Source organism: Pelophylax lessonae (genome assembly GCF_965119305.1).
Source record: "Pelophylax lessonae genome assembly, chromosome: 1".
Classification (NCBI taxonomy): domain Eukaryota; kingdom Metazoa; phylum Chordata; class Amphibia; order Anura; family Ranidae; genus Pelophylax; species Pelophylax lessonae.
Window position 1 is genome coordinate 73,600,569 of NC_138768.1, and position 144,179 is coordinate 73,744,747.

The window sequence follows — 144,179 nt, forward strand, 5'->3', positions numbered from 1 at the left end:
GCAGCAGGAGTCAATGGCTCCCACTGCTGCTTGGGTCTCCTGTAAAAAGAGGAAGTGAGGGGAGAAGTCCGGCAGCCGGGCACAGCACTGGATCGTGAAAGGGCACGGTGGTGGTCCCGGTCCTGGATGGGGTGACCTCGCTGTGTTTGGAGGAACAGGTGTCGGCAGTGTGCGTGACGGTCGGTGTGTTTATGGAAGCCTGGCTGGGACATATCCTGTAGGAAAAGATCAAATTCAGGTGAGATATGAACGGGGGGGCAGACAGGAAGTGAGGGACATTCTGCACCGGGGACAAAGACCAGACAAATATTTAAAATTAGCAAATTGAGGGGAACAGGGAGTCTTTAACCTTTGAGTTATACTGCCACCTACAGGAATAATGTACACTGGCAAACAAAAAAGAATAACTCCTTCCACTCCCAGCATGCCTCAGTTTTTTGCTAGTGTCCTATGAGGATGGACATTATTTTTACGTTAAGACTTGTTTTTCTTCATCTCTTCGATTGCACCCCTCTAGGCTGGAAGTTGAGGGGAACACCTAGAGGAGGTCCTTTGGGCTCCATGTGGGGCGCTTTACAGATTATCTGGTAACAAGTTAGCCCAGGAGCTCTTTACAGATCGGGAGCCGCTATGTCTTCATAGACCAGACAAGGGCAGAGGCACTGAGTAGACAAGTCAGGATGAGCATCAGGAGCCACCTCATTTATTTATTTAGGTTGCTGTGTTTCTTTATTCTCCATTCCCAACTGTAATGGAGGTAATGCTGAGGTACTTGCATGCTGGGTGGAATGTTGCCCGAACTCTTTCCCCATGTACCATGTCGAGGAAGCATCTCCCTGCTGCTCCATTCCTGCTACCCACATACAGTAACTTTGGTTACCTCTGGCCATCCATCCCTCACCTGCTCCCAGCCGTTTAGGTTTCATGAGTACCCATGGCCTTGCTCCCTACCCTGAGCCTACACGTTGCCTTACTGCCAGGTGGTTACAACATGTCTGATTCTGAAGAACGGGGAGGGGAGAGGACCATCCTAGGTGCCTCTAGCTCACATTTCACCAAGGGCTGCTTGCAGAAGGTCTACTGACGGTGCCGACATCTACCACTACAATCAGGTCATCTGCTCCTAGAGCCTGTTCCATCTTCGTACTCTTCTCATAGGGTGTAGCCACCTCCTTCCCTTTCCAAGGAAGTTTATTTCAGTCATGGATGACTTTATGGTCACTCCTACACCTTGCCTGCATATTCTCTATCAGGTCTACTTGTGGCCTTAGAGCAATCACCTGCTGGGACTATCTGATTCTGGGTTAATCCAGTTCCTGCTGGATATCAGTAAAAACCTGGGAGGGGATCTAACCTTTTCCTACTCCATCAAAAACTGTAAAAAAAAAGTTTGGGCAAAAATGTAATATATTGTAGCTTATAGTCCTCAGATGCAGTGGTTTCAGTCATTTTCTTTTTTTCAAGCTAAGAACATTTTCAGCAAGTACAGAAAATACCTGTTGATCTTACCAATAGTGCCCTTGTCACTGTGAGATTCGCAGAATAATATCTTCCTTCCTCGCTATCTTTGGTAAACTACCATTTGCCCTGCCTCCCATGTAATGGCGATGAATAGATATTGGCTTGTTCATACATGGAGGAGTGATGTAACCACCCAGGAACAGGAATTGCGTTATTTGCAGAATAACCAAGGGAAAATAAAGAAAAAGAAGCTTGGAAAAATAAAATGAAAGAGGCCACCACACCAAGAAATAGTAAGCTGCAATATATGGTGTTTTTGGGTTTAGATACATTTTAAGCTTCCGCAAAGCTCAAAAAAGGCATTTGTGAATATTTTTAATATAAGCATACATATACTGTATGTCCACACAAAACAGAGCACCACTTCATATTGATGAAAACTTCCACTGCCTCATTTTTTGGCACTGCATTGGTCCTGATATTATAACTCTATGACTAGGTGCCCACTAGACATTTCTTCAATTGATCTGTGTGGCCCAGGCTTTACCCTGCCATCAGAAAAGTTTAAAACTGCTTAGGGCTCATTGACATCAATGACCCCAATGCACCTTTTACAATGCATTGCGTTGCGCTGAGAGAAATTGAAGCCTGCCCCAGATTCTAGTGGGCTGAGGTGCCTTTCAGTCTATTCAATTATCTATATAGACATTTACAAGTGTTTTTCTGTTAACCACTTTACCACCGGAGGATTTTGCTGTCTTACGTCTGGGCCACTTTTTGCGATTCGGCGCTGTGCGACTTTAACTGACAATTGCGCGGTCGTGCGACGCCATACCCAAACGAAATTTACGTCCTTTTTTTCCCACAAACAGAGCTTTCTTTTGGTGGTATTTGATCACCTGTGCGATTTTTTCATATTTTTTATGTGAAATTCCCCCCAAAAAAATGTAAAAATCTAATTTTTTTTAAATTTTTGGCCAATTTGTTTTCTGCTACATATGTTTGGTAAAAAAAATTCACAATAAGCGTATTTTGATTGGTTTGCGCAAAAGTTATTTCGTTTACTAACTAAGGGAAAGATTTCTGTCATTTTTGGTGTTTTTTTTTTTAACGAGTAATAGCGGCGATCTGCGATTTTTTTTGCGGGACTGCGACATTGCGGCGGACAGATCGGACCCTTGACTGACATTTTTGACACTTTTGGGGTTACCAGTGACATTACTGCAGTAATCAGTGCTATATATATGCACGGTTACTGTAAAAATTACACTGGCAGGGAAGGGGTTATTTTAATGGAGAGGGAGGGGTTAATGTATGCCTGGTGCTTACTGACGTGTGTGGGGGGAGGTGACTGAGTGACACAGGGACAGATCGCATGTTCAGCTAAGCTGAACCCTGCAATCTGACCCTGCCTGTCACTTAGGAGATCCGCCCGCTTGTGTTTACACAAGCGGGCGGATCTCCACACTAGATCCCCGGTGATCGGGGAAGAGCAGCGGTGATCGCCGCTGCTCCTCCACTGGCCCGACTCCCGCTGTGACTGAATACAGTGGGAGCGAGCCTCCGGCGCTGCGCGCGCGCCGCCGAGAAAGGGGATTGTCTGATGACGTAGATCTACGTCGTCAGACGATAAAGAGCCACTTTGCCGCAGTACTATTACCGTAAGCAGACAGCAAGTGGTTAATCTATCTATCTGTAGTGCCCCCCAAAAGGAGCCATTGATGTTGAATTTTATTTTTCCCCCACTTAGTGCAGCCTAGCTAGGCACACAGTATTTTCTTCTCTCCTACTGGCTTGATAAAACAGTCTAGGCAGTGGTCCTCAACTCCGGTCCTCAGGGCCCACTAACAGGCCAGATTTTAAGTATTACCTTGGGGAGATGCAGACTAGAGTACTGCAATCACTGAGCAGCAAATTATATCACCTGGGATGTATTTCAGTTATCTTGCAAACCTGGCCTGTTAGTGGGCCCTGAGGACCAGGGTTGAGGACCACTGATCTAGGGGTCTCTTATGTATTTTTAATGCTGAGTAGAACTTGGATAGGTACTGGGGAGGATAGGATACCCCAAAGAAACTGAAGTAACTGAGGACTTATCGCACTATGCAGGCAGGGAACTTCCATAAAGTCACCACTGGCTAGGAAAAATGCTCAGAACTTGCTTCTGTGTAACACTAGGAGCAACAAACAGTCTCTAAGGCACATGACATAGGTCAGTACTCACAGGCCTCAGGATCATCAGCTGCCACGTTCTGATATCCTCTGGGTGCTTCTTAGTAGGGGAGATGCAGACTTACGATACCACCAACCACCAGACCCCCTTCCATCCAGCCTCAACCTGGTATCCTCCCGAGTTCTCCTCCAGACCCAAAAAATATGGCGATGGCTAGGATCTTAATGATCCCCACATAGCATTACAGCAGACTGCCCAGATACAGAGCCCCTCATGCAGGGGACCCCCTTGACAGGGCTAACCCAGAATCCAGGACTCTCTGCTCTTGTGCTTCAGACTATTTATTTGCTCTCAAACCACCGTCTGGACTTTCCAGGGATTGGCTGGGTTCCCATAAATATTCAAGCTGCTCTACGGTTCTTCATCCCACTGTAAATCTAGAATCTTCCAGAAAGCAGGGAGAAGCAATCAGACCAGCAACCTGTGTAACAATGAGAAAACTAGATCAACCCCTGCCCTGCTGATTACAGAGAAGCCCTAGCAACCTATACTGCCTAGGATGGTGCTACTCTATCTATCTATCTATCTATCTATCTATCTATCTATCTATCTATCTATCTATCTATCTATCTATCTATCTATCTATCTGTCTGTCTGTCTGTCTGTCTGTCTGTCTGTCTGTCTGTCTGTCTGTCTGTCTGTCTGTCTGTCTGTCTGTCTGTCTGTCTGTCTATCTATCTATCTATCTATCTATCTATCTATCTATCTACTTGACAGGCTACCCATAACCATGTAATTCCTTTCTTTTGGAATGTGGTGCTGTACAGTATTCATAATATTTCTTCATCATATTGAATTTCACTGGAGCCTGCAAGGAACGATTTATGTGGGCTGCATGAGAGCAATTCATAGGAATCTATTTTAAACTCTTTAATATTTTTTTCACATATTGAACCTTCCGGCAAATCACAAGCTCCAGCAAGAGCTGCCATTTCTAACAGAGGTACAGGTACGATCACTATAATACATACATTTCTTAGTAGTTTACTTACAATAAAAGCCGTCATTGTGTGTTATACAAAGGTTTGTTTGACAGCAACACCTTCCTGAAGCAATCTGACTTCGGAGGACTCTTACATGCAAAACTACAAAAAAATATTTCAATTGCTATGTCCCAATTGGAAAGATTGTATTAATTTTTAAAAAGAAAAAATATAATATGTTTTATGTATTATTAAATGACTATTTTAGTGTAGCACCCTCTAGTGTGCTACTAGTGCCAGTGTAGGCAAATTTATGCTCTTAAAAAATGCAAAAAAGGTGTATGGCGCCATACACCTTTTTTGCATTTTTTAATTTTACTATATATCTTAGGATTATAGTTATATAGGTGGGCTGCAGCCAGTTTTATTTAGAATCTAGTATATCCTAAGCGCGGATCTTCTTTATATATTTAATCTCCACCCCTTGGTGTTTACATCTGCAGCTATGGATATATTTAGTTTCACTAGTACCAGGAATATTAATATTGAAGAGATTTTTAGTAGTGATAGGGTATCCACCAACCATGATGTCAATAGTCTGTTTAGACAACTCAAGCATGCACTGGAAAAACAGGTCAGAGTATGGTGGGATATCACCACCCTGGAGAAGTACCTGAAAGAAAAAATCACGCCCAGGAGGCTACGATGGGACGTCCATCCCAATGATGGACTTAATGATAAAACACTGATGGATAATAGGCAGCGCCATACACCTTTTTTGCATTTTTTAATTTTACTATATATCTTAGGATTATAGTTATATAGGTGGGCTGCAGCCAGTTTTATTTAGAATCTAGTATATCCTAAGCGCGGATCTTCTTTATATATTTAAATTTATGCTCTTGACTTATGGTAAGCTATGTGAGTTAGAAATTGGGTCGAGTTACTGCAGGTCAGGCTGGATGGCTCTCCCCCTGGATTTGGAAGATTGTAGAAGCTTCTGTAAGTTAGTGGGGGCCATGAGGTGGGTGAAAGCCAGTGCCGTATTGCAAAAAATGGCCTGATTCTAAGGGGGTAAAACCTTCTGGTCCTTAAGTGGTTAAAAATTGAACATAATTGGAAAAGGAAAATATATTTAAAAAAACAGTTTGGGAATGGCAGGCTAGAGGCAGCTACGCTCTTTAAAATCAAGGACTTTAAAACTTTTCACCAGGCATCGGTGTACAGCTCTCTTATTTTCCTATTAATCAGATATATTGTCTCTTCAAAAATGTTAAAAGCTCTCCCAAAATCTACAGAGCCAGGTAAAGTGATAATCTGTATTCCATGTCTTGTTCAATTATAATGTGCAGAGTATGTATTTGATCTAAGGTAGAGCCGTCCTCTCAGAAGCCTGCCTATGTTCCTCTGAGCTTTTAAATTACATGGCTTTAGAATGTTCTCTGTAATATTCTAGGGAAAAAAAACTGAATTGCTAATTGAGTGATATCTCTCTAGCATTCTCCCTTCCTAAAGTGTGTGTGCATATTTTGGAATTTAAAGAAGATTTATCATTAACCACTTGCCGACCGCATAACATAGTTATATGGTGGTAGCGTGGCTCTCCTGTGCCAGATCATGTACCTAGCATGTGATCCGACACGTCTGGATAGAGAGCGTGCGCGCGCCGTCGGCACGCTGGCTGTATTGTGATTAGAGACAGCACAAGCCGGTCAGTGAATGCCAGCCAATGGGTGAACTGTCAGTGGGGATGTTGGGGTTTTTGTTTCCCTGCAAAGCAGGGAGTAAAACCCATTATATCCTGTAGTAAACACAGCACACAGTATACACATAAACACTGGTTAGGCACACATTTAACCCTTTGATCGTCCTAGATGTTAACCTCTTCCTAGCCAGTTTCTCTACTACAGTGACAGTGTATATTTTTAGCACTCATCACTGTATTAGTGTCACTGGTTCCCACAAAGTGTCTGTTAAAGTCGGACTGCCCACCATACTATCACCGTCCCGCTATAAGTCACTGTTCGCTGCCATTACTTAATAAAAATAAGCTAAAATTCCAGTATCTACAGTATACCATAGTTTGTAGATGCTAGAACATTCGCGTAAAGTCATCAACAAGTATTTTAACAAAATACATATTGGCCTTAATTCAAGAAGACATTTCATTTACATTTTTTTTTTTTTTTTGGGAATGTTTTATAGCAGAAAGTAAAAAATATTTTCTGAATTTTCAGTCTTTTTTCGTTTATAGCACAAAAAATAAATAACCCAGTGGTGATCAAAACCACCAAAAGAAAGCTCTATTTGTGGAAAAAAAAATCATATGAATTTTGTTTGTGTACAGTGTTGCACGTCTGCACAATTGTCAGGTAAACTAACGCAGTGCCAAAAAGTAAAAAATGGCCTGGTCATAAAGGGGGGTAACTCTTTTCCGGGAGGTCCTTATGGGACAAAGTACATGTATCCCAAGTTGCTTTGCGCTTCCTAATCCTAGATATAAGGTCCAACTTCCTCCTGCTTCAGCCAATCAAACAACAGCTTGGAGAGAGATGGATGCTTCAGCTTGTCTTGGCTCTGCACACTTTTCCTGAGACAAGCAATGGGAAAAGAAATGCAGAGGAAGAGATGTCCTCCCTCCTCTGAATTCCCCTTCCTATTGTTTCCTTGGGAAAGTGCTCGGTGCCAAGACAAGCTTTCATTATGAATTATTCATCTCACTCCTAGCTGTGGTCGTGTAGGGCTGTGCTACCCCCGTGAGGGCCACTCTAAAATTCTGTACCCCACTGGTTGCCTTGACATTGCAAGTCCTCCGATACCTCTGACACCCTGGGTTCTGACATTTCTGTTATAAACAAAGAAATTTAAAGGCACACACATGCAAAGTAAACCAGCTGGATTTGTTTACTGGCAGAGTAATGGCAATGGATTCAGCAACAAAGAGCTTGTAACATGCAATAGATAAGACATGGTCGATAAACTTGGTGGCAAAGCCAATTAAGAAATAGACATTTAGAACACTTCAATAATGTATATCCAGCAGAATTTAACCCTGTATGGAGTCTATGGTTACAGGCCAAAAAGAGTAGATGAATGACTAGGCTTCCTGCAAACCTCTCCCTTTAAGTCTACCTGGTGAGCCAGAAGGAAGGAGCTGAACCCAGAGGTCCAGGAGAGCTGACTAGAGGGGTTGAGACATTGGAGAACCTGGTAAAACCGTATCTTGAGTACAGGTGATCGCGTCTAAGGGCCTGACCAGGAAGGGGGCCACTCCCGAACCGAAGTAGAGTAGTCAGAGGACGGGTGTCAGCTGGTGGAGTGAAAGGGGGTGCTAGGCGAGTACCCTGAAGATAAGGGCTAAGCAAGTGTCTATTCAGGAACTTTACCTCAGATTCATCTAGTGGCAAGGTGAAACTGTGGCCTAGCTGCATCCTCAGATAGAAGTCCTCAACATTGTGAATAGTTCAAGTTTTGGAGTATCCCACTCTTCCCTTCTCCCATACCCCTATAAAATAAAAACAAAAACCCCTAGACTGTTCATTGACTGAGCCGGAAAGTAAAGTGTTAGGTTTCTGCACACAGTTGCTACCGGTAACCCAGAGGGACCCAAAAATGTGAGAAATTCAGCAACCCTCAAGGAAGCTGTGCTACACATGATTTGCGATCGTGGGACCGGCGCAGCAGACCATGCTTCCAATATTCTTACAGGGTTTGTTTCATTTCAACTTCTGGTGATTGTATCTGAATGGGGAAGGAAGAGCAAAGTGAAGAAACCTTTTGCAATACATGGGGTGTTTCACGGCTGTTGTTTTTGATTATATCTGGTGAGTGTTTTGGCACTCTGTGTCTGTTACGGAAGGAATTGTTCTGAATGCGATTGTAGCAGGATTTCCAGGCATTGGGCCTGATGTGGGTCTGCCATGGTTACCGGTGACACCTTCAGCCCATTTAAGCTGAATACCCAAGTGTGAGATTTGAGTCAAAGACCAGTCCGGCATCTTTGGTTTGTTTTGTTTATTTGATATTGGGGATGGGAAAAGGGAATGAAAATGCAGGGCTGGTTAAAATAACTGCCATGCATGTATGGGGCCATGGCAGGACAACAACAAAGGTATATGGTGATTGGCCAGTTAAGCACAGTATGCTGATAGGTCAATTAAATAAATTAAAACAATTGGACCGTTGGTTTAACCTTTTAAAGGATTGGTCAAAAATTGCAATTTTGAAACCTTAAATCTCAAACAGTTCCCTATAAAAGAACAAAGAACATACGTTAGCAGCATTAGTTAGCAGGAGCAGACCGAGACTTTGTACCTTCTCTGTACCTTGTCAGGTCGTTGTATTGGAGTGTGGTCGTTTCTCTTTGCCTGCAAAGGATTCCTTGCTTAGGAGACTGATGGAAAGAGCTGGCGGAGTCTGTGGCGAAGCATGGATGGAACGGTGTCTGTCGATTCCGGAGAGTGATTCGGTTTTGCTGCCTTCAGATCCGCCATCTTCGTCGCTCAATTGTGACGTCATTCCGGTTCCTGTTGACCTCCAGTCGGGCGCATCTTCCTCATCGAGGGGCCGTCTTCTGCTACGTGACCCCGCTGACAGCATCCGGTCGCGTCATGGATTCGGGGACGGTTTCCGACAACGTCATTCTCCGGAGTCAAGATGTCCCGGTCAAGATGGTGGTCGCCCGCAGCGGACGGTGAAACGTCCTGGACGGTTCGGGTCGGCTCCTGCACCGAGGAAGACGTCTTCTACTAATAAGGGGAGACTTGTTAAAGGTACTGTTAGTGCCACTGCTCCGGTGCCCCCTCCGGATAATTTTGTTTCTTCCCCTCAAGTACCAGCCGCTATCGGTAGACTTTCAACGGTTCCTGATGTCGCAGTTCCAGTGCGGTTGGACCAAGCGGGATGTGTGGATCCTCACTCCAGGGCTCCATCTGCTGCGGTTGTTAACGACGCAGTTGGAGGTGAGCAAATGTCTAATGATGTTCTTTGCAAACTGTATGCTATTATTTCTTCTGTCTGTGATAATGTTATTAGTGGTAAAGTACAGGACGGTTCAAATGCAAATGTTGCCCATAGTAATGTTATTCCTACTAGGGGTGTTTGTATTGACAATATTTTAAATGAGCTTTTGCCTGTCACTTCTTTACCTGCTGGACGAGTCGCTGTATCTAATATGGAGGTATGGAACGATAATGTTGATGATAGTTCTTTTAATGTACCTAGTTCTGTCAATGTAGTACCTGGAGTGTCGTATAGGGAAGCTCTGCCCTGTAGTCTTTCCCCTTTAGGTTTTCACCTACAAGATTCTGTCAAGAGTAAGATATGCAATGGGGAATTTGTGGATATATTGTCCTTGTTGCCTGGTAACAGGCTTTCCAAATTTGACACTGATAAGGCTAATGTGGATAAGAGTAAATTCCCTGCTCGCTCATTTAATAACTGGCTGCAGTGATTCTGTATATATGCTAGTATTTTAGGTGAACATAATCCTAACTTATGTAGCGGTCTTTTCCAGCACTTAGACATTGTCTTAGAGGCCTATAAAAATTTTCCAGGATTAGGTTGGTTTGCATACGACGAATCGTTCCGTCAGAAAATGTCCATCCACAAGTCTCTTACTTGGGGAGTGAAGGATGTAGGCCTTTGGCTGAATCTTTTGTTGCCTCAGAGAAATGTGGCTTTACAAAAATCTACTTCTTTGTGACAGCACCGTAAAGGAGTATGTTTTGGATTCAATGACGGTCTGTGTAAATGGCCTCTGACGTGTAAGTTTAGACACAAATGTTCTTTTTGTGCTGGGTCTCATGCCGCTGTGAAATGTTTCAAGAAGGGCTCTTCTTTGGTGGGACATCCCACCAAAGAACAGCTTTTTCTTAAGAGCGGAAATTCAGGTGAGATTGGAAAAAATGCTCCCCTGGTTACAAGTATATCCAGACAGGGAAGCAGCTGAAATTCTTTTTAATGGTTTCTCTGTGGGTTTTGACCTTCCCAGTTTTTCTGGTTCTGGATGTGTTGTTGTACCTAATTTACCATCTGTTGCTGTTTTTCCTGATGTAGTTAGGTCTAAAATGAATAAGGAAATTGAATGTGGTAGGGTGGCGGGCCCCTTTTCTTGCCCCCCTTTAAGGATTTCAGGGTTTCACCTCTGGGTGTTATCCCAAAAAAGGAGAAGGGTGAATTTAGATTGATCCATCATCTTTCTTACCCTGAGGGATTATCCCTGAATGATGATATTGACCATTCTTTGTGTTCAGTATCATATGCTTCTTTTGAAGATGCACTACAAAAGATTAGATCTGTAGGTAGTGAAGCGTTGATAGCTAAAGCAGACATTAAGTCTGCTTTTCGCTTGCTGCCTATTGTTCCTTCTGCGTTTAATTCATTAGGATTTGTTTTTGAGGACAATTTCTTTCTCGACAAGTGCCTACCCATGGGCTGTTCCATCTCTTGCTCCTATTTTGAGCTTTTTTCGTGTTTTTTGGAATGGATAGTGATGTCTAAATCTGGTTCTTCTGGAATTCTTCATTATCTTGATGATTTTTTATTTATTGGTGCCCCTAATTCTTTTGAGTGTTTATATCTTTTGTCTGAATTCCAGATAATGTGTTGTTCTTTTGGTGTTCCTCTGGCTGAGGGTAAGACGGTTCTCCCTACAACTTGTTTGGAATTTTTGGGCATCCAAATTGATACCGTTGCCATGGAGTTCAGATTGCCGCTTGATAAGGTTGATAAGATGAGACAGCTTTTGCGTTTTCTTTTAAGTAAAGACAACGTTCGTTTGAAGGTAATTCAGTCATTGTTGGGATTACTTAATTTTGCCTCCAGGGTTATGCCTATGGGCAGGGCATTTACTAAACGCTTGTATAGGGCGATTGCTGGTGTTTCTCCTTCTGAATTCGTGTTTTTATCTCCTGCTATAAAAGAAGATCTTTGGGTTTGGTTTAGATTTTTGAGATGTTTTAATGGCTCATCTTTGTGGCAAGAAGAATTTTGCTCTTCTGATGCCCTGTCTCTATTCACTGATGCCTCTGGTGCACATGGCTACGGGGTCTTTTGGGGCGGACATTGGTCCGCTGCTTCTTGGCCACATTCTTGGATTTTGAGAGGTTTGACTAGCTCTATTGTTCTTTTGGAATTGTTCCCTGTTTTGGTGGCTCTTGAGTTGTGGGGAAAAGAATTTTGTAATAAAAGGATATTGTTACACTCTGACAATAAAGGTGTGGTTTTTGCGATCAATTGTCTATCCTCACGTTCTTTACCGGTTATATCTTTACTCCGTCACTTGGTGCTGCAGTGTTTAAAATTTAATGTGTGGCTTAAAGCAAAATTTGTTCCAGGCGAGACTAATGGAATTGTGGATTCTTTATCTCGCATGCAGATGGAGCGTTTTCACAGTCTAGCTCCAGGATCGGACCCTTCGGGCCTGCCTTGCCCGCTTCATCTATGGGATTTGGTCTGAACGCTGTTGATTTGGCTGTCAAGAATTCTCCAGCTACATGGAAGTTCTATTGTTCAGCGTGGACCTGGCGGAATTCTTTTGCTTATAACAAAGGTTTTGATTCTATTTACTATTCTGAACATCATATTTTAGAATTTTTGGATCTATTATTGGAATGTGGTTATTCCTATTCTCATGTTATGAAGCTCTTGACTGGTGTTTCTTTTTTTGCCAAGCTTCATGGAGGCTCTTCTTGTCTTCAGTTTTTCTCTGTTAAGACAGCACTAAAGGGATATAAGAAGGCTCATTGCCGTGTTGATGGGAGATTTGCTATGTCTATTTCTCTTCTAACGGATATTTGTTCGGCTACGTTGGCTGTCTGTATATCTGCTTATGAAGCGAAATTATTTGGTTGTGCTTTCTCTATGTGCTATTTTGGTGCTTTTCGCATCTCAGAACTTTTGGCTAGTAAGTCTAGAGCTGCTGATGGTCTTCATTTTGGTGACTTTTCGATTGTGGGTAACACTATGTGTATTTTCCTAAGAAAATCCAAGACTGACCAGCAAGGGATTGGCCAATGGATTTCGTTAGATCGTATGTCTAATCTTGCTATTTGCCCGGTTACATTGGCCGAGAGTTATTTATGTCTTCGGCCCTTACCGTTTTTACAATTTTTTTTTCATCTTGACGGATCCCCTTTAACGATTTTTCAATTTGGGGCTGTGCTAAAAAAATGCTTACAACATTTGAATTTGAGCCATTTACCTATTACCTCCCATTCGTTCAGGATGGGGGCAGCTACTACGGCTGCAGGTTTAGGTTTTTTGGAATCCTCTATAAAGGAATTGGGTAGATGGCGTTCTTCTGCTTTTAAATCTTATATCAGACCTAAATTTTACATTTGATTTCAGGTTTGGCCAAGAATGTTTGGATCCTTGGGCACTCGTATGTCTTTTGGGCCCACAGAAGAGCTGCTTTAAGAACATATGGCTCTAATCTAGGATTCTCTGCTGATGCGGTTCAGACTTTTTGGTATGGCAGGAGGGGTATGAAGTGGGAGGAGTTGATTTGTACCTTCATAGAGCTTAGTCATTGCTGGCCTCCTCCGGATATAGTTATCCTTCACCTAGGGGGTAACGATGTCTGTTCTAGGAAGATTATTGATCTGCTCTTACATATTAAATCTGATATTTTATATTGTAAATCACTGTTTGTTAATTGTATATTTAATTTTTTCTGAGATAATCCCCCGCTTAGGTTGGTTATCTGGAGATTTTAAATTTTTAGAAAGCAATAGAAAGAGACTTAATAGAGCTGTTGCGAAATTCATGCCTTTTATTGGCGGTTTTTCATTTCGGCATGAAGATTTGGAGGGAGGTTTGATTGGATTTTACAGGCCCGATGGTGTTCATCTTTCTGATCTTGCCATTGATATTTTCAATTTAGATGTGCAGACTTGTATCGAGAAGGCCGCAGGCGTGGTGGTGGTGCCTTGCTCTTAATGGTTGAGTAAGGCTTGTGGGTTGTTTTTTAATTATATATTAATATTTATGGGTAACTTGGGCTTCATGGCTAAGTTACATAAGTGAGTAAAGATGTGTGTTATGGGTTTAGTTCGAGCTCTATGGCTGGACTAGTTGTAAATAAATTGTTTGTGAAGTTATAATAAAGGCCTCGGCCATTTTACCAATACAAGTCTGCGAATCCTAGTACATTTATTTATAATTTAGATTAATAAAAGTTAAATTGTGGTTGTTCCTCCTATGGCACCATGAAAATGCAGGGCTGGTTAAAATAACTGCCATGCATGTATGGGGCCATGGCAGGACAACAACAAAGGTATATGGTGATTGGCCAGTTAAGCACAGTATGCTGATAGGTCAATTAAATAAATTAAAACAATTGGACCGTTGGTTTAACCTTTTAAAGGATTGGTCAAAAATTACAATTTTGAAACCTTAAATCTCAAACAGTTCCCTATAAGAGAACAAAGAAAATACGTTAGCAGCATTAGTTAGCAGGAGCAGACCGAGACTTTGTCCCTCCCACCCCTCCCCTATGGCAAATTCTCTTTGTGTTTTGATTATTTTCTGTGTGACAACTTCGTTGTTGAGGTTGGTTTTTAATTATATATTAATATTTATGGGTAACTTGGGCTTCATGACTAAGTTATATAAGTGAGTAAAGATGTGTGTTATGGGTTTAGTTCGAGCTCTATGGCTGGACTAGTTGTAAATAAATTGTTTGTGAAGTTATAATAAAGGCCTCGGCCATTTTACCAATACAAGTCTGCGAATCCTAGTACATTTATTTATAATTTAGATTAATAAAAGTTAAATTGTGGTTGTTCCTCCTATGGCACCATGAGTGGGATACTCCATTGGCTCAACTAGGTACAAATGGGACACTTTGAAGAAAAATGCCTTTCAGCGCTGTCTTGACACCGGCTGGATGCTGACCAACGCTTGCTGGCTCTTGAGAAACACTGACTTGCTGTACTGTACTTGAACTTGACTTCTGACACTCTGGTTAGCTCAAACTGAGAACTTACTCCTGATGCTCTGGTTAGCTCAAAAGTCCTGAACACTGCTCCCTCCAGTCCTTCCTGACTGGGGTAGCTTCTGTATACTGCTTCTGCTGCTGCAACTCTCAACACTGTACACTGCACGCTGTACACTTTTAGCACTTCAGGGCCCAACCGCTGGCACCCCCTCTGTACTTCAGGGTCCTCTCACTAGGCACCCGCTCTACACTTCAGGGTCCTCTCACTAGGCACCCCCTCTACACTTCAGGGTCCACACACTGGCACCCCCTTTGCTCTTCAGGGTCAACACTGGCACCCCCTTTACACTTGCTCCTGCACCGGCTAGCTAGCTCCTGGATCCCTCTGACCTTCACCGGAAGGGGTCCCCTCTCTCTATGCTGACCCCCAGGGGCAGTTTGCAGTACTCACGAACTGGAAATGCTTTCCTGAAACTTGACCCCTTTCTCTGCTCCGCTGGTCCTCGGCACACCGGATCCTCTCTGCAGAGCTCAGCTCAGCCCTCAGTCCCCTCAGGCAAGCCACCTGGGACACCCGATTCCTCTGACAGGAGGAGAGACAGCCGTACTCTCCCTCCTGGGACTCTGCTTCCCGCCAAAAACGCTGCATCATGTGCTCCCCTCAAACGTATACCCACTCCTAGAATGCTGTGTGGCAGAATCTGCCTTTCTGGGGTAGATACAAGCCTGAGTGTGCCATTGGCTGGTTTTCCTCCACTGCCCAATGAGAACCCTCTCATTGAGCACAGTGGGGAGACTCCCCAGTCTCAACAGCCACACCTGGGAACCATGACAACCTAACTGAAACATAGCCCTGCTATACTTTACCTAGCACCTACGTTGTAGGGTGCTACACGATTAACCAGGCAGCTGACGGTTGATTGCTGCACATATGCTTGGACTTTTTTTGGACTGATCACCAAACAAGGATTATTTTGTTTTCTTTGTTTGCACTTTGTACTTGGGACTTTCAATTGTCCAATTATAATCATTAGTGCTGCACGCATATTCACTATATACACGTCCCAGGATGCTTTGCTCCCTCTTAGGTCCTATTCACTCTGTTTTCAGGATGTGATGAAATTGTGTCCAGGCTGAGCACTAGGAGGGAGCAGTCTCACTGTACCATGTGCTGCGAAGTGTCTCCTGATAATGCAGATGATATTAGCCAGTTCCTGGCTACAGTTGTATGATTCAAAAGCCTACTTCCACCTTCCAGTATTTAGATCCTGTTAAAGGGCTATGGGGCGGGCATGGTAGCAAAAAGAAACAAATGCAGCCACTGCATCTAAGTACTAGTAAGCTTTAAAAATAATACATTTTGTTTTAGGTTTTAGAACAACTGCCACCAATTGCACAGGATTTAGAAACATTTGTAAGTCTTCTAAAGAGAAAGTACACCAGAAGCTGTTTGCTGTTAGACTGTCTTTGTCTAACTGAAACTCTATATGCCCTGTCTTAATACAGCAGATGAGGAGGAATAAAGAGAGGTAGAGGAGTCACTACTCTGGCTCCTTCAATTATGTAAGAAAATGTTAGCTTATCTGGGATGGTGGACATAAAGGCATGCTTGTTTAACTACCTCCACCCTATCCTGACAGAGATTCTGTGGTGATTACTTGTTCCTTCTCGAATCTTACCTCTGGCCAAAATCCCGAGACTGTAAAATGGTCTAAATTGGCCAAGGTTACCAGAACAACATGTTTGCAAAACTTGACTACTTCCAGCATGTGCAACTTGGCTTTAAGAGTCATATGGCTCCACCACAGTAGATCCTCCATTACAGAATGCTCCTGTCCCAACCGCAAGCTTGCAAGTCTGCAGCGCCAGGTCCCCGCTGTTCAGCAGTCATTGGTTGCTAGGACCACTGGAATCCTAGCAACCAGTAACGTAATGTGTGTGCCCTGCATGCTGTAGCTCGCTTCATTACCCAGATCCAGCCCCCCTGCAGCTCGTTTCTTCTCCAGCTCCCACCCCGTGCATGCCAGACTACAGGGACATATCCATCAGGTACAGGTACACTGTTCACTTTGCTGAACTCTACCAGGCTTTAAGGACACTATAATGGATCACAACTGACCTATAAGGATACTTTAATGAGGGAACCTGATCTATAGGGGCACTCTGATGGGCACACCTGATGTAAAGGGGCACTCTGATGGGCACACCTGATGTAAAGGGGCACTCTGATGGGCACACCTGATGTAAGGGGGCAATCTCATGGGGACACTTGATGTAAGGGGCCACTCTCATGGGGACAACTGATGTAAGGGGGAACTCTCATGGCAGACAAGGTGTAAAGAGGCACTCCAATGGGCACATCTGATGTAACGGGACACACTGATTGGGACATCTGATGTAAAGAGGCACTTAGATAGGCACATATAATGTAAAGGGGCACTCTGATTGGAACATCTGATGTAAAGGGGCACTCTGATTGGGACACCTGATATAAAGAGGCACTAAGATAGGCACATCTGCTGTAAAAGGGCACTCTGATGGGCATACCTGATGTAAAGGGGTGCTCTGATTCAGACACCTTATGCAAAGGGGCACTCTGATTGGGGGGGCACCTGATGTAAGGGGGCACTCTGATGGGGGCACTTAATGTAAGGGGGAACCTGACATATTTTTGATAGACATACAGGGATTTTTTTATTAAAGCTGAATCAGTCACACTTCTGCAGAGAAACCAATCAGCTTCTAACCTCAGCTTGTTTAATTAAGCTTTAGAAATAAAACATGGAATCTGATTGGTTTCTCTGCAGAAGTGTCACTGATTTTGCCCTCTCTAGCTTTAGTAAATAAACCCCACAATGTCTACATACTTTGAGTCAAAGCACAAACTTGAGATTCGGACCATATCTGGAAGAGAATTTTGGAGGCCGGACCTCCTTGAATTTTAATTTATTACCTTTGCTCTATAGGATACATTATTTACTCTGGTTGCTTCATCTAGAGACTCCACGAGGAACATGGCTGCTTTTAAATTGCTACAGCTACATAGTTTTGAATGACATGGGGAAAGGTCAAAGGTTTGCCTCCTTTTTATTGCTGTCTGGGTCTTGCTAGACACATTCAACCTCTGTTTTTGTACTGCTGACCATTGTCACCAGGGCAGGAGCTATAACTTTAACCGGTTGCCGACCGCCGCACGACTATATACTGCGGCGGTCAACCCCGGCCAGGCAGAGTGACGTATCGGTACGTCACTCGCCTGTCACTGACTTGCGAGCCAATTGCGGGCGGGCGCGCGCCCGCCGAGGCGTGCGCCCGCCGCGGCTCGTTCACAGACAAGTCAGTGCGTGTGACCGGCGGACTCGATGTTTGCCGGTCACACTACGATCGCTCCTGTGAAGGGAGAAAGGCGGAGCGGCTTATGTAAACAAGCCGACCGTCATTCTCCCTGGTGTAAAAATGAAGATCAGACGGTTCTACTATGTAGGACCGTTGATCTTTGTTTTTACACCAATAGCAATGTCCCTGCACAGTTAGAATCACACCCCTAGGACACACTTAACCCCTCCCTGTCCAATAAAGTTAACCCCTTCCCTGCCAGTGTCATTTTTGCAGTAACAGTGCATATGTATAGCACTGATTACTGCAGTAATGTCACTGGTACCCCCAAAAGTGTCAAAAATGTCAGTCAAGGGTCCGATCTGTCCGCCGCAATGTCGCAGTACCGAAAAAAAAATTGCAGATCGCCGCCATTACGCGTTAAAAAAAAAACACCAAAAATGACAAAAATCTTTCCCTTTGTTAGTAAACGCGATAACTTTTGCGCAAACCAATCAAAATACGCTTTTTGCAATTTTTTTTACCAAACATAGGTAGCATAAAACAAATTGGCCGAAAATGTTAAAAAATTTAGATTATTACATTTTTTGGGGGGGGGGAATTTCATATAAAAAAAAATGTGAAAAATATTGTTATTTTTGCAAAATTGACGCTCTTTTTTTGTTTATAGCGCATGATCAAAAATTCGCACAGGTGATCAAATACCACCAAAAGAAAGCTCTGTTTGTGGGAAAAAAAGGACGTCAAATTCATTTAGGTACAGCGTCGCACGACCGCGCAATTGTCCGTTAAAGTCACGCAGTAAAAAATCGCAAAAAAATCCCTAGTCTTTTAGCAGCCAAATCCTCCGGGGCTTAAGTGGTTAAATGAGTACAGTGAATGTAAACGTGACATAAAGGCATGATTTTTCCTATTTGACAACTTACAATTTCTGCCTTCTCATCCTGATGTTGTATGATGTTCCTGTTCACCCTCCTATTCAGAACTTGTCAGCAGATTTATGTCACAAGCCCCAGTCTCCCGTCAGGCATGAAATCTCTCTGCAGGTTCTACATATCAGGATATAAAATGAATGTTCATTTAGTATCATTTGTGCAGATGAATCAATGCGTAGAGCCTTGCTGACCCAGCGGCTGCATCACAATGTCATTAATTATTATTATCAGACATCAATGAGGGGGGAAAAGGCAGGCTGGCATTGTTATGGTAATCTGCTAAAGCTATCATTTACAATTTCAAAACTTATATTGATTATTCTCCATGGTGTAGCTGGAGATTCATTCTAAGGGGACCTGTCCAGATAGAAATGCTGTTATTTCTAACTTAGTAGTAAAGGTGCAATGGAAGCCCAGGTTGCTTTGATAGCGGCCTTCGGCTCATTTGCATTGTTGGGTCTGCTGTCTCTCCTCTTGACAATACCCCACAGATTCTCTATGGGATTTAGGTCAGGCGAGTTTGCTGGCCAATAAAGCACTGTGATACCATGATCATTACACCAGGTATTGTGTGGGCAGGTACCAAGTCCTGCTGGAAAATAAAATCAGCATCTCCATAAAGCTGGTCAGCAGAGGAAAGCGTGAAGTGCTCTAGAACTTCCTGGTAGAGGGCTGCTCTGACTTTAGAATTGATAAAAGACAGTGGACCAACACCAGCAGATGACATGGCTCCCCAAATAATCACGGACTGTGGAAAATTTAGCATTTCATTCAGAGATCAAGTCCCAGAGTCTGGAGGAAGAGTGGAGAGGCACAGAAAGCCCTGACCAAGTATTGAGTGCATACTTTACTGTACATGGACATACTTTTCAGTAAGTCAACATTTCTGTATTTTTTTTTATTGGTTTTATGTAATATTCAAATTTTCTGAGATATTGAATTTAGGATTTCACTAGCTGTAAGCCATAATATTCAAAATTAAAAGAAAGAAATGATTGAAATATATCACTCATGAGTTTTACTTTTTGAATTGAATTACTGAAATGAATAAAATTTTTGATGATATTCTAATTTTATGAGATACACCTGTATAATAAGTGAGATGATAGGCGGAGAGAGTTTGGGTGGAGAATCAGAAAGAATATGAGCTAGGTACTGTAATTGGCACCTATGGGACTTTGTGGGGCCTTATCTGCCCACATGTAGTGGGCCCAGTGACTGGTATTCCCTTGCTGGGAATATCTGTGAGAGGTCCTTGTGCCTGAGGGGCTTATTGCCCTTAAAACAATTAAGTAAAATTGTAGCAAAATTGCAGTTGGTAAACAAATACTGTATATAAACAGTAGCAAATATACATACCATTGATAATAAGCCAGTGGTAAAGAAGAAGACCCCTAAGCCCTATACTGGGGAGGGTCCTGCCTAAGAGGCAATGCTAAGATAATAGTTCAGCAGTCTGTCAAACCCTTTCCCTGCTGGCCAGTATGTTGGGGCCCAAATCTGGCATTAGAGTGTTCAAATAAAGTTCTTTGAACCTGGGTATAGGTGAGTGTAGTTGGTCTCTCTCAGTTTCCATTTGGTGGCTCAGCTGGGTCAGCACCACCAGCATTTAGCACAATGATCAGGCTGCAGCTCCAGTTAATGACACTAGCGTTCTCCCCAACAATCAGTCAACAGTACCAGTCAGCAACAGTGGTGTTCTCATGTACCAGGAGATGTTTGCTACTCTGCCTCTCTGTATCCCTGCTGTTGTTTTAAAATGTTCAGCTAACAGCCTGGCGGGACCGGATTCTCCAATAGGTCCCGATTCCCTGCCTGTTCTCCACAATGTCTTCACCACCTATGCCTCAAGCCCCGGGAACTGACCTTTCTATTCCTCCTCACTGAGCCCCGGTCATGCTGGGATGTGTAGTTCCATTGCCAATTTGATATACAGGCTCAGTCTGTCTGGGAACCACATCTCCCACAAGTCTCAGCTCCTCCTAGTAGGCTCATGTCACTCCCAAGATGCACAGCAGTCCATATCTCCTTCCTCTTTGTGTCCTCTTTTGACCAATCAAAGTGCGTCCACCATACATATTGGCTCAGCCAAAATGGCACACTTAAGGTTACAGACAATCAATAGCTGAGCCTTGTTCATGGTCTTTTCTGAAATGGTTACTCAGCATTGCAGGCAATTGATTTCACACTCCTTGTACCACAGGTAAAGAACTAAGCTTCCAAACAGGGAAAAACATTTGTAACCAACCACATAATTTCTAGCGAGTAACGGTTCTCAGGATCATCGATATCTTCCGGCTTATTGGGCACTCATTAGGAGGGGACCTCCCCTCTTCACTTGGGGCTCATTGTTTGGCCCTGTTGTTGGGAGATTTCCTGCCATCTGATTTGCTGGGGATTGGCCCCTTGGGGGATACATTTGGAATATAAGGGGGGTGAGAGTACCACAATTTATTTTTGATGGCGGCTGGTAATCCATATATATTGTCCATGGAGTATATTAACAGAAGGGATTAACAATTTTATGTTTTTAGCCCCTCAATTTTGTGCTATTTTTTTTTTTTTTATTGTTGGAGTTATATCTTCTTTTTATTATATAGATTTGGCTCTATATATATATGTCTTTTGTGCCCTTGGGTTGCCTAAAAATAGTGTTCCATTGGGAGACAGTTTGGGACCTTTGAGACTTTGCATTCGCTGCCCTGGGGATGTGATACTTTCTTATGGGTTTTGGATTCCTAAGTTCATTTATAGGAAAATTGGCCACTTTATGAAATACTGTGCCAGCTACAATGGGTCATTTATTGTTTTTTTGTCTGTATTTTAGAGTGTGTGCAATTTTTAAGTACCCCTCTTTTGACCACGAAGGGAGAGAAATTGGGTGGTGACCATCATACTTATTTTTGGGTGCATTGTGAGTTTGTTTTGAATGTGAGGTAGGAATCTAGATGTACAGTATAGTGTGAATTAGTGTTTTTTTTTTTTTTGGCATCCTTGGACAGTGTAACTTTGCCTTTTCTCCTATGTGGAGGTGTGGTTACATACAGGTATATGTTATTTATTTTTTAGCAGATGTTATTTGTTGTAGATGGATCTTTAGCTTTCTGTATTATATACAGGAAAGCTTACCCTCCAGTCCTGAAGAAGCAGCACCATGAAACACGTAGACTAAAATACTGAATCAAAAATCATATAGGATATCCACGCTAAAAAATATAAATTACAAATAAGTAGCTGCCTAAGCAATCTGTGACACTAGATGCAAGAATTGTGATAAATATATGAAGCAGCGCTGAAAAATTGAACTCAGTGTTGTGAAAACACAGAAATGAATCAATATAATGACATCAAACTTATTAGGTGAAAAACGTGTAAAAAGAAATCACACAAAATATATAAGGGTCCATACACAAGGGTTGAAAAGAAAAAATGTATGTAAAACAAAAAAGTCCAAAGGAAACAAATTGATTCACGATTCACTTGCTCCACCAGTGTCCCCACAATCACAATTCGTAGTGCTTCCACCACCAGGTGACACCAAGTATTAAAGCCTCTTACCAGATCCTGTGGACCATCATATAGTATCATCAAATGCATGTGTTACATCTCCTTATAAAGGGAAACTCCAAAGCGCCAAACGTGATCCAGTAAGGGTTGGTTCATCAGCAGGATGAAAAATAAAAAGCATATACTCCCATAGTGTAACCCATAAAAAACATTTATTCAAAAAAGTGAAACTTGCAAAGGGAATCACACTATGCAAATCCTTGGGCAAGAGGTTTAAAAAAAAAACGTACATATAGCAAAGAAAAGCACATACAATTGTTCTCCCAAAAAGCAGCAGGCTGTGCGGGTGCACTTAACTTTCCCGCCAGAAACAAGCACGCGTAATGATGAAGCATTGCTGCCACGCCCAACTAGTTTCGTCAAAGAGATGACGTCGCAAGGTGCTTTTTATGGGAGCACCAGCGAGGGACCAGAGAAGAGAAGGATCTGGGCTTCTCTCTGCAAAACCACTGCACGGAGCAGGTGAGTAGTGATGGACTTGGATTTGTGTCGTAATCTAATTCCCAACCCACCTGAACAATCCCACCAGGAAACTGACACTGCACACTGCCAATCATAGGCAGTGAGGCATTTCCCGGTATGTGCAGTTGCAGACCTGGAAATTCCTCACTGCCTATGATTGACGGTGGGCAGTGTCGGCTTCCTGGTGAGATTGCTTAGATGGGTTGGGACTACGATTTGAACACGCCTGAGCCCATCACGACAGGTAAGTATAACATGTTTGTTAATTAAAAAAAAAAAAATTAAGTATCAATTTAGGTGTTGTACGAGGTGTATCTAAAAAGTATAAAAAATGGTATCAGAAAACAAACAAAACAGAATATACAAACCAATTACATTTATTGGCCTTCAAAATAATGGAAAAAGTCTGCAGGCACCAGATCAGGGGATTACATTAGATGATTGAGGACAGGTACGCTGCGCTGAGCTAAGAATTGGTGCACACGGATCACACAGTCACAGGCACGTTATTGTGCAGCAACATCCACTGTCCAGTCGAGTGCAACTCTGGTCCAACACAGCAGATGCGTCGTAGCAACCAATTCAAAATTTGATGTTCACTCGTTGCTCCATTGCGCTGTAACCCTACTTCTCACTCTGACTACGTTGGACTGCCTGCAGCGGGGTTAACCAGATGGTCAAGTATACTCCACGTTAGGTGGCGCTTCTTGACGTGTCTCTGGATAGCCGTGTGCATGCGTGCGCACCTGGCTGATGTTGCCATTGAGATATCGGACCATTCACTGAACATATACTTGTGACTACTGTTTGAATGGAAAAATCTATTTTTTTTTTCTTGGAGATGTTTTTTAAAATTTTGTATACAATAAATGCACAATGGTTTTTTTTGTGGTTTTTTTTTTGCCATTTATTAATTTTAGGTATTTCTGGGTGAGCATATTTAAAGTCCTGTATATATTGTATGTTCCATAAGATAAAAGCCAGCAACTCAGAGTGCTCTTGTAAAGAAAATTCTTTATTGGCTACATGTATAAAAGCATGATACAAAGTATTGATCTATCGCTATCGTTTTTTTACCGCCGATACTGATACCGATATTATGGTCATTGGATATCGTCTTTTTTTTTTAATGTCTACAGGTACTGTGGTGGAGAGATCTGGGGGTCTAAAAGACTCCAAACCCCTCCTCTGCACTTAAAAGCGTTCAAAACGCCAAGTTTGGCTGTTTTGTATGCTGTACGTTTTTTTAATTCGGCGCCGCCAGTACCCGGAAGTGATGTCATCATGACATCACTTCCGGTTACTCGGCGGCACCGAATTCAAAGAAATGGAGACCCGGTCAGACGGCGGCGGTGCAGATGGAGATCCGGTCAGACAGTGGCGGTGAAGGTAGGATGCCCGGGTCTCCCGGTGGGACAGGAGACCCGGGCGAGCCACAGAAGGTGGCGGGAGGGGGGGGGGCGTCCCCTCCCGCTCCTTGGAATGACAGCCGAGCGGCTTCTCAGCCGCATCAGTTGTCATTACAAGACAGCTGACCGTCAGCTATAAACACCAGTACCGGGGTGATGCCTCTAGCTGCAGGCATCACCCCGGTACAAGCACTTTCCCCAAAAAACGGCAATATCGGTAAATCAAAAGGCAGATTCCGATATATCGGGCAAAGTGCATATCGGCCCTCGATATATCGGCTTTGTCGATAATCGGTCGATCACTAATACAAAGCATTATGCTATGAGGAAGGCTGCAAAAGCTGAAACGCGTTAGCATCTTTCATATCATGCTTTTTTACATGTAGCCAATAAAGAATGTTCTTCGCAAGAGCACTCCAAGTCGCCAGGTTTTATCTTTTTGATATCTACTACCTTGGGAGTTGAACTCGTCAGCCAGAGCACCGGACTCCAACCTCCAACTCCTGGATATAAAACATAGCAGTTAGAGCCGGTTCACACTCCCATGTCGGAGCGACTTTTTACCACAACTTTACCGCGACTTCAGCGCGACTTGTGAATTATTTTGTGCGACTTATATGACAGACGACTTTGTATTAGGCCAATCAGAATATGATGTGTTGTGACCTAATTCCCCTTTTCTGTTTTTTTTGGTGGACGTATCAGTGTCCACCAGTGCCACTGCCCACCAGTGCCATGTATGTGTCCACCAGTGCCACTGCCCACCAGTGCCACGTATCAGTGTCCACCAGTGCCACTGCCCACCAGTGCCACATATGTGTCCACCAGTGCCACTGCCCACCAGTGCCACGAATCAGTGTCCACCAGTGCCACGTATCAGTGCCACAAATCAGTGTCCACCAGTGCCACGTATCAGTGCCACGTATCAGTGCCACGTATCAGTGTCCACCATTGCCACGTATCAGTGCCACGAATCAGTGTCCACCAGTGCCACGAATCAGTGTCCACCAGTGCCACGTATCAATGCCAAGTATCAGTGCCACGTATCAGTGTCCACCAGTGCCACGTATCAGAGCCACGTATCAGTGCCACGAATCAGTGTCCACCAGTGCCACGTATCAGTGCCACTAATCAGTGTCCACCAGTGCCAGGTATCAGTGCCACAAATCAGTGTCCACCAGTGCCACGTATCAATGCCACGTATCAGTGCCACGTATCAGTGTCCACCAGTGCCACATATCAGTGCCACAAATCAGTGTCCACCAGTGCCACGTATCAGTGCCACATATCAGTGTCCACCAGTGCCACATATCAGTGCCACATATCAGTGCCACATATCAGTGTCCACCAGTGCCACTTATCTGTGTCCACCAGTGCCACTCACACAGACCAAGCAGAGATAATGGAATATTAATACCATTACATATATATATATATATACCATATAGGCATTGCTGCAATGTGGGGAATGCCTGGCTAATCTCTTTCTTCTTCCTGGAAAGTCTGATAACAAGTCGCTTCAATTAAGATAAGGAGGCGACTCCCATTGAAGTCTATGGGACAAGTCGGATCACAAGTCGCCTCAAAGTAGTACAGGACCCTTTTCTGAAGTCGGAGCGACTTCAGTAGTGTCAATTAAGACGGCACTGATTGATTAACATTGCTTTTGTTATGTCAAGCGGCTTGGGGCGACTTGAGGGCACACAAGTCGCCTCACAAGTCGCCTTGCAAGTCGCGCTAGTGTGAATGGGCTCTTAAGCTTGGGTAAAGATTTTATATTTGTATATATTGTATGTTGTCTTGAAAAACATTTGTGACCACTAGCAAACTTGGCTATAATTAAAATCAACGCTAATCAAGGCTGTAACATTGCAAAACACACTAGCAACCATTGAGAGGCCTGGGGCCTCTGTAATTTCCATTTCAAAGGCAATTACATTAGTGATAATAAATACTAAAGGAGTCATAGATAACTATATAGCAATCATATAATATAATAGAAAATTACACTATATATTCATTTCATACAAGTGCATTTGCAAATGCTACTTGCAAGATAAATACATGTCGCACTGTCCCCGCGGGGCCTGCTGAGTAATGACTTGATGGGCTCCCCTGATTACCAGCACACGCTTATCTTGAGATATAGTTCATGGATCCCTTCCTTGTTCCTGATTGCTCGTCACACAAATAAACAGTATAGAGATGGTGGTTTTTGATGTTTATTTGGAACTGGGATAGGAGAAGGGAATAGTGGGATACTCCAGTTGAACTATTCACATTAATTGAGGACTTCTATCTTCAAGCCTTCTAGGTTAAATAGAAACAGCTAGGCTGCTTAATCCACACTGCCACAAGTGTAGAAAGGGTTAAGTCTCTTGCTCTTTACTTCTTAGCAAGATGACTTGCTAAGTGGATGATAACTTATCTTCAGGACACTCTCACTAGCATCCCCTTCCAACCAACACCAGTCCACTGACTAGCCTAGGAGCAGGGGTGGCCCCCCTCAGGTCAGGCTCCTTGACATGAGATTCCTTACTCACCGTACTGCAGAGACAGATCCTCCAGTGTCTCCCCTCTCCGTCAGCTCCTCTGGACCTCCAGGTTCAGTTCCTAACTGCTACTCTCCAGGCCCTCAGGATGACCTCCTGAGGCCACATGGCACCTCTACAGAGGAGGAAGCAGTCACCCCCTCCCTTCGGGACTCCGCTATCCAGGTGAAGGACCTTAAGCACATGTGCTCCTGGCTTTTGTACAGTATCCCAACATGCACAGAGTCATTTTCCCTCTGCCAACAGTCAAGACTGTATCAAAAGCCCATGCACCCATTCATCAGGTTTCCTCCCACCGTCCAACATGCCTCCCTATTGGGCCAGTGTGAAACACTTCTCCAGACAGAATGAGTTGCATCCTGAGCACAATGAGCAGACCTCACTAACAGATCCTGCTCTCTGGTAGGCAGAGAACAATATAGATATACCTGCAGCTCTTCTGGTAAGCAGACAGCTGAAAACTATACTTTCTCACTATCACCTACCTAGGAAGGAAGCTACAGACATTAGCTGGGGCAAAGGGGAAACAATTAAACAAAAGATAAAGAAATGACAGTTATGATGTTCTTGTGCTTTATTTTGTAGTACTATCTAACAGATCTGCTTATATATGCTGTCTCCTACTCATGTCCTTCATAGAAAGACATATTTAAACGGGTAGTATAGTAAAAAAAAAAAAAAAAAACCCTGCAAGACAAAGGCATAATGAGCTAGTATGCATCGCATACTAGCTCATTATGAAAAACTTACCTTAGAATGAAGCCCCGACATGGACCCCCGGACACCGCTGTGGGAGCTGACATGATCCCTCAGCGTCTCTTCTGGGTTCGGCGGCTCCAGCGCTGTAAGTGGCCGGAGCCGCGATGACATCATCCCGCGCATGCGCGCGGGGGATTAACTTTCCGGCAACTTCCCGGGAAGGAACTCTAAAGGTCCGCCGGACCTTCAGAGCGCATGCGCCGCTAGCGTCAGCGGCTGCATGCAGTGCAAATATCTCCTAAACCGTGCAGGTTTAGGAGACATTAATTGTACCTACAGGTAAGCCTTATTATAGGCTTACCTGTTGGTAAAAGTCCTAAAAATCGGTATACTACCGCTTTAAAGCTTAGTTTCAGCCTCATTGTTTTTATATTTTTTTTTTTAATTAGCCCCCATCCTCACCTTTTTTTTTTTTATTTGCTGCCCCATACATACACTCACTTGCCACTTTATTAGGTACACCTTGCTAGTCCCATTCCACCACATCCCAAAGATGCTCTATTGGATTGAGATCTGGTGACTGTGGAGGCCATTGGAGTACAGTGACCTCATTGTCATGTTGAAGAAACCAGTGGTGAGATGATTGGAGCTTTGTGACATGGTGCATTATCCTGCTGGAAGGAGCCATCAGAAGATGGGGACACTGTAGTCATAAAGGGATGGACATGGTCAGCAGCAATACTCAGGTAGACCGTGGCGTTTAAACAATGCTCAGTTGGTACTAAGGGGCCAAAAGTGTGCCAAGAAATTATCCCCCACACCATTATACCACCAGCAGCAGCCTGAACCGTTGATACAAAGCAGGATGGATCCATGCTTTCATGTTGTTTACACCAAAAACTTACCCTTCCATCTGAATGTGGCAACTGAAATTGAGACTCATCAGACCAGGCAATGTTTTTCCAATCATCTATTGTCCAATTTTGGTGAGCCTGTGTGAATTACCGTAGCCTCAGTTTCCTGTCCTTAGCTGACAGAAGTGGCACCCTGTGTGATCTTCTGCTGCTGTAGCTCATCTGCTTCAAGGTTCGATGTGTTGTGCTATCAGAGATGGTATACCTTGGTTGTAACGAGTGGTCTTTTGAGTTATTGTTGCCTTTCTATCATCTTGAACCAGTCTGCCCGTTCTCCTCTGACCTCTGAAATCAACAAGGCATTTTTCTCTACACAACTGCCGCTCACTGGATATTTTCTCTTTTTTCAGACTATTCTATGTAAACCAAAGAGATGGTTGTGCATGAAAATCCCAGTAGATCAGCAGTAGACCAGCCTGTCTGACACCCAAAACCTATGCCACGTTTAAAATCACTTAAATCCCCTTTCTTCCTCATTCTGATGCTCGGTTTTAATGTCAGAAAGTTGTCTTCACCGCGTCTAGATGCCTAAATGCATTGAGTTGCTGCCATGTGATTGTGTTACCAAGCAATCGAACAGGTGTAAAGTGTCCGGTGAGTGAATATCTTCCTCTGTTTTCAAGGGTCCTCATTTCAGCCAAGTGGCACCCAGCCAGTGGTGTATTTAGGTTTTGTGTTGCCCTAGGCCTGACTAAGTTAGTGCACCCCCTAATTTAAATATGACCCACTCCTTCCTGTAAAGGCCACACCCCTTCCTGTTTATGACCCGCCCTATCATCTGTACACCACAGACCACAACCACAGTCTATCTATGCCCATCAGCATAGCCTTATCAGTTCCCATAAGTTCAGCCTCATCGGTGCCCATCAGTGCCGCCTCATCAGTGCAGCATATCAGAATGGCCTCATCAGTGGCCATCAGTGCAGCCTATCATACCGACAGGTAGCAGTGTGACTGCTTTATGGGGGTGCCAGACTGATTTGCCTCCTGGACCCTGCCCTCTGGCCCAATTTGCCCCATAATAGTGGCACTAAACTAAAAGTGTAGCGCAAGCTGGCGGGGACCTTTTTCGTGCGGGAACCAGGAGGAGGCTGTTTTTTTTTCATGTGGTGTGCAGCTTTATTGCTGCCCCCCTGTAAAGTGCTGCCCTAGGCCTGGGCCTTGTCGGCCTAGGCCAAGATACAGCACTGCACCCAGCATCATACAACCTACTTCCTGTAAGCTCAGGGTGTCAAGGTCACGCCCCTTAAAGGCGAGCCATCCAACCACCCTGCTATAGAGCATGACATTATGTAACAACATGCCTTCGCTCTCTGCAGAATTCAGGACACATGTAATGCTGGAGGAAGATGGCCCATGGTGGTATGTGACCAGGCTGAAGTCCCATGGAAAAACAATATGCAGGAGGAATTAAAAAAAAAAAAGGCTGGGAAGGGGCAACTGTTAGGTGGATGGTGGGTCAAAATCAGAATTGGACTTTAAAACGTAAAACCCTCTTTGCCTATACTGCATATTTGAGCATTTTAAAATACAACTGGAGTTTTACAGTAATAGAACAGCCCCTCCTTACTGCATTTTCTCAAAACATAATTAAATATTTCATTCTGCGTGATTAAAATATTTTGCTCCTTTCTATTTGTAGATATTAAATGTCAGTGAAGCATGTAATGTATTTCCCCAATTTATTACCTCAGATTCAATTATTTGAAATTAAACTAAATCAATGATGTCATTTGTCAGACTTTTGCTAAATAAACATTTTTATTTTTCAAAGAAAAAGTGATTAAAATTGTATATGCGAAATAATGAATGTTAGTGATTCAAGAAAAAAATTGGGTTAAACGATTAGAATATACAGTACATCTTCTCCATGCAAGCAAGCAGTCTGATAACTTAAATCAGTATTAAGCCTAAAAACAAAAAACATATATCATATTGCAGCTTACCAATTCGTAGATGTGGTGGCTGCTTTAGTTTTTATAGGCTTCTTCTCTTTATTTTCACATGGTGATCAGGCCAGTAAATCTGGTATTTTTTAGCTCCCTTTAACAGACCAAGCTTTCCAGACAAAGTAGCAGTTAAAGGATTGAGTCCTGGTTCACACTTCTACGATGCGGGAACACTGCCATATGCGATACGCAGGGGGTGTCAATTAAAAGTTAACGACACCCCCAGTTGAGATCGCATATCGCAGTGCGATCTGCAAGTTCGCACAGAATCGGATCGCACTAGTGTGAACCACCATGCGATCCGATTCTGCTGCGGATAAAAAAAAGGGACATGTGCGTGTTTAGTGCGATTGCGGTGCGAATTCAGCCATACAAACTGTATGGCTGAAATTTGCACCGCATAGAGATCGCATGTAATTTAGGAGCAGTGCGCTCCGAATTACATGCGATCTCTGTGATCGCACAAATGTGAACCGGCCCTGAGACAAACCATTTACCACTGACTGATGTGCTTACAATGGTCATCTTTTATTCATTTATGTAAAATTTTTAGGGCTTGTTCACATCAGGGGGTGTCAGAGTGTGCACTTTTTTTTTTTTTTGTTCCCAAGTGTCACATTTTAGGGCAGCCAACATATTTCAATGGGCTACCCTATGTGCATGACACTTGCAAAAAAGTAGTAGGCTTGATTTTAAAAATTGCGTTGTGCCAAAACGCTGCTTGGCCTCTTCTGGCATTGTGAGGGATAACATAGAAACATAGAATGTGTCGGCAGATAAGAACCATTTGGCCCATCTAGTCTGCCCAATATATCTGAATCCTATGAATAGTCCCTGGCCCTATCTTATATGAAGGATAGCCTTATGCCTATCCCATGCATGCTTAAACTCCTTCACTGTATTTGCAGCTACCACTTCTGCAGGAAGGTTATTCCATGCATCCACTACTCTCTCAGTAAAGTAATACTTCCTCATATTACTTTTAAACCTTTGCCCCTCTAATTTAAAACTGTGTCCTCTTGTGGTAGTTTTTCTTCTTTTAAATATGCTCTCCTCCTTTACCGAGTTGATTCCCTTTATGTATTTAAAAGTTTCTATCATATCCCCTCTGTCTCTTCTTTCTTCCAAGCTATACATGTTTAGGTCCTTTAACCTTTCCTGGTAAGTTTTTTCCTGCAATCCATGTACTAGTTTAGTAGCTCTTCTCTGAACTCTCTCTAGAGTATCTATATCCTTCTGGAGATATGGCCTCCAGTACTGCGCACAATACTCCAAGTGAGGTCTCACCAGTGTTCTGTACAGCGGCATAAGCACTTCTCTCTTTCTACTGCTTATACCTCTCCCTATACATCCAAGCATTCTGCTGGCATTTCGTGCTGCTCTATTACATTGTCTTCCCACCTTTAAGTCTTCTGAAATAATTATTCCTAAATCCCTTTCCTCAGATACTGAGGTCAGGACTGTGTCAAATATTCTATATTCTGCCCTTGGGTTTTTACGCCCCAGGTGCATTATCTTGCACTTATCCATGGGCGTAGGAACCGGGGGGGATGGGGGGGACACATCCCCCCCCAGGAAAAAATGCGGGGGGGACAGGTATGGAGAAATACCCCCCAGTTTAGTACTTGGAGCAGGGGCCCCCTGTATGTATATAGAGAGGAGAGCGGCAAGCGCAGCTGAGCTGAGACCGGAGCTCCCCCGATCCTCAGCGAGTTACACAAACACACAGGCAGCTGATCTCTCTCCCCAGCTGCCTGTGTGTGAGAGCAGAGACGAGCACTGAACCCGCCCCTCCCCCTTCCTGTGTGTTTCCTTTACAGTACACGGAGGAGAGGAGGCGGGAACAGCTCTCTCCACTCTGCAACATCTGAATCTGAAGGTCTGTGATGATTATTAAAACTAATATAATACTGTACTAACTTGCAAGGGGCGGTGTATGGTGCTATGGGGGTGGAGATGGAGGGGTGTGTGAAGCAGGGGGGGTGTGTATGGAGATGGAGGGGTGTGTAAAGCTGGGGAGGGGGTGTATGTAAAATTCCTACCATCCCCCACCCACTGTCATCTTCATCCCCACTGTCATCTTCCTACTATCCCACCCACTGTCATCTTCATCCCCACTGTCATCTTCATCCCCACTGTCATCTTCCTACTATCCCACCCACTGTCATTTTCATCCCCACTGTCATCTTCCTACCATCCCACCCACTGTCATCTTCATCCCCACTGTCATCTTCATCCCCACTGTCATCTTCCTACCATCCCACCCACTGTCATCTTCATCCCCACTGTCATCTTCATCCCCACTGTCATCTTCCTACCATCCCACCCACTGTCATCTTCATCCCCCCTGTCATCTTCCTACTATCCCACCCACTGTCATCTTCATCCCCCCTGTCATCTTCATCCCCCCTGTCATCTTCCTACTATCCCACCCACTGTCATCTTCATCCCCCCTGTCATCTTCATCCCCACTGTCATCTTCCTACCATCCCACCCACTGTCATCTTCATCCCCCCTGTCATCTTCATCCCCACTGTCATCTTCCTACTATCCCACCCACAGTCATCTTCCTACTATCCCACCCACTGTCATCTTCATCCCCCCTGTCATATTCCTACTATCCCACCCACTGTCATCTTCATCCCCACTGTCATCTTCATCCCCACTGTCATCTTCCTACCATCCCACCCACTGTCATCTTCATCCCCACTGTCATCTTCATCCCCCCTGTCATCTTCCTACTATCCCACCCACTGTCATCTTCATCCCCCCTGTCATCTTCCTACTATCCCACTCACTGTCATCTTCATCCCCACTGTCATCTTCATCCCCACTGTCATCTTCCTACTATCCCACTCACTGTCATCTTCATCCCCACTGTCATCTTCATCCCCACTGTCATCTTCCTACTGTCCCACCCACTGTCATCTTCATCCCCACTGCCATCTTCCTACTATCCCACTCACTGTCATCTTCATCCCCACTGCCATCTTCATCCCCACTGTCATCTTCCTACTATCCATATTGTAAAAAAAAAAATGAATAAGGGCTCTTTCACACGGGCGATCCGATCAGATCCGCCTGTCAGTTTTATAGGCGGATCTGATCGGATCCTCCATGCAGCTCTATGGGGCAGCGGATGTCAGCTCCGCTGCCATCCGTATCCGATCCTGTCCGTGCAATCTGGACGGATGGAAACCCTATTTTTCCATCCGTTTCAGGGATCGGATCGGTTGAGAGCGGACAGGCGGTCCGCTCTCATCCGATCCCCCATAGAGAGCAGCGGGAGCTGTGACACCTCCCTCTCCGCACTGCAAGCGGAGACGGCACTGTCATCCGCCAGCTCAGCGGGGATCGGCGGATCGATCCCCGCTGAGCAGCACGGATCCGCCTACGGAGGCGGACCGTGTGAAAGAGCCCTTAAGCAAATTCTAGAAAAATGTAATTAAAATAAAAAACTACTGACACCAATGGCAGAACTACCACACAAACATTGCACTTGCGACCGGCCCTGGCGTTCCGCCACCAGGCTGGGAGGGAAGGGCCCCGTCCGGGGGGGCCCTTTATGGTTTCTTGCATCGGGGCCCTGAAGGTTCTAGTTACGCCACTGACTTGGAGAGTGCTGATTACGCTGTAAAAATGTCCAGTGCATTCGGCTTCCGAACACCTACTGTTAGGGTGGGGTTTACGACCCAGAAAGGCGCTGATTGGCTGCCTTCTGGGGGCGTAACCTGGGCGCAGGAAAGAGCGCTTGGCCACCCCCACCTTCGTGATGTCCTGGCTGTGATTGGTCCAGTCTCCAGCCTGGACCAATCATCATCCAGGACATCCGATCGCTGACGTCGCAATGGGGGCGGTGCCGGTGCGTGCGTCAGTCACTCACCGTCACTGCCGCTCACCTTCCCGCTGGTTCCCGCCGAAGAGGAGAGGCCACCCGCCGGTTCCCGCCGCAGAAGAGGACGAGGGAGAAGCCGCTCACCTTCCCGCCGCCGCTGATAGCCGAGCCGCCGCCACCAGGTAAGTGCATTGGGTTGAAGGGAGCATGCACGCTGGTCTCTGCATTGATTGGGGGACAATGCTGTGGCACTCTGCAATCATTGGGGTACAATGCTGTGGCACTCTGCAATCATTGAGATTTTTCATGCACACGCACACACACACACACACACACACTCTCTCTCTCGCAGTTTACTGAAAAAGCATATACCTGGCGAGTAAAAATGCTGTCCCCCCCCCAGATTTGTGTGGGTTCCTACACCCTTGCACTTATCCACATTAAATTTCAGTTGCCAGAGTTCTGACCATTCTTCTAGTTTTCCTAAATCCTTTTCCATTTGGCGTTTCCCTCCAGGAACATCAACCCTGTTACATATCTTTGTGTCATCAGCAAAAAGACAAACCTTACCATCAAGGCCATTTGTAATATCACTTATGAAGATATTAAACAAAATTGGTCCCAGTACGGATCCCTGAGGTACCCCACTGGTAACATGACCTTGTTCTGAATGTTCTCCATTGACTACAACCCTCTGTTGTCTGTCACTCAGCCACTGCCTAATCCACTCAACAATATGGGAGTCCATGCTCAATGACTGCAGTTTATTGATATGTCTTCTATGTGGGACAGTGACTAGACGATTCTCCGCCTTTATGAATGGGCCAGTAGCCGTCAAGCATGAGGTAATAGTTGTTTTTATATCTAGAGGGTGCGGATCCCCTTGGGTAGTACGAAACGCTGGGAGGATGAATTCTGGATTGAAGAGAAAGGCAGATGTTACTTTGAGAATGAACTGATCTGAAGGTCTTAGTACCACCCTATGCGGGTAGATCAGATGTGGTTCTTTTATCAAAAGGGCTTGCAACTTGGATATCCTTTTTGAAGGTCTGAAGGCACCGCCTTCCGCTGTGCAGGCTTTTTTAAGCTCAAGGTCAATCTTGCGATCCAGAACGATCCTAAAAGTTACTGCGTCTTCAATTGACAAGGTCACGTGCCTAGCCAGGCACATTACAGATGCGTCCACTACTGGTGCCAAGATGAGTGGGTTTACATTTGGCTCTTTTAGTGGATATAATTTTGCGAGCCTGTTATTAAAGAGGTTGTAAACCCGATTTTATTTTTTTTTCACCCTGAAAGAAAAACACATAATAAGCTAGTATGCATCGCATACTAGCTCATTATGAAATACTTACCTTAGAACGAGCCCCCGCCGTGCCGCCCGCTTACCTCTATGACGGGCGACATGTTCAGTCGCCTGTATTCCGGGATCGCGGCAACTGGCCATCTGATTGGCCGGAGCCACGGTGACATCACTCCCGCACACGGCACGGGGCTCTGAAGGAACGGCACCAGCGGCCGTGCCTTCAGAGCGCATGCGCCAGTGACGTCACTGGCTGCATGTAAGGTAAATATCTCCTAAACGGTACATGTTTAGGAGATATTTACAGTACCTATAGGTAAGCCTTATCATAGGCTTACCTATAGGTACAACTTGCAGAGGAGGGTTTACTTCCTCTTTAAGGCTAGACTTCTTTTCTGGTTTAACCACTCATCTTTTATTAAATCCTTCAGTTCATCAATGAATGGGAAGGTTTCTGAATCCTTTTTAAAAATTTTGGAAGTACTTTCGGAGCTTGTGACGTGCTTCCTTTGATTCCTCCCAGCCGATCGCTTCCTTTACTGATTTTGCGAATTAGTCTATTAGTGTAAAATCAAAGCTAGTGCCTATCTGCAGTTCTTCCTCATCCAATGAATCATCAGATTTTTTGAGGTATATGTGGGGCAGTTGATGAAGTGCTTTGAGCTAGTTTATCTGCTTCTGTGACTGACACTTTAGTATTGATACTTTAGCCGATTCTCTAATAATATCGGACACTTCCCTGGCATCCGCTTCTTTCTCCCTGGTTGCCTCCTCAAAGCATACCAGCTTGTCAGGAAGAGCTGGAGCCCCGTATGCCCAGCAAGCGTTTGTTGGTGGGCAGGTGTGGCAAGTCATGTGAGCTGGCAATGACTTCCTATGCGAATGACGGTGATAGAAAGAACATCTTGAACCGGCTTCTTCTAGAATGTCTATGTCCTAATGGAGAGTGAGATGATCATGAAGATCTGATAGAAGCTAGACAGATAAGATGATATTTAGTGGCATGGCTCTCTTTTTCTCATCTCCACTGCTTGCCAACACAACACCCCTTACCTTGTAGGCTGAGGATGGTCTACTTGGGCAGTGGCCTCCATGAGTAAAGGATAGTGACCACCTATTTAAGATTAATACCAGTGAGACTAATGCTAGATATGTGCTAGGTAGTGAGAAAAAGAAGCATAAACTTGTCTTACCAGGGGGAGTTTGTAGGACAGAGAAGAGGATTGCACATGCAGGCTGAGAGTGATCTGTCACTGTTTGACAGGAAAGCTTGGTTTTTAGAAGTGTAAGTGACATCATCGCTGCACCGCAGCTGCCATCTTGGAAGCGAGGGGGGGGCCAAAGGACTAGAAAGCCCAGCCGACATGAAGAGGAACAAAGAGTAAGAAAAAAGGCGGGGATAAGTAAAGATAGAAAGCTCAGCATACATTATACAATCTTATTGTACAATTTCCTTTAGCTCTGCTATCAATTATGTAGTACAAGGGCCTGCCTGATTGGATACAGAGTTATCGGATAGCTGGTGTGTCCTCCCATTATATCATTTTGGTAAATCTAAAGGAGATTGTGCAGAGCTTGTACAATCAGATTGTACAGTATAGTGTAGGGCCACCTAAATTGAACTAATCGCTAACTACTTCTAATCCTTGTTTGCTTTGCAACAAACTTTTCATAATACAAATCCACTTTAGTAACATTTAGAAAATTAGGGGTAGCTCTGAATTGTGTCCAGAGAACTCTACGTAGCTTTATGTAGTGGAGTTGTGCTGCCTGCCACAAGTGGGTGAAGCAATATGAATTTGAATGGAAAAGAAAAATCAGCTTGGGGGTCCCCCCAATACAAACCAGACTCTTAGAGCCGGTTCACACTATGGCGACACGACTTCGGGGGCGACTAGTGAAGTAGGACTTCACATAATGGAAGTCAATGCAAGTCGCTCCGACTTCGGTCAAAAGTAGTGCAGGAACCTTTTTCTAAGTCGGAGCGACTTGAGTCGCTTCTATTAGAACGGTTCCCATAGCACAGAATGGAGCACGACTTGTCAGGCGACCAAGTCGCCTGACACGTCGTGGTAGTGTAAACCGGCAGTTAGGTCTCTATTTTATAATAAAATTGTTAATGTCAAATTGAATTTTATTTGTTATATTTGTTTATGCTTTCATCATGGTACTACTACTCTAGGTAGAATCTAATCAACACAGTGGCTTAGTGGTTAGCACTCTGATCTAGCAACAGTCAGGTCATGGGTTTAAATGCTACCTACCACCTCCCTAAAGTTTCAATGGTGAATAGATATGTACATGGGGGATAGCATATTTGCCATCAGCACAATACAAGTTATCTCTCACTCATGGGTTCAACAAAGCACATATGCATTTACAGCTCTAGGGAGGTGGTAGCATGGGTGGGATTTGAGTGCTGCTAGCTAAGAGTGCTAAAGATTAAGCCACTGTGCTGAGTACAATTATACCTAGAACATAAATAAGTGCCATGATTACAGAATTAACATATATATGTAGCACCACCCCCGCAGGAGCTGCTGATTAGATTATTGGGTCTACGTCCTGCCTAACAACCCACAGAATTGGCTCGAACCCTCCCTAGGCACAACTGACCCAGAATAGGACTGGAATACCAAATGGCTACACAGATTGGAATATAACACTTCAATAAATAATAATGACCTGTTACCTCTCTCCAGCTGCAGTCCTTCTGGGTAATACAAGGTGACCACACACAAGCTTGCTTTTAAACAGGAAAGTTATTTACTGTGAATCAAATAAACAGTTTTGATACAGTAAAATATGACTTTGTAAAAGGATATACTAATTAATTAATCAAAGATAAGATAAATACTGTGATATCACTCCTCAAGGGCACATTAATTGTTTCAGGAAATGTCTCAGAGCCTATAGGACCGCCATCTTAATCACTATTATACTTTTGGAGATAAGGCTCAGCATTCAGTTAGACACAGTATCAGAATGTCAGACCTATCTGAGTCCGCTGTTTCTTCTCTATATCTTCGCTAGCAACGTTGGTGCACTCGCAATTTGTAATCCACATTGAGGATGGGTGATCAATAGAGAGAATGGCAGCAAACAGTTAGTAATCACCGCGGGGTGTCTGTGCAGGATTGCCGGTAAAACTTCTGTGAGAGATGTACTGGGCCACCTGGTATATTGCCTTCTACTACTCTAAGGCTAATCCTGACTAAAGTTACTTCTTTGATAGATATAGTCAGTTTTTGGGCAGGTGCCCTCTCACCAACAGGACTGTCTCCCAGGAAGCCTCCGCTGCTGTCTCAGTCTCCGGCCTCTGTCACCAGCCGCGCTAGGTATTTGGGGTGGATGAGTCTGGTCTCTGTAGAACATCGATGGGACCTCCAGGAGGGATCCTCTACTGGAGATGAAACACTGCAACTTAGTCACTTAAGGCCCAGGAGTTTCGGCCTAGCATACAGCATCAGCCCACAGCACTGGCATCCTGCTTGTCTCACTGTGTCTTTCCCAAGAGAGTGAGCCTGGCTCCTCCCTTCCTTTATAAAGCTTCCCCCAGAAGGCTGTGCGGTGCAGCAGTGCACCCTGGTATTCTCAAAGCACTATGGGCGATGAAGACTGCTCAACTTCCTGAAAGGAAAATAACATCAAAAGACATTCCATAGCCGCTGCAATGTGTCCTTTTGGCCACTAGATGGAGCCGAGTTCCTCTCAAATGTCAAGCAGCAGTCTTTTAGAACTTGTATAATGGAAGACCCCGCTACACACTCCCCCCACTTGAGAAACTTTGGTCCCCAAAGAGGACAACAGCATGTACTCCAGTGCATATGTTGGCAGTACACAAAAAAAAACATTAACATATGCATAACAGGGAATCATCTTCCTTTTCAGAAGCAGAGTTCAAACTTAACAACTGCATATTACAACACAGGTTCGACATAGGAACCTCCCACCAATTGTCAGGGGAGGGAAGGTAATTCTGTTCACAGACCCCTGACACTTGAGTGGCTTGTACAGATGTGCCTGGGGGTGAGCTAGGGTTGTCCTCCACCAAATCTGCGGTGGAAGAACTAGGCTGATCAAGAGTTCGTTTGGAAGTAAAGATAGCCTCTTCTGAGCATTCACCCAATTGGTCATAGGTCAGTCTTTTGGGCGGGTGAATGACTCTTCTTTCCCTCTGTTCTTTGGGATGCACGATCTCAGAGGTACTAGGACCAGCCACTTCTGGGGATTCTTCAATGTCCTCCTCCTCATGTTCCAACACACAGGAATCTGATGCTTCAAGAGCGGTCAGTTCTTCTTCAGAGGAAGGTGCAACCTCCTCCTCAGGATCTTCATCATCAACTACTTCTTCTGGAAGCATGTGGAAAGGTATGAATTCGGGGGCTTCCGCCCGAAGGGTTCCTCTGTCAGCCAATTCGGATGAAGACAGGGAGGCAGGTGTGGGTTCTGGTAACTGAGACGACCACATCCAGTCAGGTACCTCCTCTTCATCTTCCAGATCTTCAGATGGAGAATTTCCCTCCCTCACATCTGGGAGTGTCGACTGAGATCTGGTGACTGGTCTGGACAGGCGAGAGGTCGAAGGGGTCTCTGGCGAATCTACGACAGGAGGCATGCGAACTGCTTCAGAGAGAGGCAGTAAATGGTTCCTATGCCAAGTCTTCAATGGACCCACACTTCCTTCAGGCCGAATTTGATACACAGGGAGGTTTGGTAGTTGCTTGCAGATAACATAAGGTTGGGACTTCCAGCGGTCTGCCAACTTGTGTTTTCCTGGGACACCCAAGTTCCTCAACAATACCCTGTCCCCTGGTTGCAAGTCTTGGATCCGAACTTTTAAGTCGAAATTCCTTTTATTCCTCAGTCCACGTTGATCAGATGTGGCCTGAGCTTTATCATAGGCCGATTTCAGACTCTTCCGCAGTCGGTCCACATATCCCTTGTGCGATGCTGAAGAGGTGTGATCGGGCGAGATGCCAAAGGCCAAATCCACTGGCAATCGAGCCTCTCGTCCAAACATTAGACGATAAGGGGAATATCCAGTAGCATCACTGACAGTACTGTTGTAGGCATGCACAATGGCAGCTACATGTTTGCCCCAATGCTGTTTCTTCTCTGAGCTTAAAGTCCCCAACATGTCCAAAAGAGTCCTGTTAAATCGTTCCGGCTGGGCATCCCCTTGTGGATGGTAGGGAGTAGTTCTAGTCTTTTGGATGCCTAACAGATCTAACAGTCTCTTGATCAGTCTGCTTTCAAAGTCTCTTCCCTGATCTGAATGGAGGCGTTGTGGTAACCCATAGTGTACAAAGAACTTTTCTACAAGAACTTTGGCTACTGTAGAGGCCTTCTGATCCCTTGTTGGGAATGCTTGGGCGTATCTGGTAAAATGGTCTGTTACCACAAGGACATTCCCTTGGCCACTCAGATCAGGCTCTAGGCAAAGGAAATCAATGCACACCAGTTCCATGGGTCCCTGGCTTTGCAGATGGCCCATTGGGGCTGCTTGACGTGGCAGAGTCTTCCTTTGTATACATCGGACACAAGAATGACAGTATCCTTCAACTTCGGCCCTCATACAGGGCCAGTAGAACCTGTCTCTGACAAGCTGAAAAGTTCTTTCAGGTCCCAGATGGCCATGATTATCATGAAGAGCAGCCAGAACTCTCTCCCTGTATTTAGCTGGTAAGAACAGTTGCCACTTCTCCTCCAGATCTTCAGATGGGCCTCTTCGGTAGGCCACCCCTTCTCGGATCTGTAACCGGGTCCACTCTCTATGCAACAGACGGGCCCCCTGAGGAGAGTCGGTGAGAAGCAACTCAGGGCGCTGGATCTCCAAGGCTTCCAAAAGAAGTTTTCCCAGAGGGTCTTCCAGCTGCTCCTTCCTCAAGTCCCTTTTGGACAGCCGGGGTAAATCTTCCCCTTCAACCTGGGTCACCCTGCAATAGTATTTGGGTACTCCGACAGCCGAAACCCCAATCTCTTCGGCTCTTGATCCTCCTCTGGATCGAAGTTCAGTTCCCTGATATAGGGCACGCACCCCTTCTGGAGCCAAATGGGTCCATTCTTCATCAGGTTCGTGTGGTGCATGCAACCTTCTGGATAGGGCATCTGCATCCCTGTTCCCGATTCCTGGCCGATACTTCAGGCTGAAGTTGAAGCTAGAGAGGGCAGCCAACCATCTGTGTCCTGTTGCATCCAGCTTAGCTGTAGTCAACAGATAGGTAAGGGGATTATTATCCGTCTTGACAATGAATTCAGCTCCGTACAGGTAATCTTTCAGTTTGTCGACCACTGCCCACTTTAAGGCCAGGAATTCAAGTTTGTGGGTAGGATAATTCCTTTCAGCAGGTAGTAGACTCCTGCTCACGTAGGCTACGGGTCGCAGGTGGCCCCCATGTTCCTGGTAGAGTACCCCACCCAGCCCATCTCGGCTGGCATCGACATGTAGTTCATATGGTTTCGTGGGGTCTGCGTAGGCCAACACAGGGGCAGTGGTTAGATTCTTTTTCAACTGAATGAAAGCCCCTTCACATTCTGGGGTCCACTGATCCTGGATGGACTCCTTGGCCTTCCGGGGTCCCATGGTGGACTTCATTGGCTTGACCAGTTCAGGAACGTCATCTTCTTCGTTCTTTAGTAACTCATTGAGGGGTCGGGCAATCTTGGCGAACCCCTCTACAAACCTCCTGTAATAGGAGCAAAAACCCAGGAACGACCGAAGTTCGGTCACATTTGTAGGTCTCGGCCAGGAGGCGACAGCATCCAGCTTGTCCGGGTCGGTGGCCACCCCTTCTTCAGACACGATGTGGCCCAGGTAATGGACCGAGGACTGATAGAATTGGCACTTCTCAGGAGAAAGTTTCAGGCCTTCTTCATGTAGCCTCTTCAGGACCTTTTCCAACCTCTCCTCGTGTTCTTCCAAAGTTCTGCCAAACACGATAACATCATCCAAGTATACCAGTACCTCTATCAAATTCATATCTCCAACGGTCCTTTCCATCAGCCTTTGGAAGGTAGCAGGGGCCCCTGACAATCCCTGAGGCATGCGATTGAACTCAAAGAACCCCACAGGGGTGATGAAGGCTGTCTTCTCCCGATCTTCAGGGTGCATGGGGATCTGATAATACCCACTCTTTAAGTCCATCACACTGAACCACTTCGCCCCTGACAGGCTCTGTAGGGCGTCTTCGATTCGAGGAGTGGTATACTGGTCTGGGATGGTTCTTCTGTTCAGTGTTCGGTAGTCGATACAAAGCCTCAGAGATCCGTTTTTCTTCCGGACTACCACTATCGGAGAAGCATATGGGCTCCTGGATTCTCGAATAACCCCAGTCTTCTTGAGTTCCGCCAGCTGCTGACGTAGATCTTCTAAGTCACCTAAGGGAACTCGCCGGACTCTTTCTCGGAAAGGTTTGTCCTCACTCAGGCGGATCTTATGAGTGGCACTCCTGGCGCATCCCACGTCGAACTCATTCCTAGAAAATATTCCTCGCCATCCAGCAAGTTGTGCCTTGGCCCTCTTCACCCATTCTGGTGGGAGGGCAGCGTTTCCAGAGCAGAGCTCTTCTATAACATCTTCACCCCTTCTCTCCTCTTTAAGATCAGATGGGACAACTGGGGTAGCCGGGTTAACTTGGCCCAACAGCACTCTGGCCGGTACCTTCACCGGTGTAGTAGAGGTGTTTCTGACACTCACTAAAACCCTTCCATGGTTTTTCTGTAACACCTTCAAAGGGATCACTTCAGGGATTACTTCTATCCCTCTCTCCTCTTCCTGTGGACCTGATTCAAAGATGATAAAAGGGCCCGGCTGTTTCCATGTGAGTTTAACGGAAGCTTTCAGACAAACCACCTCTCCTGGCTGCAAGACCTTTTCCGTTCTGTCCAACTTCCAGAGTCTTCCAACTCCTTCTGCAGGAGTCTCTTGCTCCAATACTAATCGTTGATAGGCCTGCCGTAGCATGGGGTGAATCCTTGGCGCTGGAGCATCCTGTCCCTGGACCAGTTGTGTCAGGAGGCGCCTTACTAGGTCAGTGTTGGTCCCTACGATGAGAGAGCTTTTGTTGGCCCCTGGCGGACGAGGACAGACCACCGCTAGGGTGTCGAAGGTTTCAGCTTCACCAGCCACTGATGGGTCAAAGGTCAACTTGATTGGCAGATACCCGTCATAGGGAAAACTTTGAGTCCCGATACCCCATATCTCCAGATCTTCCAACTTCTGCAGAGGTAGATGGGTAAGGTGTTTATCATAGAAGTCTCTATACAGAAGAGTCACTTGGGCCCCAGTGTCAAGGAGGGCTCTTGTGTAAATTCCTTCTACCTGGACAGAGACTACAGGGGAAGGCCCGACCAAGTTAGTTGGGAATTCTCTTGAAGTGGCCTTGTTGTCTGATTCAGTTCTCTGCACCCAGGCTCTTTTCTTTTTTTTTCTTCTGGACTTCAGTCCCCTCTGGGCCCGGTGTGCATTGATTTTCCTTCTCTCAGTAGCCTGGAGTATAGAACTAGGGGCGTTGTACCTGGATCTGACTCCCTGACTCAGATTCCCTGAATCATTGAGTCTCTTGGATTCCCTTGAAACTGGCGGGCACCCGGTCGACTCCTTCACGGGTGCCCTCTGAAGTTTCTCCGCTGGCTTGCGAGGTTCTGAGGCGACATTTCCTGGGCTGGGACATACTCCTCTAACATGTCCTACTCCCCCACAGTTGAAACAAGTTAGCGATCTCCTAGGTCTCGGTTCCGGGTCTACTCTAAGGTTAGAAGGTTTATCCGGCTTCTCTGACACGTTCCCATCAGGTAGAGTAGATGCCTGACTAGTCAGGATGGACACCATTTCTATCAACTGGGACACCTGGGTCTTTAGGAGTTCAACTTGCGAGTCACTTTCTTTTGCACTTATCACTCTGACACGAGCAGTTGAGTCAAACTGCCGACTCTTCCTTTTGTTGTCTAACATGACCTCTTCTTCTCTGACCATTCGGATCAGGTCAGGGTATTCCAGAATGCCACCATCTTGGCGAGTTCGCAACAGTATGGCAATGGGATCTAAGGGTTGAGCCCCTCTCAGCACCTGCCGTGCACGAGTCTCATCTACCTTCCGGGGGTCTATCCCTTTCTTTATCAAGATCTGGTGGATGATCTTATCTAGGCGTCTAATAAATTCGGACAACTTCTCTTCCTCTTCTTGGTAACAGTGGTCTAACTGGTAAAGAAGTTCAGCCACGTTCTCCGTCCGACCAAATACATCTTGTAGAATGTCTAGATAATCCTGTGCAGTACAGTTCTTTTTGCTTAGCTTGAGATTACGTACGGCCTCTAGTGCAGGTCCCTTTAAACTTTCTGTGATTCTCTGTTTCTTGTGCTGTTCTGGTACCTCCCACTCTTCCAAAGCCTGAGTGGCGGTATCTAACCACTCTTCAAACCCATCTTCTGTCGAAGGCACAGGCTGTTTCCCAGAGAATGTCCTGAGCTTCCTATATTCAGTCATCAGATAGTTTGGGGAGTCCTTACTACATTTTGCTACGATTTCCCCGAGAACAGCACACAGTTCTGAGCTAAAGGTAGACAAAGGTGGTGACTCTGGACTCCCTTCTTGGACACCTTTTTCTTTGCTGGATCCCCCAGGAGTGGTGGATGAGGGACCTTCAGTAAGGACTTCTGGATGTATTAAGAAAAGTTCTGTTTGGTCAGTAGTCTTTACACTGGTTCCCTTAAAGTAATCAGGGACCCCCTTCCTCCACTCACACAATGCATACGTGTGTGGAACGGTGGTGTCTGTCTTTATGTCAGTCACCCAGAATTTCCTGTCTGTGGACTGTGCCCTTAAAACTGGGAGGAGTTTTTCCTCAGTCCAGACCTCTCCCTTGATTTCAACCACCAGGCCATTTTCCACTACGACATTCTCTTCCCTGCACCACTCGGCTGCAGCGGTAGGATCCATTTCTGCGTTGAGGGGGATTCTGTGGCTGAGAGGGTTGTGTTGCAGGACTGTAGATCATCCTGGACGAGCCCCCACGTGTAGCACCACCCCCGCAGGAGCTGCTGATTAGATTATTGGGTCTACGTCCTGCCTAACAACCCACAGAATTGGCTCGAACCCTCCCTAGGCACAACTGACCCAGAATAGGACTGGAATACCAAATGGCTACACAGATTGGAATATAACACTTCAATAAATAATAATGACCTGTTACCTCTCTCCAGCTGCAGTCCTTCTGGGTAATACAAGGTGACCACACACAAGCTTGCTTTTAAACAGGAAAGTTATTTACTGTGAATCAAATAAACAGTTTTGATACAGTAAAATATGACTTTGTAAAAGGATATACTAATTAATTAATCAAAGATAAGATAAATACTGTGATATCACTCCTCAAGGGCACATTAATTGTTTCAGGAAATGTCTCAGAGCCTATAGGACCGCCATCTTAATCACTATTATACTTTTGGAGATAAGGCTCAGCATTCAGTTAGACACAGTATCAGAATGTCAGACCTATCTGAGTCCGCTGTTTCTTCTCTATATCTTCGCTAGCAACGTTGGTGCACTCGCAATTTGTAATCCACATTGAGGATGGGTGATCAATAGAGAGAATGGCAGCAAACAGTTAGTAATCACCGCGGGGTGTCTGTGCAGGATTGCCGGTAAAACTTCTGTGAGAGATGTACTGGGCCACCTGGTATATTGCCTTCTACTACTCTAAGGCTAATCCTGACTAAAGTTACTTCTTTGATAGATATAGTCAGTTTTTGGGCAGGTGCCCTCTCACCAACAGGACTGTCTCCCAGGAAGCCTCCGCTGCTGTCTCAGTCTCCGGCCTCTGTCACCAGCCGCGCTAGGTATTTGGGGTGGATGAGTCTGGTCTCTGTAGAACATCGATGGGACCTCCAGGAGGGATCCTCTACTGGAGATGAAACACTGCAACTTAGTCACTTAAGGCCCAGGAGTTTCGGCCTAGCATACAGCATCAGCCCACAGCACTGGCATCCTGCTTGTCTCACTGTGTCTTTCCCAAGAGAGTGAGCCTGGCTCCTCCCTTCCTTTATAAAGCTTCCCCCAGAAGGCTGTGCGGTGCAGCAGTGCACCCTGGTATTCTCAAAGCACTATGGGCGATGAAGACTGCTCAACTTCCTGAAAGGAAAATAACATCAAAAGACATTCCATAGCCGCTGCAATGTGTCCTTTTGGCCACTAGATGGAGCCGAGTTCCTCTCAAATGTCAAGCAGCAGTCTTTTAGAACTTGTATAATGGAAGACCCCGCTACATATAAATAGAACTCAACATTTTCATAAAATATGAATTAGACTTAAAAATGTTGACATATATATAGAATAGAGATATAACTCTTACATCAAAGATAATAATATAAATATCAGCAAAAGAAGCAAAACAAGTCACATCTACAAATTTTTGACGATTTAGCAATGATTTTGCATTTGTATTTTAGGAGAATATAAATTCTCTAGATCTATGTTCATTCGTTAATCATTGTACTACTGTATATTCTTAATATCCTCATGCTCATCTCAATGGCTTAGTGGGTAGCGCTCTAACCTAGAAAGACTCAGACCATGGGTTCTAAAATCCCAAGCATGGTATCCCCTGCCTAAACTTTTAATAGCAGAGTATGCTGAAAATAGGTGAGCGCCTAATTGCCACATCAGTATGGTTGTTTCCATAATTTGCATGCAATAGTATGTGATTTAGCAAAAATAATATTGTGTGCAAATAAAATAATCAAACACTAGTGAACACGCAGGGTTTAAGCATGGCTGGGATTTGAACCATTACCTAATTGCTTTTTGTTCATGATAGCAGATCACTAAGCCAATGAGCTGAGTAAAATTAGACTTGCATAATAGTTTAGTATGATTAAAGAATAAACATAGATAATTAGAACTCCATAGTCTCCTAAGACCTCTTTCACGCGGCCGCTCCGTATGTCCTTATATCACCCCATCCGTTGGGATTGCGGATGTCAGCGGATGACCGTTCGCTGACATCCGATTTGCGTCCTTTCAGCTATGTTCCGTTTTTTGGAACGGAACAGAACCCTATTTTTCTTCCGTTTAAAAGACGGAAAGGAAGCAAAATCGGATGTCAGCGGTGTCGTCCGCTGACATCCGCAATCCCCATAGACATATATTATGTCCGTATATCATCCGCAAATGGATGGGATGATATGCGGACACACGGACCGGATGACACAAGTGTCATCCGTGTCCGTGAAAAAAAAAAAAAAAAAAGTGCCGCAGCGGGGGAAAAAAACTGAGCAGCCGTGTGAAAGAAGCCTTAAAAAGAAATGTAACATGAAAAAAAAATAAAAATAAATAACATATAACAGATATGTAACTGTAAATGATAAATACATGTAACATCACAGACATTACTCTGTAATAATCATTCAGAACAACATTCGTTAGCAAAAGAAGAATACAGACTATGCACAATAACTGTAATATAATTAACTAGCCACACATGAGGTAGAGCACATCCCATATTTATTGACGTACATGTACACACATGATCATAGCTAAATACTGCAGTTCCGTATGGGAAACTCATTGGCAATTGCCTGTTATGGAACCACGATTATGCCGAATTGGAATTTACTAATGCATATTTGCATATTTGTACTCAATATTCCGTTTGCATGTTCACTTAGTTGAGGTCCCAATTGTTTTAATTGGGAGTAATTAAATGTAGAATGACTATGTCTTCTCCTTATTCTTGGTGAATTAGGCCCTAATTGTTAGATAGTAGGCCTTATCAAACAGTTCCCTTGTTTAAAGGCCACCTCTGCCTCAGAAGAAATTGGCCAAGGAGTCTTTATCAGACTGGTCAGATGTGTCATCTTTGGTTATTGGTAGCTGGTTTTCCTGGGGAGTTGCTATACCAGGTTTGCATATCAGAGACAGCAGTGGACAAGGAGGCAAGAAAGCGGATGCTTTAACTCAAAAGTTCGAACTGACTGGGTGGATCTCTAGTCGCTAAGGCTCAAGTACTAAGCTAATCCAATGGCTACGTTTATTTAAAGGGTACTTCTGCCTCAGAGGCAGCTGGCCAAGGAGTCTTCATCAGACTGGCCAGATTTGTCTTCCTGCTCGCAGAGGGTGCAATATTCGCTCTGTAAAGCCCACCTTTAGTTCAGAGGCAGTTGACTAAGGAATCTTCATCAGACTAGCCAGATGTGCCATTCTGTCATGGGATGAAGCAATATCCTTTGCAGAAGCTTTGGAACAGCAAAATAGATTTGGAAATGAAGAAGTTTTATACTACCATTAAGTAGTGTTTTGTGGCCTGCGTTGGAGCTGAATAAAAATGTGTGTGGAGGCTAGTACAGGCGCTACCTATAAATGTGACTCAGAATACCAGAGTCATCATATAGAGTGATATAAAGTGCCAAGTGCCAGTAATAAATAGTGAAATAAATAGGTGTATTTCACGGTACCACCCAACTGATACTCAGTATGTGCAGGTGTAATATTGTGACTCAATAAAAGTGCAATGATCAATAATAAAGAGTGCTCAAATATAAAGTAATTTATTAAGAAAATTAAAGTGCAAAGTGACAATGTTAAGGTAAGTGCACATGAACATAAACAAAGGGTAATTCCCAAAGAGGTATAAATAGTTCCTCCAAAATAGCGTACAAAAATAAATCACTTTAGGTGATAGAATGGTGGGCTTCTTGTATCAACCTCAGGTAGGTGTCCAAGATGCCATCAAAAATAAATCCTCAATTTTTAAACAAAAAGTGAAAATGTGAAGCAAAAAGGAAAAAAAAGGGGAAAACGTGTGTACATCAGTGTTTGCCACTAGATGGCACACTTGCAATACGACCTGTATATGGGCAGACAGGCTGATACGACTCTGGGGTTTTCCACTTCTGATGGGCTAGGCAGTGGCAATCCTGGTGATCTGTATGCTCCAACAGAGATATACCCCCATGGTTTGTAAAATTTCAAGACAGTAGTACAGAAAAAATGTGTAGTCTCACTCGTTGTGCTGATCTGGATCAGTATAGTGTGCACCGGGAAGCTTCCGCGTTCCACGGCCCTCAACTCCGTAACCGGAAGTGACGTATGACGTTCAGACTCCACACTACGCGTTTCGTCATAGGACGTCTACTGGAGCGGCACTGCATTGGAGCTCACTTCAGTAGCCAAGGCTAATTCAGACCGGCTGAAGGCAAAATTTGGCCAGTAATGAAGTCTCTGTGGTTTGATCCCTTGTGGTCAGTCAAGCCCTATGGCTTAATCCACAGACTGCATATACCTCTGCTAAGTCGAATTGGCTGCTGTTCAAATTGGATTCAGTGATATCTAGATTGGGAATGAATCCCTTATGTTGAGTCATCAATGCCCAGAGGGTAGGCAGAAGGCGAGGAAATACAGAGTTGGTGACAGGATAGACCTGAGAAGAGCTATAGAAGAGAATGAAAGAACCTATAGTCATCTTTCTTTGTTTGCATAATTCCAAGTCTACTCCTCCCTAGGAGCAGCAAAGTTCTTCTTCACCCAAACTTGCCCAGTAAGTATCAGATTGCAGGAATTTATGCACATTTCCAGCATGGTAGGTTCAGGATCTGTGGGTTCTGTGCAAGTAGGAAGTCATTGGAATTTTCTATTCTCTCCTCCGGCTCATTTCATTCCCACCATAATTCCTTAGAGGAATAAAAGCTTTAAATAAATGTTACCAAACCTTGTTTTAACAGTGAGCCATCTGTCCAAAGAAGATGTCAAGGATTATATTCTATGTAAACAAGGCAGACCGCTGTTCTGTCAGAGATGAACACAGGGATCCTGTGTTCCTCCTATTTAGGAACACAGGTCTCTGTGTTCATCCAGTGAGTTGTTCCCCTATACAGTTAGAAAGCACCCCCTAGGAGCACACTAAACCCCTTGATCGCCCCTGCTGTTAACCTCTTCCCCGCCAGGGTCATTAGTACAGTAACAGTGCATATTTTTAGCACTGATTACTGTAGTAATGTCACTGGTCCCCTCAAAAGTGTCAGTGAGGTGTCCGATCTGTCCGCCGCAATGTCACATTCCCGCTAAAAATCGCTGATCGCCACCATTACTAGTAAAAAAAAAAATAAAAAAATAAACTGACATAAATCTATTCCCTAGTTTGTAGACACAAACTTTTGGGCAAACCAATCAATATACACCTATTGGGATTTTTTTTACCAAAAATATGTGGCAGAATACATATTGGCCTAAAATGATGAATAAATTCAATTTTTTAATTTTTATTATTAGGAACGTTTTATAGCAGAAATTTAAAAAATTATGTTTTTTTCTTTTCAGAAATGTCGCTCTTTTTTTTGTTTATAGAAAAAAAAAAAGCTTCATGAGGTGATCAAATACCACCAAAAGAAAGCTCTATTTGTGGGGGATGAAAAAGGCATCAATTTTATTTGGGTACAGCATCGCACGACCGCGCAATTGTCAGTTAAATTAACGCAGTGCTGTATCGCAAAATATGGCCTGGTCATTAAGGGGGAAAAACCTTCCGGTTCTTAAGAGGTTAATGCAGATGGGACATGGGAACGATATGGCTTGTACAATATGGCTTTGGAAGGACTTTGATTTGAAGCAGATGACAGCTTTCACAGCCAGCCTGCAAAAAACAAGAGGTAGACGAATGCACAAGGTCGTTATCATCTGACCAGGACTCCTGAGGATATTCAACTGCCCCTTCACAGCTGGCCAGCATGGGGCCTTAGGGGTGATGAGTTGGATGGATATGATATGTAATTATCTGCTCAAAGAAACTTGGGCCTGGGAGAGGAATTCATTTTTTATGACTTTTGGTTCAAATGTCTTTAATGACTGTAACTTCCAACCCCCAGCTGGGGTGTGGGTCTCAAGTCTAGATACAAAGGACCCTGGTCTACAAGATTCGGAGACAATATGTGTGTGTGTGAGTGTGTGTTCAACTAGTGGAGACTCCCTGCTTTCCCCATCACCTCATTCCCCTTTCCCCTCTCCTTATTTTTAACTGTAATATATTTGTATCCCTATTGTAAATAAATCCAACCCTTATTTTATAAGTTTGCTATGGAGAATAGGGGTAGTCATACCCATACTCTAGGGCCACCTTCCTCTGAATCAGACGCTGGTATCTTGAGAACCTGGGGAGAGTTTATCTGTTTCCTCTTCCAGGTGGGGAATACAGGGTCTCTTGTCTCCTGATGAGTTTTGCATAGGCCTAGTTTTGATCCCGAGCCCGGGTGTAGGTACGAGGTGGGGACAAATCTGGAGCCCTTGTAGCATAGGCCTCACAGAACCTCAAATTTCTGGCACACTGCATGCGTACCACCGAATCCCTTGTCTCCTCATTAGGCAAACTGGGACTTGTAGAGCTGCTCCTTTCATCTGCTCCCCAGTCCCACTCTGTCTCTTCCTCAGACTTCCAGACATCTATCCCTCCCTCCAAGGATCCAAACTGATGCTGAAAGCTGGGAGACCCCGTATGTATGGCTCTGGCCTCCCCTTCACTCGTCACACTGGGAGCCTTCTTCCCGGGAGCCCATTGATTCCCCTTTACCTTAATAGTAGTCAGTTCTGCAGTTCTGCAGGTGTAACTGGCACTTTTCCTGGCCGCGACTCGGCCTGAATCACCTGGGTGCACTTCACCTCTGAGGTGTGAGTCTCCCTTATTTGGCATATGGCAGTATAAGTTTGCACTACCAGCCCCGACTCTGCCAGCGCTCGCAGCACTCCTCTTCCTCTGCCCACAGGGATCCTCATGGGCGCCAGTGCTTCCTGAGTGAAGCCCATCTCCCAGATCACACACAATTTCCTGGGCTGACTTTCACTTGGCACTGCCTGCACAAGCAAATCACTGCAGTGTCCACATGGACTCCAGGCCTGCAGCCGCATGGACACATTCAAGCATTGGTGGCATACAAGCCCGAGATGCTCCTTGTCTTTCCCGCAGCACAGCACCAGTCCTCCCTTGGGCACCAACCGGTGTCCCGCTGGACCGACCCGGTGATTCTACCAACTTCTTAGGTACTCTGCCAACAAGTAGGATAGCCCCTGCGCTCCGGCTCACTCCGACATCCGCCATCTTGCTCCTGGCTTTTATACAGTATCCCATAATGCACTGAGACAGCCAGTCTCTACCAATCACCGGAACTGTATCAAAGCCTGTGTATCGATTGGTCAGGTTTCCTCCCACTGTACAACATCCCTCCCTATTGGACCAGTTTGAAACATTATCTAGTCCCAATGAATTACACACTGAGCAGACCTAACTCACAGGTCCTGCTCTCTGGTAGGCAGAAAGCAATATAGATTTCCATGCTGCTCCTCTGATAGGCAGACAGGGTCAGAAACTATACTCTCTCACTAGCACTTACCTAGGAGGGTTCTACAGTGGTAACCTGTAAAAGCTTTTAAAGCATTGCCTATGGATAGTAAAATTTACGTTGTTTGTTGCCGTTGGACAAGTGTGCGCAATTTTAAATTGTGACATATTTGGTAACCATTTACTCGACGCAGCATCATCTATTATATTTTACAAAAAAATAGTTATATATTGTGTTTTTTTGCATTAAAATTCAAAAAAGTGTATTTTTCCCCAAAAAATTGTATAGGAAAAACCACTACCCAAATACCATGTGACATAAAAAATTGCAAAACCTACCAGTTTATTTCCTAGTGCCTCTGCTTTAAAACAAATATATAATGTTTGAGGGTTCTAACTCATTTTCTAGCACAAAATACTGATTGTTACATGTGAACAAAATATGAAGGGGAAGGCCAGGAAAATAAAAAAATAGATGGTTCCTATACTGAGATAAAAGCTAGAGATTTATTAAGTTTTATGTTAACTGTATTCTCTCTAGAACCCATTTATACTGCCTCTAGAGATAAAAAAACATCTGGGTACAATTCAAATCAGCTTCATGGAGCTTTTCATATCAACACAATATCACTGCGGCTTTCTGACAATGGTGTGACACCAAGCTAAATATCGAGGAATATTGTGAGCTTATTTTAGGTGGCCTGATATTACCTTGGAAAGTCCGGCTCCATCAGTAAAGACACATATAAAAACAGAAACTTGCCAATAAAGCTGCCTGGCCATATTGGGTTGTCGCAATCTACTTTCTCCAGCCACATTTCCATATAAATTGCAACTCACATGTCCAAATCTAATTCAGACTGCTTTTATTTGGTTTTGATTGAAAAATAGCATGGCGTTAAAATATGGGCACTATTCAGTATTGAAGGACCAAATAAAGCCTTGATAGGCAGCAAGGGCATGCAGCCCGGCTAGGAGGTATGTTTATCGATTGAGGTATCCCTGCTGTGAGTTATTAGAGGCTCTGGATATTCATTATATTACTGGGCTTTTTTCAGCAGAGAAAAGCACAAGGTGGATGTTGCAGTAACCCATTTCATTCTCTGGTCTGATGACAAATTCAAGTGTATTTAAAGTGACTGTAAAGTCTTGTGATTTTTATTTTTTTTTACCTTACCTGCTCTGTGCAGTTGGTTTTGCACTGGTGCAGCCCAGATCCTCCTCTTCTTGGGTCCCTCTTCTGTGCTCCTGGCTCCTCCCTCCTGTGAGTGCCCCCACAGCAAGCAGCTTGCTATGGGGGCACCCGGGCCTAGCTGCAGCATCCGTGTATCCATTCAGACACAGAGCTGATGTTTGACCCTGCCCCCTCTCTCTCCTGATTGGCTAACTGACTTTGATTGACAGTAACGGGAGCCAATGGCGCCGCTGCTGTGTCTCAGCCAAGCAGTATGGAGAGTCCCAGGTGGCCGAGTGAATCGTGGACATCGCTGGATAGAGATGGGGCACAGGTTAGTATTAGGGGGTGCTGGGACAGCTGCTGCACACAAAAGGCTTTTTATCCTAATGCATTAAGATACAAAAACCTTCTGTCTTTACAACTCCTTTAAACCCACAACATAAATGAATAAGTGGTTTGTTGTACTTCCGCCTAGCAGCGCTAGGGCTATCTGTTCAAATCCCAACCATGGCACTACCTGCCTGGAGTTTGCATATTCTTCATGCGCCTTCCTCCTACACTCCAAAGACATGCTGGTAGGTTAAATGGCACCTATTTAACCACTTCTGGACAGGAAGGTTTTACCCCATAATGACGGGCCATTTTTTGCAATTTGGCACTGCGTTACTTTAATGGACAATTGCGCGGTCGTGCGACGCTGTACCCAAATAAAATTAATGTGCTTTTTTTTCCACAAATGGAGCTTTCTTTTGGTGGTATTTGATCACCAAAAAACAATATTTTTCACATTCTTTTTATAACATTCCTAATAAAAAAATGTAAAAAATCTAATTTATTTCATAACTTTAGGCCAATTTGTATTCTGCTACATACTTTTGGTTAAAAAAAAAAACCGCCAATAAGCGTATTTTGATTGGTTTGCGCAAAAGTTATCGCATCTACAAACTAGGGAAAAGATTTATGTCATTTTTTATTTTTTGTTAGTTTTTTATTAATATTAATGGTGGCGATCTGCGATGTTTAGCGGGACTCAGACATTGCGGAGGACAGATCGGAACCCTAACTGACATTTCTTGGGGGGACCAGTGACATTACTACAGTAATGTATAGCACTCTGTGTTCATTCCTGAGAGAACAATGGTCTGCTGTGTTTAAAACAGCAGATTTCTGTTCTCTCTCCACAGGGAGTGATTGCAGGTGCCCGGCAGCAATCGCGGCCGCTGGTCCCGTGAATCAGCTTCCCCACTGGCTAATGGGGGTGCAAACGTGCCTCATAAAAAATGAAAGAACAGATAATGCAATATTATTACAAAAATGCGTGAACAAAGAACAAATTGTTATTTATTGTAGATACATTTTTTACACTTGACTTGTTTTTGCACTTTATTTAGGACTACACACCTTTTTGGAATAATATTGCACTATCTGTTTCTAAATTTTTTATGAATATTGTGACAGGAAGTCAGGTAAATCTGTGGATGTAGTCACAGACAGGAGATACATTTCCACCTGGTTTGGAAAGTTCACCAATTACTATAGGGTGTTGGCTGCAGAGATAGCCAGCAGGAAGTTGAAAACCATTCAGCTGTTCAGAATGAGGAAATGAAGGCCTCTATAATTTGTCCAAAGGAAGTCTAAGGATTGCTGCCTCCTGCCGCTGTGTGGGCATGGGGAGAGGAGGACAGTCCGATGTGTGCCCCCTGAAAGCTGTGTGAGCATGGGGAAGACCTCCTGAAGCGATGTGGCTGAGGAGGGTAACAAGTGTGAAGACTACTCGAAGTGAGGTCTTGGATCGTTTCTAGGTGAAAAGAAACCAATGGACATTTCCTGTGTGAAGGGGAAATTAATTAAGACTGAAGACTACTCAAGGTGAGGTCTTGAACTATTTCTATGTGGAAAGAAAATAAATGGACTATTGAGTGTCTGCTGTATGATCAGCCAAGTCTGCCCAACAGTAGGTTGGGGACAGACTTCATTAGATAGGTTCCGGTGTGTGAGAAGGTAGCCGCCCACAGAAGCAAGGATTTATTTTGTGTTTTATTTTATTTTGGCTGTTTTTGAGGCTTGCACTTGTGTGAAGTAAACTGCAAGAATAAACCAAACTGTTGTTTGCAATCACTTCTCGGCTATCTCCCTGTGTAAACACACCCCCCAAAGGGGTCATCCACGCCTACCACCGAGCTAGTCACCCCACAATATATTATTTGCACCTGTGCACTTTATGTATGTTATGAATTTTGTGTCACATGAAGTCACACAGGTTATGTTTATTTATTGAGGAATTGCGCTGCCAATAGTTGTTTGGCTATTTATCTTATATGTACACTATATTGCCAAAAATATTGGGACGCCTGCCTTTACACACACATGAACTTTAAAGGCATCCCAGTCTTAGTCCGTAGGGTTCAATATTGAGTTGGCCCACCCTTTGCAGCTATAACAGCTTCAACTCTTGTCCACAAGGTTTAGGAGTGTGTCTATGGGAACGCTTGACTATTCTTCCAGAAGTGCATTTGCTAGGTCAGGCACTCAAATGGACAAGAAGGCCTGGCTCACAATCTCTGCTCTAATTCATCCCAAATGTGTTCTTTCCAGTTCAGGTCAGGACTCTGTGCAGGCCAGTCAAGTTCCTCCACCTCAAACTCGCTCATCCATGTCTTTGGTCAAACAGTCCCATAGACACTCCTAAACCTTGTGGACAGCCTTCCCAGAAGAGTTGAAGCTGTTATAGCTGCAAAGGGTGGGCCTCCTCAATATTGAACCCTACGGACTAAGAATGGGATGCCATCAAAGTGCATGTATTAATCTCTCCATTAATCTATTGCCAATAGCAAATGGACTCTGCAGCTGTCAAGATACCTAAACAGTGACTCCAGCTGATTGGCTGTAGTCACTGATTAGCCAAGTTTTGCTCACCTGGCTCTAGAGCTCTAGAGCTCCATGATTAATCATTAAAAAAATCTTGATTCAACCCCCCACAAATGTTCATCAACAATGTATCATTGTGTTCATTTAGATCAAAGGAATGAACTTCCGTCTGTAAGTGAGGGCAGTTTAACCTCTTAAAGACTAAGACTTTTTACTGACACTTGTTGCTTACAAGTTGAAATCAGTATTTTCTGCAAGAAAATTACTTAGAACCCCCAAACATTATATATATATATATATATATATATATATATATATATATATATATACAGTGGGTACGGAAAGTATTCAGACCCCCTTAAATTTTTCACTCTTTGTTATTTTGCAGCCATTTGCTAAAATCATTTAGGTTCATTCTTCTTCCTCGTGAATGTACACATAGCACCCCATACTGACAGAAAAACACAGAATTGTTGACATTGTTGCAGATTTATTAAAAAAGAAAAACTGAAATATCACATGGTCCTAAGTATTCAGACCCTTTGCTCAGTATTTAGTAGAAGCCCCCTTTTGATCTAATACAGCCAGGAGTCTTTTTGGGAAAGATGCAACAAGTCTTTCACACCTGGATTTGGGGATCCTCTGCCATTCCTCCTTGCAGATCCTCTCCAGTTCTGTCAGGTTGGATGGTAAACGTTGGTGGACAGCCATTTTTAGGTCTCTCCAGAGATGCTCAATTGGGTTTAAGTTAGGGCTCTGGCTGGGCCATTCAAGAACAGTCACGGCGTTGTTGTGAAGCCACTCCTTCGTTATTTTAGCTGTGTGCTTAGGGTCATTGTCTTGTTGGCAGAGATGTATAGTAACGAAGTAGAACTACTTAAGTACTGTACTTAAGTACCGAAATGCGGTATCTGTACTTTCCTAGAGTAGAATTTTTTTCTCCTACTTCTACTTTTACTTCACTACATTTTTTCGATGATTTCGATACTTCTACTCAAGTATTTTTTTTTGTGCTGCATAGTTACTCGTTACTTTTAAAAAAATTACCACTGCCAGAACAGTAGATGGCAGGTTGCATAAAGCTAAAAAAAATGTGTATAATGTTATTTGTAAATCAGCGCATACGAAAATAAAGGCTGTGTATAATAAAAGCTGCTATACCAAATCTTTCCAATAAAAAGAAAATATGAAACAAACAAATAAATGGTGCTACAGTGCTTAAAGTGCATCAAGAAACTACTAACAAACACAGGTTAATCATTTAAATAAATCATTTGAAATAATAAAAAACAATATGATGTTCAAACTTTTGACTTCTTTCTTTAATAACTACATAACACAGTACTTGTACTTCTACTTTCAGTACTTGAGTAGAATTTTTTTTTCAAAACTACTGGTACTTTTTACTTTTAGTACTTAAGTAGCAATTTTTTTGAAAAAACTACTTGCAATACTTAAGTAAAAAAAATGTTGAATACTTTAGTACTTCTACTTAAGTAACTTTTTCTGCGAGCACTTCCACTTCTACTCAAGTCACTTTTTGATCGAGCACTTGTACTTTTACTCAAGTAGAAATTTCGAGTACTTTATACAAGTCTGCTTGTTGGAAGGTAAACCTTCGGCCCAGTCTGAGGTCCAGAGCACTCTGGAGAAGGTTTTTGTCCAGGATATCCCTGTACTTGGCCGCATTCATCTTTCCCTCGATTGCAACCAGTCGTCCTGTCCCTGCAGCTGAAAAACACCCCCACAGCATGATGTTGCCACCACCATGCTTCACTGTTGGGACTGTATTGGACAGGTGATGAGCAGTGCCTGGTTTTCTCCACACATACCGCTTAGAATTAAGGCCAAAAAGTTCTATTTTGGTCTCATCAGACCAGAGAATCTTATTTCTCACCATTTTGGAGTCCTTCAGGTGTTTTTTTAGCAAACTCCATGCGGGCTTTCATGTGTCTTACACTGAGGAGAGGCTTCCGTCGGGCCACTCTGCCATAAAGCCCCGACTGGTGGAGGGCTGCAGTGATGGTTGACTTTCTACAACTTTCTCCCATCTCCTGACTGCATCTCTGGAGCTCAGCCACAGTGATCTTTGGGTTCTTCTTTACCTCTCTCACCAAGGCTCTTCTCCCCCGATAGCTCAGTTTGGCCAGACGGCCAGCTCTAGGAAGGGTTCTGGTCGTCCCAAATGTCTTCCATTTGAGGATTATGGAGGCCACTGTGCTCTTAGGAATCTTAAGTGCAGCAGAAATCTTTTTGTAACCTTGGCCAGATCTGTGCCTTGCCACAATTCTGTCTCTGAGCTCTTCAGGCAGTTCCTTTGACCTCATGATTCTCATTTGCTCTGACATGCATTGTGATCTGGAAGGTCTTATATAGACAGGTGTGTGGCTTTCCTAATCAAGTCCAATCAGTATAATCAAACACAGCTGGACTCAAATGAAGGTGTAGAACCATCTCAAGGATGATCAGAAGAAATGGAAAGCACCTGAGTTAAATATATGAGTGTCACAGCAAAGGGTCTGAATACTTAGGACCATGTGATATTTCAGTTTTTCTTTTTTAATAAATCTGCAACAATGTCAACAATTCTGTGTTTTTCTGTCAGTATGGGGTGCTATGTGTACATTCATGAGGAAGAAGAATGAACTTAAATGATGTTAGCAAATGGCTGCAATATAACAAAGAGTGAAAAATTTAAGGGGGTCTGAATACTTTCCGTACCCACTGTATAGATAGATAGATAGATAGATAGATAGATAGATAGATAGATAGATAGATAGATAGATAGATAGATAGATAGATAGATAGATAGATAGATAGATAGATAGATAGATAGATAGATAGATAGATAGATAGATAGATAGATAGATAGATAGATAGATGTATCCTCTTCACTTCTTGCGCTCTGAGCCCGCTCCAACCCATCTGACACTATTAGCTCTGTCATCTTGAATGATTGAGACCACAAGTATTGCAGTGAATAATCAGTTTACTGCTTTTGACTTTTGAAGAAAAACAAGAATATACAAACAGAATCAGAAATGACACAAATGTTACTAGTAAGATAAATCCTGAATTCCCAACCAAAGATTTAGGTTTAGTTCAGCACTCCGGAACACAGGCCGCACATACACGTACAAATAAGTGCATGTGTATGCTAGAGGATTGTGTTCAGCAATAGTAAACAATACTTTTAATAATCTTGTGTAATTAGAGAGTGACCACAGATAAGAGTGACTACACTAGATAACTTAATGTAGAATTAACAATATAACAATACTAAAGTAGCTATCAGAGTGCACTCTGTATACCTATGGGGGCCCCCTTTAGGATGAATTGCAAGAACCTCCTGGAGAGTGAGGCCTCACTTGTCTTCACCTGCAAGGAATTACCACACTCCAAGGAAAGTATTTGTAATCCAATAAAGGTAAGGATGATGAACTGTATTCCCCAAGGTAATCAATATTTTGAATCTACAGAGAAGTAAACGTAACCAATCTGGATGCATCACAACAGGTTAGCAGCCTAGGACTGAATAGAGGGCTTGAGGTTTAGTTCACCCACCTCGCACTATATGTGTATCTGCAGTGTCCAGTGGTTAGCTATATGTTAGTATGGCCCTTTGTAAGCAAACAGTTCAATTGTCCTGCCCTGATTCAGCCTAGGTCTGTGATTTATAGAGGTGTAGATACTGGATGTCTCTCACCCAAACGAGAGTTCCACTCTCCTCCATGGCCAGACCCCGCTCTGTTCAGTGTCCCGTCTGCCTGTCAGCAAACTTCCGCTCGGTCCCGCCACCGAGACTCCTCTGCTCACTCACACCACCGGCTTCAACTTCGGTGTCCGCCACTAGGCCTCGGCCTAATCTCCTGCGATCCGCAGCAGCTTATCCCCTTGTTTCCAGTACGCTGTCCTCGAGGCAAGAGAGCGAAGTTGAGTTCCGCCCTCCTTTATAAAGCCACTCCCAGCAAGCTCCGCGTACCCTAGTGCTCCCTGGGAGAAGGGTCTCTCTCTCTCTGCAGTCTATGATCCTGGCTCCTCCCATACTACATCCCCCATAGTTCCAAAGTCACTGTCTTTGCAGAACTTTAATAATAACAACAGTTTGAACAATGCCAGCCGTGCGACCCGGCTACACACACAAATCAACTGATATTTAAGCTGTGTATAGCATCCTAAAGCCAAACTCAAGGCAATAAAAAAAAAAAAAAATAGCCCCCTGGGTGATCTGTGTACATTGCAAGGATTTTATCAAACTTTGTCGCAGATACCTATTTTTTGGTATTCTGTAGAAATACCTGTGTGTTTCTCTGTGCTCATGTGGGAAAGTGAATCTAATGGGAGTAGTTCCATAATTATCAATCAGCTGTGCACCTGTAGGACACTAATGAGGAAAGCTACTGGGCCTGCATCCCTTCGAGGTATGATTTCCTATTGGGAGTTTCTTACCAAAAATTACATTTTTGTTGCAGGGGACACCTGAAATCTCACTTGTATCCTATTGCAGACTTTGGAAAAATTGGTGAGCCAATCACACAAGCAGAAAATGATGTTTCTGGGGTGTGGTCAGTATACATTCTGTGTACAGAACACCTCCAGGTAGCCATATTGCATTGCATTTTCAGAAAATTACAGAGCTGCAGACTGAAATGGAAAGGTAATATTTGACAACATTCAATCAAAATATGACTTGTGTCGCAAATTGTATAGGTTATATTATTTTTTCTTTTTCTATTTTTTTCCCAAATGAAAGTGGAGTTACCCTTTAAGACACCCCCTGTATTAGGATTACAATGCTTACTGATGACACCTCTGTGCAGGAGCAGTGCTGACACCCTAGGCTGCTCACACCCAAATTGGATTGCAGGCTGACGGGCCAATGCTTGCAAGCTCACCCTAAATCCATAGACTAAAGGCCCGTGCCCACGATTCGAAAATCGGAAGTAAAATTTCGTCCGACTAACGATCTGCCGATTTTCGGATTGTTAGTATAGTGCTTTCGACAGTCGATTACGACAACAAAACCTGGATGTGCAGGCTATAAAATTTTTATCGTACATCAACACAACGTCCGATTTTCGTTTAATTAGTACAGTTTTCATCCATAAAAAAATCGTAAGAGCAAGACTAGGCATGCTCAGAAAGGAAAGAACACATACAAAACAATTCAACACATGACATCACTTCTGAAGTTGAATTCTGTCGTACGAGAATTTTCATATGAAAGAACCCTCTTCACTTTCCATATGAGACTAGCATGCAACAAAAATCGGACGCAAGATCGTTTAATAATCTGATTGTGTTTATGAGGCTTAAGCCTAAGCAAGAGCTGGCCTCAACCCGATAGGACACCTTTGGGATGAATTACAGTAAAGAGTACCAGCCAGAGCTTCTCGTCTAATATCAGTGCCTGACCTCACAAATGCGCTTATGGAAGAATGGTCAAACATTCCCATAGACACACTCCTAAACCTTGTGGACAGCCATCGCAGAAGAGTTGAAGCTGTTATAGCTGCAAAGGGTGGGCCAACTCCATATTGTACCCTACAGACAAAGACTGGGATGCCATTAAAGTTCATGTGCATGTAAAGGCAGGTGTCCCAATACTTTTGGTAATATAGTGTGTGTGTGTTTGTGTGTGTATATATATATATATATATATACACACACACACACAGTATCTCACAAGAGTGAGTACACCCCTCACAATTTTGTAAATATTTTATTATATCTTTTTATGTGACAACACTGAAGAAATTACACTTTGCTACAATGTAAAGTAGTGAGTTTACAGCTTGTATAACAGTGTAAATTTGCTGTCCCCTCAAAATAACTCAACAAACAGCCATTAATGTCTAAACCGCTGGTTTAAATGAATGTACAATTTGGGCACAAAGTGTCAATATTTTGTGTGGCCACCATTATTTTCCAGCATTGCCTTAACCCTCTTGGGCATGGAGTTCACCAGAGCTTCACAGGTTGCCACTGGAGTCCTCTTCCACTCCTCCATGATGACTAGTTTTGCATTTGGCTAGGGTCAGTGTCACTACTGGTAGCATGAGGCAATACCTGGACCCTATATAGGTTGCACAGGCAGTCCAACTCCTCCAGGATGGCACATCAATACGTGCCATTGCCAGAAGGTTTGCTGTGTCTCCCAGCACAATAGCATGGAGGAGATTCCAGGAGACAGGCAGTTACTCTAGGAGAGCTGGACAGGGCTGTAGAAGGTCCTTAACCCATCAGCAGGACCAGTATCTGCTCCTTTGTGCAAGGAGAAACAGGATGAGCACTGCCAGAGCCCTACAAAATGACCTTCAGTAGGCCACTGGTGTGAATGTCTCTGACCAAACAATCAGAAACAAACTTCATGAGGGTGGCCTGAGGGCCCAAAGTCTTCTAGTGGACCCTGTGCCTACTGCCTGGAACCATGGAGCATGATTGGTATTTGCCATTGAACCCCAGAATTGGCAGGTCCGCCACTGGCACTTGTGCTTTTCACAGATAAGAGCAGGTTCACCCTGAGCATATGTGACAAACATGAAAGGGTCTGGAGAAGCCGTGGAGAACATTATACTGCCTGTAATATTGTTCAGCATGGCCAATTTGGTGGTGGGTCAGTGATGATCTGGGGAGGCATATCCATGAAGGGACGCACAGACCTCTACTGGCTAGACAATGGCACCCTGACTGCCATTAGATATTGGGATGAAATCTTAGGATCCATTGTCAGACTCTACTCTATTGCAATGGGTCCTGGGTTCCTCCTGGTGCATGACAATGCCCGGCCTCATGTGGCGAGAGTATGCAGCCAGTTCCTGGAGGATGAAGGAATTGATACCACTGAATGGACCCCACACTCGCCTGACCGAAAAACAATAGAACACTTCTGGGACATTATGTTTTGGTCCATCTGACGCCACCAGGTTGCACCTCAGTCTGTTCTGTTATTAACGCCCTGGTCCAGATCTGGGAGGAAATACCCCAGGACACCATCCGTTGTCTCATTAGGAGCATTCCTCGACATTGTCAGGCATGCATACAAGCCCGTGGGAGCCCTACAAACTACTGAGAACCATTTTCAGTTGCTGCAATGAAATTTCAGCAAAATGGACTGGCCTGCTGCATAATTTTTTCACTTTGATTTTCGGGGGGGCCATTGAATTCAGCCCCCTGTAGGTTGCTAATTTTCATTTCCATCAAATGATGTGGCATTCTTTCGTTCCTAACACATTACCCGGTCCATATCGGTATAGATATCCAAAATGAGATTTTTTCCCCATTGAGATCTGATGTGCTTTCAAAATGTTCCTTTAATTTTTTTTGATTTTGATTCCCTGCTATGCACTCCTATATTTACAAGTCCTTGAAAACCCATTTAATTTTCATTTCATGTATATAATGTTAATTATATACAGTCTATCTCAATACCATATGCAAAATACATTTCGCTAAGATGCAGCCATGATGTTTATTCAATCATATGGGCTAAAGAAAGCTCATAAAATGCCAAGGGAATGCCGCCAAAGAAAACATTTTCTCCAAATTATTCAGGGTGGTTACATATCACAACACGCATGAATAATTCGTTTTATTTCCCACTGAATCTTTATAGGTGGTTATTTGTCAGCTCTGTACGGTGTTCAACCAAATAATTATAGGTTGTCACTGACTACATGCAACTGATTAGGGAAATTGCGGCATTAAAGTTGTCATGTCAAGAAATGAAGCTAACAGTTTAGGGTAACAAGTTAGAACATGTCAAAAATCGCAACCTGCAAAAGAAGAAAATTTATATTTACCTGTCCCTGCATCCTACATATTTTTATGTCTTCTGGGTGTATCAGATCCCTGCTACACTCTATGGTTCCATCCACTGGCCTCTACACTGGTACAGGACACAGGAGTCAAAGGATGGAACCACAGCATGCTGTGGGGGGGAGCAGACATTAAACCCTTCCAGAAGTGTAAAAGTGCAGAATATGAAGAATGTGACTACTGAACAGAGCAAAGATTGAAGAAATAGGGAATGGGGCAGGTGATTATAAACCTTTTTTCTTTTGCAGGTTGTGATTTTGACAATTTTTTCAAAATTCAGTGATAGAGTATTTAAAAGCCCAACTCCGGGCTGCTGTTAACCACTTGCCGACCGCCACAAGTACATATACTGTGGCAGTCAGCCCCTCACAGGCAAAGTGATGTATGGGTACGTCACTAGCCTGTGAGACTCTGGGGAGCGAGCGTGTGCCGCCGGAGGCACGCTCCCGCTCGGTCACGGACCCCCCCCCGCGTGTCCGCAGGGCACTCGCGAACGTCCGTTAGAGCGGGAGAAAGGCAGGAGGCTAATGTAAACAAGCCGCCTGTCATTCTTCCCTGTGTAAAAACAGTGATCATACGGTTCTACTATGCAGAGATGTATAGTAACGAAGTAGAACTACTTAAGTACTGTACTTAAGTACTGAAATGCGGTATCTGTACTTTCCTAGAGTAGAATTTTTTTCTCCTACTTCTACTTTTACTTCACTACATTTTTTCGATGATTTCGATACTTCTACTCAAGTATTTTTTTTTTGTGCTGCATAGTTACTCGTTACTTTTAAAAAAATTACCACTGCCAGAACAGTAGATGGCAGGTTGCATAAAGCTCAAAAAAATGTGTATAATGTCATTTGTAAATCAGCGCATCCGAAAATAAAGGCTGTGTATAATAAAAGCTGCTATACCAAATCTTTCCAATAAAAAGAAAATATGAAACAAACAAATAAATGGTGCTACAGCGCTTAAAGTGCATCAAGAAACTACTAACAAACACCGGTTAATCATTTGAATAAATCATTTGAAATAATAAAAACAATATGATGTTCATACTTTGGACTTCTTTCTTTAATAACTACATAACACAGTACTTGTACTTCTACTTTCAGTACTTGAGTAGAATTTTTTTTTCAAAACTACTGGTACTTTTTACTTTTAGTACTTAAGTAGCAAATTTTTTGAAAAAACTACTTGCAATACTTAAGTAAAAAAAATGTTGAATACTTTAGTACTTCTACTTAAGTAACTTTTTCTGCAAGCACTTCCACTTCTACTCAAGTAATTTTTTGATCGAGCACTTGTACTTTTACTCAAGTAGAAATTTCGAGTACTTTATACAAGTCTGCTACTATGTAGGACCGTTGATCACTGTTCCTACCCCTGAAGCCACAGCCAATCACAGTTAGAATCACGCCCCTAGGGACACACATAACCCCTCCCTCTCAAATAAAGTTAACCCCTTCACTGCCAGTGTCATTTTTACAGTAACAGTGCATATGTATAGCACTGATTACTGTAGTAATATCACTAATAGTAATAGTAATTATTACTGTAGTAATAATAGCTCTGTTTGTGGGAAAAAAGGAAGTCAAATTCGTTTAGGTACAGCGTCGCACGACCGCGCAATTGTCCGTTAAAGTCACGCATTGCCGAATCACAAAATACCCCCTGGTCAGGAAGGGGGTAAAATCTTCCGGGGCTTAAGTGGTTAAATAATAATTCCAGGTATGAGTATTGTAAAAATAGTTACATCAGTTCAGCTTGGACCAATGCAACTATGTATATAACATACTGTACCTGACCAATGTCCCTGGAAACTGGAACCACTGAAGCAGATACCACTAATCCAGTGATCTCCACTTGTTTCTGGGTCCTGTGCCGAGCAGCCAACCTCCTCTGATCATGAATCCGAAGAGCAGCTGCTCGGTGCAGGACATGGAAGTAGATGAAGATCTCTGGAATAGCAGTGACTATTTCAGTGATATCAAGCTTCGGGGGCCATTGACCCAATACGGTATATATTTACATTGGTCTAAGCTGAATCATGGTGTATTTTTTCCAGATCTCTGCAGTAGTCCAATGTGAAATGCTGCCACTGTCCTGTAATAAGGTGCAGTCACTGATGGGCTCCCTCCTTGTGCAGGGTGACTGGTCCTGTCTCCGTCCCTTCCTGTAGTTTTCTGCGGGCAAAATGCAGTGGGTGGGGTCTGCTGCCCCCCCTACAGCTCTTCTCTCTGTACAAGCTATGTACAGCATAGTGATAGTATCACTGCTACTTTTACAATGTAATAACTGAGTTTAACCAATTGACGACTGCCCGCTGCAGATTTACTGCGGCAGGCAGCCGCTCCTGGGCAAAGCGACGTCGCTCGCTCTCAGGAGACAAGGGGGCAAGCGCGTGGCGCCGCCAGCGCGCTCCCGCCCCCGATCGTCAGCTGGGGAGCCTGTGCATGTGTCAGGCGGCTCCGATTGCCGCCTGACACCGGCGATCTCTCCCCTCTGACAGAGAAGGACGGACAGCTGATGTAAACACAGCTGTCTGTCCTTCTCCCTGAGATGATCACAGAGACTATGGGATCCTGCTATATAGGATCGCATGTCTCTATGGTCCTCTCACAAGCCACGCCCCCCATAGTTAGAATCACTCCCCTAGGGTCACATTTAACCCCTTGATCACCAACACTGTTAACCCCTTCCCTGCCAATGGCATTATTACAATAACAGCGCATATTTTTAGCACTGATTACTGTAGTAATGTCACTCATCCCCCAAAAGTGTCAAAAATGTCAGTTAGGGGTCCGATCCGTCTGCCACAATGTTGCAGCCCCGCTAAAAATCGCAGATCGCCGCCATAACTAGTAAAAAAAAAAGAAAACTACATAAATCTTTCCCGTAGTTAGTAGACACAATAACTTTTGCGCAAACCAATCAAAATACGCTTATTGAGATTTTTTTTACCAAAAATATGTAGCAGAAAACAAATTGGCCTAAAATTTAAAAAAAATTTTGATTTTTACATTTTTTTTGTTATATAGCAGAATGTGAAAAATATTTTTCTTTATTTTTTATTTTTTTTCAAAATTGTCGCTCTTTTTTTGTTTATAGCGCAAAAAATGGGGTTCAAAATCTGAGGTAATAGTTTGATATTATAACTAAGTTGGCTCATGTCGTTTAGTAAGAGTATGAGGGCCTATTCATATACCATTAACCGCTTGCCGACCGCCGCAAGTACATATACTGCGGCGGTCAGCCCCGTGCAGGCAAAGTGACGTATGGGTACGTCACTTGTCTGCGAGCGCGCGCCGCCGGAGACGCGCTCCCACCCCCGCTCGCTCACTCTGATCCCAGCGCGTGTGTCCGGCGGTCCCTATGTCCACCGGTCACTCGCGATCGTCCGTTACAGAGGGAGAAAGGCAGGCGGCTAATGTAAACAAAGCCGCCTGTCATTCTCCCTTGTGTAACAGCAGAGATCATACGGTCCTGCTATGTAGGAACGTAGATCTCTGCTGTTACATAAAAAGCTACATCCCTGCACAGTAAGAATCACGCCCCTAGGGACACACATAACCCCTCCTTCTCCAATAAATGTAACCCCTTCCCTGCCAGTGTCATTTATACAGTAACAGTACATATGTATAGCACTGATTACTGTAGTAATATCACTGGTACCCCCAAAAGTGTCAAAAATGTCAGTCAAGAGTCTGATCTGTCTGCCGCAATGTTGCAGTCCCGCAAAAAAAAAAATCGCAGATCACCGCCATTACGTTAAAAAAAAAAAAAATGACAAAAATCTTTCCCTTAGTTAGTAAACGCAATAACTTTTGCAAAGGGGGTTTGGTGAAATTCTTGCGCTGTCTCTCTAGTTATTTAAATTCTCGCCTTTAATGCTGCAGGTACTGTAATTGGTAACCTGCACAATACAGATACTTTTGGTTGGGGGGAGTACCGCGCTTTAAAGTGCTTGATGTGACATTAATTAAATCATATAAATATGTGAAAAAGTGCCTTAGTGCTTCTCCATATAATATTCACAAAATATGTATCACAATGTACAAAATTATTCAATCAAATAATATAATTCATAAATAATTAGGTGGAATAATCTACTAAATAAAATTAATAATTCTTAAAATAACAATCCATATATAATATAAAGTGATACAAAATATATATAAAAATTCTTAGTACGTGTCCATTTAATAAAATTATTTTAGTGCTCTTAAATAGGTGGTATCAATATAAAATGCTGAAGTGTCCTTTAAATAAATATATAAATATGTGGTGAACAGCAAAAACTTCTTCTCCAAGTTTCACATGCAGGTGCTCTTTTGTGCGGTGCCCACTAGGTGTCCTAAGCGCTCACATCAATGCTCTTTATATAAAGCCTTAAGTTGTATGCCTCAGCGTACTGCTCCTTTCTCCTTATTGGCGTACGGGTACCTTAGTAAAATATCGATTTTTCCTCCCGTCTTGTTCAGAGCATAACAAACAATCTTACGTCACTTCCGGTTGGCTATCCTACGCGTTACGCTGCGCGCCCACGCAGCTTCTTCCAGGGACGTATCGGCAAAGATTGTTTGTTATGCTCTGAACAAGACGGAATACAATGTGAGTGTTACTCTGCTTTATTTAATAAAATATAAGGAACGTACTTCACTATCTTGGCCCGCTTTGGTTTTTTTTGGAGGCATAAAGGTTCGCAAGTATCCCTGGTATATTGCAGGATATATAAGGGAGGAAAAATCGATATTTTACTAAGGTACCCGTACGCCAATAAGGAGAAAGGAGCAGTACGCTGAGGCATACAACTTAAGGCTTTATATAAAGAGCATTGAGGTGAGCGCTTAGGACACCTAGTGGGCACCGCACAAAAGAGCACCTGCATGTGAAACTTGGAGAAGTTTTTGCTGTTCACCACATATTTATATATTTATTTAAAGGACACTTCAGCACTTTATATTGATACCACCTATTTAAGAGCACTAAAATAATTTTATTAAATGGACACGTACTAAGAATTTTTATATATATTTTGTATCACTTTATATTATATATGGATTGTTATTTTAAGAATTATTAATTTTATTTAGTAGATTATTCCACCTAATTATTTATGAATTATATTATTTGATTGAATAATTTTGTACATTGTGATACATATTTTGTGAATATTATATGGAGAAGCACTAAGGCACTTTTTCACATATTTATATGATTTAATTAATGTCACATCAAGCACTTTAAAGCGCGGTACTCCCCCCAACCAGAAATAACTTTTGCGCAAACCAATCAAAATACGCTTATTGCGATTTTTTACCAAAAATATGTAGCAGAAAACAAATTGGCCTAAAATGTTAAAAAATTTGATTTTTAAATTTTTTGGGGGGTAATTTCATATAAAAAAAATGTGAAAAATATTGTTATTTTTGCAATATTGTCGCTCTTATATTGTTTTTAGTGCATGATCAAAAAATTGAACAGGTAATCAAATACCACCAAAAGAAAGCACTGTTTGTGGGAAAAAATTTGGGTACAGCGTCACACGACCGCGCAATTGTCCGTTAAGGTCAGGCAGTGCCGAATCGCAAAATACCCCTGGTCAGGAAGGGGGTAAAATCTTCCGGGGCTTAAGTGGTTAACCCCTTCACCAGTGGTGTATTTTGGTTTTGTTATGCCCTAGGCAAGAATAAAATTAGGCGCCCCCCCCCCCCCTCCCCTTTCTATATAAATTTGCCCCACTCCTTCCTTTTTAACGCATGTGACTCCCTCCAACATGTAAGGACTATAAGTCCCAGCATGAACCCCTGAGATCTCACGAGGGGGGGGTGACAGGGGGTGGTAGAGAGAGGGGGGTGGGTGAGGGAGAGGAAGAGGGAGAGAGAGGGGGGTGAGAGAGAAATAGGGGGGGTGAGGGATGAGAGAGAGGGGGTGAGAGAAAGAGAGGGGGGTTGGAGAGAGAGAGGGGGGGTTGGAGAGAGAGAGAGAGAGAGGGGGGATGAGACAGGGAGGATGAGAGAGAGGGGGGGATGAGAGAGAGAGAGGGGGGATGAGAGAGAAGAGGGGTGAGAGAGATAGAGAAGAGTGGGGGTGAGAAAGAGAGGAAGGGGACTCTAGCAACCAGTGGCCAATAGAGTCTCAGGTGGAGGGGGGCAGCTTTTTTGCTGCCCCCCTGCAAAGTGCTGCCCTAGGCCTGGGCCTGGTTGGCCTAGGCCAAAATACAACACTGCCCTTCACCCTTATTGGTACTCCCCCCCCCCCCCCACTTTTTTTTTTTTTTTTTCTCTGTTTGCTTTTATCTCTCTCTCTCCAACTACTCTTTCTCCCTTCTCTCTCTTTCCCACGCTGTTCTTCCTCCTTTATAGGGATCTACTTGTCTGGTACAAGTAGCCGCTACCTTCAGACTGAGCTACAAATTAAGCAAAATACAGTAATCCCCCGCTCCATCGCGGTTCAGTTTTTGCGGTCCCGGTAATTTGCGTTTTTTTTTGTAATGTTATTTTACTATATAAATCATTAAAAATGAAATATTTTTGTGTTTTCCATAGCTCTTACTATGTCTCTTAGTATCTTTTATGTGTTTAAATGAGTTTCTATTGTTTTAAAAGTGTTTTTAAAGACCTTAAAATGCTTTTACACATACAGTGACAGTAAAAAAAACATGCCTACAATGCATTTTAATAGGGTTTTTCTATTTTGCGGAATTTCACTTTTCGCGGCTGGGTCCGGAATGTAACCCCCGCAATGGAGGGGGGGTTTACTGTATTAACCAGAAGAACCCTTTCTACAGATGACACCCCCCCCCCCCCCCATTTTGGGTAGTAATACTCTGGTAACAGGTTCACTCCAGACTTCACACGTATCAGTTTAGAGTAACACTCCTTCTCACCCTTTGGACTGCCTACGACACATGCCTCCAACCGCCATCTAGGGGCACCCTAGAGCACGGTGCCTGCCTGTTTCCCTAACCCCTTCTCCGGTTGGGAGACCTGGAATAGTGATATGTTAAAGTTATGTTATGTAGTATGTCTTGTCTTGATTATTGAAATTACAATTACTATTTATTTGTAACAAATTCAATAACTTGTTTGCTTTGGAGTGGCTTGTTGCCACATGTAAGACATGCATACGTTTTATATTTTAATGCTTTTCTGTATTGCAAACATCTTTTCAATAAAGATTTATTTGAAAAAAAAAAAAAAGAAATGGGGTTCAAGAGTTGGACGCCACATTGTGATGGACAATATAAAGCTGAAATATAGTAAATACACATAGGACATTCCATATAAAATGGTATATTCCTTTGAACAACACATAATCCCTACAGATGGAACATTAATCTTCTCTGATAGCCTTTTATCATATTCAATGCAGTCTGCTACACTGCTACTCCGACTCCCCCGTAATAAATCATAAATTAATAGTATTGTGATATCCACAAACACTACACTCTGTGGGCCAGGGAAATATAGTGAGTTTAGACATTTTCTTCCTCTGCACTCTAGGTGAGAAGTCAGATTTCTATGGGAAAGGTAGTTGGGGGTATGAATATAATAATAACAAAACTGCCACCTACTGTTTAAATAAGAAAGTGCAGATAGTAAAAGTTCACTTATTGACCAATGTACAGTATATTATTATTATTATTTTTAATTATTATTATTATTGCTGTTGTTATTAAAACTAATATTTTTCAGGATTTATATAGCATTACAAATTGTCTTTTGTGAAATCTCTTCCTGTAACCTTCATCCACCCTGGCTGTTGTAAAAGTCTACATACTAAAGTAATAACCCACTCTGTATTGCAGGTTATAGACAATTAAAAGCTAAACTCCAGCAGATGTAAAAGACAAATTAATGCTTTGTGATCATTAATACATCCATAAAATAGTAATCCATCAAGTACAATATAAATAGTACATAATAAATAGTAATCCATACAAACAGCTCGAAGTTCACAGCATTCACAGCAATATTGTTAAAATGGCCTGGTATATATGCCAAGCCTTCACTATTTAAAGATTCACCCTCCAGGAGAAGGAGACCCCCAGCTAGGAGGACGGCAGGGGGTGATCTGAGGGGACCCCTTCTGCACCCGTCCCCCTCCAGGAGGAGAAGACCCCAGTTAGTAGGACCTCAGGCGGCGATCAGAGGGGACCTAACACAGACCCCCCCTGCTCATCCTTCTCCAGAAAAAAAGCTAGAAGGACTGCAACCAGATGCCTTCCGAGCCCCCCCCCCCCCCCCCCCACAATAGAAATAGTAATAGTGTGAGCTGTCGGAAGCTGTGGAGGGGACAGAGGAAGACTCACAGTACCGGAGCAGAAGGAAGAAATACTGCATTTCAACGCCGGGCCCCTCAGGACTCCCGGGCCCCATACATGTGTATGGGTTGTCCCCCCCCCCCATGATGGCGGCCCTGCTCCCACTCACCAAGGTACTCTTATTCACCTAGATCATCCTCCTCAGTAATAGGGTTGTGGTCCCTTTAGGAATGCATGCTCCGTATACTGGGCTGCACTCATATACCATGTGGGTACCAGGGGATAGCCCAATAGTGTAATATTCTTAAAAAAAAATCTCTTTATTTATGCCTAAAATGCTGCTTACATCAATATAAAGCTACACTGGCATATCAGGGATACCGTTCTACCTTGTATGACATCACTTTCTGTCCTCGCTCCAACAAGACTCCACCCACTCACATTTATTTCACGTTTTTTGAACTGCAATACCATTGTTTCCATTATTGAATCATTATTATTCACTATTTATCATTTATTACATGTATACACTGATGGCGATACACTTTAATTTGATGTAATTATCTTTATGTAATCATTTAAGTGCTAGCGTGGCACCTTTATCCTATTGGAATAATCAATACACATCCACTACCGAATGACTATGGAATCTATTTTGCATTAAAGTGGGGCTGTGCTTGCACTGCATGGGTTAGCTGCTCATTTTTGTCTAGGGGAGAGGAGAAAAGAAATACTTTCCTAATCCTCTGATCCTCCCAACACAAGACCGGTCTGGCATCCCCACACTCCAGTAGTCTTAAGTTGTGGACTGTTCCTGAAGTCATCAAGTCCAGAGCAGACTTTATTGACCAGGAACAGCCCACTGGTGGAACATGGAGGAGCACCATTTTATGATGGAAAGAAGGATCAGGTGAAGATAAGCTTTCTCCTCACCCCTACATAAAACAAGCAGTTGACCTGTGCAGTACAGACATAGCCCCACTGCATGACAAAAATGTTTTACCTTGAGTTGAGCTTTAACCTGTTGTCACCTGCACTATAGCCGAATGACGGCTACAGAGCAGGCAGGAGGGTGTCTATTAACATCCTCCCGCGATCGCGCTTCGGCGTGCTGGTGGCGCACTCTGTAGTCAGAAGGACTCAGCTGATCACAGATTGAGGTAAAGGGCCAATCACAGTGGCCCTTTACCACGTAATCAGCTGTGTCCAATGACAGTTGATCATGGATGTCAACACAAGCCAGTCATCCACTTCTTTCTCCTCACGCTATCAGTGTGAATGGAAAAGAAGAAAATGGATAACCGGCTTTTGTTAAAGAAACATCGGTACTGATAATCAGTGCCCACCAGGCCTGCCAATCAGTGCCCACCAATGCTGCCAATCAGTACCCATTAGTGCTGCAATTCAGTGCCCATCTGTGCCTTCTCATCAGTGCCACCTAACAGTGCCGCCTATCAGTGCCACCTATCAGTGCAGCCTCATCAGTGCTGCCCAGTCCCCTCTTATCAGTGCCCATCAGTGCAGCCTATCAGTACTCTGGTAATCAGTCATTTTCAAAATTTTTGGTCTTTTTCATTTGTTTAGCAAAAAATATAAAACCCAGTGGTGATCAAATACCACCAAATGAAAATTCTATTTGTGTCATTTAAAGTGCGACAGTGCTGAAAGCTGAAAATTGGGGGTAAAAGTTCCCAACAGGCAAGTGGTTAAAGTGATTGTAAAGGCTAAAGGAGCATTCATGGAGGTAGAAACCCTTCTGTGTGCTGCTTCCCCCACAGCCCCCCTAATACTCACCTGAACCCCATCGAGATCCAGAGATGTGCACAAGATTCCCGGCTGTCCCGGGACTCTCTCTCCTCATTGGCTGAAACAGCAATGGGAGCCATTGGCCAGTGAGCCAATGTGGAGAGAGTGGGGAGGGCGGAGCCGCAGCTCTATGTGTCTTATGGACACATAGAGCAGGGCTTGGGAGCGAGCACACACTGGTGCACCCATAGCGAGTGGCTTGCTACTGGGGCACTGGTCAGGGGGGAGGAGCCAGGGACCTGAGAAAAGGCGGATCAGGGCTGCTCTGTGCAAAACCACTGCACAGAGCAGGCAAGTATGTGTTTTTCTGCCTCCTTGCAACATCCTCTGTGAGCTTCCAAACGTCTCTTTTTCCTCCTCACTTCTGTTTGATTGGAAGACTGTGCGCAGTACAAATCCCATAGTCCATAGTCCATCGTAGGATTGAGCAAAAGAGGATGCTTCATTTCTATATACATTACAGTGAGACCATGGAGAATAAATGTAATCACCCTTGAATAGGAAGTCAGATCACAGCAACAAAAATAAGGTATTTGGAGGAGGCTGAGAGCAATAGAAGCTGCGAGAACATTCCTTAATATAATTTCTGCTTTAATACAGGTGCACCAATGTCACTGATCCAATAACGAATACTGGGCTTCAGCAGTAGCTTCTTTCTTTTTGTCTTACATTAACTGAAACTCTATATATAGCTGTACAGAGCATTGAGCAAGGAGCCTTTTCTTTCTCTTCTTTTACCCTAGTATGCAAATTGGGCTTCAGCTATTCAGCTCTGTAAACAGCAGGCTTACTTTTGCTCGCTGACTGTCCAGTTATAGTTCCAGAAACTAGAAAGAACTGGTGAAGATTCCAGATTAACTATCCAATTGATGATTTAATTTCATACATGTTCTATTCAATAAAAGTCAGTCTCAGCCCCCGTTCACATCAGGGCGATTTGACATGCGATTTGACATTTTAAATTGCATGCCAAATCGCAGCCTATTACTGGCAATGGCACTGTCCTAATCGGTGCGACGCCAACTTTACGGCACCACACCGATTTCCAAAAGTAGTTCCTGCACTACTTTTGGCGACTTTGGGAGAGATTTCAATAGACATCTGTGCATGAACCCGCACAAACTTAATTCAAATCGCCCCCGAACTTGCACTGAAATGCCGGTTTAAAATTGTGAACGAGGACTAAAAGAAAATATTTTTATTTCCTTTTTTTAAAAGCGATTGTACGTCAACTCACTGCAGTAAATCATCTCGGCTGATACTCCTGCTGTTTGAAGAGAAGTCATAATATACGTCTAGACAGACTCTGCTATTAAAATACTTCTCGCAGCTGAACGGGGAACATGAAAATATTAAACAGATGACTTCATCTCGGTTTATAACCTCCTAGGCTTCTGAGACGGTGCTCCAGCACTAACTACAACACTGCTTATTGTATAGAGAGAAAATTGGTTTCAAAGACCACTACAGTCATGTTACTACATTTTCATAGGCTGGTTTACATAGGAGAGGATTTCTAGGTGAGTGTGTATGTATTAGGAGATCATCCCAACAGAAAGCATTCAGAATTGAAGATGTATAGCGGAGAGACGTTTTTTCCAATATGCTCACCTAGTGCATTATGCTGCACAGCAAGGCTACTTTATTATTAAATAATCAGCTTTAATAAAGGTGTTATAGCCCAACTCCAGTCTCTTCATCCTGCTTCCTATCCCCCACCACCGGCATCCCTTGCTTGACTTCCAATGTTTCCATGCACCTTTAAGGAGGAATGGGATCCCTCCAGGCATACCTGCCCTTAATTTATCCACTGCTATATGCAGTATGTTCCAGACTCCAGAGTTAGGACCACAGTATACAGAGGAGCCTTGGCACAGGCACTGCGGCTTTTCCACATAGGCAAACCTATGCAGGACAAGTTTTTTGGGGTTTTTTTTATTTTTTTTAGGAGAGATAAGATAATCAGAGCAGATTTGTAATACCCCCAAACTGGCTAAAATGTGAGAAAAGTGCTGATGTGCAAATTCAATATGATTAACCACTTGCCTACAATGCACTTTCACCCCCTTCCTGCCCAGACCGATTTTCAGCTTTCAGCGCTCTCACACTTTGACTGAGAATTACTCAGTCATGCAACACTGTACCCATACAAAAATTGTGTCCTTTTTTTCCACACAAATAGAGCTTTCTTTTGATGGTATTTGATCAATACTGGGTTTTTTATTTTTTGTGCTATAAATAAAAAAAAGACTGAAAATATTGTGAAAAAACGCATTTTTCTTTGTTTCTGTCATAAAATTTTGCAAATTAGTCATTTTTCTTCACAAATTTTGGCCAAAATTTATACTGCTACTTATCTTTGGTAAAAATAACCCACATAAGTATATATAATTTGGTCTTTGTGAAAGTTATAGAGTCCACAAGCTATGGTGCGAATCATTGAAAATTGATCACACTTGATCACACCTGATGTACTGAAGGCCTATCTCATTTCTTGAGACACTAAAAAGTCAAGAAAGTACAAATACCCCCCAAATGACCCCTTTTGGAAAGTAGACATTCCAAGGTATTTAATAAGGGGCATGGTGAGTTTTTTGAAGTTGTAATTTTTTCCCACAATGCTTTGCAAAATGAAGATTTTTTTTTTTTTTTTTTTTTTTTTACAAATTGCCGTATTAACAGGTTTTCTCTCACACAGAACATGTATACTTGCAACTACACCCCAAAACACATTATACTACTCCTCCTGAGTATGGCGATACCACATGTGTGAGACTTTTTCACAGCCTGGCCACATACAGAGGCCTAACATCCAAGTAGCAGCGTCCGGCATTCTAGGAGCACAAATTACACATATAATTTCCTGACAACCTATCGCACTTTTGAAGGCCCTGGAGCACCAGGACAATGGAAACCCCCATAAAATGACCCCATTTTGGAAAGCAAACAGCCCAACGTATAATTTTTGAGGCATAATGAGTCTTTTCAATATGTCATTTTTTTCCACAAGTTTTTGGAAAATGTGGAAAGAAAATGAAAACACATTTTTTTACACAAAGCTGTCCATTTATGCAATATTTCTAACACATAGCATGTACATAGCAAAAATTGCACCCCAAAATACATTCTGCTATTCCTCTTGAGTATGGCGATACCACATGTGTAACACTTTTTCACAGCCTAGCCTCATACATAGGCCTAACATCCAAGTAGCGCTTTACACAAAGTTGTCCATTTATCCACTTTAAGACTGAGCCTATTTTTGACACTTGGTGTTTACAAGCTAAAATCATTTTTTTTGCTAGAAAACTACTTGGAACCCCCAAACATTATATATTTTTTTTAGCAGAGACCCTAGAGAATAAAATGGAGATCGTTGCAATATTTTTTATCACACCATATTTGCGCAGCAGTCTTCCAAATGCGATTTTTTTAAAAAAAAATTCAATTTTTTGAACTAAAAAATAAGAAAACAGTAAATTTAGCCCAATTTTTTTCCATAATGTGAAAGATAATGTTACGCCGAGTAATTAGATACCCAACATGTCATGCTTCAAAATTGCGCATGCTCACAGAATGGCGCCAAACATTGGTACTTAAAAATCCCCATAGGCAACATTTTAAAAATTTCTGCAGGTTACTAGCTTAGAGTTACAGAGGAGGTCTAGAGCTCAAATTATTGCTCTCGCTCTAACGATCGCGGCGATACCTCACATGTATGGTTTGAACACCGTTTACATATGTGGGCGGGACTTGCGTATGCGTTTGCTTCTGCGCGCGAGCTAACGGGGACAGGGCGCTTTAATTTTTTTTTTTTTTTTTTTTCCTATTTATTTTATTTATTATTTTTTTATTTTTACACAGTTTAAAAAAAAAAATGTTTTGATCATTTTTATTCCTATTACAAGGAATGTAAACATCCCTTGTAATAGAAATAGGCATGACAGGTCCTCTTTATTGTGAGATCTGGGGTCAAAAAGACCTCACACCTCACAACTACACTAAAAAAGAAAAAAAAAAAAAAAATTGTTGAAAGAGGAAAAAAAAAAAGAAAAAAAAAAGCGGCCCTTTAAACCGGGTGCTAGGCAACGTCTTTTGACGTAGCTCCGGTCCTCCAAGACCAAAGAGTCGAGTGAGGGCCATCTTGCCCTCACTCGACTTCCTGTCTCTGAGGATCCGGGACCGGATAGTTTTCCCCGCTGCCGGCGGGTCCGGTAAGCTGGGAAAACGTCTGGGACGCGGCAGGAGGGGGGGGGGGGCACCTCTTCCCCTGCACCGTAAGGGTAAATCCGCGGCGAATCCGCCACTGGGACCACCCTTATCTGAAAGCCGACCACCCGCCGTTTCAAAAAATACTGGGGTTATGGGGGCTATCTGCTGCCATAACCCCAGTATTTAGCTTTTAATGGCCGACGCATATAGTCGTTAGGCGGTCAGTAAGTGATTGCATGTATATGGCAAACAGGTGACGATGACTGATGGGGTGACAGGTGACGATGACTGATGGGTTGACAGGTGACGATGACTGATGGGTTGACAGGTGACGATGACTGATGGGGTGACAGGTGACGATGACTGATGGGGTGACAGGTGACGATGATTGATGAGGTGACAGGTGATGATGATTGATAGGGTGACAGATGACGATGACTGATGGGGTGACAGGTGACGGTGATTGATGGGGTGACAGATGACAATCACTGACGGGGTGACAAGTGACGATCACTGATGGGGTGACAGATGACGATGACTGATGGGGTGACAGGTGATGATGACTGATGGGGTGACAGGTGACGGTGATTGATGGGGTGACAGGTGACGATGACTGATGGGGTGACAGGTGACGATGATTGATGAGGTGAAAAGCCGACCGTCCGCCGTTTAAAAAAATACTGGGGTTATGGGGGCTATCTGCTGCCATAACCCCAGTATTTAGCTTTTAATGGCCGACGCATATAGTCGTTAGGCGGTCAGTAAGTGATTGCATGTATATGGCAAACAGGTGACGATGACTGATGGGGTGACAGGTGACGATGACTGATGGGTTGACAGGTGACGATGACTGATGGGGTGACAGGTGACGATGACTGATGGGGTGACAGGTGACGGTGATTGATGAGGTGACAGGTGATGATGATTGATGAGGTGACAGGTGACGATGATTGATGAGGTGACAAGTGACGATGATTGATGGGGTGACAGATGACAATCACTGACGGGGTGACATGTGACGATGATTGATGGGGTGACAAGTGACGATCACTGATGGGGTGTCAAGTGACGATGATTGATAGGGTGACAGATGACGATGACTGATGGGGTGACAGGTGACGGTGATTGATGGGGTGACAGATGACAATCACTGACGGGGTGACAAGTGACGATCACTGATGGGGTGACAGATGACGATGACTGATGGGGTGACAGGTGATGATGACTGATGGGGTGACAGGTGACGGTGATTGATGGGGTGACAGGTGACGGGCGATGGTCACTGATGGGTGACAGGTGACGGGCGATGGTGCACGGTGGTACTGATGGCAGTCTCTGGTGACCGGTAAACTTTAGGCTACGTTCACATGTGAGCGCAGCGATCATGGGCAGAATCACTGCGATTCTGCCCGCGATCCAGAAATCATTGCAAATCGCGGGACGCCTGTGCGTTGCCCCTGATTTGCAATAGCACCCCAAACCCTGCCGAATCGCGGTAACATCGCGCAAACAACGCATGACGCCCCAAAGAAACTCTTGTACCTTTTTTGGGCGTCATGAGTTGTTGATAATGGTCGCACCGCTCCGCCGTCATATGACGGCGGGCGGGCGGCAAGCGGTTAAATAAGTTAAATAAATACTCCTATATAAAATAAATAAATTAATAATGATGTAGGAAATCGATATGTGCACGGTGTACGATCATATATATAATAAATGCTAAATACTGAATAAGATGTGTAAAAATACGAAAAAAGTGTGCAAGTGCCTGAATATTATAAACCTCTATAGGTATGGTAGGAGACTATTGCCATAAAAAGTGCAAGAGCAAAAAAAAACTGTGCAAAAAAATTAAACAATATTACAATCAAATATATACACAAATTCATCAACTAGTGATAAAAAACAAACTAAATAAATATATATTCAATAAATAAATGAGTCCATCTAAAAAGTCCCAAGTGAAAAAAAGTGCCAAAATGTGATCTGATAGTTCAATCGATAAAATATCCTCATTAAAAACTCGTTAAACAATAACACAGAAATGTGCTCCACCGTTTCCCCAAATCTGACTCTGACCAGATGGTGAGCTGCAGGGCCGTCTTTAAGGCAGGGCAAAAGGGGGCACCTGCCCAGGGCCCTGTCAATGTTGAGGGGCCCAACATCCTAACAATCCATCCCTGTTATATAGTGCAGCTGCAGGGAAAGGGAATTAGTAAACAGTAGTGTCTTTGGCTGACAGCGGGAGCTGGCCGAGTGGTGAGACATACTGACAAGCAGTGGAATCAGCCAGAGGAGTGAGAGAGGATCGCTATGAGGAGGCAATGCCATAGGAGACATGGATGAGCAGAAAGTCGGTGGGCGGCAGGAGTTACATCTGAATGAGAACATGTGCTTGGCTTTTCATCACCTTTCTCTGCCCCTCTGCTTGCTGTTAACATCACCAGCCCCGCATGTACATAACACCGATCAGTCGGCCAGCACGGATGAGAGGACAGCTGGTATGTTTTGTGATTACCAATCCGAATGAGCTAGTTTGCCCTGCTGTATTGAAATTTCACTGCTTTAGCCACTAAATTATCACTTATCTGCCTCTCTGCTTGCTATGCGCATTGACAGTACTGTTTTGAATGTTTTCCTGGTCGACTTCATTAACCCCATCTTTTCTGCCACATAATACATTCTGCTGCAAGGGAAAACTTCTACTCTGGCAAGGGGACTGTTGTGTGTTTGTAGCATATTCTATCTAGCAACCAGTTAGTAAGCAGTAATGATGTGCAGTAACCTGTAGCAATCAATCAGCAGTAATGATGTAGTTACCTCTAGCCACCAATCAGCACAGTACTGATATGTAGTAATCTCTAGCAACCAATCAGTGAGTGGTAATAATATGCAGTAATCTCTAGCAGCCAACCAGTTTACAGTAATGATGTGCAATAACCGCTAGCAACCAGTGAGCAGTAATGATGTACAGTAACCTCTAGCAATCAATCAGCAGTAATGATATGCAGTAACCTCTAGCAACCAATCAGTGAGTGGTAATAATATGCAGTAATCTCTAGCGGCCAATCATTTTGCAGTAATGATGTGCAGTGACCACTAGCAACCAATCAGTGAGCAATTGCTGCGCTATCTGCTGCAGTAAACTGATTTTGAGTTTAGCTGCTACTTATTGTATCTCTCAGAGCAGGTGGAGAGCAAAATTGCATGGTGGCATGGTGGGAGCTAGGGGGGGGGGGGAGGACCCAATAAATTGCTTGCCCAGGGTCCAATCAATGTTAAAGATTGGCCTGGTGAGCTGGTCAAATTATAATCCAGCAATCGCACTTGATAAATATTTCCCAGCAGGATGGTCTACTTATGAATCTCCAAGCCTAAAATCTTTATGGATCCATTATACTCACGATGTAGCAAGGTAGGGATAATAAATAAGAAAAGGAAGGATGCAAAATAGTGTAATTCTATAAGATTTCAAAATCATTTATTAAAAATAATTATATTGCACTTACATAACATTGTGTCTACCTGACATTGGGAATCGCTCAAAACTGACTCCTACACTCCGGCTGTGGCTCCGAGCCACGAAGCATGGAGTATGACTCATGGAGTGTTTCTCTGCGTCCTAGCTCCGCCCTACTAGTTTCGTCACCTGACATCCTCCCGGAGCGGTAGGCTTCCCTACCGCTCTGTGAGGACACCAGGAGACAAAACTCTGTTTTCTGCTGGTTGCCACAACTTTGCGCTTGTTTTTAGTTTACATTTGTCTGCTTCCTACCCCAACATATAGCGTTTTACTTGACTATGCTTGTTTACCAGCAGCATTCACCTCCAGCACCTAACCTCACCTCTTCAATACAATTTGGCACTGGTTTCAATCCTGTTTCAACTGTCACCATTAGTGATGGGTGAAGGGTTCGGGCCAAGCTGCTCAGGTGCAAGGCTTTGCCCAATCAGGGCACAGTGAATAGCTGGTTGTAAAGGAGTGGGCCAGGAGGCCAGACGCAACATCCTTAACAACGGATGAGTTATCAATACGAATCTCAGGTCCCAGAAAATGGTATATGGAACGGAGAAGCAGTAGTCGTCCCCAATATGAATGTCCAATCCTCCACCAAAAGAGGGGGAAGTTCAATGGACGTCCAGTAGTGTATCTGGATCTCCCGAGGACGTGCCTCTGGAGCGACCCATAAACTATTTGCTGAGACCTGAGATTTTCGTCTTGGTTACTATTGGCCATCTGTAATTTTTTAAGTTGTTATTATCCTGGCAGTTCATTGCATAGAGAAAATATATGGTACCTGGTGGGACTATCTAATTGATCCCATATCAATGAGTGGATGATAGCAAGTTAGGTTGTCGTTAATGGTCTCCCCTTAGCCTGAATGCACCTGATTTACCCAAAAGGTATGTCCAGTCAGATATGGAGACTGAAGCCCTGAAGAAGCGGTCTATACCGTGAAAAATGTAGGCAAGCTCCACGCTACATCTGATTGCTCCTGTCACACTTGATTTTATATATGTTGGTTTTTTGATGACACATCAATGTTATTTCTTGTTTTTAAACAATGTTTTGTACTAATAAATAATTGATTTACTTTGGTAAATCTGTGTATATCTGTTGAGATTACATATATCCAGAGACAACCGCTTAAACGCCGATTTTTCTATGTACTCTCCTGCTTTTTTAAAGAAAGCTTTCAGTCCGAAAAATGTATTTAAATGTTATTTGTTTTTCTTTATATACAGTGCCTTGCGAAAGTATTCGGGCCACTTGAACTTTGCGACCTTTTGCCACATTTCAGGCTTCAAGCATAAAGATATAAAACTGTAAATTTTTGTGAAAAATCAACAACAAGTGGGACACAATCATGAAGTGGAACGAAATTTATTGGATATTTCAAACTTTTTAAAAAAATAAAAAACTGAAAAATTGGGTGTGCAAAATTATTCAGCCCCCTTAAGTTAATACTTTGTAGCGCCACCTTTTGTTGCGATTACAGCTGTAAGTCGCTTGGGGTATGTCTCTATCAGTTTTGCACATCGAGAGACTGAAATTTTTGCCCATTCCTCCTTACACAACAGCTCGAGCTCAGTGAGGTTGGATGGAGAGCGTTTGTGAACAGCAGTTCTTTGCACAGATTCTCGATTGGATTCAGGTCTGGACTTTTACTTGGCCATTCTAACACCTGGATATGTTTATTTGTGAACCGTTCCATTGTAGATTTTGCTTTATGTTTTGGATCATTGTCTTGTTGGAAGACAAATCTCCGTCCCAGTCTCAGGTCTTTTGCAGACTTTATCGGGTTTTCTTCCAGAATGGTCCTGTATTTGGCTCCATCCATCTTCCCATCAATTTTAACCATCTTCCCTGTCCCTGCTGAAGAAAAGCAGGCCCAAACCATGATGCTGCCACCACCATGTTTGGCAGTGGGGATGGTGTGTTCAGGGTGATGAGCTGTGTTGCTTTTACGCCAAACATAACGTTTTGCATTGTTGCCAAAAAGTTCGATTTTGGTTTCATCTGACCAGAGCACCTTCTTCCACATGTTTGGTGTGTCTCCCAGGTGGCTTGTGGCAAACTTTAAACTACACTTTTTATGGATATCTTTAAGAAATGTCTTTCTTCTTGCCACTCTTCCATAAAGGCCAGATTTGTGCAGTATACGACTGATTGTTGTCCTATGGACAGAGTCTCCCACCTCAGCTGTAGATCTCTGTAGTTCATCCAGAGTGATCATGGGCCTCTTGGCTGCATCTCTGATCAGTCTTCTCCTTGTATGAGCTGAAAGTTTAGAGGGATGGCCAGGTCTTCGTAGATTTGCAGTGGTCTGATACTCCTTCCATTTCAATATTATCGCTTGCACAGTGCTCCTTGGGATGTTTAAAGCTTGGGAAATCTTTTTGTATCCAAATCCGGCTTTAAACTTCTCCACAATAGTATCTCGGACCTGCCTGGTGTGTTCCTTGTTCTTCATGATGCTCTCTGCGCTTTAAACGGACCTCTGAGACTATCACAGTGCAGTTGCATTTATACGGAGACTTGATTACACACAGGTGGATTCTATTTATCATCATTAGTCATTTAGGTCAACATTGGATCATTCAGAGATCCTCACTGAACTTCTGGAGTTTGCTGCACTGAAAGTGAAGGGGCTGAATAATTTTTCATTTTTTTATTTGTTAAAATAGTTTGAAATATCCAATAAATTTCGTTCCATTTCATGATTGTGTCCCACTTGTTGTTGATTCTTCACAAAAAAATTACAGTTTTATATCTTTATGTTTGAAGCCTGAAATGTGGCAAAAGGTTGCAAAGTTAAAGGGGGCCGAATACTTTTGCAAGGCACTGTATGTCAGTTTTGCTGTAGCAGACAGATGTAAACATGGTACAGATGCGCCACTTTACATGCAGACTAAGGGGACCCCCCAGGCACTATATTTAAAGGAATCTTTCATTTTTATGGTTTCACTTTAAGCATCATTAATATGATCCTTTAACCACTTCTGGACCAGAAGGTTTTACCCCCCTTAATGACCAGGCCATTTTTTGCGATACCACACTGCGTTACTTTAACTGACAACTGCGCGGTCATGCAACACTGTACGCAAAATAAAATGTATGTCCTTTTTTCCCCACAAATAGAGCTTTCTTTTGGTGGTATTTAATCACCTCTGCATTTTTTATTTGTTGTGCTAGATACAAAAAAAGACCAACAATTTTGAAAAAAAAAAAAAAAATATTTTTTACTTTCTGCTATAAAACATATCCAATAAAAAAATGTAAAAAATCTAATTTATTCATCAATTTAGGCCAATTTGTATTCTGCTACATATTTTTGGTTAAAAAAAAGATCCCAATAAGTGTATATTGTTTGGTTTGCGCAAAAATTATCGCATCTACAAACTAGGCAATAGATCTTTGGCGATGGTGGCGATCAGCGATTTTTAATGGGACAGCGATTTTTAGTAGGACAGCGACATTGCGGCGGACAGATCGGACACCTCACTGACCCTTTTGGGGGGACCAGTGACATTATTACAGTAATCAGTGCTAAAAATATGCACTGTTACTGTACTTATGACACTGGCAGGGAAGAGGTTAACACCATGGGTGATCAAAGGTTAAGTTTGCTCCTAGGGAATGCTTTCTAACTGTGTGGGGGATGAACTTACTAGATGAACACGGAAATGTGTTCCTAAAAAGCAGGAACGCAAGATCACTGTGTTCATCTGTGACAGAACAGCAGTCTGCCTTGTTTACATCGGCAAAGTGCTGTTCTGTCTCTCTGGGGAGCGATCGCAGGTGGCCAGCAGACATCGCATCCACCAGACCCGCTGATGGGCTCCCCCTTTGGCTTTTGCACAAAACAACGTACAGATATGCCGCTTCAAGCAATAGAGCCAACTTGCCACAGTATATGTACTACTGGTTAAAAACAATCTTTTTAAAAAAATATTTTGCATTGATACATGTCCATATAAGCCTTCAAAATGGGTACTTTTTTTGTTCCCCGTACAGTGCTGTATTTTGGCCTAGGCCAACAAGGCCCAGGCCTAGGGAGGCACTTTGCAGGGGGGCAGCAAAAAAGCCACCCCCTCCACCTGAGACCCTATTGGCCACTGGTTGCTAGAACCGCCTCTCTCACCCCCTCTCTCTCACTCACTCACCCCCTCTCTCTCACCCTCTCTCACTCTCTCTCCCCTCCCCTCTCTCTCTCTCACCTCCCTCTCTCTCTCTCACCCCCTCTCTCTTTCTCTATCATCCCCCCTCTCTCTCTCTCATCCCCCTCTCTCACCCCCCTTCTCTCTCTCATCCCCCCTCTCTTTCGCGCTCTCTCATCCCCCTCTCTCACCCCCCTTCTCTCTCTCATCCCCCCTCTCTTTCGCTCTCTCTCATCCCCCCTCTCTCTCATACCCCCTCTCATCCCCCTCTTTCTCTCTCACCCCCATCTCTCTCTCTCATCCCTCCTCTCTCTGATCCCCCCCACTTTCTCATGTCCCCCCTCTCTCTCTCTCTCACCCCCTCTCTCTCTCTCACCCCCCCCCCCCTCATCCCTCCTCTCTCTCTCTCATCCATTAAAAAAGGAGTGGGGAAAATTGACATAGGAAGGGGCACCCAATTTTAGTCTTGCCTAGGGCAGGACAAAACCAAAATACACCACTGTCCCCGTACGGACCACCAAAAAAAGAAAAAAAAAATCGGTACTTTTGATTTTTCAAGTTCCAGTCCCATAGACTTTAATAGAGTTTGTGGCTCGGGACCGAACTTTTCCATGTTTGGGAATTCTGGTGCCAACCAAACCAGGGGATATTCAGCTCATCACTAGTCAAGATTTAATCAGTCCTGAGGGTCTGGAGTTGTGCCTCAGTGACAGCCTTCTGTCATCTACCAGTGACAAAGAGAATCAACCTCATCCTGCGACACATATGATTTAGTAATCCTTTCAAACTCTATTGAGGTGTTTTGTCCAATTACAAGGTCTTTTAAAATTCCATGTGCAGAAAAATTAAATTATTTCAATTTTTTAATTTCTTAATAACAAAGGATGTCAAAGTTAGAAAACACTGTTGTAATAGTATATATAGTTCATGTTTAATAGTACTAAAAAATCTATAGCAACTTTTCTGACATGCCCATGATGATACTGCATGTGTAATCATACCTTCCCTCGCATTAGAAACAAAATGCTGCAAGCTAAGATATTTCAAGCAAAGCATGCCTGTAAGCCGGGGTTAGTACCCTGTTTATTGAGAACCCTCCCTTGGGTGGATACTGTGGGTGGGACTATCTTAGTCCCTTATAATTTAGAACCAGAAGAGCTTGGGGCAGAGGTTGAAGGGAAGTGAACCCTTCAGGGTAGGCCTGATATAGGCTCCATTGGCGAACCCACCTAAAGGGACCTACAGTGAGGAAACTGGAAGTGCTAGTTGGCAACCTTGTGTTAAAGTTGAACTATGCAGTGTTAACATTGTTGGATGGAAAGAGGCAAAGTTGTGGTTTGAAAAAGAACTCTGCATGTATATATTCCTTTATTTCTGGAGGTGGGCCTCAGGACAAGTGATTAGAAGTGAACAAGATGGTGGAGTCCCTCCACATTACAAGTGTGTGGTGCCCTATCTCCATTCTGTATCAAGAGGACAGTGGGAGGTCCCCTTGGCCAGCATGCCTATTGCTGGCAGTGAATCAAGGCTCTTCCTACACGCTCAGGGAAAAAATGTACATAATTTTCTCAGATACAGTGGATTTCAAAGTGCTTTTCAAAGGTTCTGTTTCAAAACCCTATTTTATAATAGTCCATAGTAGCCAGAATTTAATACAAACATTCACCAGGATGCATTCAGCATGGTCTAGCACTAGAAGAAAACAGGTGGACCAAATCACCAGCCACCAATTTGTTGTTTTCTTGAGTCTTTCTCCTTTGGAGGCACATTAAGGGTTAGAGCGATTCCATTGGCCGATAAGTATTTTAGCATGCTATTGATTCAAAAAGGCCTTTTTCTATTGGGATTGTGTAAGTGCATTTTAGAAACTATTAATCTTGTTATATACTATGTGATCATCGCAACCTGATTCACCCTTGTTTCGCTGCTTATGCAGAATATAGTTTGCATTGACCAGCACAATGTGATGCCATTTTTTGACAGGGCCATGGTTGTATTGAATATTGGATCCAAGGTTCGCTCTTGTTAGCACAAAGAAGACATTTGGCTGCTATTTCCTTCATTTCCCCAATTTAAGCACTGGTACTGGACTTTAATCTTGTATTTTTCAATTTCCGTATGACCTTGGTGTATTGGTTTTAATAACTGAGATTTCATTGATAGGACATAATCAACTTTAAACTTTTCAGATCAGATCATCCAACTCGGCCTCAGTTTAAGGACATAGACTCTTGGCTTTTGGTCCGTCATTGAGCATGATTTTTATCAGTGCCCTCACAGAAAAAAAACATGGCAGGAAATACCCCACTGTATAGCATGTTGGTGGACTGGCACGTGCTGTGGTGTGTTGTCTTCAACGTGGGGTCATTTCTGGATGTTCATCTATGTACATGCCAGCATGCATTTACACTTGACCTTCATAGCATTCCCTCATGTGTTTGTCGTGCCTAGCACCAGAATTAGTGCCAAATGGCTATTTAAGTCTCACTTATGTTTGAGAACTGTACTAAGCGGTCCTGAGCTCAGAGGCGTAACTAGAACCGTCAGGGCCCGGTGCAAGAAACCATAAGGGGCCCCCCAGACCCTTGGCTGGGGCCCTTCCCTTCAAGCCTGGGGTTCTTCCCAGTGATATTGAGGCCCTTTACTCTCATTGTGTGGCCCTTTATTACAGTCCCGCTCACAAGTTCTGCAGTGGGCTCCCTTCCTGCCATCTTGGGGCCTCCCCACGGTGGTGGAATGCCAGGGCCCGATTGTAAGTGTGACCTTTGTGATCCTGGAAGTTCACCCACTGGTGTCAGTAGTTTTTATTTTTTGGTATTTTAATTGTATTATTTTTTATCATTATATTTTATATTTTTACAATGTCACTGACTATGACTCTGTCCATTCAGAATAGGAAGGAGCTGGTAAATTACATATTTACCGACCCCTTCCTGGTTCTCTATTGTGACACATCCTCTGCAGCAGCCAGCTGGAGAAGGAAGGGAGCACAGTGTGGGGGGGTGACGAGGGGAGCACACAGGGGCCCAGAGACAGCAGAACACAAGTGAACTGGATTGGAGGAGTGGTGGGTGCAGCATACAGAGGAATCAATCTCCTCCAAAGGAGGACAGTGATTTCTTTACATGCTGCCCCCGCCGCCCCTCCTATCCAGGTGTACAGGGGAGCCGTACAGGCCCCCTGGAGCATGGGGCCCGGTTGCAATTGCAACCCTTGCAACCCCTGTAGTTACACCCCTGCCTCAGCTCTATTCTGTCACCTCATCTGATCTATTGCTTTCCTTTGTCTGTTATCGCCTTATTATTCCTGATCTGTTTTTAGATTACCTACTAATCTATTATATTGGTCCTGTCCTGTCAATTGAGTGGTACTCTCTTGTAAAAAGATAAAATCTTTCCTAACAACCTATGTGTAGCTGCCCCATTATATGTATACCACTTCTGCTCTTAACAACAATACAAAATAAGGTTCGGCGCTATCTCCATGCAAAAAAAAATGTAAAATAAATCTGCAATAATATTTTAAAACATACACATGTATGTATATATATATATATATATATATATATATATATATATATATATATACAGTGTAGATATATACAGTGCCTTGCGAAAGTATTCAGCCCCCTTGAACTTTTCAAACTTTTGCCACATTTCAGGCTTCAAACATAAAGATATAAAACTAATTTTTTGTGAAGAATCAACAACAAGTGGGACACAATCATGAAGTGGAACGAAATTTATTGGATATTTCAAACTTTGTTAACAAATAAAAAATTGAAAAATTGGGCATGCAAAATTATTCAGTCCCTTTACTTTCAGTGCAGCAAACTCTCTCCAGAAGTTCAGTGAGGATCTCTGAATGATCCAATGTTGACCTAAATGACTAATGATGATAAATAGAATCCACCTGTGTGTAATCAAGTCTCCGTATAAATGCACCTGCACTGTGATAGTCTCAGAGGTCCGTTTAAAGCGCAGAGAGCATCATGAAGAAAAAGGAACACACCAGGCAGGTCCGAGATACTGTTGTGGAGAAGTTTAAAGCCGGATTTGGATACAAAAAGATTTCCCAAGCTTTAAACATCCCAAGGAGCACTGTGAAAGCGATAATATTGAAATGGAAGGAGTATCAGACCACTGCAAATCTACGAAGACCTGGCCGTCCCTCTAAAATTTCAGCTCATACAAGGAGAAGACTGATCAGAGATGCAGCCAAGAGGCCCATGATCACTCTGGATGAACTGCAGAGATCTACAGCTGAGGTGGGAGACTCTGTCCATAGGACAACAATCAGTCGTATACTGCACAAATCTGGCCTTTATGGAAGAGTGGCAAGAAGAAAGCCATTTCTTAAAGATATCCATAAAAAGTGTTGTTTAAAGTTTGCCACAAGCCACCTGGGAGACACACCAAACATGTGGAAGAAGGTGCTCTGGTCAGATGAAACCAAAATCAGACTTTTTGGCAACAATGCAAAACGTTATGTTTGGCGTAAAAGCAACACAGCTCATCACCCTGAACACACCATCCTTACTGTCAAACATGGTGGTGGCAGCATCATGGTTTGGGCCTGCTTTTCTTCAGCAGGGACAGGGAAGATGGTTAAAATTGATGGGAAGATGGATGGAGCCAAATACAGGACCAATCTGGAAGAAAACCTGATGGAGTCTGCAAAAGACCTGAGACTGGGACGGAGATTTGTCTTCCAACAAGACAATGATCCAAAACATAAAGCAAAATCTACAATGGAATGGTTCACAAATAAACATATCCAGGTGTTAGAATGGCCAAGTCAAAGTCCAGACCTGAATCCAATCGAGAATGTGTGCAAAGAACTGAAAACTGCTGTTCACAAACGCTCTCCATCCAACCTCACTGAGCTCAAGCTGTTTTCAGTCTCTCGATGTGCAAAACTGATAGAGACATACCCCAAGCGACTTACAGCTGTAATCGCAGCAAAAGGTGGCACTACAAAGTATTAACTGAAGGGGGCTGAATAATTTTACACACCCAATTTTTCAGTTTTTTATTTGTTAAAAAAGTTTGAAATAGCCAATAAATTTCGTTCCACTTCATGATTGTGTCCCACTTGTTGATTCTTCACAAAAAATTACAGTTTTATATCTTTATGTTTAAAGCCTGAAATGTGGCAAAAGTTCGAAAAGTTCAAGGGGGCCGAATACTTTCGCAAAGCACTGTGTATGTATATATATATATATATATATATATATATATATAAAAATACACTGTATTACCAAAATTATTGGGACGCCTGCCTTTACACGCACATGAACTTTAATGGCATCCCAGTCTTAGTCCGTAGGGTTCAATATTGAGTTGGCCCACCCTTTGCAGCCATAGCAGCTTCAACTGTCCTGGGAAGGCTGTTCACAAGGTTTAGGAGTGTGTCTATGGGAATGTTTGACCATTCTTCCAGAAGTGCATTTGTGAGGTCAGGGACTGATGTTGGACAGAAGGCCTGGCTCGTAGTCTCTGCTCTAATTCATTCCAAAGGTTTCCAAGGTATCTGGTTGAGGTCAGGACTCTGTGCAGGCCAGTCAAGTTCCTTCACCCTAAACTCGCTCATCCATGTCTTTATGGACGTTGTTTGTGCACTGGTGCGCAGTAATGTTAGAACAGGAAGGGGCCATCCCCAAACTGTTTCCACAAAGTTGGGAGCATGAAATTGTCCAAAATGTCTTGGTATGCTGACGCCATAAGAGTTCCCTTCACTGGAACTAAGGGGCCAAGCCCAACCCCTGAAAAACAACCCCACACCATAATCCCCCCTCCACCATATGAGTTGGACCATTGCACAAAGCAAGGTCCATAAAGGCATAGATGAGCGAGTTTGGGTGGAGGAACTTGACTGGCCGGCACAGAGTCCTGATCTCAACCCGATAGAACACCTTTGGGATGAATTAGAGCGGAGACTGCGAGCCAGGCCTTCTTATCTAACATCAGTGCCCGACCTCACAAATGCGCTTCCCATTCCCATAGACACACCTTGTGGACAGCTTTCCCAGAAGCGTTTAAGCTGTTCCCCTGAGGAATTCACGTGATCGTGACGTAATGCATAGGGTTTGGACGGAGGTTGCCGGAAGTAACATTTGTAGCAGGAAGCCTGTGACCTTCCGTCGGACGTTTTGAATCTAAATTGTGAGTGTTTGCTGCATTTTTTAATAAATCGTTTTAACTATACTACACTATAAGAGTTAACCTTTTATGACCCCATCTACCAACATACGGTGACAAGTGATCCGAACGGCCTCGGAAATCATCATCCAGAGATGGGGCTGACAGATTGTTGGAATCATAAGCGTTGAGGACATCTAGTGGTGAAAAAGAGTATGACTTTTTCCAGGATCCATTGATATTACACACCTATTTCAAGTTTAATTGAGGTGAGAGGGGAGAGAGCACAGTGGTGGCAGTTAATCACACTGGTGAAGGGATACATTAGACTACTTATCAAAGACTTTTACATATTCCTTGATTGACAGATATATACATCTATTGAAGTTTGCACTCTTGCACGTTGCACTTTACATATGCCAAGGGATACGCCTGTCATATATGAGGACATTTTCACTTTTTTCATTCAAATTATTTTTGCACATCAAATATTTGCTGTAGTTTTGCACTGTTGCATGGTGCACTTTATGGATGTTCTACACTGTATGTCCTTTATATTTATTTGATGATGTTTCATGATAAGATGCTGTTTTATGTGTATTAAGTATTTATTTGTTTCATATATTTCAACCCCTTAAATGAGCACTTTGACACTTTTGTAAAGATTTTTTGCACTTACAACTGAAAAGCACCATATTTGATTAGTAATTTAGGGGCAGCACAACACTATTTTTAAAATCTATAGTACATTCATACTTACATTAGTCCAAGCTGGACCATTGTAACAATGTAAAAGATTGCCATACCTAAGCTTCAGCTTTAAACAAGTAAAAAAAATTTGGAAAATTCTGAGAGAACATAATATAATGTTAGGTGCTATCCCAATTTGGCTACAAAAGTGGAAATGCACTTTAAAATAATCTAATCAGACATGGTAAATAACTTTGGATTTAAGGACAATGAGTATCAATGACCATAATAGAATGATCACATTTGCTATCTGGACCTGAAAATGTAACTTAGTTATGTTTTAAATTATACTATAAATAATTACAATCATTAAAACGCTATTATATCTAAAACTGTAATACATATATTTAGCCACTAGATGGCAACATAATAGTTCACAAAATAGCTATTAGTTTATTGGAGATAAACTTACATATTGTAGATGTTCCCCAGGCCACACAGATTGATATTAGATTGCTCATTCCCTCTGACAATAAGCCAGGCCTGTAGAGGGTTCAGCCACACACATGGGTGGTCAGATTGCATAGATCTAGATGTCTGGGTGCAGTGTTCATGTATGTGTCTGCTTGTTCTGTACTTCACACCCAGCAGATGGACTCACACACATCCTCAGTAACATCTGCCCACCCAGACAAATCAGATTCTTATATTAAAGCAAAACTTGCCATGTGATAAATATAGAGTCGCCATTGCTGAGTTTTTGAAAATGCTAGTTGCCTGGCTGTTATGATGATACCCCCCCGGCAGTGGTGGGATTCAAAAATTTTAGTAACCAGTTCCGACTTTCCCAGCAGAATGACCAGTGTGCCCCCTTTCAATGCACAGTGACCAGTGTGCCCCCTTTTAATGCAGAATGACCAGCATGCCCCCTTTCAACGTACAGTGACCAGCATGCCCCACTTTCAATGCACAGTGACCAGCGTGCCCCCTTTCAATGCACAGTGACCAGCGTGCCCCCCTTTCAATGCAGAGAGACCAGCGTGCCCCCCTTTCAATGCAGAGAGACCAGCGTGCCCCACTTTCAATGCACAGTGACCAGCGCTGCGTTTCCCCCTTTCAAGGCACAGTGACCAGCGTGCCCCCCTTTCAATGCACAGTGACCAGCGTGCCCCCCTTTCAATGCAGAGAGACCAGCGTGCCCCCCTTTCAATGCAGAGAGACCAGCGTGCCCCCCTTTCAATGCACAGTGACCACAGCATTGCCCCCAATGATCATTGCAGAGCGCCACAGCATTGCCCCCAATGATCATTGCAGAGCGCCCACAGCATTGCCCCCAATGATCATTGCAGAGCGCCACAGCATTGCCCCCAATGATCATTGCAGAGCGCCACAGCATTGCCCCCAATGATCATTGCACAGCATTGCCCCCAATGATCATTGCAGAGCGCCACAGCATTGCCCCCAATCATTGCAGAGCGCCACAGCATTGCCCCCAATCATTGCAGAGCGCCACAGCATTGCCCCCAATGATCATTGCAGAGCACCACAGCATTGCCCCCAATTATTGCAGAGCGCCACAGCATTGCCCCCAATAATTGCAGAGCGCCACAGCATTGCCCCCAATCATCGCAGAGCGCCACAGCATTGCCCCCAATCATTGCAGAGCGCCACAGCATTGCCCCCAATGATCATTGCAGAGCACCACAGCATTGCCCCCAATCATTGCAGAGCGCCACAGCATTGCCCCCAATCATTGCAGAGCGCCACAGCATTGCCCCCAATCATTGCAGAGCGCCACAGCATTGCCCCCAATGATCAGAGTGCCAGCGTTCTCCCCGCGAGACCCGTTTACTTACCACACGGACGGTCATCACGGCAGCTTCTCTTCAGTCCTGGCTCCCGAGTCCCCGCGTCTCCTCAGTCCTCCCACCTCCTCGGCCAATGGCACGGCGTTTGCCTTTTGGCTAATCAGGAAGCGGGAGGACCCGCTCCCTGATTGGCCAGGAGGAGGATCCTTGTGACGATAGCGAATTTTCATTCGCTATTGTCACAGAATGGGCGGGCTCGGCCTCGGGGCGCACTGCTCTGCTGCTCCCCGGCCATCAGCTTAGAGGGATCAGCCAGTTCTGCGAACTTGCAGAAAGTTTGCAACTGGTTCCATAGAACCGGTGCGAACCCGGCTGAATCCCACCACTGCCCCCCCGGCTTTAAAAGTTTTAAGTCACTGACCCAGAACAAAGATGCAGATCTGAAAGGTCAGACTAAAGTCACAAACCCTTAGCTGCTTACTTATTCTCTGTCAATGGCATGGCAGAGGGTTGGCATCTCTTAGATTGTAAGCTCTAACGAGCAGGGCCCTCTGATTCCTACTGTATTAAAGTGTATTGTATTTTTACTGTCTACCCTCAAGTTGTAAAGCGCTGCGTAAACTATCGGTGCTGTATAAATACTATATAATAATAATAGCCAGGCAACCAGCTTTTTCAGAAGGCAAGGCTTCCTTTAAAGAGTGTAAAACACTAATATTATATATATAATATATATTTCTATTAAATATTTAAATTAACAGATTCATGGCAGAATGGAATGCAAGCTTCAGCCTGTATGCAGCCATCTTGAACTACTTGCAGAGTGCAGACATAATTGTGTACATGCATCGCTAGCTGGCTCCTAGTTCCTATCAGCTACATTTCATTATCTTCAGATCCCTCATGACCATTTCCTTTGTCAGTTCAGTCTTAAAGCAAAACTCTGGTAAAAGAAACGAGTAGCCCCAATTACCAGATCAAATAAAACAGTAGCTTTTGCTATAATACTCATCTTCAATTAAGAGTACCCTCTGCAGTACTTCTTTTCTGACACTAGATGCCCTCAGTTTTCTGGGTTGAATGACAGTTAACACCATTCAACTCAATTCCTTTGGATCTAGGCTGTCATGGATCCACCCCATCAATGGCTGGACAGTGGAGGAGAAGCAGCCCAGGGATAAGCTTATCTATGTCACTTTGATTTGTCCTCCTACCAACATGCTCCATATTAGCACAATTACCAGATCAAATAAAACAGTAGCTTTTGCTATAATACTCATCTTCAATTAAGAGTACCCTCTGCAGTACTTCTTTTCTGACACTAGATGCCCTCAGTTTTCTGGGTTGAATGACAGTTAACACCATTCAACTCAATTCCTTTGGATCCAGGCTGTCATGGATCCACCCCATCAATGGCTGGACAGTGGAGGAGAAGCAGCCCAGGGATAAGCTTATCTATGTCACTTTGATTTGTCCTCCTACCAACATGCTCCATATTAGCACAATTACCGGATCAAATAAAACAGTAGCTTTTGCTATAATACTCATCTTCAATTAAGAGTACCCTCTGCAGTACTTCTTTTCTGACACTAGATGCCCTCAGTTTTCTGGGTTGAATGACAGTTAACACCATTCAACTCAATTCCTTTGGATCCAGGCTGTCATGGATCCACCCCATCAATGGCTGGACAGTGGAGGAGAAGCAGCCCAGGGATAAGCTTATCCCTGTCACTTTGATTTGTCCTCCTACCAGCATGCTCCATATTAGCACATTACTCGATTGGCTCCTTGTGCTGCTTCTCCCTTCCAAGTCTGGGCCTTGCTATATAGGGACTACAAGCGGCTGATACCAAGGTAAACTCAGGAGCTTGCATTGCTTTTAAAATAAAGGCACTTAATTATGTATTAATTAATACATAACCTAATTCATTTTTGTCTTTTATACCTGCCAGGAGTACAGTTTTAAAGGAAAATTATAACATTTTTAAGTCAATTCTATTTTTTTATGTTTAAAATGCTTTTTTATATCTATGTTTTTTTACTTTATGTATACAGCTTTTTGTTGTTGTTTTATTTATTTTTTATTTTATTTTATTTTATCCCTTCCTGGAATCAAACATTACCCTTTAACCGTATACCATAGGTTTTTGATGACTGTCTGTAAAGCTACATCATCAACCATTCACACAATGAATGGAATCTCTGTGCTTGTCCCAGTGATGTTGTTCCTTCATATCTGACACATCACTTGATCATGTAAAGAGATCCAGGGACCACCAAAGCCCAGATAGTCTAATTGCCAGGGGCAAAGCCCACGTTCTGCTGGTTATAGGCTTTGCCATGGGAGGTGAGTAAGTGTAGTAGTTCTCGCTGGAACATCTCCAACCCGGCCTACTGAACACCTGACACCTCTGCAGTCCCATTCATTTATCTTCCCTAATTCCACACCTTTTATTGAACAATGATAGAATACTGTATGGGGCAGTCTCCTGCCAGACAAATCTACTAATCCGTGAAATAATGCTTCCACGGCTCTTCACAAACACTCTGTCTTTGCAAATGTAAAAGAAGATAAAGGATCAAACCACCCAAGCCTGATAAGTTTTTTATAGGTTGACCTGTTGGGCTGCCTTCCTATATGTCTAATATACTGTATGTAGGGGCAGCCATGCAGTAGAGGAAATGCTTACTCTAGTTGGCATGCAGAGATTTTTTTTTTCCAGACGTTTCCCCATAAGCACCTTTCACTGCAACTCCACAGATGGGTCTCCTAAATTATCAGGCCTGACTTCACTCTCATTATGCCTCCAACAGGTCACTTGCTCCACACTTTCAACCAGTAGCCAACTTGTAGGCAGGTGTAGTACAGCCTTCCTGCTCAGGTGGCGCTGTGATGGCCGCCGCCATGCAGAGACGGTGGAGAACAGGAGGAACTCTTGTACCACTGAGGCCTCCATAGGTGCTATCAGGAGAGCAGCGCCTGATTTAATGCTGCTGCACCGGATGACCTTGGTGGCCATCTTTAGTGTGGGCAGTGCTAATAAATAGCACAGTCCTGCTGCAGTTGGCATGCATTTGCGAAGTGGCTAGGTCAGGGACAGGAACCCGCTGGTTAGGGACAGCGTGTCTAGAGTAGGGTAAGGTTCCAGTGGAGGAGGGATGGAGTAGGGACTATACGCATGTGTCTCCAGCAGGAGCTCTACCCATCTTCAGGTGCCTTGTTCCCAGACCACCTTCTAGCCATCTCCTTCATCAAATGTTTCTGGGCATCATAAGCCATTCAGAGTATCTTCTGTAATACTGAGACTGTCTTTGTAAGACCTTCTGTAAAGTCAACCTCAGTGCGTTTCATTGGGCAACTATGTGGCAAATGAGGTTTAATGTTGAGAAATGTAAAGTTATGCACTTAGGGGCTAAGAATAAGCATGCATCATACATACTAGGGGGAATACAAGTGGGGGAGTCAATGGTGGAGAAGGATCTGGGTGTTCTGGTAGATCATAAGCTTAATAATAGGATGCAATGCCAAGCTGCAGTTTCCAAAGCAAGCAAAGTCCTTTCTTGTATTAACAGAGGCATGGACTCCAGAGAGAGACACTTTTACCCCTGTACAAATCATTAGTAAGACCTCATCTGGAATATGCAGTTTTGTTTTGGTCATCAGTCCTTAAAAAGGATGTTGGGGAACTGGAGAAAGTGCAGAGAAGGGCATCCAAACTGATAAGAGGCATGGAGGAGCTCAGCTATGAGGAAAGATTAGAGGAACTGGATTTATTCTCTCTTGAGAAGGAGATTAAGGGGGGATATGATCAACATAAATACATAAGGGGTCCACATAGTGAACTTGGTGTTGAGTTACTCACTTTAAGGTCATCACAGAGGACAAGGGGGCACTCTTTATGTCTAGCAGAAAAGAGATTTCGTCTCCACATACAGAAAGGTTTCTTAACAGTAAGAACTGTGAAAATGTGGAATAGACTCCCTCCAGAGGTGGTTCAGGCCAGCTAAGGAGATTGTTTTAAAAAGGGCCTGGATACTTTCCTAGGTGTACATAATAAAAGTGGGTACTAATATTTATAGGTAAAGTTGATCCAGGGAATATCCGGTTGTCTCTCGGGGGATCAGGAAGGAATTTTTCCCCCTGCTGGAGCAAATTGGATCATGCTTTGCTGGGGTTTTTTTCCTTCCTCTGAATCAACTGTGGGTATAGGATAGTGTATATGCGATTGTATGTAAGTGTTTTTTTTTTTGTTTGTTTTTTGTTGGTTGAGCTGGATGGACTTGTGACTTTTTTCAACCTGACTAACTATGTAAAGTGCCGTTGTGCTGGGCTCAGCCTTGTTACACAAATCCTGTTACCACATTGTCAGAACGTTTGTGTTAATACACTTCACTGCATTCATTGGTCTTCATGTGCATTCTCTCCACTCTGGGTACCAACCGTTTGGCCCTGCTTAGAAGCTTGTCATTCATCTTTTTCTAGGGCCTCCTGACCTTTGCTGCTCCTTCTGTGGTCTCAACCATCTCTGCACTTATAAACTCTCTGTAGCCAGTGTCAACCAACATTCCCCAGTGAAATATTCATGTTACCTTCAGACCAGATGCTCTTTTATAATTGCAATGCTTAGATAACAAATGACTCTCCCTTAACTTCACATAGAAGGTCTACTTAGGATCCCAAAAGGTACAGCCAATTACGCCATATTTTCCAAAGTAACTACATAGCGTCTTCTCACTGACCAATTAGTTAGTTGAGACACAGGTGAGACACAACTTCTCAACCTCCAGGTCTTCAGGATTCTGCACCACATCATGTGCATCAATGTGTGCACTCGACCAAGAATATCCACAGAGAGAGTATGCCACAAAAGCAGACTCCTTAAGGGAATGAATGAATGACATCCCTTTAAAGCGATAGTATACTGGAAAAAAAAAAAAAAACCCTGCAAGACAAAGGCATAATGAGCTAGTATGCATCGCACACTAGCTCATTATGAAAAACTTACCTTAAAACGAAGCCCCGAAACGGACCCCCGGACACCGCTGTGGGAGCTGACATGATCCCACAGTGTCTCTTCTGGGTTCGGTGACTCCGGCGCTGTAAGTGGCCGGAGCCGCGAGACGTCACTCCCGCGCATGCGCGCAGGGGATTAACTTTCCGGCATTTTCCGGCAAGGAACTCTGAAGGTCCGCCGGACCTTCAGAGCGCATGCGCCACTAGCGTCTATCAGCACTATCAGCATCTGCATGCAGTGCTAATATCTCCTAAACTGTGCAGGTTTAGGAGATATTAATTGTACCTTCACCTTGCTGGCGTCTGAGTCGGACTGGAGCTCTCTGCCCTTTACCAATCCAGCCACGGCCCATCCATCTGGCCCATCAAGACTCACTCTCATTTCATCAGTCCATAAAACCTTTGAAAAATCAGTCTTGAGATATTTCTTGGCCCAGTCTTGACGTTTCAGCTTGTGTGTCTTGTTCAGTGGTGGTCGTCTTTCAGCCTTTCTTACCTTGGCCATGTCTCTGAGTATTGCACACCTTGTGCTTTTGGGCACTCCAGTGATGTTGCAGCTCTGGCCATGGCCAAACTGGTGGCAAGTGGCATCTTGGCAGCTGCACGCTTGACTTTTCTCAGTTCATGGACTGTTATTTTGCGCCTTGGTTTTTCCACACGCTTCTTGCGACCCTGTTGACTATTTTGAATGAAATGCTTGATTGTTCGATGATCACGCTTCAGAAGCTTTGCAATTTTAAGAGTGCTGCATCCCTCTGCAAGATATCTCACTATTTTTGACTTTTCTGAGCCTGTCAAGTCCTTCTTTTGACCCATTTTGCCCAAGGAAAGGAAGTTGCCTAATAATTATGCACACCTGATATAGGGTGTTGATGTCATTAGACCACACCCCTTCTCATTACAGAGATGCACATCACCTAATATGCTTAATTGGTAGTAGGCTTTCGAGCCTATACAGCTTGGAGTAAGACAACATGCATAAAGAGGATGATGTGGTCAAAATACTCATTTGCCTAATAATTCTGCACTCCCTGTAAACATTTTTTATCATGACTATTTAGTATGAGTATTCACTTCCTTCCCGCCTCCTCTCCCGCCTCCTCTAAGTCAGCTCTGCGCGGCAGTGTTGTAACATTATCCCGCAGCGGTGTGTGCCTCCCACCTCAGCCCCTCCTCCTCCTCTCAGCTGTTAGTAAGTCTTAGAATTTAATCGGACCTTGAAAATGCCTTGTGCGCATGCGCACCGGGGCTCGCAGCAGCTGGTGATGACAGAGCGTCCCCTGGAAGTAACGAGGGTCCGGAATTTTCACGGGTCCGACTAAATTTTAGAACACCGGCACAGACAGCAAAAAGTAAAAACCCTGCAGCTTTCCTACTCCCTCCAGAGGTAAACAAGAAAGTTTTGGCCATGCATTTAAGTGATGCATTTTACTTTTTTAATCTGCTTCTTTTTTTCTATCCCTGGCTCTTCCTCTCCATCAACATGTCAATGAAAATTTTAAATGAAACCTTTTTTTTATTATTCATTACATACCTTATTTTAAACCCAGTGGCATATCATGGCTGATAGGAGGGGCCAGTAGGGTGCTGTACATAGCTTCCAGAAGACATCACAGCACCCTGCCTCAGTGCTCCTCCCCAATGCTCTCTGCCCTGATGCAAGCCATAGGCAGGTTATTGGGAAGACCTATATAAATGATGGGTGGATGACAGTCTGGAAGAGGGGGTGCTTGAAGGCAGCCTATATTTTCATGCAATGCTCATGTGGGATGCTAAGCCTCCAACAAATGAAAGAACTGAAATCCAAAGAATGAAAGGGTTAGGTCAAGGACAGTAAGGCTGGCTAGATGATGTTGGATGAGATGTTCTCCAGCCAAGAAGGTGGGCTCTCTCTGAATTGCTGCAGCTTTTAATGCACATTGTGAGAAGCTCACAGTGTGCAGTGAAAGCAGAGTAAGCATTTTCAATACAGGAAAGGAGTTTGTACAACTGTGCAAGACTGGAGTTCAGGATCAACAGCAATGAGGGTGTCTATGATCAAGCTGATGATAGTTTCGCAGAAGACAGAAGCTGAACAAATGATTATTCTCATGTAATTGCCAAGTAACACTGTCTGGTTTATGTCTGAAAGAAATAACTCATTAAAGCAATAACTCTTGTGTCTGTAAGACTGCAGAGATGTGAGAAGGCTTGTAATATTATTCTTTGTTAAACAACACTCCTTCCCCGCTGATGCAATATTTGCATTATAACCACAATATTTGAGTCACTGTTTCCCCCGCCAGGCCTGAAGTGATAAGTAAATGCGGAGAGAAATTGTTATCGATGTCCCTGGTCATACTACTTCACATTCCCAGGCCAAGATTTACATGTGCAGCATGCTGATTTGACATTGCAATGCAAAATATTAGCAAAAATTATTAGGTATATCTAACTTTAAGTTTTATTTTCTAGTTTTGGATACCTTGCACCGCCCCTGGAGGAGCCTCTGGATTGTTTGAGTCCTTCTTCCCTGCACCAGTAATGACCCACGCTGTACCTGGCTGCTAGCGGCACCTTTGCTCCCTGGGCCCTATATCTGGCTGCCAGTCACCTCCGCCCAGTCATTCAGGCTTTTAGTTCTCCTCAATGCTGGTGGTGGGTGGCCTTCCAGTGAGACAGTGACCAATGGGATTGCTTCACAGCCTTTTGGGTAAGATCAAGTGTGGTATCTGTTCTTTTCAGTGTCCAGTAGTGTTGTATCATCATGCTTGCCTTTTGGTAGGAATGGCTTGCTGTACAGTACCTCTGCTGGTATGACTGGGGACTTGATGAGCCTTCCTGGCAAGAAAACTGAATAGTATGTAAGGTGTGGGTGGGGAGAGTCTGATGCTTCCTGGTTTGAACGTTTCTTCCTGGTTTGGTCATGGGCTGGGAAGGCACAGAATCCGTGCAGTCTTTGCCTTCTGAGAGTTGGTCACCCCAGGGGTGCTCTTAGTAACACTATGGGCCTGGGAACCCCACTGTCTGAATAAGCACAAGGTCACATCACCACTAATTTTTCTGCACTGTGCCTCTATGGGTCAGGCCTTTTGGCTAACTCCGGGGCAGTTTTTGATACCAGGTTGCAAGGTCTAGCCAGTCCATCTGCACCAGCACTATTTATTTAATTTATTTTTTTCTCCTCACGTTTTTTCACTTTGCAAGTTTGCCTGTGTTTCTTTCACTTGGCTTGAGGATGTGGGTCCTTTGGCCTAAAGTATAGGTGGAGGATTCCTTCCTCTCCTGAACTGGGGGGGTCTTTCTTCAGGGGAGCCTGTAACAGATCCCCAATACTTGGACCAAGTATTTCTGTCTTAGGTCTCCAGACTCTCATGTGATGCAGTGACCTGGCCCCTCAATTCCCCCCAAACATCAGCCGAAGCTCGATTAAGGGTAAAATAAATGACAGTTTATTCACCAACTCAACTTCCAATATATATCCAGTTTTAGGAGCTTGATTACATCATGCAAATGTATTGTATACAGAACATAATTAACATACCTGGCCATCTGGACAGACACAGGTGAATGACATTGCAACATTATCATAATTAATTCAACAAACAACAAGCCGAAAACATAGCCGAATACACATTCCTAGAAGCTTGAACACACCTCACCTCTAAACAGATGAAAGCAGAAGACATAGGCGCTCAAACTGCATGTCTCCACCTTCAACACACCTTATTATAACTGTCAATACACATCCCCACAGTAGACGTCATTAGCATCTCTTTAGACCTCAATGTGTGGAGAAGTCCTCTGCTGCACAGGCAGCTTTAGGCCTGTAACATTGATCCCAGTCTGAGTCTGTATCTTGAGGTGACATGGATTTGAGTCCAAAGCAACACTACTCCCAATGTCCCCCAGCATATACCCCCACACAGAGGTGCAGTCCCCTACAAGCCAGGGCCCATAGTCCGTGGACAGGAGGCTGGCCTCCACACTCCTCCAGTAGCCCGTGGCGAATGTTCCAGCAAATGGGCGTTCGTCACAGAGCCCCTCACCTAGTACTCGGTGTTTGGCTTCAGCTGACCATGAGCAAAGGGATCCACCAAGCCTTTTGGCCAGGTGGACCAAGTTGTGCCTTGTCCCTGTCAGGAGCCTTCTGCCCTTGTGGAGGGGTTTGGGGTGGAATCCTACCTTTGCGGGAGATAGACTAGACACATCCTTAAGTGCACTTTTTGTGTGTGTGTGTGTGTGTGTTTGTTTTCACATGCACTTTTTTTTGTACACTTTTTCGCTGTTTAGTTTTTGTGCACCACCACGGATCAAAAAAATAAAGTATGGCTAATTCAAGTCTTCGCTACGCGACTGCCAGGGGCTGGTGCAATCCCTTACCTGCAGAGGCAGCCATTCCCAGTCCTCTTCTGTGCTCTCTTTTTCCTGAACTGTCCATCAAGCAAGGAGAAACGAGCTGCGGCCAGAGGAGAAACACTCTGCTGATCGGCCTAAAGGGGCCACTGCCTGATGGGCACCACAGAGTAACAAATAGTTCCAATCTCTTTCAGATTTTCCTGCTGTCTTTGTCACATGTCCAAGAGACACAACAGAAAGTGAGAGCATATTTTTCCAAAGTTTCTTCTCTACTCTTGTTCCAATAACTGCAAAAAATGTTGGCTTTACATCCAGTTAGAGAGGATGAACCTCCTGGGGTGACACAGACAGCAATACAAACCTTAGAGGGGTCCTAACTCTTTCATACTCAATCCAAAACTTTTAAAAATAGGTATACTTTAGGTATACTTCCTATACTGATCCTATAGTTTGGAAGAACTCTGCTTTGTACAGTTGTTGCAGCAGAGTAACCAGGACATCTCTGAATTAAAGTGGAACTTGAGGCCAGAATTAAAGATAGGCGGGCAAAAAATTGGTGGCTGAACAATGGCTACATCCTTTCAGATCCAGTTGCTCTTTGGTATCCTGACAGCCGCCATTGGCAGTAGCCGGTGCAGGAGGTAAATATGAGAGGAAATCGCAGTACAAGGAGCCAATCAGTTTACGTGCTGACAAGTAGCATGCTTATAGGAGGAAACAGAGGTAGAGATGAGCTCTTTATATATTCCGGTGTAACGTTAAAAAACCATACCTCGTTAGAATTCCATACCCTCGTCACTTCCGGTCTGAAACAGCTGAGCGGCGCACGGGTATGTTTTTTTCACGGAACACCGGTCACAGGTTGGATGGGGCCATCAGACGAAGGACATCTAGTGGCAGAAAAAAATACTGCAGGGGAAATCTCTGAACTGAAAGTGTATACTGCAGAAAAACCTGAAAACCTGGTTTATTATATTTTCTAATGGGCTGTCTCTTTTTATCTTGTTGTTTTTGGCTGGAATTCTGCCTCACAAATGGCAAGCTTAATAAATATAAATATATATATATATATATATATATATATATATATATATATATATATAAATAAATAGAATATTGTGTCTATACACTGCTCAAAGAAATTAAAGCAACACATTTTAATCAGAGTGTATTGAACTCCTGGGATATTGATCTGGTCAGTTAGGGGTGCAATGGGGGTTGTTAATCAGTTTCAGCTGCTTTGGTAGTTATAAAATGAACAACATGTGCACTAGATGGGCAACAATGAGACGACCTCCAAAAAAGGAATGGTTTTATAGGTGAAGACCACTGACATTTTTTTTTCCTACTCATCTTTTCTGACTGTTTTTCACTAGTTTTGCATTTGGCTAGGGTCAGTGTCACTATGGTAGCATGAGGCAATAACTGGACCCTATAGAGGTTGCACAGGCAGTCCAACTACTCCAGGATGGCACATCAATACGTGCCATTGCCCATAGGGCCAACAAAATTACCTCCAGCAGGGCACTGGAGTGAATGTCTCTGACCAAAGAATCAGACACAGACTTCATGAGGGTGGCCTGAACACCCGACATCCACTAGTGGGCCCTGTGCTCACTGCCCGTCACAGTGGAGCTTGATTGGCATTTGCCATTGAACACCAGAATTGGCAGGTCCCCCACTGGCGCCCTGTGCTTTTTACAGTTAAGAGCAGGTTCACCCTGAGCACATGTGACAGATGTGAAAGGGTCTGGAGAAGCTGTGGAGAATGTTATGCTGCTTGTAACATCGTTTAGCATGACCGGTTTGGTGGTGGGTCAGTGATGGTCTTGGGAGGTATATCCCTGGAGGGATGCACAGACCTCTACAGGCTAGACAATGGCACCCTGACTGCCATTAGGTATCGGCAGTGGCGGCTGGTGCTCAAAATTTTTGGGGGGGGCGCAAAAAGAAAAATGTAATAGGTATTGCTTCGCGTCAAAAAACGCAGTAAAAAATTGCGTGACTTTGAAGTCATGGTACAGGCATGGCACAGGTGATGGTATAGGCATGGCATAGGTGATGGTACAGGCATGGCACAGGTGATGGTATAGGCATGGCATAGGTGATGGTGCAGGCATGGCACAGGTGATGGTACAGGCATGGCACAGGTGATGGTATAGGCATGGCACAGATATGGTATAGGCATGTCACAGGTCATGGTACAGGAGATGGTATATGCCCCCTTTCAATGCAGTGACCAGCGTACATGCCCCCTTTCAATGCAGAGACCAGTGTACATGCCCCCTTCAATGCAGAGTTCAGCGTGCGTGCCCCCTTCAATGCAATGAACATTGTGCTGTGCCCCCTTCAATGCAATAAACACTGTGCTATGCCCCCTTCAATGCAATAAACACTGTGCTGTGCCCCCACAATGCAGAGTTCAGCGTGCATGCCCCCTTCAATGCAACTGTGCTGTGCCCCCTTCAATGCAATGAACAATGTGCTGTGCCCCCTTCAATGCAATAAACACTGTGCTATGCCCCCTTCAATGCAATGAACACTGTGCTGTGCCCCAACAATGCAGAGTTCAGCGTGCATGCCCCCTTCAATGCAACACTGTGCTGTGCCCCCTTCATTGCAATAAACACTGTGCTGTGCCCCCTTCAATGCAATAAACATGTGCTGTGCCCCCTTCAATGCAATGAACACTGTGCTGTGCCCCCACAATGCAATGAACACTGTGCTGTGCCCCCTTCAATGCAATAAACACTGTGCTGTGCCCCCTTCAATGCAATAAACACTGTGCTGTGCCCCCTTCAATGCAATAAACACTGTGCCCCCTTCAATGCAATGAACTCTGTGCTGTGCCCCAACAATGCAGAGTTCAGCGTGCATGCCCCCTTCAATGCAACTGTGCTGTGCCCCCTTCAATGCAATGAACACTGTGCTGTGCCCCCACAATGCAGAGTTCAGCGTGCATGCCCCCTTCAATGCAACTGTGCTGTGCCCCCTTCAATGCAATAAACACTGTGCAGAGTTCAGTGTGCGTGCCCCCTTCAATGCAACTGTTCCGTGTCCCCATCAATGCAGAGTTCAGCGTGCGAGCCCCTTTCAATGCAGAGCGCCACAGCATTGTCCCCAATCACTGCAGAGCGCCACAGCATTGTCCCCAATGGTTGCAGAGCGCCACAGCATTGTCCCCCAATGATTGCAGAGCGCCACAGCTTTGTCCCCCAATGATTGCAGAGCGCCACAGCATTGTCCCCCAATGATTGCAGAGCGCCACAGCATTGTCCCCCAATGATTGCAGAGCGCCACAGCATTGTCCCCCAATGATTGCAGAGCGCCACAGTATTGTCCCCCAATGATTGCAGAGCGCCACAGCATTGTCCCCCAATGATTGCAGAGCACCACAGCATTGTCCCCAATGATTGCAGAGCGCCACAGCATTGTCCCCCAATGATTGCAGAGCGCCAGCATTGTCCCCCAATGATTGCAGAGTGCCACAGCTTTGTCCCCCAATGATTGCAGAGCGCCACAGCATTGTCCCCCAATGATTGCAGAGCGCCACAGCATTGTCCCCCAATGATTGCAGAGCGCCACAGCATTGTCCACCAATGATTGCAGAGCACCACAGCATTGTCCCCCAATGATTGCAGAGCGCCACAGCATTGTCCCCCAATGATTGCAGAGCGCCACAGCATTGTCCCCCAATGATTGCAGAGCGCCACAGCATTGTCCCCAATGATTGCAGAGCGCCACAGCATTGTCCCCCAATGATTGCAGAGCGCCACAGCATTGTCCCCCAATGATTGCAGAGCGCCACAGCATTGTACCCCAATGATTGCAGAGCGCCACAGCATTGTCCCCCAATGATTGCAGAGCGCCACAGCATTGTCCCCCAATGATTTCAGAGCACCACAGCATTATCCCCCAATGATTGCAGAGCGCCAGCATTGTCCCCCAATGATTGCAGAGCGCCAGCATTGTCCCCCAATGATTGCAGAGCGCCACAGCATTGTCCCCCAATGATTGCAGAGCGCCACAGCATTGTCCCCTAATGATTGCAGAGCGCCACAGCATTGTCCCCCAATGATTGCAGAGCGCCACAGCTTTGTCCCCCAATGATTGCAGAGCGCCACAGCATTGTACCCCAATGATTGCAGAGCGCCACAGCATTGTCCCCCAATGATTGCAGAGCGCCACAGCATTGTACCCCAATGATTGCAGAGCGCCACAGCATTGTCCCCCAATGATTGCAGAGCGCCAGCATTGTCCCCCAATGATTGCAGAGCGCCAGCATTGTCCCCCAATGATTGCAGAGCGCCAGCATTGTCCCCCAATGATTGCAGAGCGCCACAGCATTGTCCCCCAATGATTGCAGAGTGCCAGCATTGTCCCCCAATGATTGCAGAGCGCCACAGCATTGTCCCCGAATGATTGCAGAGCGCCAGCATTGTCCCCGAATGATTGCAGAGCGCCAGCATTGTCCCCCAATGATTGCAGAGCGCCAGCATTGTCCCCCAATGATTGCAGAGCACCACAGCATTGTCCCCCAATGATTGCAGAGTGCCAGCATTGTACCCCAATGATTGCAGAGCGCCAGCATAGTCCCCCAATGATTGCAGAGCACCAGCATTGTACCCCAATGATTGCAGAGCGCCAGCATTGTCCCCCAATGATTGCAGAGTGCCCACAGCATTGTACCCCAATGATTGCAGAGTGCCAGCATTGTACCCCAATGATTGCAGAGCGCCAGCATTGTCCCCCAATGATTGCAGAGTGTCAGCGTGCGTGCTCCGTTCAAACTTACCTGGCGGCGGCGCGGCTCAGCTTCTTCCTCCTCTTCTGCGGCGGGTCCTTCTCCCTCGTCGTCTCGGCGGCGGGAACCGGCGGGCGGCCTCTCCTCTTCTCTGAGCGGCGGTGACGGTGAGTGATTGACGCACGCACCGGCACGTCAGCGATATCCTGGATGATGATTGGTCCAGGCTGTAGACTGGACCAATCACAGCCAGGATATCAGAAAGTGGGGGTGTCCAACCGCAAAGACTTGCGCCCAGGATACCCCCCTACCTCCCCAGAAGGCAGCCAATCGGCGCCTCTTCTGGGACGTAACCCCCCCCCAGCCACCAGTTCCTTGGGTTCAGGCCGGCGAACCCAATTTTTTTTTTGAACAACTTTATTTGTTCGTTTTGTTTTTTTTTTTTTCTTTTTTTTTTAGGGGTAGGGGGGCGGCGCCGCACGGGCGCCACTGGGTATCGGGATGAAATCCTTGGACCCATTGTCAGACCCTACGCTGGTGCAGTGGGTCCTGTGCTCCTCCTGGTGCACGACAATGCCCGGCCTCATGAGAATGCCATCAGTTCCTGGAGGATGAAGAAATTGATACCATGGAATGGCCCCCTCCCTCATCTGACCTAAATCCAATAGAACACCTCTGGGACATCATGTTTTGGTCCATCCAATGCTGCCACGTTGTAACTCAGTCTATTCAGGAGCTCAGTGATGCCCTGGTCCAGATCTGAGAGGAAATACCCCAGGACACCATCCATAATCTCATTAGGAACATGCCCAGACTTTGTCAGGCATGCACACAAGCACGTGGGGGCCATACAAACTACTGAGTACCATTTTGAGTTACTGCAATGATATTTTAGCAAAATGGACTGGCCTGCTGCATAATTTTTTCACTTTGATTTTCGGGTTGTCTTTTAATTCAGCCCTCTGTAGGTTGATCATCTTAATTTCCATCAAACTATGTGTCATCCTTTTATTCCTAACATATTACCCAGTCCATATCAGTATAGATATCCAGCATGATACTTTTCCCCATTGAGATCTGATGTGTATTCAAAGTGTCCCTTTAATTTTTTTGAGCAGTGTATATACAGTATATATAAATAAACAGTGTCTCACAAAAGTGAGTACACCCCTCACATTTTTGTAAATATTTTATTATATCTTTTCATGTGACAACACTGAAGAAATGACACTTTGCTACAATGTAAAGCAGTGAGTGTACAGCTTGTATAACAGTGTAAATTTACTGTCCCCTCAAAATAACTCAACACACAGCCATTAATATCTAAACAACAAAAGTGAGTACACCCCTAAATGAGAATATGTCCAAATTGGGCCCAGTTAGCCATTTTCCCTCCCCGGTGTCAAAAAACATTTGTTGCTCTACATAAAGATGGACTAGGCTACAGTGGCGGCCAGTGTATTGAGGGCGCAGGGGCACCACCCCCCCATCCATGCGTCCGGCCCCCTAATCTGCATGCAGATTAGCTATTGTCACACCGATCCTCCTCCTAGCCAATCAGGAAGCGCGTCCGATACGCGCTTCCTGATTGGCCGCAGGGCAAACCCAATGCCATTGGCCGAGGAAGAGGCGAGAGCGGGAGGACTGGAGAAGACGCGCCGCTGGGACTGAAGAGAAGCCGCTGCCGGGACTGAAGAGAAGCCGCCACCACGGCTGCTCCAGGGCTCCAGGTAAGTGCACTGGTCTCAGGGGGGGGGCATACTGCATTGAAGGGGGCACGCACGCACGCTGGTCTCTGCATTGATGGGGGCACGGCACGCTGGTCTCTGCATTGATGGGGGCACGGCACGCTGGTCACTGCATTGATGGGGGCACGGCAAGCTGGTCACTGCTTTGAAGGGGGCACGGCAAGCTGGTCCCTGCATTGAAGGGGGCACGGCAAGCTGGTCACTGCATTGATGGGGGCACGGCAAGCTGGTCACTGCATTGAAGGGGGCACGGCAAGCTGGTCACTGCATTGAAGGGGGCACGGCAAGCTGGTCACTGCATTGATGGGGGCACGGCAAGCTGATCACTGCATCGATGGGGGCACGGCATGCTGGTCACTGCATTGAAGGGGGCACGGCAAGCTGGTCACTGCATTGAAGGGGGCACGGCAAGCTGGTCACTGCATTAATGGGGGCACGGCAAGCTGGTCACTGCATTGATGGGGGCACGGCAAGCTGGTCACTGCATTGAAGGGGGCACGGCAAGCTGGTCACTGCATTGAAGGCGGCACGGCAAGCTGGTCACTGCATTGATGGGGGCACGGCAAGCTGGTCACTGCATTGATGGGGGCACGGCAAGCTGGTCACTGCATTGAAGGTGGCACGGCAAGCTGGTCACTGCATTGATGGGGGCACGGCATGCTGGTCACTGCATTGATGGGGGCACAGCAAGCTGGTCACTGCATTGAAGGGGGCAAGTTAAGCTGGTCACTGCATTGAAGGGGGCACGGCAAGCTGGTCACTGCATTGAAGGGGGCACGGCAAGCTGGTCACTGCATTGAAGGGGGCACAGGAAGCTGGTCACTGCATTGATGGGGGTATGGTAAGCTGGTCACTGCATTGAAGGGGGCACTGCATGCTGGTCACTGCATTGATGGGGGCATTGCACGCTGGTCACTGCATTGATGGGGGCACGGCACGCTGGTCACTGCATTGATGGGGGCACGTCATGCTGGTCACTGCATTGATGGGGGCATGCTGGTCACTGCATTGAATGGGGGCATGCTGTGGTAACTCTGCATTGAATGGGGGCATGCTGTGGTAACTCTGCATTGAATGGGGGCATGCTGTGGTAACTCTGCATTTAATGGGGGCACGCTGTAATAACTCTGCATTGAATGGGGGCACTCTGTAGTAACTCTGCATTGAATGGGGCAACGCTGTAGTAACTCTGCATTGATGGGGGCACACTATACTTTGATTACTGAAGGCCCCTTTCACACTTTTGTGACCTCAAAGTCATGCAATATTTTGCCGCCTTTTGTGCCGCAAAGCAATGCCTATTGGATTTTTTCTGTTTGCGCCCCCCCCCAAAAAAAAATAAAGAAATAAATGTATGAGTGCTGCCAGCATTGCTGCAGAGGTTGAAAGGGTGGGGGGTCAGCCTGTCAGTGCTCAGACCATACCCCGCACACTGCATCAAATTGGTCTGCATGGCTGTTATCCCAGAAGGAAGCCTCTTCTAAAGATGATGCACAAGAAAGCCCACAAACAGTTTGCTGAAGACAAGCAGACTAAGGACATGGATTACTGGAACCATGTCATGTGGTCTGATGAGACCAAGATAAACTTATTTGGTTCAGATGGTGTCAAGCGTTTGTGGTGGCACCCAGTTGAGCAGTACAAAGACAAGTGTGTCTTGCCTACAGTCAAGCATGGTGGTGGGATGTCATGGTCTGGGGCTTCATGATTGCTGCCGGCACTGGGGAGCTACAATTCATTGAGGGACCATGAATGCCAACATGTACTGTGACATACTGAAGCAGAGCATGATCCCCTCCCTTCAGAGACTGGGCCGCAGGGCAGTATTCCAACATGATAACGACCCCAAACACACCTCCAAGATGACCACTGCCTTGCTAAAGAAGCTGAGGGTAAAGGTGATGGACTGGCCAAGCATGTCTCCAGACCTAAACCCTATTGAGCATCTGTGGGGCATCCTCAAATGGAAGGTGGAGGAGCGCAAGGTCTCTAACATTCACCAGCTCTGTGATGTCATCATGGAGGAGTGGAAGAGGACTCCAGTGGCAACCTGTGAAGCTCTGGTGAACTCCATGCCCATGAGGGTTAAGGCAGTGCTGAAAAATAATGGTGGCCACAAAAAACATTGCCACGTTGGGCCCAATTTGGATATTTGCACTTAATGGTGTACTCACATTTGTTGCCAGTGGTTTAGACATTGAAGCAGTAGTATACTTCGCTTTTTAATTTTTACCTACAGGTAAGCCTATAATAAGGCTTCCCTGTAGGTAAAATGAATATCTCCTAAACCTGCACGGTTTCGAAGATATTCACCCTGCATGCAACCGCTAACAGCAGTGGCGCATGCGCTCTGAAGGTTCGGCATATCTTGCCGGACCTTCAGAGCTCCTTGCCGGAAAGTTTACTCCCGCACGCATGCGAGTGAGTGACGTCATTGCAGCTCCGGCCACTCACAGCGCCGGAGCCACCGAACCCGGAAGAGAAGCCGAGGGAACATGTCATCTCCCTCAGCGGTGTCCGGGCGACCGTGTGGGGGCTTCGTTATAAGGTAAGTATTACATAATGTGCTAGTATGCGATGCATACTAGCACATTATGCCATTGTCCTGCAGGTTTGGTTTTTTTTACACAGGAGATACAACCGCTTTAATGGATGTGCGTTGAGTTATTTTGAGGGGACAGCAAATTTACACTGTTATACAAGCTGTACACTCACTACTTTACATTGTAGCAAAGTGTCATTTCTTCAGTGTTGTCACATGAAAAAATATAATAAAATATTTACAAAAATGTGAGGGATGTACTAATTTTTGAGAGATACTGTTTATTTATATATACTGTATATACACTGCTCAAAAAAATTAAAGGAACACTTTGAATACACATCAGATCTCAATGGGGAAAAGTATCATGCTGGATATCTATACTGATATGGACTGGGTAATGTGTGTATATATATATATATGTATATATATATATATATATATATATATATATATATATAATATCCTTGTCTGATGATTCATAACTTTGTTGGACTCAATGCTTTTATTTTATTTCTTATATAAATGTTTTCCTGTTACCCTTTGACCAATCCAGAAAGTTGCTGAGTGTTTGGAGCTGACCGAATGCTTTGAGCAGGTTAGGGGTCTGCATTTTGATGAATGCCATAAACTCTTTGCTACTTTCATTCAGATGTTTCCACTTTTGAAGAAGATTTTTTTTGCAAGCGGTTTCTCATATACAGCATTTGTTATTTATATTTCTTTATTTAGAGGCAATTATTTTCGTAATGTTTTATAAAACTAGTCTGTAGTATATGAAGCACAGCTCCCAGAGTGCATTATGTAATTGCGTGTTTAGTACAACATCTGGGTCACTATGTCCCTTTCCCGTGTACAATTTATTTTCTTAAGCAGAGAACTTTTTCTTATAGGTGGAAGCCATACCTAATTCAAAGTGAATGTCAATAAAATAAAAAAAAAATAAAAACAAAAAGACACCGATAAAAGATACTTTATGCTTACTTGTACTTCCCTGTCTCTATACTTATTCATATATTATTCGCTCTTTTGCTGAGCAAAGCCACAATTTGCTAATTTCTCTAGCTGGCCACAGCAGAACACAGCGACAGCCCGCTTCTGCAAAGTGTTTAGGGTAGTGTAGTTTAGCTTATTTCATTTCGTATTTATTGTATTTGTGTTTTTTTTTTTCTTTTGTGTGGTCCCCCTCCCATCGCTATATCATTGCGCTAACGTCTCTGGTGTACCTCAAAAATGGGAACCTCTTTCTGTGGCTCTATGCCTGCAATGCATGCTGTTTGTAATTTGTGTACTGTTGCATAACATTTTTTTTGTACTTTTATTTGCTGCTTTTTTCTTTCTGGAAAAAAAAATGAAAAAATATAAAGTAATAGGACATAAAGAGGGGATGGTTGCAAGGATCTTATCTAACATAACTAACTGATAAGCTATTTAAAGGTCACTGCACTCTTAAAAACAACACTCAAGACTCTTAATTCTGCCTTTCCCATTGACCACAATACATTTTGCCAAAATGGTAAAAGTTTATTGAATCGCCAAAATTTCAGGGCAAATAAAAATTCTCAGTTTCTTTATTCCCTGTTAATGGTGTAGTCTAAACAGACCGGGCCGATTCACAAACTACAGAGATCTGCCAAGGTTTTTGGAGTTTTTTTGTTTTTAATTAAAAACTCCCACGATTCCTTGCTGCATCCTCTATTTTAAATTCTCCTGAAACGTAGTTTAGTCTGTGGCTGGAGATGTGGGCGATCTTTGTTCCCCCCCAACTAACCTTGTTAAAGGACATGATGTGGATCTAATAACGCAGAAGCCCACCTGAGGATTATTTTTAATTCTTCAAAATGTAGAAATTGTTCATTTTATCCTGATCTTCACAAAGTGTTTACATAATTCTGCAGGCAATAAAATGAAAGTAAATTAAATAAAGTAAAGTAATTAAAGTCAACTTTCTGCATTTTATGAAAAATGGCAAAAATGTCCGGACAAACTTTTTTTTTACTGTTTTGTGCATTGGATAGCGTGGGGAAGGGTGAAGGCCTATTTTAGTATTTTTGCAATCTTTTTAGTATTAACCACTTAAGCCCTGGAAGATTTCACCCCCATTCCAACCAGGGGGTTTTTTGCGATTCAGCACTGCGTGACTTTAACGGACAATTGCGCGCTTGTGCGACGCTGTACCTAAACGAATTTGACGTCCTTTTTTTCCCACAAACAGAGCTTTCTTTTGGTGGTATTTGATCACCTGTGCGATTTTTTGATCATAAACAAAAAAAAGAGCATCAATTTTGCAAAAATAACAATATTTTTCACATTTTTTTATATGAAATTCCCCCCAAAAAAATGTAAAAATCAAAATTTTTTAACATTTTCGGCCAGTTTGTTTTATGCTACATATGTTTGGTAAAAAAAAATCGCAAAAAGCGTATTTTGATTGGTTATCGCGTTTACTAACAAAGGGTTAGCACTGTACGGTACTGCGACATTGCAGCGGACAGATCGGACCCTTGACTGACATTTTTGACACTTTTGGGGTTACCAGTGACATTTCTACAGTAATCAGTGCTATACATGTGCACTGTTACTGTAAAATTACAGTGAAGGGGTTAACTTTTTTTGTGAGGGAGGGGTTATGTGTGTCCCTAGGGGCGTGATTCTAACTGTGATTGGCTGTGGCTTGAGGTGTAGGAACAGTGATCAACGGTCCTACATAGTAGAACCGTATAATCACTATTCCTACACAGGGGAGAATGACAGGCGTCTTGTTTACATCAGCCGCCTGCCTTTCTCCCGCTGCACCGACGATTGCCGAGTGACCGGCGGACATCGGGTCCGCCGGTCACACGCACGGGGGGGTCCATGACCGTGCGGGAGCGGGAGCGCGCCTCCGGCGGCACGCACTCGCTCCCTAGACCCTTACTGCCTAACGACGTAGCCTTACGTCGCTCTGCCTGTGAGGGGCTGACCACCGCAGTAAATAGTCGTGCGGCGGTCGGCAAGCGGTTAATGCAATCCCATTATGGAGATTTTTCATCACTTTTTCTCCCAGTGACGATGTCATTATTATTATTATTACTATACAGGATTTATATAGCGCCGACAGTTTGCACAGCGCTTTACAATTTGAGGGAAGACAATACAGTTACAATACAATTCAATACAAGAGGAATTAGAGGGCCCTGCTCATTAGAGCTTACAATCTATAACAGAAATGGAAGGAAAATCTCTAACATGGACATGATGCCAATAACATTTTTTTTTTTTAGTAAGGTAGAAGAAGGCTAGAGCATTTGTTACTGTTTCCTTGCTGTCTGTGTCTCTACTGGAGATTTTCCTTTACCTCCTACCGCAGTAACAATGTTGTCACTAGGATAGGTAGTCATGCCAATCTCCCTAGTAGGATGTAAGAAAAAAAAATAAAATCTGACATGTACACTATGTTGTCAAAAGTATTGAGACACCTGCTTTTATACATACATGAACTTTAATGGCATCCCAGTCTTAGTCTGTAGGGTTCAATATTGAGTTGGCCCACCCTTTGCAGCGATAACAGCTGTCCACAAGGTTTAGGAGTGTGTCTATGGGAATGTTTGACCATTCTTTCAGAAGCGCATTTGTAAGGTTAGACACTGATGTTGGACAAGAAGGCCTGGCTCACAGTCTCCACTTTGTGCACTGGCCCAAATAATTAGGTGGAGGGGGGATTATGGTGTGGGGGTTATTTTTCAGGGGTTGGGCTTGGCCCCTTAGCTACAGTGAAGGGAACTCTTAAGGCATCAGCATACCAAGACATTTTGAACAATTACATTCTCCCAACTTTGTGAAAACAGTTCAGGGACGGCCCCTTCCTGTTCCAACATGACTGCGCACCAGTGCACAAACAACATCCATAAAGACATGGATCAACAAGTTTGGGTTTGAAGCGCTTGACTGGCCTGCACAGAGTCCTGACCTCAACCCGAAAGAACACAAATACTGTATATAGGAAGAGTTGTCCCTGAAGTTTGCTGTTTGAAGTTAAGTATAGGGTGACCAGATGTCTACAGTCTGTGTTTTATATAGCCCAGTGCCCAGCACTCTGTGTATTGTGTAGTCCTGTGACCAGTGCTCTGTGTTTTATGTAGTCCTGTGTCCAGCGCCCTGTGTATTATGTAATCCTGTGTCCAGCGCCCTGTGTATTATGTAATCCTGTGTCCAGCGCTTTGTCTATTATGAAGTCCTGTGCCCAGCATTCTGTGTATTATGCAGTCTGGTGCCCAGCGCTCTGTGTATTATGCAGACCTGTGCCCAATGCTCTGTGTATTTTGCAGTCCTGTGCCCCGCGCTCTGTGCATTATGCAATCCTGTGCCCCGCGCTCTGCGCATTATGCAATCCTGTGCCCAGTACTCTGTGTATTATGCAGTCCTGTGCCCCGCGCTCTGAGCATTATGCAATCCTGTGCCCCTCGCTCTGCGCATTATGCAATCCTGTGCCCAGTACTCTGTGTATTATGCAGTTCTGTGCCCAGCGCTCTGCGTATTATGCAGTCCTGTACCCAGGGCTCTGTGTTTAATGCAGTCCTGTGCCCAGCACTCTGTGTATTATGTGGTCCTGTACCCAGGGCTCTGTGTTTTATGCAGTCCTGTGCCTAGCACTCTGTGTATTATGCGGTCCTGTACCCAGGGCTCTGTGTTTTATGCAGTCCTGTGCCCAGAACTCTGTTTATTATGCAGTCCTGTACCCAGCGCTCTGTGTTTTATGCAGTCCTGTGCCCAGCACTCTGTGTATTATGCAGTTCTGTACCCAGGGCTCTGTGTTTTATGCAGTCCTGTGTCCAGCGCTCTGTGTATTATGCAGTCCTGTACCCAGGGCTCTGTGTTTTATGCAGTCCTGTGCCCAGCGCTCTGTATATTATGCAGCCCTGTGCCCAGCGCTCTGTATATTATGCAGACCTGTGCCCAGCGCTCTGTGTATTATGCAGACCTGTGCCCAGCTCTCTGTGTGTTATGCAGTCCTGTGTCCAGCGCTCTCTGTGTGTTATGCAGTCCTGTGCCATTTGCCAATTAAAAAAAGTCCCCGGATTTCATTTTAAAAATCTGGTCACCTTAGTCAGGTAGTCATCCTATAAACTCTAATCCCTATCCAACTTATATCCCTCAATAAAACAAAAGAAGTAAAGCCACGGACTGTTCTCTGGCTTTGAGTGCCTGTGGAAATTTGGTGTGCCTGGTTGCGCAGGGTTGGGTGATCCAATTCTACTTGCAGCTCCTTAGGGGGTGCATTACATACGTTTTAATGATCAGGGCCCTCTAGTCCCTCTTGTATTGAATTGTATTGTCACTGTACTTTCTCCCTCCATTTTCTTAAGTGCTGTGCAAACTGTTGGAGCAATATAAGTCCTTTATAATAATAATAATTGTCACTTGCTGCTATAGAAATGTGTGAGCACAGACTTCAAGCTTCAATTAAACGAAACAATGCCTACTATAAAGATTGGTTGGCCTGCAAATCATCACTTTTACAAAATACCGCTTCGGCCTATTGTGTTGTGAATGCGGCTATCTCCAGAGACTACAATGCATGACCTGGAATTCCAAGACAGAAATCCCAGCTGTCTGCCGAGTGAGATGAATTGCTTGGCATCTGTAAACGTTTTACTGTGACATCAGGAACCCGCCAGGAATGCAGGGGTCACACCAGAGCCAGATCGCTTTCACTCATAACATCCATTTATCTGCGCATATTACTGTATTCATGAGATTAAAAGGGGATTTCTTTCCATGTGTCAAGATTTCAGATTCCTTGTTATTGAATGATTACCGACACACAGAGAGAAGCTGTGCAGGACTAATGTCAAAGTACAAACGATTGTGTTTCATGGCAGACCATCAAAAGGCGCACACTGAAGTTTTAGTTCGATGCAGATTTAAATTGGCAAAACCTCCTTGTAGTCTGGAGCTTATAAATAAATCTGAGAATATGCATTACATTTCAGAGTCATTTCAGGTACAAGGGGGATTTTTTTTATTTTGTTTAAGTAAACCTGTAGCCAATGTTACCTCACTGGAATGCAATAGCAGGGAGCTGCAGATTTCTGCTTTTGGTGTCATTTTCTTTCTAGGGCAGCTATTCTTAAAGGAGAAGTACAGCCAAAGCTCGTTTGGCTGTACTTCTCCTGTGGATTACAGGAGTGTAGTTTGTTTTGCACTCCTGTGATCTGTTTTCAGCAGACAGCGGGTTGAAGTCCGCTCTCTGCTGAAATCACAGAGTCGGTCCAGGTTTGGGCGTCATCAGCACCATAGAGTCAGGATCTGCCCACATGCCTGGACCAGCACCCAGTTCAGCCTCATAGCAAGTCTCTGAAAGGCTGAGCCAGCCACTTCCGCCCCCTAAACAGGCCAGCGCTCCAGTGAGCGAGGAGGGGGCACAGCAGAGAGCTCCTCAAAGGGGAGCCTAGGACAGGTAATCAGGGCACTGATGATCAGATTACTGTAAAGTAAAAAAACTTGCCCATAAGTCCCCCCAACCAATGACCATCAGTGCCCACAGTGCCCACCATCAATCCCCGCCCACAGTACCCACAATCAGTGCCCATAGTGCTGCCAGTCAGTGCCTGCTTATCTGTGCTGCCCATCAGTGTCCATCAGTGCTGCCCATCAGTGTCTCCTATCAGCGCCCATCAGTGTCTCCTGTCAGTGCCCATCAGTGCCGCCCATCAGTGCCGATCAGTGCCCCTCTCAGTGCCCATCAGTGCCACCTTTCAGTATCCATTAGTGCCACCTATCAGTGCTCATCAGTGCCGCTTATCAGTGCCACCTATCAGTGCCCATTAGTGCCACCTTTCAGTATCCATCAGTGCCACCTATCAGTGCTCATCAGCGCCGCTTATCAGTGCCACCTATCAGTGCCCATCAGTGCGACATATTAGTACCTCCTCATCAGTGCCACCTCGTCAGTGCCCATCAGTGAAGCCTATCAGTGACCATCAGTGCCACCTCATTAGCGCACCTCAGTGAAGGAGAAAAATTACTTATTTTCAAAATTTTCTGTCTTTATTATTTTTTTTTTTGGAAGAAATAAAAAACCCAGCGGTGAATAAATACCACCGAAAGAAAGCTTTATTTGTGCAATTGTCATTCAAAGTGTGACAGTGCTGAAAGCCGAAAATTGTGGCTGATTGAACTCCTATTTGATGGTGCCTGCATACAGTATACTGTATCTAGGGCCAACACAGGCAGTCCCCGTGTTATGAAAAAGATTCTGTAGGTTTGTTCTTAAGTTGAATATTTATGTAAGTTGGACCACATACATTTCTTAAGTGTACCTCCAGACAAAAAGTTGTTTTGAATAGCATAGGGAAAGGTTAACCAGCCATGCAGTGATGTAGGATTGCTGACAGGTCTGCTGGACAGTAGGTGGCAGAGTAAAGTGAGCAGCAAGGTGGCTGCCTGGCAGTTTCTGGGACCAGCGTGACGTCATACTGCCTCTGTTCTTGAAGAGGAGTTTGGCCCCCCAAAAAAAATTAAAGTTAGTAGCTACAAATGCTGCGGCTCCTGACTTTTACTATTAGGACACTTACCTGTCTAGGCATCCAGTGATATCCTCACTTAATCTGTTTCGTGAAGTGGCACTCGGGTGCTGGCGCCGCCAACTTGGCTAAGGAAAACCAGCAGCCTCTTTCCTACTGCGAATGCGTCAAATGCGCCAATCGCACTGCGCTTTGTAAATGGGCCGGCTCCGGGGGGGAACAAGGGGGGTCAAACTTCTGGCTCACTTTGCCGTGGCGAACTCCCCCACAAAAGGTCTCAAATGTGGCAGCGGAGGAGGGAGAAGGCAAACAAGTGGAGCTTCTCCTTTTGGGTAGAGCTCTGCTTTAAGTATGAGTCTGATGTAAGTCGGATGTTTGTAACTCGGGGACTACCTGTATAAGGGTGACATTCTGACCAATACTGAAAGGGAGGCATTCTTCCCATTGACCATGTAAGGGGCATTTTTCCCACTGACCACAAAGAAATAGTTTTTTGCAAGGGTTCCTTTGTGTTAAAAAGGCTGAGAAAGTCTGTTCTAGGGTATCTCATGGGTCCAAAATTTGGGCAACTTCTTTATGTAAACATCTTCCACTGGGAAGTTGGTCCTTTAGTTTGCGTCATTCCACATTCCGTGCCTCCATATTGACCAGCATCATTGACCAGCATATGCAGGAGAGGGAAAGCCACAATGCTAGCTTCCTGAATGGGGTTGGATTTTGGGGCGCCAGACACTAATAAGACACTACCAGACACAGAATAGGCTGAAGGTGCCTACTATTGCCAGTTTGCTAAGGTGACACTGGCCACAGGCACAATTTATTATGTATAAAAAAGAAATGTTTCTTCATAGTTTTGGATAGAATGGTGAGGGGTTTTAGCCAGGTGTTATTTGCTGTCTGAGTCCCTGTTAGGGGGTTGCACCCTCTCTCTTTGTCCTGGTGGCCATTGTTTTATTGCATTCGCAGCCCATTCAAAATGAGTACAGCACATCAAATGCACATTCGATATTGCAACACTGATGTAAGTAGGCACTTACACATTTCTTGTCTGCAATCTATCTACTTCATTGTTGCTGTACTTGTGCAGTTTGTGCATTTGTGTTGGTGGTATAGGGTACTAAGTATTTGTGTATATGTTTTTAGTCTGGGTCAGCACAACTAGCAGATTTGCATGTTTTTTGGGCTAGGCGGCTGGAATGGTAGAGATGGAGAGCTTGAGACAAATGGTTCTGACTATGATATATGTCACCTATGAATTAAAAAGAAAGAAAATTAAAATGTGATTTAGCTGCAAAAGAGGTAAAACCCAACTATCAGGGGCATAACTACAGGGGTTGCAATTGCAACCGGGCCCCATGCTGCAGGGGGCCTGTGCTGCCCCCCTGTACACCTGGATAGGAGGGGCGGCGGGGGCAGCATGTAGAGAAATCACTGTCCTCCTTTTTCCTCCTGTAGCAGGAAAATGGAGGAGATTGGTTCCTCTGTATGCTGCCCCCCGCCACTCCTCCTGTAAATAAAAAAAAATAAAATTATAAAAAATAATAAAATTCAAATACCAAAAAATAAAAAATACTGACACCAGTGGGTGAACTTCCAGCATCGCACACTTGCGACCGGTCCCTGGAATTCCACCACCGTGGGGAGGCCCCCAAGATTGCAGGAAGGGGGCCCACTGCAGAACTTGTGAAAGGGACCGTAATAAAGGGCCCCAGGATCAGGAGGAAGAGCCCCAGGCTTAAAGGGAAGGGCCCCGGCCAGGGATCTGGGGGGCCCTTCATGGTTTCTTACACCAGGGCCCTGAAGGTTCTAGTTACGCCTCTGCCAACTGTACCACTTCTCACCCTCTGCATTCACTTTAATTATCCATAAAAATATGACTGGTGGTCTGAAGCTGCTCTCCATTCTTTTGACCCCTCCGACCAACTGGTCCTGTGTTCACCGCACACATGACTTCACCTTGAATACTGATGGGTCCCCATGTAACAGCCAATAGTCAGCACTCACATCATAAAAAAGCAACATGGACACTGCAGAAAGGACTCTCTCACATTACAGAGCTGAAGAGTGAACAAGTATCACATGGCTACAATTTTAATAAAGTATTTTCTGTCTTTAGATAGATTTTATTTTTTAAATTAAAGCAATAGAAAATATATACAGGGGTAAAGATGTTTTCTCCTCGGAAATGTCTAATGCTTTCTCAATCTTTTATTTTTTTACCACAGAGGAACCCTTGAAATAATATTTTAAGATCCCAGGGAACCCCTGCTAAAAATGATTATATCTACAGCACATGGTATATAAGCCACATTGATGGTCAGGTCAATGAGAAAAGGGCTTCCTTGCACTGGTAGTGAGTCAAAATGCCCTGTTACACTTGTGGTCAGTGAGAAAAATGCTCTTTACTATGGTGGTCTATGAGAAAAATGATGGCCAGTGTAGGACCCCTATTTAATGGGGGACAGTGGAGGGAACACCGCATAGGTTGGTGGTCAGTGGACAAAAATCTTCTCCTTACAGAGAGTGAAGATGATTATTGTAATCAGTAGTCATTGACCTGAGAAAAGAGGGGAGAAGCTCCACTGGTCCCATTCTGGTGGTTCTGCAATGTGATGTTGGTGCCAGAATTATGGGAGCACTAAGGGCAAGAAATGAATCCATCACTGCTAAAGAAAGCAACCTAAGGAGGAAACCATAGGGTTCCTTAGAACCCAGGTCTAATGTAAAAGCTGAATAATATAATAGTATAATAAGTATTAATAAGACGTTCCCCAGGCACCATTCATGTTCAAATTTCCTTCTTTTTACGGTTTACTTTGGATACCTTGGTAAGAAAACTAATTTGCCTTGTGCTTTCCTTCTAGCCTTGTTCCCCCTTCTTTTTTCCTTCTCTTCCCTTACCAACTGGCATATCCACTCAACGAGTCTATATTCTATTATAGATTATACATCTGTACACTTCGCATCTGCTCCTGATGAGTGAACGCGTAGAGCTACTCTAGATGCTACACCATACCATCCTACAGTCTATTATCATTATATCTTTATGAAATAGTTACAAATAATAATTATTTATTAATTTTATACTATGTATTTCCTTGTTGTGTGATCAGAGAGCTATTTAGGTCAGTATCAATTTCATATTTATATTTATATATGTTATTCCGTGTACAACCATGTTTTTTAATATGTATTTTATGGTATCAGTTGTTTTGATCATGTTTACCATTATTACTGTACTATCTACCATATATTCCTTACTAGTGTTGAGCGAACACGGACTGTATTATTCGTGTTCGTACCGAATAATTGGATTTTTGTTACCCGAACACGAACACGGACACTTTACTGTATATTCGGGTAAAAATCCGTGTTCGGTCGTTTTATTTCCGGGTTTTGCATGCTTTGGCGCTCTTTTCATGGCGGGCTTTCAACAGCCAATCAACAATCGTTTAACTGGTGTGCCTTAAGCCATCCCAGCCATGCCTGCAAATGTCTCAGTAGCTGTGATTGGCCGTCTGAAGCATGTGACCAAGTCTTTATAAGTTCGAGGCAGCCGCAGCGGCGTCATTATGCTGCTTAGATCAGGGACAGAGCACACATCAACGTGCTGGCTGCTGATTAGGGAAAGATAGGCAGGAAAAAAACATTTGTGTCCGGATAGAATTGAGGGACAGGTCGGAGTGTTTAGGCAGGGCGAGTTGTAGGCATTTTAGGGATAGAGTCTGCTGAATTATAGGGTCAGTGTGTTCTACAAACTACAATCGATATTGCTGTGTGGGGTGGGGTCTGCACTTAGTTTTCCTGATCTACGATCTCTTCTCAATCCTGTTAGGGACAGAGTCTGCTGAATTTTAGGGAAAGTGTGTTCTACAAACTACAATCGATATTGCTGTGTGGTGTGGGATAGGAGATAGGCAGGTGTCAGTGATCCACATCCATTTTTCTGTGTGTGGGCTGCAGTGAACACAATCTTTTTGGGGTGCAGTGAACACAATCCTTTTGGAGTGCAGTGAACAAAACCTTTGTGGGGTGCAGTGAACACAATCTTTGTGGGGTGCAGTGAAGACAATCCCTGTGGGGTGCAGTGAAGACAATCCTTGTGGGGTGCAGTGAAGACAATCCTTGTGGGGTGCAGTGAACAAAATCTTTGGGGGGTACAGTGAACACAATCTTTGTGGGGTGCAGTGAACAAAACCTTTGTGGGGTACAGTGAACACAATCTTTGTGGGGTGCAGTGAACAAAACCTTTGTGGGGTACAGTGAACACAATCTTTGTGGGGTGCAGTGAAGACAATCCTTTTGGAGTGCAGTGAACACAATCTTTGTGGGGTACAGTGAACACAATCTTTGTGGGGTGCAGTGAACAAAACCTTTGTGGGGTACAGTGAACACAATCTTTGTGGGGTGCAGTGAACACCATCTTTGTGGGGTGCAGTGAACAAAACCTTTGTGGGGTGCAGTGAACACAACCTTTGTGGGGTACAGTGAACACAATCTTTGTGGGGTGCAGTGAACAAAACCTTTGTGGGGTACAGTGAACACAATCTTTGTGGGGTACAGTGAACACAATCTTTGTGGGGTGCAGTGAACAAAACCTTTGTGGGGTACAGTGAACACAATCTTTGTGGGGTGCAGTGAACAAAACCTTTGTGGGGTACAGTGAACACAATCTTTGTGGGGTGCAGTGAAGACAATCCTTTTGGAGTGCAGTGAACAAAATCTTTGTGGGGTACAGTGAACACAATCTTTGTGGGGTGCAGTGAACAAAATCTTTGTGGGGTACAGTGAACACAATCTTTGTGGGGTGCAGTGAAGACAATCCTTGTGGGGTGCAGTGAAGACAATCCTTGTGGGGTGCAGTGAACAAAATCTTTGGGGGTACAGTGAACACAATCTTTGTGGGGTGCAGTGAACACAATCTTTGTGGGGTGCAGTGAAGACAATCCTTTTGGAGTGCAGTGAACACAATCTTTGTGGGGTACAGTGAACACAATCTTTGTGGGGTGCAGTGAAGACAATCCTTGTGGGGTGCAGTGAAGACAATCCTTGTGGGGTACAGTGAACACAATCTTTGTGGGGTGCAGTGAACAAAACCTTTGTGGGGTACAGTGTACACAATCTTTGTGGGGTACAGTGAACACAATCTTTGTGGGGTGCAGTGAACAAAACCTTTGTGGGGTGCAGTGAACAAAACCTTTGTGGGGTACAGTGAACACAATCTTTGTGGGGTGCAGTGAACACAATCTTTGTGGGGTGCAGTGAACACAACCTTTGTGGGGTACAGTGAACACAATCTTTGTGGGGTGCAGTGAACAAAACCTTTGTGGGGTACAGTGAACACAATCTTTGTGGGGTACAGTGAACACAATCTTTGTGGGGTGCAGTGAACAAAACCTTTGTGGGGTACAGTGAACACAATCTTTGTGGGGTGCAGTGAACAAAACCTTTGTGGGGTACAGTGAACACAATCTTTGTGGGGTGCAGAGAAGACAATCCTTTTGGGGTGCAGTGAACACAATCTTTGTGGGGTACAGTGAACACAATCTTTGTGGGGTGCAGTGAACAAAACCTTTGTGGGGTGCAGTGAACACAATCTTTGTGGGGTGCAGTGAAGACAAACAATCCTTGTGGGGTGCAGTGAACAAAATCTTTGGGGGGTACAGTGAACACAATCTTTGTGGGGTGCAGTGAACAAAACCTTTGTGGGGTACAGTGAACACAATCTTTGTGGGGTGCAGTGAACAAAACCTTTGTGGGGTACAGTGAACACAATCTTTGTGGGGTGCAGTGAAGACAATCCTTTTGGAGTGCAGTGAACACAATCTTTGTGGGGTACAGTGAACACAACCTTTGTGGGGTACAGTGAACACAATCTTTGTGGGGTGCAGAGAAGACAATCCTTTTGGGGTGCAGTGAACACAATCTTTGTGGGGTACAGTGAACACAATCTTTGTGGGGTGCAGTGAACAAAACCTTTGTGGGGTACAGTGAACACAATCTTTGTGGGGTGCAGTGAACAAAACCTTTGTGGGGTACAGTGAACACAATCTTTGTGGGGTACAGTGAACACAATCTTTGTGGGGTACAGTGAACACAATCTCATACTTCTGAAGCTTTGAGGGTGCTGCCTGTTCTATACTCCTCCTCCTCATCCATCCTTTTAGGTGTACAAACAATAGTAATTGGGGCCTAGTGTGCTTCTGTACGTGTGAAAAACATACACTTTTTTTGATCATATTTCCTATTCCGTTATTCAATAAAAACCTTTGGGGCTCAATTAAATTGCGGAATAGTCTGTGTCGGTACGTGTGAGATCCACCTTTCCAAGTTTTTGGGGTTCATCTCATACTTCTGAAGCTTTGAGGGTGCTGCCTGTTCTATACTCCTCCTCCTCCTCTTCCTCATCCATCCTTTTAGGTGTACAAACAATAGTAATTGGGGCCTAGTGTGCTTCTGTACGTGTGAAAAACATACACTTTTTTTTGATCATATTTCCTATTCCGCTATTCAATAAAAACCTTTGGGGCTCAATTAAATTGCAGAATAGTCTGTGTCGGTACGTGTGAGATCCACCTTTCCAAGTTTTTGGGGTTCATCTCATACTTCTGAAGCTTTGAGGGTGCTGCCTGTTCTATACTCCTCCTCCTCCTCTTCCTCATCCATCCTTTTAGGTGTACAAACAATAGTAATTGGGGCCTAGTGTGCTTCTGTACGTGTGAAAAACATACACTTTTTTTTGATCATATTTCCTATTCCGCTATTCAATAAAAACCTTTGGGGCTCAATTAAATTGCGGAATAGTCTGTGTCGGTACGTGTGAGATCCACCTTTCCAAGTTTTTGGGGTTCATCTCATACTTCTGAAGCTTTGAGGGTGCTGCCTGTTCTATACTCCTCCTCCTCCTCCTCCTCATCCATCCTTTTAGGTGTACAAACAATAGTAATTGGGGCCTAGTGTGCTTCTGTACGTGTGAAAAACATACACTTTTTTTTGATCATATTTCCTATTCCGCTATTCAATAAAAACCTTTGGGGCTCAATTAAATTGCGGAATAGTCTGTGTCGGTACGTGTGAGATCCACCTTTCCAAGTTTTTGGGGTTCATCTCATACTTCTGAAGCTTTGAGGGTGCTGCCTGTTCTATACTCCTCCTCCTCCTCCTCCTCATCCATCCTTTTAGGTGTACAAACAATAGTAATTGGGGCCTAGTGTGCTTCTGTACGTGTGAAAAACATACACTTTTTTTTGATCATATTTCCTATTCCGCTATTCAATAAAAACCTTTGGGGCTCAATTAAATTGCGGAATAGTCTGTGTCTGTACGTGTGAGATCCACCTTTCCAAGTTTTTGGGGTTCATCTCATACTTCTGAAGCTTTGAGGGTGCTGCCTGTTCTATACTCCTCCTCCTCCTCCTCCTCATCCATCCTTTTAGGTGTACAAACAATAGTAATTGGGGCCTAGTGTGCTTCTGTACGTGTGAAAAACATACACTTTTTTTTGATCATATTTCCTATTCCGCTATTCAATAAAAACCTTTGGGGCTCAATTAAATTGCGGAATAGTCTGTGTCGGTACATGTGAGATCCACCTTTCCAAGTTTTTGGGGTTCATCTCATACTTCTGAAGCTTTGAGGGTGCTGCCTGTTCTATACTCCTCCTCCTCCTCTTCCTCATCCATCCTTTTAGGTGTACAAACAATAGTAATTGGGGCCTAGTGTGCTTCTGTACGTGTGAAAAACATACACTTTTTTTTGATCATATTTCCTATTCCGCTATTCAATAAAAACCTTTGGGGCTCAATTAAATTGCGGAATAGTCGGTGTCGGTACGTGTGAGATCCACCTTTCCAAGTTTTTGGGGTTCATCTCATACTTCTGAAGCTTTGAGGGTGCTGCCTGTTCTATACTCCTCCTCCTCCTCCTCCTCCTCCTCCTCCTCCTCATCCATCCTTTTAGGTGTACAAACAATAGTAATTGGGGCCTAGTGTGCTTCTGTACGTGTGAAAAACATACACTTTTTTTTGATCATATTTCCTATTCCGCTATTCAATAAAAACCTTTGTGGCTCAATTAAATTGCGGAATAGTCTGTGTCGGTACGTGTGAGATCCACCTTTCCAAGTTTTTGGGGTTCATCTCATACTTCTGAAGATTTGAGGGTGCTGCCTGTTCCATACTCCTCTTCCCCATCCTCCCTTTAGGGTAGGAAAAAATTTAATCGGGCCTAGTCTGTGTTTGTACGTGTGAGATACACAGTTTTTTATCCTATTCCGCTATTCAATACACACCCTTTTGGTGTAAAAAACATTAAATTGCGGCATAGTTTGCATATTTGACTGTGAGATACACCCGTGCGATACTGTTGTTCTTTTGTTCCGCTATTCAATAAAGACCTTTCTAGGGCAAGATCTTAAATTTCAGAAATATGAGGAGAGCGTCAAATAGGGGCTGTGGCCTGGGTCGTGGTGGTGCTGCTGCTAGAGCTCCTGTTGCAAGGAGAGGACGTGGTCGATCTGTGCCAGCTACACGCACAAGTGAAACACCTTCCTCAAGTGTGAGTAGGCGACAGAACCTGCATCAGTATTTGGTAGGGCATCATACACCTCTAGAAGTGATGAGGCCAGAACACAGAGAGGCGATAGTAGATTGGTTTGCTGCTGACAGTGCCTCCAGTTCCTTCACATTGTCTCCCACCCAGTCTACTGCAGAAAGGTCAGAGCTGGCACCTGCAGCCAATGTCCAACCGTCTTTCACCTCACCCCCTTGCAAATCAGGCAAGCAGTCTGAGCCCCAAGCCATAGAGCAGTCTCTTATTCTTTTTGAGGACTCTGTCAGCAGGGTTTCCCAGGGCCATCCACCTAGCCCTGCCCCAGAAGTGGAAGAGATTGAGTGCAGCGATGCCCAACCACTTATTTCTCAAGATGAGTACATGGAAGGACCATCACAGCACGTCTCCGATGATGACGAAACGCAGGTGCCAACTGCTGCGGCGTTCAGCATTGTGGAGACCGACAGGGAGGGCAGGGGTGAAGACTGGGTGGAAGATGATGTGGAGGACGATGAGGTCCTCGACCCCACATGGAATGAAGGTCATGCAGGTGACCTGAGTAGTTTGGAGGAAGAGGCGGTGGTCGCACAGAGCCACCAGCACAGCAGAAGAGGGAGCAGGGTGCAGAAGCGGAGCGGCCGTGCCCTAGACACTACGCCTGCTACTGCCCAACGCAGCAAGGGAACGAGCGCACCAAAGTCAGCTCAAAAGAGTTCTCTAGCGTGGAAGTTCTTTAGAAAATGTGCTGATGACAGGACACGAGTGGTTTGCACCCTGTGCAATCAGAGCCTGAAGCGAGGCATAAACCTTCTCAACCTGAGCACAACCTGCATGATCAGGCATCTAAGTGCAAAGCACGAGCTGCAGTGGAGTACACACCTTCAAAACCAAGAAACGTCTCTGGCTCATCCTGCTTCCTCTTCTGCTGCAGTCTCGGCCGCTCCAGCCACCTCTGTAGTCATACCGGCACCTGCCACCCCGCAAACAGACGATCTGTCAGCAACACCACCACCTGGGTCACCAACAACCATCTCCACAATGTCCCGTGGAAGCGTTCAGCTTTCCATCTCCCAAACACTTGAGAGGAAGAGGAAGTACCCCCCTACCCACCCGCGATCCCTGGCCCTGAATGCCAGCATTTCACAATTATTGGCCTTTGAAATGCTGTCATTCCGTCTGGTGGAGACGCCCAGTTTTAAAAAGCTTATGTCGGTGGCTGTCCCACAGTACGTCGTGCCCAGCCGCCACTACTTTTCCAGGCAAGCCATCCCTTCCCTGCACAACCAAGTGGGGGGAAAAATCAGGTGTGCACTGCGCAACGCCATCTGTGCCAAGGTCCACCTAACTACCGATACGTGGACCAGTAAGCACGGTCAGGGGCGTTATATCTCCCTAACGGCACACTGGGTAAATGCAGTGGCGGATGGGCCTGAGGCGGATAGCAATTTGGCACATGTCCTTCCACCACCGAGGATTGCAGGGCGCTTCAGTTTGCCTCCTGTTCCTAACTCATCCTACTCCGCTACCTCATCCTCTACCGCCTCCTCATCCGGACAGCGTAATACCTTCACCACCAACTTCAGCACGGCCAGGGCTAAACGACAGCAGGCAGTTTTACAACTTGCCTGTTTGGGGGACAAACCACACACCGCGCAGGAGTTGTGGAGGAGCATGGAACAGCAGACAAATGAGTGGTTGCTGCCAGCGAGCCTCAAGCCCGGCCTGGTGGTGTGCGATAACAGGCGAAATCTCATAGCAGCTCTGGGCCTAGCCGGTTTGACGCACATCCCTTGCCTGGCGCATGTGCTGAATTTGGTGGTGCAGAGGTTCCTTAAAAACTACCCCGATATGTCAGAGCTGCTGCAGAAAGTGCGGGCCGTCTGTGCGCACTTTCGGCGTTCTCACCCTGCTGCTGCTTGCCTGGCAGGGCTGCAGCGTAACTTCGGCCTTCCCGCTCACCGCCTCATATGTGACGTGCCCACAAGGTGGAACTCCAACTTGCACATGCTGCAAAGACTGTGCGAGCAGCAGCAGGCCATAGTGGAGTTTCAGCTGCAGCACGCACGCGTGAGTCGCTCTGCGGAACAGCACCACTTCACCACCAATAACTGGGCCTCCATGCGAGACCTGTGTGCCTTGTTGCGCTGTTTTGAATACTCCACCAACATGGCCAGTGGCAATGACGCCGTTCTCAGCTTAACTATCCCACTTCTATGCCTCCTTGAAAAAACAATTCGGGCGATGATGGAAGAGGATGTGGCACAGGATGAGGAGGAGGAGGAGGAGGATGAAGAGGTAACATTTCAAAGGCTTTCAGGGCAGTCATTCGCAAGGGGCTCCGAGGGTGGGTTCCTGCACACACAAACGCCAGGGACACAATTGTCCAGCAGGGGCACAGTTCTGGAGGATGAGGAGGATGAGGAGGAGGAGGAGCTGGAGGAGGAGATGGAACCATGTTCACAGCAGGGTGGCACCCAGGCCAGCTCATGGCCATCACTGGTGCGTGGCTGGGGGGATACAGAGGACACGAACGATACACCTCCCACAGAGGACAGCCTTTCGTCGCCTCTGGGCAGCCTGGCACACATGAGCGATTACATGCTGCAGTGTCTCCACAACGATCGCCGAGTTGCCCACATTCTAACTTGTGCTGATTACTGGGTGGCCACGCTGCTGGATCCCCGTTACAAGGACAACGTACCGTCCTTAATTCACTCACTGGAGCGCGATCGCAAGATGCGCGAGTACAAGCGCACGCTGGTAGACGCGATGCTGCTGGCATTCCCATCTGACAGCGGGGCCACAGTGGAAGCACAAGGCAGAGGAGGAGGAGGAGGAGGTCGCCAACTCAACCAGGGCACCGCCAGCACCTCAGAAGGCAGGGTTAGCATGGCCGAAATGTGGAAAAGCTTTGTCAGCACGCCACAACAAACAGCAGCACCAGCAGCTCAGATGGAACGTCTTAGCAGGAGGCAGCATTTTACCAACATGGTGGAGCAGTATGTGTGCACACGCCTACATGTAGTGAATGAGGGGTCTGCCCCCTTCAACTTCTGGGTCTCCAAATTGGGCACATGGCCTGAGCTTGCCCTTTACGCCTTGGAGGTGCTGGCGTGCCCTGCAGCCAGTGTATTATCTGAACGGGTATTTAGCACGGCTGGGGGTGTTATAACAGACAAGCGCAGCCGCCTGTCCAGAGACAATGTGGACAAGCTCACGTTCATTAAAATGAACCAGGCATGGATCCCACGGGACTTTTCCGTACCTTGTGCAGAATAGCAATGGATACCGACCTTACCCAGCCATTGTTCCATTTTTGCTCTTTCTCACTCTTTTGGGGTGTACCCTCATTTAAAATTTGTGAAAAGAAGCAGTGTTGGCTACCTCGTCCTCCTCCTCAGGGCCAGATTAACGTAGGGGCTATTGGAGCTGCAGCTCCATGCAGGCCCCTACCTTTTATATAGGCCCCGGGTTGGCCATATTCACTGTGACCGCTCTTCTGTCACTTGTAAACACAGAAGTCTGGCTTCTATGCTCGCTTCCCCAGGCAGCACCCTCAGAACCTCCCCACACAGCGCGAAGGCCGGACAAGGAGGGACAGTTGCCGATGCATGGATGTGTTTATGGGCTTCAGAGACAGCATCCCATGTTGAATTAGGCATGCATGGCTGCACCCTTCCTCCTCTGGGTGCATGCCAAGGCACGGCCCTTAAGGCCCTTTAAAATCCTCAGCACCAAGACCATGATGCTCTTAATCCGGCTCTGGTCCTCCTCCACCGCCGCTTCCACCTACACCGCCCATAGGTGTGCGCAGCCTATTGCATTAGGGTGTGCACCCCAAAGTTGAAATACACATGCATGTGTTTGCCTACATGTACATGGCCCCGATACATTACTCTCCCTGCTGGCAAAGAGAAATAGAGCAGAGCAGGTGCGAGGGAGATCTTTCCCATCTCCTCACTGGCAAACAGAGCGATAATGCTATGTGCCCTAGGTGATTAGGGTGTGCCCAGGTACACCAGGCACACCCTGTGCGCACGCCTATGACACCGCCGCATCCACCACCACCTCAACCTCCCTCCTACTCCATATGGGCCTCGTCCTTCAGAGATGAAGAACATTGTTTTATTTTTCTGTTTTTTTTTGTTGTTTTAAGTTATTTCCCTATCCACATTTGTTTGCAGAGCACTTGCCATGCTCTTAACTACGTTTTGCTGCCATTTGCAGCACTCTAGCCCTTTCCATTGGTGTTTTAGAGCCATTTTAGTGCCTTAAAGTTCGGGTCCCCATTGACTTCAATGGGGTTCGGTGTCCGGGAAAAGTTCGGTAAAAGTCCGGGACACGGACCCGGACTTTTTTTTAAAGTTTGGCCGAACCCTTCGAACACGGACATCTAGGTGTCCGCTCAACCCTATTCCTTACGTGAATAAAATGTTGTCAATTCATATATATTATGTTTTATTATGCTATGATCTTATACACATTTATACCAGTATATACATGTCTAGATACATTTGTACAATTTCCCCAGATTGCACCTGCGGTTTCATTTAAAGTCCCAAACTCCCTTATATTTATATAAAGTATTAATAAGTATTTCATGGGTAGATTAACTACAGCATTTTGCTATAAAAAAAACATTGGTTTCTACATAAGAACAGACAATAGAAAAGAATAAAGTATATCATTAGATATATCCTCAGACACAACTGAGTTAAAATGACAAAGTGGTCATGTTAGCACTCCACCACAGGCAGCCACCCACTATCTCATCACAATCAGCATGAACAACTACAGCTAAAAATAATAAACAACTTAGAATAAAATTATAACAAGATTAAATAGGGATATAATAACAAGATAAAAAAAAACTAATGAGCATATCAGGGGACCATTCATCATCCCGGATCACAGTACATTACAGCTCATTTTCATCAAAAAAGTCAAAAAAGCAATCTCTCTAAGCCGCTGCCTGCAGACCAATTCCAACACAAATTAAACAGAAACATATGATGATAAATCGCAAAACATAATTAACCGTCTTAAAGGAATACCAGGACAAGCCGCCAAAGAAGCACATTATAAATACAATCCTTTGGTAAATGAAGCCAGTGATGAATCCTCATACAGTTCATTCCTACTTGATAAGTCACAAGGCATGATTAAACGTCTTTTAAGAATTCCATAATTAAAGGCAATCTAGGAAAACAAATAAAATCAATCAGTGAGCCGCTCATGCTATCCCGAAACTGTGCTATAATCAAAAAGTTCCCTCTGCTTACCGTAATCTGAGGTCTGTCTGTATAGTTCATTGTTGGCAGAGTCCACAGAGCACCACACAGGGCCCTGGGAGCATCCTTCCTGGATCAAAGGGTGTGATCCTGAGCTCAACCTCAGTCTAACTTACTATCGTTTCTGGGGAGGGGGGGTTGCTGACCTCAATAGGAACTGAGCTGTCAACAGCTGCCCCTGCAAATATTTTACAAGCTTGGGGATAAGTCATAAAAAGCAATAAAAGTTGTTTTTCTACATAGAAACAAAGCAAAACAAGCAAAAAAATAATACAATGTCATGCTCTAGAGCAGGGGTGTCAAACTCCACTTACATCACGGGCCCCATCAGCATTATGGTTTCCCTCAAAGGGCCGGTTATATCTGTAAGATTAGATGTCCAGAGCACCCCACGCCCCCCCCCTTACACAAGAAGTCAAGAGTCACCCACCCTTCCTTACATCACAATGCACCCCCCTTACCAGAGGGTGGATCTGGGAAGAAGTGCAGGGTCTGGAGGAGAACCAGAGGAGGGCTGGAGTCAGCTTCCAGAGTCTGCTGAATGCTGAAACCAGGGGAGGCAGAGACAAGGCGGTGTTGCGGCTGCACAGAGAGGTGCAGGATCTGTAGGAAAAGTTCGGCCCTCCTCTCTAATGCAGACTGCTGAGGAGGAAGGGGGCAGAGACAAGCCTTTCTGCAGCTGCACATAGTAGTGCAGGATCTGGCAAAGGAGTTCTGTCCTCTCTGCTGCCAACTACAGAGAAAAGGTGGGGGCAGAGACAAGGGGGCTGCCACAGCTGCATGAGAGGTGCGAGGGCCACATGAAATGGCCTGGGGGGCCGCATTCGGCCCACGGGCCTTGTGTTTGACACCTACGCTCTAGAGGAAGGGAGGTATGGGGGGACATTTGGGTAATATCTGGACATATACTTTAATCTCAGAATCGTATTCATCTATATGTTGGACAGCATACATCATCCACCACCTATTCTCTTATAAGGATGGAGTTCTTGAACTCACCTGTACAAGGGTATGAAAGAGAATCACGATATGAGATTTGTAAGGCTATTTGAGGACTGTAAATTTTAACCAAAGGTCCATAAATCAGCAATAAACTGCTTTCAGAAAGATTTCTTTCACTGTCATTATCAATCTGCATTCGGGAGTCTGGCAAGGCCGCTGCACAAGTAATGTGTATTTGCCTTGCTATATGTTGGAATGTTGTCGAGTGGCCAAAAACACAAGAACCACAAAAAGAAACATATACCCCCTGTCATGTGTCAGTATATAATCACATTTTATCTCTTAATTGTAGACACTCAAATCCCTTATTACTGCCATTAATCCCAAGCAGATGTCAGGATTAGATTTGAAATGATAAGTATGTGTTAGAAAATCACGTCTGACAATGCAAGACTATTGGAATATAGCAAAAAAAAAAGAAAAAACCATAAAAACACATATGTGCCTGCACAGAACTGAACTGGAAATAAAGCCAGCCACGACATGTGAAACTGACCTGTCTACAATTGTATCTACAAGCCTGATAAGAATGGAAATGGAGGTAAAGTTGGCCATACATGGACTGAAATTCAACTGGTACAGCAGGGACCAACCAAATTTCGACCCATGCAGTGCTGCAGGCTATAGACTGCAGCGCTGATCAGTGTGTTTTTATGGCGGAGAAGCCTGACCTCTGTCAGAATAAAAATAGTTCAGCGGGGAGAATTCCCCCCCCCCCCTCTACAGAATTAAGGAATCAGGTCAGCTTGTTTTTTTTCAACCCACTGGTTAAATGAATAACTGACTGTATAGGCTGCCTAAAGGAGCCCAAACCCTAGACTTTAAAGTGTTACTAAACCCAGGAGCCTGCATTCACTATATCTGGTCTCCCACAGTACACAGAACATGGAAATGCAATTAGTTTAGTAAATATAAACTACTAAATACTTTTTCTCATCAGCAGTATATAGCAGTCTTGTGACTTCTATCAGTGTCTGGTTAAAGCTTGGTTAAACCCTCCCAAGCTATACACATGTAGCACCCTTCTAGGTAGGTTCTAGTGAGAAAGTATAGTTTTGAGTCCTGTCTGCTTACCAGGAGGACTGCAGGTAAATCTATATTGTTCTCTGCTTACCACAGAGCAGGATCTGTTAGTGAGGTCTGCTCATCGTGCTCAGGTGCAACTTGTTCTGTCTGCAGAGTGTTATACACTGGTCCAATGGGGAGGCATATTGAACATTGGGAGGAAACCTGACAAATGGGTGCACAGGTGTTTGATAAAGCCCTGGGGATTTGGCAGAGGAAAGTGCCTCGTTGCATGCTGGGATACTGTATAAAAGCCAAGAGCACATGTGCTTGGGGTCTTTCGACTGAAAAGGGAGGTCAACCTGAGGGCCTAAAGGGCTAGAGAGGAACTGAACCCAGAGCTCCAGTGAAGCTGGCTGAAAGGGGAGACACTGGAGGATCTGATTCTGTAGTACAGTGAGTACAGATCTATGTCAAGGGACCTGACCTAAGAGGGGCCATCCCTGCAGCTAGAAGAGTCAGTGGACAGGTGTCAGGAAAGGGGATGCTAGTGAGTGTCCCAAAGATAATATAGATTCACTAAGTCTATTGCTGGAGAGAAAAGAGCAAGGAGACTTAACCCTTTCCATACACGTGGCAGTATGGATTAAGCAGTGCAGCTGCTTCCTCAAGCAACCTGGTGAGGCCAAGTGAGAGTTGTCCTTATTCATTGTGAATAGTTACAGTTGGAGTATCCCAATATTCCCTTCTCCCATCCAAGTTCCAAAATAAACACTAAAAACCAATACCCCTGGACTGTTTATTGAGTGACGAGCTATCGGGAGTAAGGAGGGATGTGTGAACTGTTCCCTAAGTGAGTGTGTGCTGGTACTCAGAGGAGGCCCAAGAAGTCATTATACAGCAAGCCCTATGGGGACAGTGCTACACACAACAAACTGAGCATATGCAGAGGGACTCCAAAGGTTCTGTCTTATCAGGAGAGGGATTGGGGACAGTGCAGGAACAGGAGGATTAGAGAAGACAGTATCAATCACCCTTTCTACACAATGTGGAGGATTAGGTTGCACAGTGAGTATAACAAGCATGCTTTACTGCATATACAGACTGATTTTACTGTTGTGGGTTTTAGTAACCCTTTAAGACACTCCTGTACTCGCATAAAGAGCACCATAACACTAATGAATGATTCACACTTATATATGTTTTACTGTTCATTCCTTCAATGCATAACAATACTTATAAAACTGGTGCTCTCAAATGATTATTACCATTTGTCCCTATTTCCTTGGAACATTCCCAAAAGAGGTCTGTTCCTGAGAAATCAACGTCCCCGTATTTATTCCCAGGAACTTGGCACCATATAGTTGTCATTGCATTGTGCTACTAAGTCCCGACCTCTGAACTCTCTGCATTACTAACTTCTGACCTCTGACCATTACTTACTCCTGACCCCTGAACTTTGTGTTACTTAATCATGACCTCTACACTATATGCTTTTGTAGCCACCCTGTCTTATACAGGGATATCTGTTTAAATTTAGCCTTGCTGGGTGTTAGTCAGCTCAGACTAGTCTCTTTGTTCACTTGGTTTTCCCCAAGCGTTGATGTTGTTTTTCTCTGCTGCCAGTAGATGTCACTGGTACCTCTGGCAGTAGCATGAGATGCCACAGTGATGCTGAGTTATGAATGTTTTGTTTTCTCTAGCCAACCAGTAGAAGGTTTATTACCACTGGAACATGCTGGGGGAGGATAGAAATATTTGGGGTTGACCATGTAAGCTCTCTTTTCCCCCAGGCTGTGGACTGATCTGATTTGTTAGCTCAATAGTCTGGGTGAGGGGTTGGCATGTGCTCTGTGCAGGGAGTTAGGCCAAAAGTGGTCCTTGAAGCTATCCTGCCATTGAAGGGAGAAGCTGTGAGAAGATTGAGATCCAGGAGTAGGACCTTACTGGAGGAAGGAGCCAGGGAGAAGACTGGTTTTCTCGCATGGGCCTGGTGTTTCTCTTGAGCGGATGGATTGAGGTCTGGAAGGATGCACAGAATACAGTAAAGACAGAGAGAATTATGAAAAAATTGAGAGAAGTCTTCGTAGTAAGGGAAGAGCTTAGTACTTTATGTTCCTTGCTTAGTGGCAGGGTCTCCATATTGGAGCTTGCTGGGGTACAGGACCTGCCCAGGGACTGAGCCAGAGGTCCTGTGTGCGGGCCTTGCAAAATGAAGTATGGTGGCTTCCTTATGTGCCCAAGGGTAGAATCTAATTAAACGCTCAGAGTGGAGACGTGAGACAAGCTGGAAGGGCTAAGTACTTGCTCAGCCATATTTTCTTAAAATGCTTCTGAGTCAAATTTGGGGGCAGGTGGGAACAGACCTAGCCACAGACTGAATTGGAGACGTGTTTCTGTACGTTTGTGGAATTCTAAGTGGCCTGAAAGTGTTAATGCCCACACGAATGTGAATGACTTACATGATAGCTACCCTTCCAAGGGAAAAAAATAGCAAATAAAAAAATGAATATAGCATATACAATTGCCACACAAGTCAGATTGTTATCAAATATTATTAAAAATTACTTTTCATTTTCAATTTGCAGCTCTGTAATTTTCTGTAACATGCAATACAATATTGCAACCTGGAGATTTTCTGTACACAGATGATGTACAGAATGCCCCCAGATATGTCATTTTCTGCTTCTTTTATTGGTCATTTGATTGTCCAAGACGTCTGCAATAAGATACAAGTCAGATTTTGGACACTCCCAAAGGAAAATCAAACCTAAAGGGATGCAGACCCTGCCAATTTCCTCATTAAATCCTTGCAGGTGCAGCAACTGATTGATAATCATAAAATCACTCCCATTAGATTCACTTTCCTTGTGGACACAGAGAAACAAACAGCTATTTCTCCAGAATAACAAAAGGTAGGAATCTGCAACAAAGTTTGTTAAAACCCCTGCAATGTACATAGATCAGCCAGAAGGGAGTGTTTTTTTTCCACCAACAAAAGTGGAGTTAAGCCCCGTACACGCGTACCGAATGTCGGCCGAACGATCGGCCGTCTTTTGTCCGGTGCTGTCCTGTCGGCTGAAAAGTACAAAAGACTGCGCACGAATTTTGTCGGCCAACAACAGCCGACTGCAGAAGTGATGTCATGTGATGGTTAACATTCCCTGTGTTTTTTCTTCTCTGAGCATGCCCAGTCTTGCTAATCTGCTGTTTGTCGGCCGAATTCTGTACTGACTGGCGAACAATCGGCCGTTCTGGTGACGGCCAACAAAAATTTTATAGCCTGCACAGCAGATTCTGTTCGGCCGAAAAGTCGCTGTCGGTTGTCGGAAGCATCATACTAACAAGCCAACAATCGGCCGACCGTTCGGCGGCCGAATATTTACGGCCGACAATTGCTACATGTGTACGGGGCTTTACTCTTTAAATGCACAACTGAATTGGCTTGCAGTTCCCCAGTGGCCTCCAGGGGCCAACCTGTTGTAACTCCCAAAAGGTGTGATGGTCAGGTAAACACAAACATTTGCATGCACAGGAAAACCTTGGATTGAGTTGAGTAACTTGGTTTGAGTGCGTTTTGCAAGACAAGCAATATTTTTTTTTAATTTTGACTTGATAAACAAGCGATGTCTTGATATACAAGTAGGGTAATGTTACAACTGAGAATAAAAGAGAAGAGAGGCTCCTCTAAGTGTAGCAATATGGTTCCATTTAATGAAGGTACAACATTTAGCAACTCACATGGTTGATGATTAAAACAGGCACATCTAAGTATGCAGGCATCCGGGGTAAAGCTGTCCACATAGACCATCCTCCGCTCCACCATCGATGTTCTCCCTTCCACACTGCGCTCCACGAGCGATTCAAGCCTCGCTTTCAGATCACTCTACTGCAGAGTAGTCTTCCCGGTCACGACTGCAGACTGACAGCAGTGAGAGCTGGCGGTGAGGAGGATGGTCTATGTGGATGGCTTTACCCCGGATGTCTGCATACTTAGATGTGCCTCTTTTAATCATCAACCATGTGAGTTGCTAAATTTTGAACCTTCATTAAATGTAACCATATTGCTACACTTAGAGGCGCCTCTCTTCTCTTTTATACTCTGTAGTTCCTGCTGGATTTTGCTTCTAATCTCCTTGTGGAGGCGCCATTTGTGATGGACATTTTATGGTTACACAACCTATGACATTGCTATAATCTTTTTATATGGTCTATAAACTGAAGGACTTTTGAATAAATGGTTGTGGAACGAATCATCTGAGTTTCCATTATTCCTTATGGGGAAATTCGCTTTGATATAAGAGTGCTTTGGATTACAAGTATGTTTCCGGAACGATATATGCTCGCAATCCAAGGTTTTACTGTATGTTGTTATTTTTTACTCTAAAAAACAATACAACTTTTGTCGGCTGAGGCTATTTAGTATGCTTGTGCCAGGCTCCCACCAATCACAAGACAGGGAAAGTATCCAGGAAATATTTAGATCTGTGCAAAGTGTTCTTAAAGTTCTGTACATTTCAGATTTTTCAGATTTATAGAGTTTCTTTTTTAATGGATGTCCTGAACATGAACTGTTCCTTTAATCCCAGCTAAAGCCCAGTTCTGGCAGAAATCAAAGTCTTAGCATCAAGACCTTTATGTGAACATCTGCATGGGATTGTAAATCAAAGTTGATATCACTCGGACTTCAGAGCCCTAATCCATCTCTGCCTCTTATCCCTTATATTACAAAATAAAAGCATCACGAAGAATGTAGCAAAGAATATGAATAAATGGAGGTTTCATTAATGAGATCCACTGGCATGCTAAGAAGGCTGACATTTTATGAACTGAAGTCAATGTTGTATGAATGAAAACAATCTAATAAATGTAATATACTGTATATGTAGAATGGGCATATACCATTGCTATAATCATTTTAAAAGCTGTACTTCTTCCTATAAAAACCTACCTGCCTTTTTGGGGTTCCCTGGCCCTAAACTGCCATTTTAAAGTGTAGTTCCACCCTAAAATTGAACTTCGGTCCATCTTCTTGCTCCGGGTCACCTGAAAAATAAATGGATAATCGCAATTTTTTTTTTTACTTACCTTGTTTTAGAAGAAAATATACTCACCTTACTTCCTCTTCCTCCCTCTGCGGCCATGGCCGCAGCCGTCACTTCCTGGCTTGCAATGATTCCTGGGAGCTGAACGTCATCGCTCCCAGGAATCAATGCGCCTGCACCGGCCCCGACGTCAGTTCCGGTGCAGGCGCCGTCATACCTTGCTAAACAGCTTGTGGGCATGCCCAGAAGCTGTGCAGGGATGACGCTGCAGCCCCGGAAGTGACGGCGGGGCCGGTGCAGTGCATCGTGGGACCGAAGAGGACGCAGAAGAGGATGCGCTGGCTTCAGCTGCCCACACCTGAGATGGCAGCTCTGGACAAGACATTTTCAAGGTAAGTATTTCTTCTTGCAGGTAAGTGCAACCTGGGACAGTTCAGAGGCTATCCATTGTGGAATGTACTAGCCCTGACTGTCCCGGGGGTATTTTTATGTTATTTTTTTTGTTTTAGGTGGAACTCCGCTTTAAGGTAAGCCATACCTTTTCTACCAAGAAAAGATCTGGGATCCCATGATGTAATAGATACTTCTCCTGGCCTGCTCTGCTGTGACGTTAGTATGATATAGAGAAGGGAGCAGGTATAGACATGATATCCTTAGGTGGCAGGCATTTATATATCTATCTTTCATAGGAGCCAAGCCAGGAGACGGGACTACGTGTGAAGCTGAGCGCCCGGCAATTCAAATGAAAGATGTTACAGTGCAGCGATCCCCGCTCTGATTATCCGGCCGCCTTTCCTCTTCCTCTCTCTTCTCCTGCACAGGTGAGGCTGCAATCCATATTTATGGCCACATGGTTGGGGGGGTCTAATATAGGATTACAAGGCTCAGCATGTCTTATTTATGGTCAGATGGTTGGGGGGGCATCTCCTATAGGACTACAAGGCACAGCATGTCTTATGGTCACATGATGGGGGGGGTCTCATATAGGACTACAAGGCACAGCATGTCTTATTTATGGTCACATGATGGGGAGGGGGGGTCTCATATAGGACTACAAGGCACAGCATGTCTTATTTATGGTCACATGATGGGGGGGCGTCTCCTATAGGACTACAAGGCACAGCATGTCTTATGGTCACATGATGGGGGGGGTCTCATATAGGACTACAAGGCACAGCATGTCTTATTTATGGTCACATGATGGGGGGGGGGGGTCTCATATAGGACTACAAGGCACAGCATGTCTTATTTATGGTCACATGATGGGGGGGTCTCATATAGGACTACAAGGAACAGCATGTCTTATTTATGATCACATAATGGGGGGGTCTCATATAGGACTACAAGGCACAGCATGTCTTATTTATGGTCACATGATGGGGGGGGTCTCATATAGGACTACAAGGTACAGCATGTCTTATTTATGGTCACATGATGGGGGGGGTCTCATATAGGACTACAAGGTACAGCATGTCTTATTTATGGTCACATGATGGGGGGGGGGGGTCTCATATAGGACTACAAGGTACAGCATGTCTTATTTATGGTCACATGATGGGGGGGGGTCTCATATAGGACTACAAGGTACAGCATGTCTTATTTATGGTCACATGATGGGGGGGTCTCATATAGGACTACAAGGTACAGCATGTCTTATTTATGGTCACATGATGGGGGGGGGCGTCTCCTATAGGTGGGGCAACTGGATCATGGGGCCCCGTACAGCCTACCTGATGGGGCCCCTTAAGCCCCACCCCTGGCCCCTCCCCAGACCCCGCCCCCTCCCTAGACCCCGCCTGGAAACAAAGTGCAGTTTTGTCTTTAAGTGATATTTATCTTCCTCCAGCCAGTTATAGGTTTGATTATCCAAAAGGAATACTGATTTCAGAGGGAAACAGACCTCTTTTATCTCAGGATAGCTCTATGAAATAAATGCCGCATATTTCAATGGAATAACGCAGGCCATAGTTAACAAGCATTTTTTGCTGAATGGCAAAACATTTTTTGAAAAATGCTATGAGCTTTTTTAACACTGCTCTTAAAGCGGTAGATAGGTTTCAGGGATGGAGCCCAGTGTCTTAAGATACTATCAGCTCAAAAACACTCATGGTTGCT